We start from the raw sequence: 144,179 nt of genomic DNA, 5'->3' as shown, positions 1-144,179 counted from the left end.
AGCCTTGATACCTCCCTAATTAATGTCATACACTTAGTATTTTCTTGAATAAGTGAATGAGTAAGAATTCAGGGCCCATCCTTAATAAGGAGAACCAGGTGGTTAATACAGTTATAGCTCCACTCAAGCATCAATTTCACCAGGACAAGTCTTGTATTGCCACAAAGTTCCTAATGGTAGGAAAGTCTCCATCTCTGTAGACACAATCACAATTCACAGTTGCTTCCATCTGTCTCCATCCCTCCCACCCATGGTCACTAATACCAGGAAGTGCAGAACCACCCACCTGCCCATTGAGTGTCCCAAGGCAAAGCTGCCAGGTCTTTGCACTTCTCTGCTTCTGTGTCAAGTTCATTCTATTTTTGAATGTCTTTCTAATCCCCATGGCTGGTTTCCAAAGTGAGTTATGAGTGGTATGGGGATGAAAGGCAGTTAACTAGAACCATGGCCTTTCCCCAAATCAACACACACAAGCATGAAATGCATCCAGCCACGCCGTCTTGTAGAGTGCCTTTTCTGCCCTGAAATTCTCTTTGCTTCCCTGTTCCTCTATCTTCTCTCCAACCTCTGGCAACCATGATCCTCTACCTCCATTGCTTTACCTATTTTACACATCACACAGTTGGAGCCATATGGTGGTGGCCTTTTCAGATCAGATGCTTCAGTAGTGTGTGTTTAGGGTTCTTTCCTATGTTTTGGGGGCATTGAGAGGGCATACTTTTGAGAATGGCAGAGTAGCCCTATGTTTGGATTGACCCTGGTTTATATGTCTATCTTCGGAAGTGTGTTTGTTCATATACTGAAGGATAATTCACCTACATGGGATAGAAGGAGTTCTCTCATGTCTCCTGGACCCTGGCTCCTGTCGAAGTTACTGCCCCCACAGCCCCCACAAGAGAAGCATGGCTAGAAGTCAGGGTAGACAATGTTCCAAGCTTCTGACCTTCAGGCTAGACTTCTACCCCGTTACCTAGCAATAGTAAAGATAACAGCACACCAGCCTGGTGTGGTGGCGCACGCCTTTAATCCCAGCACCCGGGAGGCAGAGGCAGGAGGATTTCTGAGTTCGAGGCCAGCCTGGTCTACAAAGTAAGTTCCAGGACAGACAGGGCTACACAGAGAAACCCTGTCTCAAAAAACCAAAAAAAAAAAAAAAAAAAAAAAGATAACAGCACACCATAAGAGGGGCTGCTTGGATCCACCTTGCTCTCTTACTCTTCTTACACTTACTCCTCTCCCCTCCCCTCCCTTCCCTTCCCCTCTCCTCTCCTCTCCTCTCCTCTCCTCTCCTCTCCTCTCCTCTCCTCTCCTCTCCTCTCCTCTCCTCTCCCCTCCTCTCACTCTCTTGTCCTCTCCTCTCCTCTCCCTCTCTCCCTCTTACTCTCTAGCCTTTCTTCTCTCTTTCTCTTCTTTCCCCCTTCTCATGGCTGGTCTCTCTCTCTCTCTCTCTCTCTCTCTCTCTCTCTCTCTCTCTCTCTCTCTCTCTCTCTCTCTCTCTCCACCTTTTTTCTTTCCCCTGCCTTTCTACAATAAAGCTCTAAAACCATAGACTGTCTTTGTTCATCAAGGCCTGGGGCGCTCACTCTTGCCTGTGTGGGAACCTCTCTCCCTCAGCCCTCTCTCCCATAACCCCGGGTGTCACCCGGGGCCCCTGATTGGGGCCTGCCTGTTGTCCACCCCCACCCCGCATCGAGTGGGGTCAGTGGCTTAGATGCCCAACCGGGGCCAAGTGGAAATTGTCTGGCAGCCCTCCTGCGTCTGTCCACCTGCCCAGAGCAAAGGAGGAACTCTGGCTGGATCTGGCTGGATCTGGCTGGATGTGAGCTATCCTCCCTCCCCACTTCCCCTGCCCCCTTTTAGTTCCTACATTTCCCCAAGTATCTGTTGCTCTCTTTTCCCGATTCTATTGTTCCTTTGTCCCCCTAACCAGTATCACTTCTACTTTTAAGTCATCTGTATTATATGACATGGTGCCTGGTTTTATGTCAATTTGATACACGCTAAAGTCATTTGGGAAGTCCACAGTTACATCTTGTCATAGGTCTGTATTTAGTTTTCTGAGGAGCTTGGATGCTGACCTCCACTGGGGCTGGACTAATTTACATTCCTACCTACAGTGTGTAAGAGTTTCTTTTGTCCATGCCCTCATTAGCATTTGTTGGTTTTTGGTTAATTGACATCCTGTCTGGGGTCAGACAGACTCTCAATGTAGTTTTTTTTTTTTTTTTTGGTTTGCATGTTTCTCAAGGTGAGTGGTTTTTTGTTTTTTGTTTTGTTTTGTTTTGTTTTAACACACTTTCACATCTTTGCTGGTCATTGGTATTTTGAGAACTGAACACTGGGCGCTCATTTACTTAATTCATTTATTGCTTGGGTTGATTGACTTCTTGTTAATTTGGAGTTATTTGTATGGTGTAAATATTAATTCTGCCAGGTACATATATAGCTAGCAAAGATTCTCTCCCATTATATAGGCTTTCTATACATTTGGGTTGTTTACTTTGCTGCACAAAAGACTTTTAATTTAGTGAAATCTCACTGGTTAGTTCAGGGTTTTCTGATTTTTCTTTTTTTTTTTCCTTTCTTTTTTTCTAAAATCTACTTTATTCTTTTTATTAGATATTTTCTTTATTTACATTTCAAATGTTGTCTGCTCTCCTGGTTTCCCCTCCCAAAATTCCCTATCCCAACTTCCCTTCCCCTACTCACCAACCCACCCACTCCTACTTCCCTCTCCTGGAATTCCTTTACACTGAGACATAGAGCCTTCTCAGGACCAAGGGCCTCTCCTCCCATTGATGACTGACAAGGCCATTCTCTGCTAGATATGCAGCTAGAGTCATGGGTCCCTCCATGTGTATTCTTTGGTTGATGGTTTAGTCCCTGAGAGCTATGAGGGTAGTGGTTGGTTCATGTTGTTGTTCCTCCTATGGGGCTGCAAACCCCTTCAGCCCCTTGGGTTCTTTTTCTAGCTCCTCCATTTGGGGGCGGGGAAGTTGTGCTCAGTCCAATGGTTGGCTAAGAGCATTCACCTCTGTATTTGTCCTGATTTTTCATTAATGATCATTGATCCATTTGAAAGACATTTTATAGACAGTGAAAGGTAAGTAATAACTCATCCTATTCCTTCCACAGGTAGATATCCAGGTTTGCTGTCCAAAGGTTGACTTTTCTCCAAAGGATAGTTTTAGGATCCTCTGTCAGATCATGTGGTTACACCTGTGTGAGTTCATAACTAGGTCTGTTCTTCTGTATGTTGCTCTATGCCTCTATTCTTATGCCAGTATTGTGTACTTTGTTACTATGTGTTGAGTGAACTCTTTCTGGGGAGACAGGAACAAATGTTTACTCACCCCAGATATGGCACAGCAGTACAATTTCACCAAAGTCCAAGCTTGTTAACCAATCAGTTTGTTGACTTATTTATAGAGCATGTTGAGAAGGGCTCCTTACAGGAAGCTGACTCCAAACCACAGAAGAGTCTCATCCAGCATGAATGAGAAGTTCTCCATAGTTGCATAGTGGAGTGCCCTCTTCAGTTAACTTTTCACTTCTGGAAATGACGAGATCATATGTAGCTTGTATAGAAATGCATGCAACCAAGAAAGAAGTATAGGAAACAATGGCTGGAGTCTCAGTTGAGAGTCTCATGATTATCTCAACTCCTTTCTTTAGAAGAATACCAACAGTCTTGATCTTGATCTCTGGGAAGCGGCTATAGCTGCTCCAGTGGAGATGCTAATGGCTGTTATGCTCACAGGATAACACCACTGCTCTGTAGTATATCTTGAGAACAGGTAGGTGATGCCTCCAGCATTGCTATTCTGCTCAGGGTTACATTGGTTATCTTGATAACCACAGCTGTCAACTTGACAAGGGCCTATAGTCATTTGAGGAAGTCTCAATTGTGGGACTGCCCAGATTAGATTGGCCTGTGGCCATGCCTGTGAGGAAACTGTCTTGATGTAAGACAGCCCAGTCCCACTATGGGTGATGGCATCCCTGGGCAGGTGGTCCTGGGCTGCCTAACACCCAGATTGTACAGAAAATCAAAGAACAAGCCAGTAAGAAAGCATCCCCTGAAGGTTGTTGCTTTGTCCTCTATTCCTGTGCCTACCCGATTCCTTCAGTAATGGACTATGACTCAGAACTGTAAACTGTATTAGCCCTTTCTTCTTCAAGTTGCATTTTGATCTTGGTGTTTTTTGTTTTTGTTTTTGTTTTTACAACATCAGGAACTAACTGGAATAGGTCTTTTGTGTGCTCATGTGAATTTTAAGATTTTTTTTCTATCTTTATGAAGACTGGTATTCAAATTTTGATGGAAACTGCATTGAATCTACAGGTTACTTTTAGTAGCAAGGTTATTTTCATACTATTTATTTTTCTAGTCCATAAAAATGCAGACTCTGTCTTCTGGTGTTTTTGTTTGTTTGCTTTTGTTTTTCTCTCCAGCACTTTAAAGCTTTCTTGCAGAGGTCTTTCACTCCCTGGGTTAGGGTCACTCTCAGGGCTTTGTTTTCTTGGGCAATTGTGAGTGGAATTGTTTCCTAGAGTGCTTCTTATTTCCATAGAGGAAAGCAACTGATTTTTGTATATTCATTTTGTATCTTGAAAATATTCATCAACTCTAAGAGTTGTCTAGTGGAGTCTTTAGGGTCCCTTTTGTGTAGAATCACATCACCTGTGAGTCAACGCATGTGGAATTCTTACTTTCCTATGTCTATCCTTTTATTTCCTTCTTTTGTCCAACAGACTTAACTAAGATTTGAAGGATAACATTGAATAGGAATGGAGGGAATGAATGCCATTGTCTTACTCTGGGTTTTAGTGCAGATGCTTTGAGTTTCCCCCCACTTAGTCTACCACTGAGTACTCTTTTGTTGTATAACCCTTTGTTATATCAATATATAGCTCTTCTGTTACGTTTCTTGAGGACTTTTATCATGATGCTAGATTTTGTTGAAAGCCTTTTGTGTCTATTGAGACAATCATGGGACTTCCTCACTGAGTCCCTTCATGTGATAGATTAGATTTTATAATTGGTCTGTTGGATCACCTCTGCATCTCTGGAATAGAGCCAGTTTTTATTGTGGCAAGCAATCTGATTTCCTATGTTCTTGAATTTGGTTTTCAAATATTTGAGAATTTTTGTGTCTATGTTCATTAGGGAGATTGGCCTATAATTTTCTTTTGCTTTTAAAAATTGTTTTGTATTTGCATTTTGGCATCATGGGTGTGTTTATCTTTCTCTTTGGTCTGAAGCAGTTCTTCAGCTGTCTTTAGTAGTGCTAGTTCAGTGGTCTCAGATTCTTTCCATTGCTTTCTGTTCTCCTTCAATTGCAACAAACAGCTTTGCTGGCTGTGGGCTGGAGATAGTTCAGGCCAGCAAGCCTTGCCTTTTTGTACTTAGATTGTGACATTCTGACATTCATGGTTTGGGAAATATGCTGTAATTCTGATGGATTTCCTTCATGTGTGACTTGGTGCTTGTCTTTTTTAGCTTTTAATAATTTTCTTTGTTCTCTAACTATTATGTAATGCAGGTAGTTCTTTTCTGTCCATTTGCTATTCTAAACATATGCTAAGAGAATGGTCATCTCTTTTTCTAGGTTTGCAAAACCTTCTATGATCTTATTGAATGTACTGTTAATGACTTTAGATTGAAAAATCCTTTGTGTGTGCGCATGTGCATGTGTGTGTGTGTATGTGTGTGTGTTTGTCATATATATATATATATATGTCAGATATATATATATATATATATATATATATATATATATATATATCTGACATATATATATATGTCAGAGAACAACTTGCAGGAGTTGTTCACCATGTGGATTCCAGGGATCAAAGTCAGGTTGTCAGGACTGCACAGAAGCACTCCTACCCAAGGAGCCATTTCCCCAGCCCCATTTCTAAAATTTAAGTTTGATTTGTTTTCAGCATTTCTCTCTTTTGTTGAATCCTTATTTCATATCCCTTATTTATTTTATTATTTCGCTCAGCTGTTTGAGTTCTTTTGGAATTCATTTAGGAGTTCATTTGTGTCCTCTTTAGTTTTAAAAATATTTTTATAATCACTCTTTTAAACTTTATCTATTTGACTGTCATTGGGAGCCATTACTGCGGGACTGACATTTTTCAGGGGGAACATCATATGGCCTTGCTTTTTCTTTCATTAATGTGCTTGGACTTAAGCATATGCGGTTATTCTACTGACTCACTGTAATTCATTGTTTTATGGGCTGTATTGATTGAGTTGAAGTACTCGCAATATCCAGTTGGGGCTCCATTGCGATGGGGTTGAGGTGGATAGTTCATAAGTTAAACACTGAATCCATGTGTTCAGTGTAAGCAAGGGCACAGTGAAGCCACTGAATTAGGCCACTCTGTGGGTGGAAACAAAGGTTTACTCAAACTGGCAAGGCAGAGAGAAAGAGAGAGAGAGAGAGAGAGAGAGAGAGAGAGGGAGAGGGAGAGGGAGAGGGAGAGGGAGAGGGAGAGGGAGAGAGAGAGAGAGAGAGAGAGAGAGAGAGAGAAGCAAAAGGCAAGGGAAGCTTTGCTGGTTTTATAGAAACATGCTGTGGGCTGGAGATAGCTTAGTGGTTAAGAGCAGTGGCTGCTCTTCTATAGGTCCCAGGCTCAATTCTTAGCATCTACATGGTGGTTCAAAAGAATCTAACATCCTCTGCTAGCTTTTAAGCGCATCACATGCTCACGATGCAAAGAAATACACACAGGCAGAGGAAGCAGACTGCATCAGGTGGGGGTCTGTAAACTGGAACTTCATGGGAGGTAGAATAGCTATGGGAGAGGTGTGCAGGCTAGAAGGGCTGGAGGACTAACTTGGGGGCTTTGCTGTGTGTCGCAGATATGTTTTAATAAGGATCTAAATGCCCCATTGCTGTACTGTAAAGGTGATAAGGGACATAGTGGCTCCTCTTAACCGGCAGAAACCCACCTCCCAACCTTCTGAGGAATGATGATTTTTGGCTTTTGTTTGCTAGTAATCCTTCTATTTACCTTGCCAGATTCCAGCCTGAGTGGAGCCCAGCTGTCATTTAGGACCTTGTCAATGGTACTGCCATTTGGGGGGTTAGGAACCCACTTTAGGCCTAACACTCAGGGCACACTAACTGTAGAGACAACTGCAGTTGCTGAATAGACCTGTTGTGCTAGTGTGTTACTCAATCATAAAGAGTAATTCTTTTAACATCAATTAAAATTGGAGAGTAAGTCAGCAGGAGTAGCATGCTATATAAGTAAGATTAAAAGTAGAAAGAATAAGTAGGATTAAAAGTAGAAAGAAACTAAACTGTATAAGAATGTGGATTAGTATAGAATCAACTGAGAAGAATAGAATTGGGAAAATTAAGTGAGAGGGGAAGGTTGGGATAGTTCTAAAAGTGCGCAGTCTTAAGATTATTAGAATTATGGAGGGCTGTAGTTAAGAAATAATAAGAGGAGATGAGACAGAGAGAAATGGGAAAAGAGGTAGGAATGAGAGGAAATGCGTATGAGGTGTGTAGGAAGACTCCTAGAGCATACACAAGAGCAGAGTGGTTAGAGAAACACGTAGAGCGATGTAAAGTCTAACTAACAAACATACAGAGCAAAGCAAGACCCTCACAGGCATTTATGCAAGAGTAAATACTAAAAAGAAATAAAAATAACAAAAGATGATGTGTAATAAAAATACATTAGGTTAAAAGATACTGCACCAGCCCAGCCAGGATTTCTTCCTTGATGGGATGGATTTCAAATACTTTTCCCTCCCCGTGATGTTTCCTGTAGCAAAGTAAGCTAACAGAGGAAACATAATCTGCAGTTCCAATTCAAACCCATAAAGGCTCACATGGAGTATGTGTTGCTCCAGTACAGTTGAGACCAATGCCTTTTGAGTTTCTCTCACAACTGTTCTGAGTGGGTGTGTTAGTGTAAGAATAAAAGGTTAGGATCTAGTTTTGCTAAGGCCCCATCTGCAGCATTTTGCTTTTACAGATCCTGACAGACATTGTCTGTGACTCTGCACCCCTACCTAACAGACACCTAAGGCTAGGCTCACCTGGGAAGTCAGTTAACATCAAAGTGGGTATGGGGATCCACAACAATGTCTGGGTTTGGTGACTGTATATGGGATGGATCCCCAGGTGGGGCAGTCTCTGGGTGGTCATTTCTTCAGGCTCTACTCCACACTTTGTATTTCCTCCCATGTGTATTTTGTTACCTCTTCTAAGAAGGACTGAAGTATCCATACTTTGGTCTTCCTTCTTCTTGAGCTTCATGTGGTCTGTGAGTTGTATCTTGGGTATTCTGAACTTATGGGCTAATATCCACTTATCAGTGAGTACATATGGTGTGTGTTCTTTTGTGAATTGGCTACCTCACTCAGGATGATATTTTCTAGTTCCATCCATTTGCCTAAGAATTTCAGGAATTCATTGTTTTTAATAGCTGAGTAGTACTTCATCGTGTAAATATCACATTTTCTGTATCCATTCCTCTGCTGAGGGACATCTGAGTTGTTTCCAGCTTCTGGATATTATAAATAAGGCTGCTATGAACATAGTGGAGCATGTGTCCTTATCACATGTTGTAGCATCTTCTGGGTATGTGCCCAGGACTGGTATTGCTGGGTCCTCAGGTAGTACTATGTCCAATTTTCTAAGGAACAGCCAAACTGATTTTCAGAGTGGTTGTACCAGTTTGAATTTCCATCAGCAGCCTAATATAACTGTCTCCTGTGAGACTCTGCCAGTGCCTGACAAATACAGAGGTGAATGCTCTCAGCCAACCATTGGACTAAGCACTGGGTCTCCAATGGAGGACATGAGAAAGGAACGAAAGAGCTGAAGGAATTTGCAGCAATGTAGGAGGAACGACAATATGACCAACCAGTACCCCCAGAGCTCCCAGGGACTAAACTACCAACCAAAGAGTACACATGGAGTGACCCATGGCTTCAGCAGCATATGTAGCAGAGGATGGCCTAGTCAGACATCAATGGGAGGAGAGGCCCTTGGTCCTGAAAAGGCTCGATGCCCCAATGTAGGGGAATGCCAAGACAATGAAGCAGGAGTGGGTGAGTTGGCGAGCAGAGGGAGGGAGGTTGGGAAAGAGGGTTTTGGGAGAGGGAACCAGGAAAGGAGATAACTTTTGAAATGTAAATAAGGAAAATAATTTTATTTTAAAGTGGGTATAGCTTATTGCACGTTCTGGTCCCTATCTCATTCCTTGCCTGGGTATTAAAGAAGCTGGCTCCAGGTGTGTGCTGTGGAACCTCCCCCAGTCATCGGGAAAGTATAAGCACAAACCTTACTTTTGCCACAGAGCCTTTGATTTCTCTTTTCAGTAATCTCCACCATGCAAGGAGCTGGGCCTTGAGTTCTCCTCTGAGTCCTTGCCATGCTGTTGCCTGACTGCCTATCTGACCTTGGCATCAATAACTCTTCTAACAAACCCCTTCGTCTCTAGTCACCCATCTCAGTGTCCCCTTGAGCTCCTGTAAAACCATTCAGGCTATGGGTTTCTGCTGACTTCAGCCAAGGATGCTGCCTCAGACTCACAGCTTCAAATTTCAGTCAAGTCATTGATTGTGTTTTTCATATGCTATACCTATGACATCATGTGAAGGCTACTGGTAAACCCATGGTTATGTAGTTGAGTGCGAAGCTGATCTTCTGGGATTCTCTTCTTTACACATTTTATTTAGCTTTCCACTTTGAGTTACTCCTTGTGAAGAGTATAAAGTCTGCCTCAACTTTTAAAGAAATTTCATGTCAGGTCCAAGTGCTTTTGCTTCTTAAAAAGACATCTGACCTTTTCTCTTCCATCAAAACTCATGTGATCTCATGGTGAGGGCCTGTTTCTGTTCCCTTCATCCTCATCCATGTTATCTGTCTGTCTTTCATTCACCTTGTCTGGAGTGCTTTAGGAATAAGCAGATGTCTTGAAGTCAGGTAATGGCATTTCTTCAACTCTGTTCTTTAATATTCTTTCAACAATTCTAGGTATTTTACTTCTCCTTTTAAACTCTAGAATCAGTTTCCCATTTCAATAAGACAACTTACTCTGATTCTGATCTTCATTTCATAGAATCTATGACGAAAGTTATGCTGATTGCATTGAAAACAAACAGACAGACAAACAAAACAAAGACCACATGTTAAGAAGAATTTAAAGCATTTCTTTGTTGAGAAATTTTCAAGAGATTTCTAGTGATCTCTTAGAAACCTGAGGTGTTCCGTTACATTTGGTAAGGCCATTGCTGACTTACTGTCTGTCAGAGGAGTGGTTTTTGGCAGAAGGTTGACCCTGAGACAATTGCTCCAGGACACTGTGTGTGGGCTTGACCAGTCAGAAAGTGTGCTTACTCCTCTGTAAACACAGTTCAAGCTAATATTTGCAGGTTATTATTGCTAATAAACCTTTCATAGCTGGTTTTCAAGACGCAGTCTCTGGGTCTTCGGGCCCCTCTCACTGCAAAACCCACTACAGTTGGTCTTCTCCCAACAGTTCAGTAGTCAGTGTTCTTGCTAAGGTATGAGAAGCTTTCTGGTATAAGAATCGATTCCCATTTCACCTTTCTATGGTGGACATCACTGAAGTAGGCTTCCTGAGCTCTCCCTGTGTGTTCTTTATGACCTCCACCGCCTATTTTCTTCACTATTTACTAACAGCTCTGAGTCTGCCCTTAAGACCCCTCTTTCTGTTTCCACCCTAGTATTGGCACCCTCTAAGATTCTTCCACAGTCTTCCATCCCCTGGATAATGTCTTTCTCTCCTAGGACTTCAGTTGCTGACCCGTCTTACAGTGATGTTCAAATCAGTATCTTCAGTCTGGGTCATTATCTTAAGGCACTCTAACTCCATCTACCAATGAGAAGCTTCTACCTGGAAATAACTTAGGAATCTCAAGCTTGGGGTCATTTTATTCCCTCCCAAGCCTCACCTTTGACTTTTTCTCCTTTCTCTGCTTTCTGATAAAATGAACGACAATTCATTCATCTACCTTTATCAAGATTGTGAGAGTTATCCTTAAATCTTCTCTCATTATTTATGCCTTCATATCCAACTTGGTACCAACTGTTCTTAAAAGTGCTGGTGGGTGAATCCATGCAGGCCCTTGTTGACTTTTGCATGACAACAACCTGTCAAATTATTTCCTGGTCTCTGGTCTCATTTCCTTCTCAGTCATTCTTTACTCTGCCCCTAAAGTAACCTTTTAAAAATACATGTCTAGACGCATAACTCCCAAGCTTAAATACCTTTAAGATTCCTGTTTGCTGAAAGGCCTTCATGATTTGACTTCCTACTGCTGGACGGACACACTACTTCTAGTCTTCAAGACTGGTCCACAAACACTAGCTTCAATAAGCTGTCTGGAATTTCCTTTATACCCCGGAGTTCCAGGCTTAAGTTGCTTCTGCATATTCTCTTCCAAAGATACTAAATTTGTCTCAACTACCTTCCTGGCTCCAATGTCTCATCAATGATAATTTATGTGTCTATGTCTTCTTCCTCCTTGCCATCAAGACCACATGCTTTTTGAGAGAAAGAGCATTTTCCCCGGTCATCTTAGTTTCCCAAGAATCAATCCTGGTGCCTGAAGATGTTCACCAAATGGATAATGAATGTATGGCTGGAATGAGGTGACAGTGATGCTTGGTTAGAAACAAAAGCTGTGTTGATGTAAGATGAGAAACAGTGAATTATTTTGGGCTGGGGTGTGGGAAGAGCTCTGAGAAGAGCCTCCCACACTTACCAGAAAATCCCACCCTTCTAAATCCAGTGACTCACAGGACAGAAAGAAGCCTGGGGTGGGGCGGCACACAGGACACACATAGCAGTTTTGATCCTGCTTTTATCAATGAGTTGCTTAAAACAGTGCCTCTTGTAAATGATTTTGGGGCCTCTGCTTTTATTTATTTATATGTTTGTTTGTTTATATTAGATATTTTCTTTATATACATTTCAAATGCTATCCCGAAAGTTCCCTATACCCTCCCTCTGCCCCTGCTGCCCTACCCACCCATTCCCGCTCCTTGGCCCTGGCATTCCTCTGTACTGGGGCATATAAAGTTTGCAATACCAAGAGATCTCTCTTCCCTGTGATGGCCAACTAGGCCATCTTCTGCTACAAATGCAGCTAGAGAGATGAACTCTGGGAGTGGGGGGGGTACTGGTTAGTTCATATTGTTGTTCCACCTATAGGGTTGTAGACCCCTTCAGCTCCTTAGTTACTTTCTCCAGCTTCTCCATTGGGGGCCCTGTGTTCCATCTTATAGATGACTGTGAGCATCTACTTCTGTATTTGCCAGACACTGGCATAGCCTCATACGAGGCAGCTATAACAGGGTTTGGGGGCCTCGTCTATCAACTATATAGCTACGGACAGCTCATCTCGATGCTCCATTTTGATCCTCTTGGTTTTTTTTCTGTAACTAGTAACAGAACGACAAGGAAGAAATGAACATGGCTCGGCTGTGAATCACTTAGATGGGAAAAGGACAGAAGGTAGAGGACCCAAGGAGAGAGATACTCATTCATACAAGGTTGATTTTTTTTCTCCTTCAGAAGGCAATGCAGGGGTTGAGGCAAGAGAAAGACACAGATTTAATCGAGAAAAGATGGCTTTAGGAGTAGACCCATAAGCCACTTTGACTTTTTGTTTTTGCACTGTGCTGGGGATAGAACCAGGGCTTCACCCACACCAGGGAAATATCCTACCACTGAGCAGTATCTGGTTAAAGTGTTGTGGAAAGGATGGGACAGTAGATCAGGAAAAGATGGAAAAGAGGAAGAGGTTGAAATGAGATTGGGTGAAAGAATGGCCGTACATTCTTAGAAATCTACTGTTGAGATAGTGACCTTGGGCAGATAAGCAACCCTCTTGGTGCTGGCTTATTGCTTGGCTTGACTTAGTGTGTGTGGGGGTGTGTCTTCTTTATAACAAAGCTTTAAAAAGTTGGGGGGGGGGAAGTAGCTCTTCTTCACCCCAGCCAGCTCACATGCCTCACAGCAAATGTAGCCTGTCAAGCTTTGCCACCAGCTACCTTCTTTGGGATCATCCTTTCAGACTAATGGCTACAAGAACATTACAGATAAAAGAATACAAGGTGTTCTTTTATACAGATAAAAGAATATAATGATAATCATAGGGAGCCAGGTTATTAAGACTCCATGCCATTATCAAATACAGGTTTCACAATGAGATAAAAGAATAAGATAATCCCAATACTGTAACATCAAGGGAAAATAATACTTAGGAATACTAAAACATTGTTTATGCAAGTCTTCTAGCACACAACGTTGTAGAGTAGTCACCAGAGAAGACTACTCAGACATGGGTTTATGACAATAGAAAGTCTTTATTAGTCAGGCAGTAACTGTATTAGGTGTTCAGGATTTCAGTGTAGCCCTGAGCCTTTTTCAGGGTGAGCTTTTAAGCACAAAAAACATATCCTAAGTTAACACACTTCAGTTAAAAAGAACAATTGGACAGAATCAGAATGACAGAAGCCAAAAAGCAAGGTTAGAACATTTGGAGACTTTCCCATAACTTAGATGGATTAGGCCTTTGTTTAGTTTTGGCAGGTGGTGTGGCTTACATGCTCAGTTTTACAGCCTGAATGGTACTTCCACCATGGAGTTAGTTATGCTGACATCTTGGGGCCTACTAAAGTCTGTGACTCTGTTACATTGATAGAGTCTATCTTTGCCTCTCTGGCACTATTTTCTTCTTTTCAGTCTTTGTTGAGTCACTATGAGTAATCTATGTTTTTTTTTTTCTTTTTTGAGATCGGTTCTTTTGTATCCCAAACTGGCCTTGAACTCCCTATTTAGCCAAGGTTCGTCATGAACTTCTGACCCTCCTGATTCTACCTCCTTGGTGCAGAGATTAAAGACACGTAGAATTACATGCCTGGTTTTCTCTATTTTTACGGCATCTTGGTAATTGAACCGAGGATTTTGTACATACCAGGCAGGCATTCACCTAACTGAGCTAAAGTCCTTCACCCAACATAGACTGAAATATCACAATTGGTCACTTTCAAAGTATGTCTTTAGAAACCTAAGCCTTGAGTAGGCTGGGTAAAGCAAGGTCTGAAATATCGGTAATCAGTCATTCGGTGGGCCTCTCTAGTTACAGCTCCCTCCATGACACTTCTGGAGCAATGTGTCTCTTTAACTGGTTTGTTCAGAATGAAAGAAGGAGAAATATGCTCATGGAAGGGACCTAGCTATGAACACAGGTACAGAAAACTGAGGTGTCTGTGACTTTAAACTCCATGTTTAATATTAACATACATGTACACAATTTCTCTCCAAATTATACTAGCTGCTTCCAGGGTTATGGCAGATTTAAAACAGAGATGAAGTTGAACAGCAAAAGGAAAATGAGATGCCCGCATAGTAAAGAATTCAATCACAATTCAAAGCTGGTGATAGAACAGCATCAAACAGCAGGAAGGGTATGATATATAGAAGATTGGAAGATGGCAGATCCCATTGCCTTGGAGATGCCGCACATACCCTAGGAGCAAAACGAGGGCGAGCTAAGCTTAGGGCAGGCTAAGCTTGGGGCGAGCTAAGCTTGGGGTGAGCTAAGCTTAGGGTGAGCTAACCCCTCCCTAATTGCTCTGAGACTTCAGGTGGGAGCTCTGGTAAGTCTGATTCTCTGGCCAGATTCTTTGCAGGCTCTGCCTGGCGAGGATCATGTCCACCTTGCTCACCTATGTGTGTGCCACCCAGAAGCTCAGTAATACGTGTTGAATCCGGGTGTTGTGCTGTACTCCTGTAATCTTAGCTACTGAGGGCCCGAGGCAAGAGGATCACAATTTCAGTACTAGCTTAGGATCCACAGAGGGACCCTGTTTTAAATTTCTTTGTTGAATTGTAGAAAATAATGACTGCCTTCCATTTCCCCCTTTATTGAAAAATAATTTTTTCAATATTATGATTTCCTCTCTCTACTCCTCCCAGCTTCTTTCTTCCACCCCTGAACCTAATATCATGCCCTTTCTGTCTTTCATTAGAAAACCAGCAGGATTCTACTGGATGATGATGATGATAATGATAATGATAATAATAATAGTAATAATAATACAAAATAAAACAAAAACTAACACATTGGAATTAGACAAAACAGACAGAAGGAAAAGAGCCCAAGAGAAGGCACAGAAAACAGATTCTCATTCCCACACCCAGAAATCCCATAAAAACACTAAACTGGAAGCCATAACATTTAGGCAGAGGCCACTTTTTCTGCCTCCTCCATGGGGTTCCCTGACCCCTGAGTGGAGGGATTGATGGAGACACCCTATTTAGGGCTGGGCGTTCTAAAGTGTCTCACTCTCAGTGTAATGGGTCTCTGCTTCTCTTCCCATCCGCTGTATGAAGACGCTGTATGATGGCCGAGCAAAGTGCTGATCGATGACAATAGTGAGTGACACTGTCATCAGAAGTAGTTTTATCACTACATTTTCTTCTGTAGAACAGTAGTATCTAGTTTTACTGTTGGTTCCTGGGCTATTTAGTCTCGGATTCTTGGTCACCCAAGCAGTGTTAGGTATGTGTTTCATCTCATAGAGTGGGCCTTAAGTCAAATCAGGGATTAGATAGTTATTCCAACAAGCTTTGTGCCATCTTTACCCTAGAATATCTTGCAGGCAAGATACCATTGTGGTAGAACAAAGGGGTGTGGCTGGGTTAGTGTTCATGTTTCTCTTTGGGTAGTATGCAGAGCACTTTCCTGTACCAATGATGCTAGAATGTAGGGGTTAAAGCATTTTGGAGGCACCAGCTTGACATCTCCATGTTTATATTTGGCATGATCTAGAGTCTTCAAGGAGCATGCTAAATGCACATATGGCAGCTGGTACTGCACCTTCTGGATTGGAGTCTTCCAGTGTTGAGGTCTGAGCTTCTGCTTTTTAGTACAGATCACAAGCTACAAACAAGTGTTAGGTATAGCTGTAAAAGGAATTAAAACGAAGGAGGAACCAGAGGAAGGAGAAAATATACAACAATGAATATATATGGCTCCAAGTCTAAAATGTATGCCATGGGTCTGGAGAGATGGGTCTGCAGTTAAAAACACTGGCTGCTCTTCAAGGAGATTTGGAGTTGATTCTCCGCACCCAAGTGATAGCTCCCAACCTTCTGTAACTCCAGTTCCAGAAGATACTTCCACAGGCACTGTGCTTATATGGTACATGGATAAATACCCAGACAAAACACCCATACACATAAAATAAAAATAAAATCTAATTTAAAAAACAGTATCTGAAAAATAGTTGACTCTCTTAGTTAAAGCATGACCTGAAAGTCAGGAAGAGGCATCCAGACCTTGGGCAAATCTATCTATGTAACTTTCTGTGTCTTAGGTTTGTTTTTGTTTGTTTTATGTTTGTTGTTTTGAGAGAGGGTTTCTCTGTGTAACAGCCCTGGCTGTCCTAGAACTCACTTAGTAGACTAGGCTAGCCCTGAACTCACAGACATTGTCCTGCTTCTGCCTCCTTACTGCTGGCAATAGTGAATGTCTATTACGTATCTTTTATTTGAAATGCATAGACATGAAAAATGTTTCAAATTTTGGATTTGTTTGGATTTTGGAATATTGGTATGTTCTACAGTGAGATACCTTGTGTAGGGGACAAAAAACTAGGCACAGAATTCATTTATATTGTGTCCATATGTTACACAGTATGTTACCATGTTTTTAGCAATGATGTGGTGTTTTCCTCTTCTGTATCATCTTGACATTAAGGAAAAAATCTCTATTTTATATCACCCTCAAATTTCAGATATCCAGATTAGGAGTGTGCAACATGACTATGTAAGTGTTTTGTTTTTTAAAAAATAATAATTTGTCAAGAACTTGGGGAAGTACTTAGTACAGAATAAAATAAGTGCTATGTAAGTATTTGATGTATAGAGTGTGAAAGAAACCTAAATGTTTTTTTCTCAACATAAAGAATCATTGAACCAAGCATTGTCAAATGCTTTGTCTCTGCGTTGTTTCAAAGCAGGACAGTGATTCATAAAGAAAAGGAGTCCCAGTGAAAGACCAAATATGAATGCTGTGGTGATTTGAATAGAAACATCCTCCATAGACTTCTGTGTTTGAATGCTTGGCCATAGGGAGTTGAGTTGGAGGAAGAGAGTCACTGTCAAGATGGGCTTTGAGGTCTCCTATGCTCAAGCTATACCCAGTGACACACAGTCTCCTCCTGACTGCCTACAGACCAAGATGTAGTACTCTTAGCTCTTCTAGCACCATGTCTGCCTGCGTGCTTCCATGATGGTAATGAACTAACCCTCTGAAACTCTAATCCATCCCCAATGAGATGTTCTTCTTTTTAAGAGTTGGCTTGGTCATGGTGTCTCTTCACACCAATGAAACCCAAACTAAGACGTGTGCTTATCAGTTATGATGGCTCATTAGAGGCCCTTAAATACCCCTTCCTATGCCTTTTCTGCCTCTGAAGCTTGAGGCTGCTTTCTTTGGTCTTGTCACCTTTCTGAACCATATCATTTGTGCTTATTACAGCAGCCCCTTGAGTTATGACAAAGTCGCTGTTCTGCAAAAATGTGTGCTGCACATGTTTAAAAAACATGCTTGTTTCTCTTGTAAGTCTGTATTTCATTACAGGATTTTGTTTCAAGTATGAATAGGTGCGTTAAATTATATTTTCTTCCTTTGTCATCACTAATTAGTGAGGCTCTGTGATGATATATTTAGTGGGTCACCTTGGAAAGGTCAGTGGGCCAAATTGTTCTATCAAACACTAAGCTAGACATTGTTGTGGAGTTAGGTATTTTGATATAACTGACACGTAACTCAGTTGACTTCAAGTGAATGCTTAATCTTCTATAACGTAGGTAGGCTTCATCCAATCAGTTGAAGACCTTAGGAAAAAACCACCAAAGCCTTCTCAAAGGAAAAACAGTTCTACCTCTAGTCTGCTTTCAAACTCAACACTGCAGCAGCATCTGCTGGCACTTCCAGGCTGCCACTGTTCACGGAAGATTTAAATCTCATCTGTACCTTACTGATTGGAAACATTTCTCAAATGTTGGTAACTTTTGACTGCCTGTGAGGACCATGCCCATGGTTTTTCGGGGGAAACTGTGTGTGGATGTGCTAACCACCTTCCTGTGGCTGTGACAGAATACTTGGCTCACGCATCTTAAGGGAAGAAGGGAGCGCTTGGACTTATAGGCTCCCTTCATCATGGCAGGGGCCACCTGGTGGCAGGAGTAACTCATTCCTTTGCATAAATGGCCTCTTTGTAAACATGGGCTTTCTACCTATGCACATTTCCCCAAAACGACTCTGGGACGGAATTATTATATGAATAAATGCCTATGCCATAAGCTTTGGCTTGATTCTGACTAGCTCCTAATGTACTATCCCATTTACCATACTTTAAGTTCTGCCACATGGGTGGTTACATTTTCTTAAAATCTGGTTAAAGTTTTATGCAACCATCCCCTCCAGAGTTTGAGACGAATCTCTTCCATGCCTCTAACTCTTCCAGAATCCCCCCCCCCACTCTTTACCAGCTGTTCCCCCTTCTAATTTTGCTTCAACTCATTGGCCACAGGCTTTTTTGAGGCTTCCATACACTGAACAAAAGACTCCCTCCACACCTCTTCACGCAACACAAATGAAGTAGCAAAGAAACATCCAGAACCAGAGGTAGGGGTAACTTTCATATTCTTGTGCCTACTTCCATCAGTGACACCTCATCTTCTGGCTTCCTAACAGTTTCATAAGCTGGGGATGCAGTGCTCACAACATGGGCCTGTGTGAGCATTAACCTGAGCATTTTATTGCAGAAACTCTATTAAGTTGTTTGAAGTGGGAGGATATCCCGAGCTTTTGTCCCCGCCGGCAAGAACACACTCAGGACAACCGGAATCTTCTGCGGCAAAGCTTTATTGCTTACTTCTCAGGAAGATCCCGACCCCAGAAAATGGAGTCCCTTATATAGCACTCAGCCATGACGTTTCAGCACCTGATGTGGCGTGACAGCTCTTGATTTGTTGCTCGCTCATCACACCACTATTACACCCCGAGAATGGGCAGTGACTAGGAGTGAGTTCACTCTCGCACTTGCGCACAAGGCTTGTTTACTAGTTTGTCACAACGGAGGCCAGCGCCATCTTATAATGGTGATTGCTCGGCGGCACGCGCACGGCTCTCCACAGCAATTGGCTGCACGCTGCACTGCTTTCCACAGGAGGAGCTTCATTAAAGAACAAATCAAAGAACACTGCCATGACTTTCTAGACATTAATGTCTCTATTAAGTAGCTGAGAGAAGTGTGGCGATAATTGACTATAACCCCAGTACTGAGGAGGCGGGGGCAAGAGGGTTATGAGTTTGAGGACAGCCTGGGGATTTAGCTGGATAGTAGAGCACTTGCCTGAATGTGCTAAGACTTTGGGTTCAATCCCCACACCACATACACAAAGAAAGGGCTGCCGGTTATTTCATGAATGAAGAAAGATGAACACTAAGGCATGTCATTGAAGTTTATAACACAGAATCAACAAAACTGGTGCACAGCATGTTTGTGAGTCTCTGGAACTGACACTCACTTAACTACGGGCTTTCCCAACTGCACATAAATTCTTTGAAATAACAACTCTGAGACTTAATATATTTATGAATAAATGCTTAGGCCATAAGCTTGAGCCTGTTCTCCAACTAGCTCATAACTCAATTATCCCAATAAAATAGTCTAAGTCATGCCATGTGGCTGGTTATCTGGTCCTCAGTTTTATGAGACCATTTTCCTCTGTGTCCTACCAAGCTCCCTGCACCTGACTCAATCCCAGAATTCCTCTTTCTTTGCTGGATGTCCCACCTTCCAGTCTTCCCTCAGCTCATTGGTCAATCAGCATTTTATTGACAGATGAGTGCATTTACATAGTGCACTATCTCTACACATAAAGAAGGAAGAATGTCTGCTGCATTCACACCTCTGGTCAATAGCTATTCCAGTAGACAGCTCTATCCTGTTTACGATGACGAGTCAAATCTTTCTCCAAATTGAGCAACAGGCAGGAATAAATGAGAAAGTTATCAGACTGACTCTTATGCAATCTAATTGCCATGCATTTAATTATTTATTAGGTGGGGGCATGCTTTCACATATTTGTCATTCAGGAGTATCCCTCTGTGAATTATCTGAAAATAGTTTTGTCTAAATTTAAATTTGTATTTTTTCATTCTTACATATATTAGATAGCAAAATTTGCAAAAATTTTAGTGAATGGTTTGTTTTCACCTTCTGTTTTCTTCTATAATCCCCAGGTTTCTTTTGTAACTACCATTATCTCTGGCTGACATTCTTTGGGTATCACATAAAGTACAATACAGCTTTGCTCTTGTAAAGATGTGTGTCATTCATTAAATAGCTAATCCAGTTTTCACCAGTGTGTAATGCATTATAAGACACATGTGTACTTGTGTCTATATGTCTGTAGTGAACTTTATAATCATGTACTTTGTTAGTCTTTGGTTTACCTTCATAAAAACGCATGCTCATTCAATTACATATGTATATATGTGTGTATATATATATATGTATATATATGTGTGCGTGTATATGTATGTGTATATGTATGTGTATATGAATGTGTATATGAATGTGCATATGTATATGTATATTATATGTATATGATACATGACATTTATTGATGTGTATATGTTGTACCAAACTTGTATCTCTGGAATGAAACAAATTTGCTCATAGTGAATAATCTTTTTAGTATGTTGGCATTTGATTTGTAGGTATGTTTTTTGGAATGTTTTCATCCTTGCTTTTTGGAGAGAAAGATTGCCCTGTTCCTTTCTTTGTTTCTTTGTTTCTTTCTTACTTTCTTTTGACATTTAAAACGTTTTTCGAGATTATATTTTTGAGATTATAATTATATCATTCCTCCCTCTCTTTGGTCCTTGTTCTCTTTCAAACTCATGGCCTCTTTTTTCATCAACTGTTTTTATAAATGTATGTTCATGTGGGGAAGAATATTTTTCCTGTTCTCTGCATTCTTTAGTTGCCTATAGTTCTTTCTGTATAATTGAGGCCTCATGAATCTTTCTCCCGTCTCCATTAGCTTCTCTATTGATATTGCACTTGCTCAGCTCATGTTTAGGTAGCCATATTGGTGAGACTTGATGGTTGTAGCTTTTGAGATTCTTAGGAGATACCATCTCACTGCCAACGTCCTATTCTTCTGACTTTTGCAGTCTTTCTACCTCCTTGGTGATCCCCGAGCCTTGGATGCAGGAGTTATATTATAGATGTATCAGTTGGGACTAGGTTCCGTAAGTCTGAATTTTGATTGTGGTTGGCTGTGGTTTTCTAAATTAGCTGTGATCTGTTGCAATGAGAAGTTTCTTTGACGACAGGTGAGGACTATACCTAATTATGAGGACAAATATTTAGAATGTAGATAGGGGTTATGACAGTTTAATAAAGTGGTGGTTATAGGTCCTCTTCCACAGTCCTTGACTGCACGATCCCTGGGTTACTGGCTAGTTTCCAGACAATTTTTTTCTCCTTTTTGAGTAGGTCTTAAGTCCAATAAGAGAGCCATTGGTTACCACCAAGATATGTATGCCATTACTGCACCCTTGCACCCCTAGGGCCATCTTGCCATGCTGGTTGTCATTGGGTTCTTAGGTATCATAACTGAGTAGAATCACTTGTTGTTTCCCTCCGTTGGAAGCTTGCATGGTGCCTTCTGGTAACATAAAACCTAGTCCTCAGGGAGGAGGCATTTATGTCAGTTCCAGCTGAGGAGCCTCTGGGCCCAGTGTCTGAAGTGCATAGTGTCTTCAGCAATAGGGTTGCCTCCTGGGGGCAACCTAAAACAATAGCAATAGCTTGTAATATTTTAGGAGTTTTTCAAATAACCCTTGCCAACAACTCAAAAGAGTTCTTGGGGGGGGGGGCTAATCCCTCACTCCCCATTTTTTCTTTTGAGAACTCTGTTCAGTTCCCAGACCCATTTTTGAGTGGTTTATTTATTTATTCTTCATATATGCCTAAATGTCTAGTTTTTGTGTGGATTCATAAAGCTTTAACTGTACCTTGATAAACAGAAAGGGGAAATAAAATTTGTTGAAAGACACTAGATTGAAGAAAAAACTGCTGAATTATACCAACTTATATACTTTAAAGATGTTTTAACATCAGAATGGAAGTCAGGGAATGTGTTGTGTTGGGGAAGAGGTTTTGTGTATATTTCCACAGTTGATGAAATACTAGATGTTTGATCAAGACTGATAAAGATCTGATCTGAATAAGAGAATCTTCAATATGAATGGAAGGACTCAAGGAAGAAACACAGAAAGACAGCAATGCAGAGGACTCAGAGAGCTGATCCCTCCACATGGAGACAGCTCAACAAAACATCTGAAGAAGTGTAGATCATTCATCAGACTTGATGCTTAAACGGACTGTTGCCAAAGACAGATGATCAGGACTGAATTTATGAAGGATCATCACATCAACGGATCTTCAGAAGGACATTCGGACTGTTAGGTTTATGGGATTAATAACTGTTTCTGTTGTAAAAAGTTAAGCTGTGTAAAATTACTAGTGTAGGCAAAAAGGGGGAAATGTTGCAGGATATTTTATCATACTGTGTACCCTGAGACTGTGATATTAACTGGGGAAAAAACCCTGTTTCTAATTGTGGTGAGGCTCAGCCCTTAGTGCATAGCTTTAATCCCTCTGTCTGGAACATGGGCATGTCCTTAGTATACAGTTTTAGTCACAAACACTAAAGGTAAAGTTAGTTTGTAGAAAGAAGCATCCATGTTTGAAAGTAGCTTCTAATTGAGTGGCAGAGGAAGTGATGAGACAGAGAAAGATTTGACATGATAGGATATGTACAACTCTCGAAAGAAGAGGGAGGAAAGGGGGTACTTCAGAGAAAGAGAGAAAAAGGGCAGTTTTACTAGAACAGTTGTAGACAGGTTTCAGAGAGAGAGAGAGAACAAACTAGACACAGGTGAAGACAGAATGAGCCAGAGAGTGAGAAGGAGCCAGGAGATCAGATTGTCAGTTAGTATGAGGCCAAGCAGGGCAATTCAGTAAGAAACTGAGAGAAGCTAGATTGAATCAGTCAGCTTCAGAGGAGTTTTGAGCCAGAACAGCTGAGTTGAGCCAGCCAGTTAGAGCTCAGAATGAACTAGAAAAGGTGTGCTTAATCATTAGCAAGTTTCAGAGGCTAAAGCACCCTAGGCCTAGATAAGAGTGTATGGAGGCTAGAACCTTCCAGGACTAGGCCTAGGTTAGCAGACAGAGGGAATAAACCTCTAGACAAAATTACACCAGGTGAATAAAAGACAATTTTATATCTGGTACTCCATGTTGGACACCAAAATGTTTTTTAAAAACAAAACTCCCAGCTATTAGATTTTACCAATGAAGTCTCTGGAGCTAGATGCTGTGGTGAAAGCCTAAACGCTCAGAGAGGCAGAGAAGACACCCAGCTGACCTTCCTACTCCACTGTTGTCACAGGAGGACAAAGCTCCTTCCTTCTACACTCTGTCTTAAATACCCTTCAACTCAACATCCCTCCTTTCTCGTCAACTCTGTCTTAAATACTTCAAATACTACTTTGTCTAGTTAGCCAGAATGTAGTGCTGCCTCCACCCTTGCCTTCTGAGCTTCTGGACTTGTTTTTTTTTTTTTCCTATAAAAAGGCTCCTGAATCCATTTTGTGGCCCTGATCGATCGGTCTTAGGGTGTGCATTCAATAAACTATCTTGCTCAGTTGAGGTCGGTATTCATATGGTTTGTGTGGCAATTCCTGAATCCCAGCACTTGCTCCACCTCTTGACCTAGGGTTGACTCTTGGATTAAAGGTGTGTGCTAAGGTGGAGCCACACCACAATAAGAATTGGGGTTTACAAAGTGATCAAATACCTGCAACAGTATAATATGTGTATCAAACATATGTAGCTGGGTAGTTTTTTAAAATCCAACCTTCCATCAATTTATTGTGAACAGCACACTCATCTCCTTGTCCCCCAGCACCTGCCCTCATTCCCCTGTAACTTCTAACCACCAAAAACCAAGATTTTGTTGTGGAAGATGTTGTGTGCCACAGTTTACCAGCCTTGTCCACACCTCTTTACTTGCAAATGTCTACTACAATGAGTCATTGGTCTAGCTTGAGGCCTCCAACCACTGCCACATCATCAGTACTAGATCATCACCAAGACTCCTCTCAGACATCCTGCTGTTGCCCTGTATCATGGAGATCCTGCAGCTCTGGATCTACAAGACTGAACCCTTAATATGCTCTAGCAGTTTATAGATGGGGTAACTGTGGGGGTACCAGGTGGGAGTGATCTCAGGACAAACTAGGTACTTTTTTTTTTTAACCATCTTTATTAAACATTTTAAATCAGTGTTCATCAAGGATATTGGCCTGCAGCTTTCTTTCTTTCTTTCTTTCTTTCTTTCTTTCTTTCTTTCTTTCTTTCTTTCTTTCTTTCTTTCTTTCTTTCTTTCTTTCTTTTTTTCAATTTGCTAAGCTGTGACTGTTTATTAACTGACCAGATTACAAAAATACTATGGGTGACACCTTAGTTAATCTGTCTTCTAAAGCCTGTTTATCTCGTCTTCCCTGTTACCAGCATCTCCACCTTCTACAAAGTGAGTTGTCTTTTTCTTCATTCCACCTCGTGGGGAAGAAAATTTGAAGGGTCACAGGAAGTTATTTGCTTCCTTGAAGCGTTTCCCAACTGCATAGATCGCATAACCTAGATCCTCCATGCAGATGATGCCAAATTTACCTAGAGGTCGAGCAATCAAGGAATTATCTGTCAAGGCGATCCGCTTCTTGTTGATTTTGTCATAGCCTCGCTTGTAGATGAGCTTGTTAACTGACTTCAGGTTGGGGTAACCTCATGTAATGTATGGTTCCACAATCCACAGCATGTTAATTGAAGCCTTGATGAGCTTAACAAAGGTGCCATTGAAGATCTGTCAAAGATGAAGAAGCTGCAATACCTTTCGGACTTTTGGGCTTACTCCATTGATACCTCAGATTCTGATGACAAATGCAAATTTTGGTTCTGTGGGCACATAGAAGTTCCCAGCTTCCCTTGCCATCCTGGCCATCCAAATCTCAGTCCAGAACATCTATCTGCCTGTACTCCTTGATATAGCGCTTTGTCTTCTCATAGATGAGCTTCCTCCTTGCCTTTCACAGTGTCTTCAGGGCAAACTTCTTCCTCAGGCGTGTCACCTTCAACTCTGCGAAATTACTTCACTTTTTCTTAAAGGTTTCTGGCACAGCAGAAACCCTTTTCTCACGAGTTTTTTGCACAGCAGGAACCTTTTTCTTAAGGGTTTTTGGCACAGTGGCAACCTTCTTTTTCTTCTCTGGAACAGCCTCCGTGGTTCCAGCCAGAAAAGGAGAGCCAGCTTTCTGTTTTTGTTTTGCCTTTACCTGGTCTTAAGATTAGAGTGATCCTGAGCTTGTAGAAGTAATTTAGGACTGCTCCTTTGGTTTCTCTGTTTATTTTTTTTGTCCAGATGGCCTATGTATTGAAGAAAGTGGGGTATTGAAATCACCTACTATTTGGGGGTTGATGTCTTTAAATCTTCAGATTTCTGTCTTTAAATCCAGTGTGCTGGCTAGTTTTGTGTCAAATTGACACAGCTGGAGTTATCACAGAGAAAGGAGCTTCAGTTGAGGAAATGCCTCCATGAGATCCAACTGTAAGGCATTTTCTCAATTAGTGATCAAGGGGGAAAGGCCCCTTGTGGGTGGGACCATCCCTGGGCTGGTAGTCTTGGGTTCTATAAGAGAGCAGGCTGAGCAAGCCAGGGGAAGCAAGCCAGTGAAGAACACCCCTCTATGGCCTCTGCATCAGGTCCTGCTTCCTGACCTGCTTGAGTTCCAGTCCTGACTTCCTTTGGTGATGAACAGCAGCATGGAAGTGTAAGCCAAATATACCCTTTTCTCCCCAACTTGCTTCTTGGTCATGATGTTTGTGCAGGAATAGAGACTCTGACTAAGACAAATTGGTACCAGCAGAGTGGGGTATTCCTGCGACAATCTGACCATGTTTTGGGGAGGACTGTGGAAGGACTTTGGAACTTTGGACTAGAAGATCCATTCGGTGTTAAGAGCTCTGTCAGATGTTGTGTAGGAGCTTGAAAGATAATGTTGAGAACAGTGCAGAAGATGGAGGCCTGGTTTGTGAAATTTCAGAGGGAAAACGAAAGACTCTTTTCAGGGCCATTGCTATTTTGGAGTTTGATTATTCTGTGGTTCTGGTTAGCTGGGGCTGAAGAATCAGTTGTGATTAACAAGATACCGGAACTACTAAAGCAAAACCTTTGCATTACTGGAACTGTTGATGCTGGTTAGCTGGAGCTAAGAAATTAGTGGTGATTAAGAAGAGACCAGCATCATTGAGGTGCCATCTTCTGGGAAGTGTTTTCTGAAAGCACAAAGAGGCTGTGTTCCAGAGATAGCCAAGGTTGTACTCCTGCTGCAGCAGGACTTGGTAATGTGTAAGGGTCACCCAGGTGGTACTGGTTTTGAAGGCATGAAGGGGTCATACAGAGCAGCTGAGGCTTGGCACTGTGAGAGGCCATGGAAGGCCATTGGTGAAGGTGCAGCCTCAGTTGCAATTGACAGTCCAGGACTGAAGGGGTCATGTAGTGTTTTGGAGATGCCAGTAACATGAGATGACCACCAAGAGCAGCAGCAGCAGTGGAGTACAGGCATCTGGAGCCTAGAGGACAACGCGTGTGCTACAAAGGGCATGGCTGGAGAAGTGACCCAAGCCCTTGGAGGAGCCCAGAAGATCGTGAGTTGGATCCCAGACATTGGATTGTTGGAGACTGATTTTTGCTTTTGATTGTGACTGTGCCCTGATATTTTCCCTCTTGAAGGAAGAAAATATTTTAATGGATCTCACAGTTAAGAGACTTTTAATTGTAAAAAGACTTTGGATTTTAAAAGATATTGGACATTTTAAAGGGATTGACTTTTAATATGTAAAGACTGTGGGACTTTTAAAGTTGTTTAAATCTTGGGGATGAATAAGAAAGTAAGGTTTGAGGCTTACAAGTGATGTGTTTGTGTGTCAAGTTGACAAGGGGTCAATTGTACTGGCTAGTTTTGTGTCAACATGACACAGCTGGAGTTATCACAGAAAAAGGAGCTCCAGTTGAGGAAATGCCTCCATGAGATCCAACTGTAAGGCATTTTCTCAATTAGTGATCAAGGGGGAAAGGCCCCTTGTGGGTGGGACCATCCCTGGACTGGTAGTCTTGAGTTCTATAAGAGAGCAGGCTGAGCAAGCCAGGGGAAGCAAGCCAGTGAAGAACACCCCTCCATGGCCTCTGCATCAGCTCCTGCTTCCTGGCCTGTTTGAGTTCCAGTCCTGACTTCCTTTGGTGATGAACAGCTGTATGGAAGTGTAAGCTGAACAAACCCTTTCCTCCCCAACTTGCTTCTTGGTCATGATGTTTGTGCAGGAATAGAAACCCTGACTAAGACATCCAGTAATACATGTTTTAAAAAATGAAATTGGGTGCACACTTGTTTGGTGCATACATGTTTGGTTTGGTGCATACATGTTTAGGATAGTAATGTCATATTGGTTAATTATTCCCTTAATAAGAATGACCTGTTCTTCAGGGTCCCCAATGGAGGAGCTAGAGAAAGTACCCAAGATCTGAAGGGGTCTGCAACCCTATAGGAGGAACAATAATATGAACTAGCCAGTACCTCCCGAGCTCATGACTCTAGCTGCATATGTAGCAGAAGATGGCCTAGTCGGCCATCAATGGGAGGAGAGGCCCTTGGTCTTTCGAAGACCATATGCCCCAGTACAGGGGAATGCCAGGACCAGGAAGCAGGAGTGGGTAGGTTGGTGAGCAGGGTTGGAGGAGGGTATAGGTGGCCTTGGGGATAGCATTTGAAATGTAAATGAAGAAAATATCTAATAAAAAATAAAGAATGAACTGTTCTTGATTTCTTCCAATCATTTTAGTTTGAAGTCTATCTTGTTAGATATTAGGATAGAGATGTCTCTTGAATCCTGGTCCAATCTGATGGAAATTCTATTGTCCATACTTTTACTCTAAAGCAGTGCCTACATTTAAAGCTCCCTCTCCTCCCTCTCCCTCTCCCTCTCCCTCTCCCTCTCCCTCTCCCTCTCCCTCTCCCTCTCCCTCTCCCTCTCCCTCTCCCTCTCCCTCTCCCTCTCCCTCTCCCTCTCCCTCTCCCTCTCCCTCTCCCTCTCCCTCTCCCTCTCCCTCTCCCTCCATCCTTATCCTCCTCCTCCTTTTGGTTTTTTGAGATAGGATTTCTATGTGTAGTCTTGGCTGCTCTGGAACTCAACATGTAGACCAGGCTGGCCTCCAACTCATAAAGATCCACCTGCTGCTAAACCCTGAGTGCTGGGATTAAAGGTATGCACCATCACCACCCAGCAAGATGTGTTTCTTGTAGACGACAGATGGATTTTGTTTCTTGATCTATTCAGCCAGCCTGTATCTTTTGATGGGAGAATTGAGGCCATTACTATTTAGAGTTATTGAAATGTGTGTATTAATTGTGATCAATGTGTTGGTAGCTTTTTATTTTGTTATTTGTATTCTCAGTGGCATTTTGTGTTTTAGTAATCATGACATCATGACCTTTCACAGTCTTTTGGCTCATTCCTCTCTTAGCCCAAAATACTGTTTCCTGTATTTTCTTTAGATTTGGTCTTTGGATATTTTTTTTATTAGATATTTTCTTTATTTACATTTCAAATGTTGTCCCCTTTCTTGGTTTCCCCTCCAAAAACCCCCTATCCCCTCTCCCTGCTCACCAACCCACCCACTCCTGCTTCCTGGCATAGAACTTTCACAGGATCAAGGGCCTCTCCTTCCATTGATGACTGACTAGGCCATCCTCTGCTACATATGCAGCTAGAGCCATTGGTCCCTCCATGTGTACTCTTTGGTTGGTGGTTTAGTCCCAGGGAGCTCTGGGGTTACTGGTTAGTTCATATTGTTGTTCCTCCTATGGGGCTGCAAACCCCTTCAGTTGGATAAAATTTTAAAGGCTGTTTATATTGTAGAAAGCTTTTCTTTCTCTTTTAACAATGGTAAACAGTTTTGCTGGGTATATTAGTCTAGGTTAGTGATCATAGTCATCTAGGATTTGGAATGCATTGCTCCAGACTGTTGTGGCTTTCACGGGTTTCACTGAGAAATCAGCTGTTATTCTCATAGGTTTTCCTTTGTAAGTGATTTGTATTTTTTTCTCTTGCAGCTTTCAATACACTTCCTTCATTTTGTATGCCTAATGTTTTTTTATTTTTTTATTAGATATTTTCTTCATTTACATTTCAAATGCTATCCCAAAAGTCCCCTATACCCCCCTGCCCCCGCCCTGCTCCCCTACCCACTCATTCCCACTTCTTGGCCCTGGCATTCCCCTGTACTGGGGCATATAAAGTTTGCAAGACCAAGGGGCCTCTCTTCCCAATGATGGCTGACTAGGCCATCTTCTGCTACATATGCAGCTAGAGACACGAGCTCTGGGGGTACTGATTAGTTCATATTGTTGTTCCACCTATAGGGTTGCAGACCTCTTCAGCTCTTGGGTACTTTCTCTAGCTCCTACATTGGGGGCCCTGTGTTCCATCCTATAGACGACTGTGAGCATCCACTTCTGTGTTTGCCAGGCACTGGCATAGCCTCACAGGAGACAGGCATATCAGGGTCCTTTCAGCAAAATCTTGCTGGCATATGCAATAGTGTCTGCGTTTGGTGGCTGACTATGGGATGGACCCTTGGGTTGGGCAGTCTCTGGATGGTCCATCCTTTTGTCTTAGCTCCAAACTTTGTCTCTGGAACTCCTTCCATGGATATTTTATTCCCTATTCTAGGGAGGAATGAAGTATCCACTCATTGGTTTTCCTTCTTGATTTTCTTGTGTTTGGTAGGTGTATCTTGGGTATTCTAGGTTTCTGGGCTAATAGTCACTTATCAGTGAGTGCATATCAAGTGACTTCTTTTGTGATTGGGTTATCTCACTCAGGATGATATCCTCCAGATACATCCATTTGCCCAAGAATTTCATAATTTCATTGTTTTTAATAGCTGAGTAGTACTCCATTGTGTAAATGTACCACATTTTCTGTATCCATTCTTCTGTTGAGGGACTTCTGGGTTCTTTCCAGCTTCTGGCTATTATAAAGAGGGCTGCTATGAACATAGTGGACCATGTGTCCTTATTATCAGTTATACCTAGAGTTTAACTATAATATGCCAGCGGGATTTTATTTGACATTTCCCATTTGATGTTCTGTGTGCTACCTTGTATCAGTATGGGTATATTTTTAATTTGGGGAAGTTTTCCTCTATGATCTTGTTGAAGAGCTGATCTATGCCATTGATTTGTGATATTCCTCCTCATCCATGCCTGTCATTTGAAGGTTTTGTGTGTGTGTGTGTGTGTGTGTGTTTCACAATGTCCCATGCTTCCTTAATGTTTCTCTTCTGTGTTTTTTTTTTTTAATTGTTTGCTTGCTTGCTTATTCTCTATTTTATCTTTGAGACAGTATTCTGGTGTGCTATCTTTTGCTTGATTCTAGTTGGACTGTTGGGTTTTTTAATTCCATTTTTTTTCTTTTTTTTCGAGACAGGGTTTCTCTGTGTAGCCCTGACTGTCCTGGAACTCACTTTGTAGACCAGGCTGTCCTCGAACTCAGAAATCCGCCTGCCTCTGCCTCCCAAGTGCTGGGATTAAAGGCGTGTGCCACCACTGCCCGGCTCAATTCCATTTTTTTTGAGTCTCTTTTTTTTTTTTTTTTTGAGACAGGGCTTCTCTGTGTTGCTTTTGCTGTCCTGGAGCTCACTCTATAGACCAGGCTGGCCCTGAACTCAGAGATCTGCCTGCTTCTGCTACCCAAGTGCTGGAATTAAGGACATTTATCACCATTGCTTGGCTTCTGTTTCTTTATTGAATTCTAGTTTTCAATCCCAACTTGTCTTCATCATCAGACTTATGTTTGTATTTTCTTGGGCACCATATAAGCCTTATTATCTTTAAGTTCATTGGGTGGTTTCATTGTAAATATCCCAAGTCTCAAGGTGAGGAACCTGCCCTTCCTTCTGTATTACAGCTGTTTCTTTTTTGATGAGGTATTTGCCATCACCTCATTAAATGTTAGCTTAGTGGTAGAAGCCAATTTTGTCCACATATATTATGCTAACCATCTCTCACTGTCTACTGACCTGGAAATAAAAATATGATTCCTGGCTTATCCAGAACCAATGAACTGGGAGATGAAATCCTTGGAAATCCATGTTTAATGACAGTGCACAGACTATCCTGTGAGGTACTTGAGTTATGCCTCATACTATTGGAAGGGTTTAGTTACATGAGCACAAAAATCATACAGTGGTAGGAGGTGATTTTCAGAGGATAAACAGTGTGAGCAAAGGTGTGGACTCTGAGAAAGAAGCTTAGAAATGAGCTGTGTATCAATGGGGATAAAAGTCCTGTAAAAGGAAGTCAATTGTTTGTAGGCAGAACACGTATGTTCCACTTAAATGTGAAGGGAGATGGGTACTACTTAGAGTAATAAAATACAACTTGATAGAAAAAAATTCCTGGATTATGGTTAGCTTTTGGTTATTTTGGAAAATCATGAGGATGTAATTTTTACATCATATGGAAGACTCTATTTTTTATTTTCTTTATAAGTTAAGGTTAAGAAAGACTTGGGGATATAAGGGTAGTCTCTGAGCAGTATAACATGCTCAGGATGGACCCAGGAAGGGAGCCACTGGAGGGCTCACACAGTGAGAGCTATTCACATAGCTCCTGGATGAAGTAGTGAGGACCTGAACAGGGCTAAGCACAAAGGATTTGATGCCTGTACAATCTTTCTGTGTGTCAGCTGCCTTGTGCTCTTCGTCACATGTCTATTCCTTATGGACCTGTCTGAGCCCCTGGGTCTTCATAAAGTTCCAGGTCCTTGAGCCAAGGGCTGTGACTCCTGCTTCTGTTTCTCAGAGTCTCAGTGGAGCAGATGATGAGAAGTTATTTGATGAGTGTGTCTTGCTAGTGATGATCTTTCTATAGAATCCTTGTTAGGAAAGATTCTCCTGAACACAGAGATCTATTTCTCTGGATCAAATTACATCTTGAATGAAGAATGGTAGAAGAAAGGGCCAAAGAATAGCCTGCTAATAATTCGGGAAGGTCAGATTTAAAGAGGTGGCAACCTTTTAATTTCAGTAGACATTGCAGCTACTGCAAACTTTGACTTCCATATCCCCATCAGACGAGGTCTAGCTGTTGTCCTTAGCCACCTGACCTTTAGAAGGGTAGGGAACATTAGCTTCTCCAAACATGGGTATGATGGGCTGGACCCTGTAATTTTATCTCCTACCTTCTGTCCCTTCTAAGAGCACTTGGTATGATCAGGATGCAGAAGACCCTAATCCTGTCTTGGCAGAGAGACATCCTCACTTTGCCAAGGATCTCCTACCCAGAAATTCTGCTTTATAAATAGAGGGACCAGTATACAAGATTGTAGCAAGGGTTACTGAGGGATATCATCACACAGTGACAAAGCGATGGTATTTCAAGGGGCAGGGAAGGCATTCTTGGCATCATATACAGGCTTTCTGTTCCAAGAAAGACTGGACCACAAACTAATTTGGCTGCATTCCACATCACTTGCATTTTCATTTAACAGAAGGAAAGCAATGCACACGAAGACATGTAAATGGGCCCTATTACTGATACTTAATATTCAGAACTAGACAACTGGAATTATGCATCTGTGTACATCACTCATAGGTCTGTACTACTGATGACTATAGTAGCTATGAACCTCACAGCTTCCTACAATCAGCTAGTTTCTATGCTACCTCTTGTAGCCACAGGCTGATGTAGCTAAAACAAAATGTACCTCTCAGTGGGAAGCTGACTGCGTAGATTCAAGAGGATTCCCAGGTCAATGTCAGGGCACTGACTGGGAACCAGTGAGACATGGAGAATTAGTGTGGAGATACTTAAGAGCATGTCAATACACAAAGACTCATCAGAAGAAATAAACCTTCCTTGTGTGTGCCTTAAAATAGTTCCTTTTGGATGAAATTTCTGTAGTTGCCTTATTAAAAGTTGTTAATGGTAATAGGCAATTGTCCTCATTGGCTACATTAGTCACCTCTCATTGCATTCTGACATAGAACTAAAGTAGGGTCACAGAATATGCCATAAGGGCAACTGCAAAGTCAGTCTGGAGAAATGGAACAAAATAATATTATTGTGTGGACTTTTAAGGTCAAAAACTGGAAATATAAATGATAAGGGGCTGAATGAGGATGGAGAACAGAAATAAGAATTTAGATTTAGGCCAAATCATTTATAGGAGTTCAGTCTGTGGTAATTTTGGGTTCAGTGCACTAACAGGAACATCTTTAACGGTAATCATTTTTCATCTAGTGGCTGAAATAGTATCATTGGGGCTCGTGCCACATGATAGACTAACTTCTAGACAGTGATAGGAAAATATGGAGAAGAAATTCAAGGAATTCTGTATGAGACCATTGAAGTAGGTTTAATATGGGGGGGGGGTATCCATACAACCATAAATATGTCCTTGAGAGCCTAAAGGTACTCCATGGCCCAGAACCCTGGGACATAATTAGTAAAGAGCCTGGTGTTGTAGCAGCTGCTTTTGTAGGCTGAGGATGAATGTGGAAAGTGTGGGTATGGAAATTTTCTTTGGATAAATGGGATTGAGGTCACTATACAGAGGCAGGGGTCAAGTAGAGCAAGCAGTTAACCAGCAGAGACAAAATTGGCCAAAGTTTTAGTTGAGCTTAGTGACAGGCAATGAGGAATTTTATTTCTTCTGAGACGAGAGAATGGGGACCAGATTTACCCTCTTACATGACATATATAAAAAGCAACACAACATATAGAGGCAATGGTTTAACATTGAAAATTAGATAGCAAAGGAAAGTAATACTGAGAGAGAGGAGCACATGGTGGGGTCGGAGCTGATGGTGATGATATCATCTTACAGGTCAAAAATGCCTCTAGAGAACTCTCCCTGTTTGCAGGGAAGGAGAAGATGGGATGATTTGGTGATGTTGGTGAGTTGAGGAGGCAACACTGGGAGACAGTAAGAGGAACGATAGAGTTTACACAGCATAGGACTTTGAGGAAAAAGCTGCACAGAAAAGAGATCTGCAGATCTATTTATTCTTCACTAGAGTAAGGAGCACTGGATGCACATAAGGAAACAACTCAAGCGTAATGGATGAGAGAAGGTGATGGGGCACTCTCATACCTATGAGGATGGGAGAGTGTTCTGGCTTTAATTCAGTTGTAGGAAACACTAATCCCTAGGTATGACACTGTTCTGAGGCCACCAAATTAGTGCAGAACAAGATTTGAGAGGATCAGACAAATTCTAAGTAATCTATCAGAATTGCAGAACAAGGCACATATTAAGATACTCAGTGCCACAATAAAATATGTAATGCATGATATATTGTCAAAAACCTATAAGGCATATAGAAGAGTCAGAAAATATGGCTTGTAATGCAAGAATAATGAGCTATTGCCTAGCATATGAATTCATTCCCCATTGCTTCTCAGCCTTTTGGCTAACATCAAGTGTGGAATTCAATCTCCAGAAACACATACACGTGCACATGCACGTGCATGCGCACACACATGCCTGTGCATGTGCACATGCATATACATCAAATGAACTGAAATGATATTTGTGGTGGTTTGAATATGCTTGGCCCAGCAAGTGGGACTGTTAGGAGGAGTGGCCTTGTTGAAGTAGGTGTGGTCTTGTGGGAGAAAGTGTGCCACTGAGGGGTGGGCTTTGAGAGCTTCCTCCTAGCTGCCTGAAGATGATAGTCTTGTTTGCCTTTGGAACAAGATATAGAGCTCTCAGCTCCTCTAGTGCCATGCCTGCCTAGATACTGCCATGCTTCCTGCCATGATGATAATGAACTGAACCTCAGAACCTGTAAGCCAGCTCCAGTTAAATGTTGTCCTTTTTAAGAGTTGCCTTGGTAATGCTGTTTGTTCACAGCAATGGAAACCCCTAACTAAGACAACACCTAATATAAAATTAGCAGACAAGATTGCTCAAAATAGTTACTATAATAGTCAAAATATATGAGATGAGAAATTCACTGGATAGTAACTTAGACATTGTGCAAGAAAGATTGGTGAACTTTTCAACATAGAAATAGAAACTGTCTAAGATGAAAGTTCAGGAAGACAGAAATTAAGAAAGGGAAGAAAGAAAGGAAGGAAGGAAGGAAGGAAGGAAGGAAGAAAGAAAGAAAGAAAGAAAGAAAGAAAGAAAGAAAGAAAGAAAGAAAGAAAGAAAGAAAGAAAGAAAGAAAGAAGAGGAAGAACAAAAGGAAATGACAGCACCAAACCAAAGCATCAATAGAATACAAAAAACTTTTAGAATACAACTTTTAGAACTTTTAAAATAAAAGCCAAAACAAGAGATGTGTGTGGGAAAGGGGCTTGTTTGGGGATGTGTAATAGGAGTGGGATGCAGACTAGACAGGTAGGGGGCTATGTTAGTTAGAGTGCACTTTCTACATTTTATGAGACTACCAAAGAACAATGCAATAAAAGTGACTTTAAAAATGTAACTGACTAGGTGAAAATCATAACACATCATGTAATTTACAGCATACATAAAGATAAAATGTATGACATGTATGGCAACAAAGTTTAAGAGAGAAGAGGAGATATGGTTTCTATACTTGCTATAAAATAGCACAATAGTGTTTGTAATGAGTCAATGTGGTATGCTATAAACCTTGAAACAACCTCTGAGGAGTGAATAAACCATTGTGCAAATATATTTCAACACACCAAACATAATATATAGCATTATATATGTAATAATGTATGCCAACTATGTTATTAGGCTCATGAATACATAGTACTTTTATGTCCTCTCTTGTTTGACCCTTTGCTATTAGGGATGACAGTAATAAGGAGTTGTAAAGATAATCTTAAGGAGTCAACGTAATAGGAAAAAAAATGAGACAAAACAAATGGAACCAATAGAATGTAAGGATCAAAGTAAAAAGTTCAACCTTCATTACCAAATAAATGCATATAGCCACTTTGACCAAAAGGCAAAGTGTGTAATGTCAAAGAAACAATATGTGCAGCTTATCAGAAATCAGCTACCTATATAAAGATAAAGCTAATTTTAATGTAGAAGGATTGAAGAAAATAATCTCTGCTAGTACTAATTAAAATAAAATTAAAGTGTTTATATCACCAGCAGACAGAGTTTTCCTGTTCACAAAGCCAGTTGTTTAGGGAATAACACAATCCTAAGTGTACACATAGTAGGAGCTGGTAAGGCGGCTCAGTGATTGAGAGCACTTACTGTTCTTGCTGAGGACCTAGGTTTAGTTCCCAGCATCTGCACAATGGCTCACAAATATCTGTAATTTCAGTTCCAGGATCTAACATAGTAGGAGCTGGTAGGGCGGCTCAGTGATTGAGAGCACTTACTGTTCTTGCTGAGGACCTAGGTTTAGTTCCCAGCATCTGCACAATGGCTCACAAATATCTGTAATTTCAGTTCCAGGATCTAACATCATTTTCTGATCTCCATGGGGAATCAGGCACACACAGTGCACAAATAAATATACATGTAGGCAAAACACTCACTCACACACATAAACTAAATAAATCTAAAAATATATTTTAAATATGGAAAGTAAAATCCTATAGAACTTCAAGGGAAAATAGTCAAATTTATAGTGATTATGGGAATATAGATGTGCTACATCACATCTGACAAAGCAAATAGAAAACTAGGAAGGATATGGGGTCCTTAAGCAATATGGCATTCTGATCCTCTGTCATTTCTGAGACACAACAGGATGACAAACTCTTTTCAAATATGTATAGCCAACAAATCAACTAACCAGCCAACCAACCAACCAACCAACCAACCAACCAACCAACCAACCAAATAACCAAAGGACCCCTCAGCATGTGTGAACGATGTTAGGTGAATCAACTGTCAGTAGCAGGATCATAGCTTCTACCTCCACCTTGGCTTCAAAACCACATGTAAGATCAGCAGACTGATGAGTCTTGAATTCCTTCTAGGTCACAGTTACAAAGGTGCCTAAGAAATTCCGTGGTTAGCTTTTTAGAAAGGAAGAGTGAATGGCCTTCTTGTATCCTGGCAGCCAGCATTATCAGTTGCCTTCCTACACTTTTCAGTTTTCCTGTGTCTTAAGATCCCTGCTCCCAGATGGAAGGCAACAACTGTGTTTACAGACTTGTGACCTGGGTTCTGGCATCTGGCTCCAGCCACAATCCACACCGAGCACCATGCTTAGAGGTATTGTTGGCCAGAGAAGCTCTCCAGTGTGAAAACTGTCCAGCCCTAGATCCATCTCTGCAGCTCTCCTGGATGTTCGGCCAGCTACCTAATGTTCTTTAACCAACTCACATTCTTACATCCCATTTTGTGTAAGCCAGACAGGGTGGATCTTGTCTGTAAATACTAGTTCAACAAAACCCTCAGGCACGCATTTTAGATCAGGCTTCTTCTGGTTTCTACAGCAAGGAAGGGAAATAAAGGAGGGACACTTTCTCAAAAATAAGCACACAATTGGAGTTGGGCCATATGCCACTCTCATGTACTTAACACACCTTCTCAGACTTTCTACTAAGTTGGGCCCACAGTGAGAGCAGGCATCAAGTGTGCTGGCACTGAACTCTGCAGGGTCGTCCATCATCAAAGACAGTTGAAATATAATTCTGGCCGGGCAGTGGTGGTGCATGCCTTTAGTTCCAGCAGTTGGTAGGCAGAGGCAGGCAGATTTCTGAGTTCGAGGCCAGCCTGGTCTACAGAGTGAAAAGGAAAGCCAGAGCTGCACAGAGAAACCCTGTCTCAAAAAACAAAAACAAAAACAAAACAAGGAGAAGGAGGAGGAGGAGGAAGAGGAGGAGGAGGAGAAGGAGGAGGGGGAAGGAAGGAAGGAAAGAAGGAAGAAGAAGGAAGAAGAAGGAAGAAAGAGAAAAAGAAATATAATTCAGTTTTTTAAGTGTGGTGGCAATGTGTGTGTATGTGCACCTGTATGTGTATGTGTGTGAGTGTATATGTATGTGAATGTGTGTTTGTGTGTGTATGTGTGTAATTGTGTGAGAGTGTGTATATGTGTGTGTGTTTATGTATGTATGTGAGTATGAGTGTGTGCATATATGTGTGAGGGTGTAAGAGTATTGTGTGAGTGAGGGTGTTTATGTGAGTATGTATGTGTGGGAGTGTGTGCTGTGTGTTTATGTGAGTATTATGTGAGTGTGAGTATGTGTGTGAGCACATGTTTATGTGAGTGTGTGTGTATGTGTGTGTATATGTTTATGTGAGTACGTATGTATATGAGTGTGAGAGTGTGAGTGTGTGTGCATGTGTGTGTGCGTGTGTGCATGTTTATGTGAGTATGTATGTGAGTGTGAGTTTGTGTGTGTGTGCACTGTGAATGTTTTCTCCTGGTCTGTAGTTCTTTTCTTGAGCAGAAGTTTTCCGTCTTGGTGAGGTCTAGTCATGAAATTGTTCTTGCAAGCTACTGCTCTTTGAGTCTCATTAAGCAAACGTTCCCTATGTTTCCCCAGTCATAATGATATTCTTTGTTTTCTATTTGACAGATTTCTTGATGTGAGACAATAATGACAGGTAGCATTTGCTGTGTCTAGCTACGGCCAGACATCTTGGTTATAGTACTGAATGACTGTCAACCCTGTGAAGAGTAATAATATTCCCAATTTTAGATGAGGAACTAGGTCCAATTAAGTACCTTGCTAAAATCAGATTAGCCATATTAGAGGTAAGATTTAAACCTAGTTTATGATTTTGCTGGGTGCGGCATAACCTGTAATTCCAGTATTTAGGATGCTGAAGCAGGAAGACTGTCAGTTTGACAATCTGGGCTACATGAAGAGAACTTGTCTCAAAAAAACAGGTCAAGGGGTCAGGCAAGTGAGATGGCTCAGTGGGTAAAAAGGCATTTGCTGACAAACATGAAGATTTGAATTGCTCTTTGGGGTAAAAATGCTGTTAGGAGAGAAGGAACTCCATAGAGTTGTCCTCTGACCGACTGCTCTATACCTGCTAATCCATGCTGGCATTAGCATTCCCCTCACCCCACACATGCCAGGAGAAAATAATGAATAAATAAACAACTGTGAGATGTCTGCGGTCTCTCCACTTCTCTGCTCCTTTTCGTCACAAAGATAAAGCCAAAATGATGCAGGGGTTAGGAGAATTTCTGAAGAACACTTCAGGTCTGGTACTTAAGTGTAACCCCGAGCTAAGGCAAAACCCACAGGGGCCACTCCAGCCCCACAAGCCCATCTTTGAGAAAGGCCCTCTGTAGCTGTCAAGCTGATTTGAAGCCAGAAGACAACAGCCTCCAGGGAGCTCGCTTGATCCTGGTATTTGGCTTACCTTTGTACTTCATAGGAATGGACACAGGCATAGCTGGTCCCTTGTCTGTGTATTACTATCTGTGGAGTTAACCAAGTGTAGGTGGAAAATATTCAGAAAAAAATTACCTGTGTAGTGACCATGGAAGGCAGGTTTTGTTTGTTTGGTTTTTGTTGTTGTTTTCTTAATTTACTCTCTGAATGATACAGGAAAGGAGAGATTGACAGCATTTATGTTATATTAGCCATTAGCAATATTATATTGTGTATTAAAGTATAAAGTGAAAATTACCTGTAAATACTAAGCCACTTTCTATAGACAGATGTTGGAGTCCATGAGAGTCTTGGCGCCTATGTCCTCTGATGCTGAGGGATAATTATACAAGAATCACTGTGCTGGGATTAGATGGTCACACTCTCCCGTATGTGAGTTCTTCTCTGGCAGGCAATATACTGTTCTGGATGCTTGGGATCTAACTCATCACTGATGATGAGTTGAAAGGCAATGAGCAAGTGGTGACTTGATTTTATAGAGCCACCCCTAATGCTTCAGATGCAGAGGGAGCAAGTGGCTTCTTTTAGGATGAAGAGGTTACGCTCCTGAACTCCTACCTTCTCAATAGAGCCCCTTCTTCCAGCATGTGACAGGGAGGCTGTCCATCATAAGGAGCACAGCCCTTCGAGTCAAGCACATCCAAGTTCAAATTCCTGCCTCTACCACTTACTGAGTGAGTTGCACAAGGTTACCTAAGCTCCCTAAATCTCTCAGGGCTGTTAAAAGGATTAAATTAGAGAACACATAAACAGAGCTTGAACAATGAAAGGCACAGAACAAGTGTTCAATAAAAGGACACCATTGTTGTAGAAACTATCCTGTAATTTATTCTTGCCTAAGCAAAAGCTAAGTACCTCCATTTCCCTTAATGCTTAGCATGGAATCTATCTATCTATCTATCTATCTATCTATCTATCTATCTATCTATCTATCTATCTATCTATCTATCTACTCATGGAGGTGGGCCTCATTATGTTGTCCAGGCTAGCCAGGAACTCTTGAATTTAAACTGTACTTCTGCCTCAGTCACTCACCATAACCAGCTCTACAAAATATCACTCTCAATCTTTCTGACTTAGAGAGTTGTAGATTTTCATTCAGTTCTAATAAGATGCATCTTGAGACAATTGTGTGTGCTCTTCATCCTGATCCTCCAATTTTTAACATTTTGCAAAATGGCAAATTACTCACACAGCCTAGAGGCAGAGCACATTGATCACCCAAAGCACCTCTTATATTACTCTTACACCGCATCCACTTCGCTCCAGTCCCATCTCTGTTCCTAATCCTTGATGACTGATCATTTCTTCTCTAAACTGCTTAGCCATCAGCTGTCGATAGTCATCCAGAGTTTGCGGGCTTGAGTAGTTACAAATAAAGATGCAATTAACATCCATTTACAGTCTTTGTTACGGTCTACAGACTGAGTAAGCACGGTCTTCATTTCTTTGGGATGAATATGCAGGCACACTATTAAGGTTGCATTGTGGCTTTGAAAAACTCAAGAGCTGCAGTAGCCTTTGCAGCCTCACAAACAATGTAACAATGTATGAGTGTCTAGTTTCTCTGTGCCACCAGCATTTCATGTGGTCATTTTAAAATCTATTCTGACCATTATGGGGGAAGATTTCATTGGCTTTCAATGTCCATTTTCCAGGTGGTTAACTACATTAGCTGTCTTCTGTTGATTTTCCTCAATGAAATGTCGATTATATACTGATCATATTGTTTGCTTTTTATACTTAATACTTTGTTGGATATGTGGTTTAGAGTCTCTCTCTCTCTCTCTCTCTCTCTCTCTCACACACACACACACACACACACACATATACACACACATACAGTGAGATTTGCTTCATCATTTGTTGTTTTTGTTTGTTTGTTTTCAAGACATGGATTCTTTCAACATGTAGTCCTGGCTGCTCTATAGAGCAAGCTGGCCTTAAACTCAGAGATCCCTTTGCCTCTGCCTTCCAAGTGCTAGAATTAAAAGTGTCCTCCAACACACCTGACAATCTTTTTCATCGTTTGTTTGTTTTTTCACCATGATCTTTTTGTAGACCAAACCTTTCTAAATTTGATGATACCTAAAACATTTTTCCTTTTATGGGCTATGCTTTCGGCTTCTTCCCTTTCCTAATGCAATCAGATAAGTGTTTAGCTTAGAGTCTAAACTATTTTCTCGTTTTGCTTTTGGTTTTTGAAAGATCTCATTATGTAGCCCTGGCTACCCTGGAACTTGAATTGATCCTCCTGTCTTAGCCTTCTGAGTACTGAGATTAGAAGTATGCATTACCACACCCAGGTTGAGTAATTTTCTTTGTTAAATAAAGATGGTGTGTTTTTAAAGAATACATTTATTTATTTTTTGTGTGTCTCTCTACATGTGTGTATGTATGTAAGTGTACCACAGCACAAATATGAAGATCAGAGGACAATTCAATCCACCAGACACCCAGGTCCTGGGAAGTGCGCTCAGGTCATTAGGCTTGGTGGCAAGTGCCTTTAACCACTGAGCAATCTTTCCATCCTTGAATGGTTTGTCTTTACCATTCTCTGGTATCAAGACTCTGGTCTTATTTTCCATCTGTCCCTCAATATACCCTCTTTCAAGTGAGTTTCAGGCCATCCTGGTCTACATTGTGAGTTCCAGCCCAGCTAAGGCAACACAGTGAGAACCTGTTTCAAAGTAAGTAAGTAAAGTTAAAAGATAGGGAGTCTGTATACTTCAAAAGTAACACACACCAAGAAACTTTGAAACATGGGGTTTGTTTTATGTTTAGCAGAAATCCAACATAGTTAAGTTTCACACTTATTAATGCATTACAGTGTTTGAGCCCCATGTCTTTTATTAATTCCCCAACAACTAAGGCTTAGAAAGGCTTTATATTTACACTATGCTCAATATCTGGTGAAAGAGATCAGCTCACTATGCATTTACAAGTCATCTCCATGATGGTGAATAACGATGAAGTAACCACCTATTGGGCATTCTTTCCATACTTAGGAGTGAGAACACGGCATACATGGAAAGGGTGTGAATTCAAGAGATGCAAGGCATTATGGGAAGATGACGATCACTGCTTCTCCCAGCCTCTCCTCTCTGGAATAAGCTCCAGATGACCAAATGGCTGGTAAGCTCTCGACACATGCTAGTGTTCAATGGAACAACCAAAAGCTCCTCTTTCTGTTTTTCCGTCCAACAAATGTCTCAAGAAGAGAAGGTGTGCAGAATGTTTGCTTCAGCTCTGTGAACTGCCTAATCCTTTTTTAAATTTTTTGACAAGTCCCATGAAAACAGCTTTGCTCATTTAACAAAATCTAGTTCTCACAGTTATTTTAAGGAAAACTGTTTTTCTAAGATAAGACACTGGAGCATAGCTTAGTTAGAAAATATAGTCTATATTGAGGGTGGACCTGTGGCCATGAATTGCAATATATTGTGTCTTTAAAGTTATGTTAGTACAATCTAACAAAGGGGCCCAGAAACAATGGTCACCTCAGTATAGATGGGCACCCGAGTGTCTAGATTGTCACAGGGACCCTTGAAGAAATGGTTCACCCAATTCTGCAGCATAATATGTAAAATGGGTCTGGGATACTTTGTCATACAACAAAACCCAGAATGCTGATGCATACTCTTTTGGTTAAAGGAATCCCAAAGCTACTGCGAAGTGGCTATTCACCATGGACAGAGTGTAATGAGCTGAGGCAGGTCATAGCTATCTAAGATAAATGAGAGAAGTAAGCCTTACTGGTACATTTTCAAACCAGCATGTGGAACACTGGTAAATGAAGGCAGAGTACCAAACATTTGTCTCTGATTCTTTTTTTTTTTTTTTGTCTTTCTTATATGAATTGTGCCATTTTCCTAAGAGTCAAATAAGAGGGGATCCTCTTTTATAGACTTTTGAGAACACCGGATAAGGAGCCAATGGAAGAATCATCTTAGAACCATTGCTGAATTCACATTCTTACACAAAGATCATTAAAGCATCGTAAGAAAACAGACGCGGTCCACCTAAAACAAGTCAGAGCAACAACAGAAATAGAAGAGTAAGAACAAATATTAAAACAGTATATACATTATATTTAGAATATACAAACATAATACATACATACACACATACACACAAATGTATGTGTGTGTGTGTGCACCTGCATGTGTTTATCTGTACCATATATGTACAGGTTCTATTAGAGACCAGAAGAGGGTGTCAGATCCCTTGTACTGGACTTTTGTTATGAACTGCCTGGTCTGAATAACCTATACTGAAAACCCTTTATTGAAAAGAGTATGACTTTTTCATGATTACTATTCTAAGTAGGAAAATATATGAATAGTTTTATTAATAAAAATACCTGCTATAATATATACACTGGAGATATTTGGGAAAACTGAAGAGGGAAAAAGTGTGGGATTAGGTAGGAACTCATTTTATACCTGATCATTCCCAAATGTTAAATATATCAAAAATTAAAACCAAAAAATACACTCAATATTTTGTAAACACCTTTTTGTTTTTATTATTTTATGTTTATAAGTGTTTTGCCTATATGTATGTATACATACCACGTGTGTGGCTGGTGCCTGCGGAAGTCAGAAGAGAGTATTAGGCTTCTGGAACTGTAGTTATGGGTGGTTGTAAGTCCATTAATGGATGCTGGAAATCAAACCCCGGTCTTCTACAAGAGCAGTAAGTGCTCTTAACCACTGAGCCAACTCTCTAACCAGCCCTGTAAATGACTTTACAAATGTGTTCTCACCGGGTACTGTAGTTTGCACTTTTGCAGACAAGGTCACTGAAGCTCAGAAACGATAAATGACTAAATGACAGTCCCCTGTGCCAAGTACTTCATGCACAGTATTGCGTTTAATCTCTATAATAATCTCATTAGAAAAGGATTTATCTCAGTTTGCATATGAAAGATGTTAGCTCATAGAAACTAAATAACCAGCTAAGTATTTCACACAGCTGGTGGTTGGAAGAACTGAGATTCGAACACTGGGTTTTCTTCTTCCCAGGGCCAGCCATAATAACCCATTTCTGCAGAGAAGAGAAGAAGTATACACTATACTAACCGGGCATCTTTGCTTGGGCAGCACGGCATGGGCTGCATCTGAGAAATGATGTCATATCCACCCAGAGGCTCTAAACTGTGTGTGTGTGTGTGTGTGTGAGCTTTCTTTCCATGTACAAAACAACCATCTGGAGATAGAATCAAGATGTTTTGTGAATGAAGAGGGGGCATTGAAAGAAGTGTTTGGATGCCTGAAAGTTGTGTGTTTAATTAGTTTGGAGACTCTAGGGAGAAAGCAATACACCCAAGACAAAGAAGGTACATCCACAAATGATACTCCAGGAACAAGTTGTGACCAAAGCAAGTACAGGGCATAGGGGTGCTGTCCGTAACCTTGCAGAAAGCCTGGGCATCCTAGTATAAAATGTAAGCAATTTAGCTAGAGGAGAAAAGGGGTGTCGTCACGATGTTGCAATTGTTATGTGTGCTTATAACCGTACTAAAGAGCTCCAAGACCTGGGGGAGAGCTTGTGAAGAGCTGGGTTTCCTTGGAGCTGTCAAACACACAGCTCCAGACAGAGTGACACGTTTAAGTTAGTGTATCTAGGGATGACCAAAGATCTCATTGCTCTCCCCACAGTGTACACAGACATCGTGCCCCCTGCTTACAGCTCACTTGTATTCAGAATCTTACAAAAACTTTGAGACCGTCTATTGTAGCGGGAGAAAGAGGTGGAAAGTAGTAATGGAATCATAAGGCTTTACTTTTAGAAAAAGATTCATTTAAATTGTGTGGAGGCCAGAAGAGGGTGACAGACTCCCTGGAGCTGAAGTTACTGATTCTTGTATGCTGCCCAACCTTGGCGCTGGGAACTAAATTCTGGTCCTCTGAAGAAATCACAAACTCTCAACTGGTGATTCATCTCTCCAGCCCGGTCATGAAGCATTTTGAAGAAGGTATCTACAAACATAGGACCAACTCGATGTTCTATTATCAAACAGGGCTCAAGATCTCAAAGATCTCCATAGTCCACAGACAGAAAGCAGTGTTCTGTGAGTAAATGTCTGGCTGCCAGGATTTGGGGATATATAAGTTGTTGCCCTTGATCTTTTTGGAGTCTTGGTTTAGCCTTTTTCCCAGGGTCATACTGCTTTCTGGTTTCTTCTGTCCTTTGGTGGATCTCAGGTTGATGCTCCTCTACCCCACTGCTGATTAAATGACGAATGTAAATTCTCCATGCCTAAGGTCACAGGTCTAACAGAAGCATGGTTCAGTCTTGACCCAGGGCTTGCAGGTACAGAATTTTTCAATCAAACCAGCTATTGCATATTTAAAAAGCAGCCCATGCTAAGAACATTTTTAGCATGTGTGAACCTTGATATCCTTAGGGAATTGGTTCCAGGACCACCCATCTTCTATGGATACCAAAATCTAAGGGTGCTCAAGTTCCTTATAAAGTGGTGTACACACTACATACACATCCTCCTATACACTCTAAGTATCCTATACACCCTAGATATTAAAAGCAAATACATGTAAATGTCATATAATTCTGTACTATATTGTTTAGGAAATGACAATAAAATATGTCTATACATGTTCAATATAAATAAAATTATTTTCTTGAATAGGGTTTTTTTGTTGAGATAGACTTTCTGTAATCCAAGTTGGCTTTGAACTCATGACAGTCCTGCTGTTCCAGTCCCTTTTCCTGCCTTTCTCTCTTTCTTATTCCCTCCCTCCCTCCCACCCTCCGTCCTCCCTTCCTTTCTTCTCACAGCAGGGAAAACCTAGGTTCTCACTCATGCTGGGCCAACCCTTCTCCACTGAGCTCCAGATCCAGCCTGAACCAGTTTGCTGTACAGCTGATTGGATTCAGGATATGCAATACAAGGAAATAGAGAGCTGGGCATACTAATTTTGGCCCTCGCAAGAATCCCTGAATAAATAACAGTGCCAAGATCCGAAGACATACTTCCGATTCTCAAGTGCATGCTCTGCACACTCCATGGCGCTGGCTCTCCTGCAGCCGGTTCTCTCTTCCTGTTGCATCTGATGCTGAGGACTCCCAGGAGAAGACTAACACAAACCATGTAGGCACCTTGCCCACTCCTTTATTGGGACTGGCTGTTTTCTTATACAAGTCCTTTTTTTTTTTTTTTTTGATTTTTCGAGACAGGGTTTCTCTGTGTAGCTAGTATCTGCTCCCTGGCAGTAGGATTTTTCCTCTGAGTATCCCTAAAATACTGTGGGTTTCTGGAAATGTAGGCTCCACAATGATGTCTGAGTACAGAGTCAGGCCAGGGGTTAGCACTAAGTCCTCATTAGAAGGAAGCAGACACAAAGTTTAAAAGTAGAAATGACCCCAGGGCATCTGAAACTAAAGTTCTCAAGTTTTGTAGACACCAAGGGGTTCAGTGTAGTCAAAAAAACCTCAGAGTTTTAAATGAGTTCTGCCCTTTAATGTGTCTTTCTGATCCAAGCATGCACCTTTTTTATTTTGTACTTTCAATTTCTATGAAAAGCCTTAATAAGAGAAGCACTCCATGCATGTCAACCTGAGAGAATGCCCAGAGAGAACACTATCAAAGCAGAGATGGTACTCATGGGAGGACTGCCTTTTAGGAGGCTTGTCTTACAAAGGGAACCTGCAAGACCATTTCCACCTGGTGAACCTAGACTCCAAGTTTATCCCAAAGGCCACAAGCAGATCTGCATCCTTTCACAACCCTTCACAAAAGCAACTGCCCTATCTGGATGCAGCCTCCCTGGCTTCTATCATAGGCCTTTGGGGAGAGGTTGACATTGACTAACAAAGGCGTTCTTTGAAAAGCCCAGGAATCCAGAAAGCAGAGCACACACTGCACTCTTGGTCTGCCTGCTTGGCTGTGGTGTAAAGGCTTCAGAGGAAGAGGAGTGGCCAGGCAGGGTGGCTCACAGTGGCCACAGTCAGTCGCCAGCTGTGGAGGAGCCAACTCCAGGGACAGGTTGGGCCTCTCCCACTGGCTTTCCCTGGGACTAGACAAAAGAAGAATAGAAAGCAGGAAAAGGGAGGGGCCCCAAATAAAAACTAATTAACACTATCTATTTTTCTTTCCTTTTGAAAAGATAATCTCTTAGTCCTAAGCACTGTGTGGCCTTTGGTAAAGGGGAGGGTCAGGAGGCATCCACCCATTCAACATCTCACCTGTTAGATTCCCAGTTCTCAATGGCTCTTTGTGTGGTAGTGAAATGGCGCTCTGACAGCAATGCTGAAGAAACCATGGCCCAGGTTAATAATCTATTCCCAGGAAAGCTTTGCTGTGCATGGACTGGGGACTGCAGAGGTACAGAGACATTTGGACTGGAGTTTCCAAGGGAAGATGAAGGGTGTCAGTTCTTCAACTGCATCTAAATAGATCTTATCCAAGAATTCTCTGCATCCTAAGGTCTCCCATCCTATTTAAGGATCAGGAGATCAGAGGTCTGAGGATTTTGAGGTCTTTCAGACTCTTCTTTTATACAATTATTGTGAGGGTGTCTGCTATTCTGATGACCAACATCTGGAAATGGGAGATGGGGAAGAAACTCAACAATAGGGGAAAAAATGAGTTACTAGAAGCCAAATGGAGATTAGGAAGCTGCTCTTACTATTTCTTACTCCAGTATCAGCTCCATCATCGACCTTGTTTCTCAAGCCTGACATCCCTCATCCCGTCTATTGCCACAGACATTATCTTTGCTAGGCCACCTGACTGCCCTAAGCTGACCTCCTCTATTGTTGTTGTCCAATTACATTTTTAATTTAATTACAATTTTTAATTGTCCATGTGATAATTGTCTTCATCAGACACAGCCCAATCATTTTTTTCTCCCCTACTTCAATGGATCCCTATTGCTTTTAGAGTAAATTCTAAATACGGAACTCAAAACTCTCCATGATCCAAAAAAAGTCCATATTTCCACAGGAACATTTCTTCTAGTCCTCAAAATTTATACTGAGCTCAAAGAAACCACTCTCACTTATCTCCCAGATCCAACATATTCTCTAGAATATCTTCTTCACTTGGGTTAACCCCTGCCCGTCTGCATTCGTTTTTGCAGAGAATAAGAAATACAAGATTTTTCTGAAAGGACCCAAATATAGCTGTCTCTTGTGAGACGATGCCGGGGCCTAGCAAACACAGGAGTGGATGCACACAGTCAGCTATTGGATGTATCACAGGGCTCCCAATGGAGAAGCTAGAGAAAGTACCCAAGGAGCTAAAGGGATCTGCAACCCTATTGTTGGAACAACATGATGTACTAACCAGAACCCCGGAGCTCTTGTCTCTAGCTGCATATGTATCGAAAGATGGCCTAGTCGGCCATCACTGGAAAGAGAAGCCCATTGGACTTGCAAACTTTATATGCCCCAATATAGGGGAATGCCAGGGCCAAAAGAATGGGAATGGGTGGGTAGGGAAGTGGGGGGCACTATGGGGGACTTTTGGGATAGTATTGGAAATGTAATTGAGGAAAATATGTAATAAAAATATTAAAAATTTTTTAAAAAAAGAAATACAATAGAAGCAAGTGAAAAGAGGCATGATTTATTTTAACTCACATTCTAAACTAACTCGGTTCATCATGAAGGGGACATATGGTGTGGTACCGTCTTGGTGGCAGGATTTTGCTGGAAAAATAGGGGAGAGGGGAGAGGAGGCAGGGGTAGTTTGTAACTCTTAAGTCCTGCCCCCTCGTGATTTATTTCTCCCAGGTAGATTTCACCTCAGAAAGTTTCTTGAACCACCAACTACTCACTCGTGCTCAAACACATGTCCCTAGGGGAGACATTTCATATTCTATTCAGTGTAGCACCACGAGCTCTCGTAGGCTCATGGCCACCTCATAATGGAAAATCTGTCCAGTGCCACTTCAGAAGTCTCCATAGCCTTAACCGTTCTAACACACTCAAAAGCCTAATGCCTCTCCTCACACCCAAGAGAAACTGTTAGCTGTGAGCGCCCATAAAATCAAAAAGCAAACTACACGTTTTCAGCACACAGTGGCACAGAGTAAATAGTCTCATTCCAAAAGGGAGGAGCGAGAGGCACAGCAAGGAACTACTGAAACCCAGCGTAGACCCTGAAGCTCTTGCCTCACTTCCGAGACTCCTGGTGACATCATTAGGGTCCAATGGGCTTGAGTAGCTCTACTTTTCTAGCCTTGCCACGTGCAGCATGCATTGGTGCTCTTGGTTGGCTCGCTCGGTGCTCATGGGTTTTCTCAACAGAAAGTCTACATTCCTGGCATCCCTAACATCTTAGTTTTCCATGTCAACTTAGGCGTTACCTTCAAGGCTTCAAACATGGGCATATCAGGGCCTCTTTGCAGGGCCTCCCACATTATACATCATCTGGCCAAAGTGAATCCTTTTTATTGGTACAAGCCTCCTAGACCCCATAACTTTTACTTTCTGAATGCTTTCAAAATTAGTATCACATGAACATCAAGTTCTGCTGCTAGCTTGACATAGCCTGGTCCCCATTTAACACCAGTGCAAAGCCTCAGATTGTATAGATGGCTAAATTTTGGGAAATATTTCCCTGGGATGTCCTGTAGGAGCATGGCGCCAATGCTGTGGTACTCTCTGTCTAGACACTTTTTTCAGGCACATTATTTCAAATGAGTTTGTGGTATTGCACACCAGTGGTATTGATGGTGGCTCTTGCCTTTTGCTGTTACTGAAGTGTAAAACGCAAAGTGTGAGTCTTCTCTTCAAAAGAGACCATTATCTTTAATGATCACAGTGGTTTTTTTCCATACCCAGCTTGTCCACAACTTTAGACGAGAGCATAGCGCTTTCCTCACAAAATACACACTTTTGCATCTTTTCACTCTACTTTGTAAATTTTCACCCTGAATAAAACCTGCATGCTGTGCTAGCGTGAAATTTCTTCTGCCAAATAAATTAGTTTGTTACTTTTAAATTCAGCCTCATGCAAGCATCAAGACACAGGTGGGATGCAGTTAAATGATTTGCCAAAATACAACACAGATGGCTGCTAGCCCAGTTCCTCCTTTCCCTCTGAAACTTCCAGAGCAATTATCTTGCTGCCTGTGTTTCTGTCAGCAGCTGAATGGCCCATTAAGCTGCCCATGGTGTTGTTGGTGTTCTCTTGTCTACACTACCAACTTTCCTGCATTTCTCCTGCAAACCACTTCCGAATACATGGGCACTTACAAACACGTGGACAGGCTGGTCACAGCCACAATCTCATTCTTCAGTATCATTCTCCTGGCTTTGGGGTTCTTTTGTTTGTGGTGCCAGGACCTGGTACATGACACAGAGAATCAGATTCTGAATTAGTTCTTATTGCGTTACCATGAACAAAAATCTCTTGAAGAAGCACACAGTGGCACAGAGTAAGTAGTCTCATTTCAAAAGGGAGGAGCAAGAGGCTCAGCAAAGAACTACTGCAACCCAGCGTAGACCCTGAAGCTCCTTGCCTCACTTCTGAGACTCCTGGTGACATCATTAGGGATGTCAACTTAAGGGATGAAGGGTTTATTTTATCTTGTAGTTTAAGGGGATAGAGTATAACATGTCTCAGCTTCCTGTCCATGTGGTTTGATAGAGTATAATATGTCTCAGGAAGGTGTGGCTCTGTCCATGGTGGCTGGAACTAATGACGAGGTTTGTTATAGCCTCCCTCTCCATCTTCCTTTCGCTCTCCCTCTCTCCCCCCTCTCTGTTGTGTGTGTATGTGTGTGAGTATGTATGTATATGTGTATATGTGTGTATGAGTGTATGTATGTGTGTATATGTATGTGTGAGTGTATGTATGTATAAATGTATGTATGTGTGTATGTGTGTATGAATGTATGTATGTGTGTATATGTCTGTGTGAGTGTATGTGTGTATGAGTGAGTGTGTGTGGGTGTGTGTGTAGTGTGCTCATCCACATATCATCTTCTATTGCTGCATACTCTATATTTTGAGACACAGCCTCTCACCAAATCAGGAACTGATTGGCTAGCCCATGGGATCCACTTGTCTCCACCACCATGCAGTTCTGGGGTTATAACTGTGCACGGCCACGGCTAGCTTCTAAGTGTGTGCTGGCCATCACAGATCAGAAACCAGACAATCATACCAGAACTGGGTCACTTGTCATCCTCAAGTCCCTTTCCCACATGATTCACTTCATGCAGTTTGGCCTTACCCCTAAAGATTCCACAACACCACAAAAGAACAGTTCTTCCAGGTGGGGCACAAGTGTCTTTTACAGGAGAAAACATTTTGTATTCAAGTTCTAATAGCATCCTTCAGATCTCAGGGAGGTTGTTCCTTCTAATGGATGCATATCCACCCTGCACTGTATTAAACATCTGACAACTGTCCCCATTGCCAGTTATGAGTCTATCCCTCCATGGATTAGGCTGTCAGCTCTTTGAAGGGGTGTGGAAATAAAGAAGGAAAAGCATCCTCCATGCTTTTAGTTTGCATGATCATATTAAAGAGAGAGGGAGGGAGGGAGGGAGGGAGGGAGGGAGGGAGGGAGGGAGGGAGACAGAGACAGAGAGACAGAGACAGAGAGAGAGAACACTATGAGAGACAGAGAGATTACAAAGATGAAACAATCTTGAGTGACATTCCATTTGACCTTACCATGTCTTGGTGAGATGAAGGTAACAATGTGGGTTTTGTACTTACTCCAATCTCCCATATCAAATGGCCACTGAATCTAATCCACCAGCATCATCTATCGAAAAGGCAATGTGTTCAACATGGGTGGAAATTTGGAGATACTTTAAAACTGGATTTCATTTTCTATTTTGAAGTGTGGTCTACATCATATTTAATATTTGCTTTTTGCATGAACTTAGATTGAACACTCCTGTGTGTCCCCTTTATCTTGGCAACCCTATACCCACTTTATTTACAGTTATTATTGCTATTATATACTTAACACAAGCCAAGATCTGACGACTAGTATTTTTTAATGTGGTAATCCTTAATATTCAACAGAAATAACCAGGAGAAAATATTGTGCTAACTGATTTTAGAATGATGAGAAAAAATATAGTTCAAGAGAGAGGTAATTCATTATTTCTGATATCAGTCTTACTGACACTTTTTACTTTTTTAAAATTTAATTTAATTTTATTTTTTACCTCACTTTATATCCCACTCACTGCCCCCTTCCGGTTACTCCCTCCCACAATTTTTCCCCCATCCTTTTTTCCCTTCTCCTCTGAGCAGGTGGGGGACCCTGGGTATTCACTCCACCCTGATACTTCAAGTCTCTGGGCACTTCCTCTCCCACTGAGGCCAGACCAGGCAGCCCAGCTAGCACATATCCTACACACAGGCAACAGCCTTTGGGACAGCCCATGCTTCAGTTATTCGGGGCCCACATAAAGACCAAGCTGCACATGTGCTGCACATGTAAAGGGAGGCCTAGGTTCAGCCCATGTTTGTTCTTTAGTTGGTGGTTCAGACTCTGAGAGCCCCAAGGGTCCAGGTTAATTGACTCTGTTGGTACTTCTTGTGGAGCTCCTATCCCCTTCAGGCATGCAATCATTCCTCCTATTCACCCATAAGAGTCCCCAAGCTCCGTTCACTGTTTGGCTATGGGTGTCTGCATCTGTTTGAGTTAGCTGATGGATGGAGTCTCTCAGGGAACATCATGCTCCTGTCTGCAAGTATGACAGAGTATCATTAATAGTGTTAGGGACTGGTGCTTGCCCATGGGATATGGCTCAAATTGGGCCAGTTATTGGTTTGGCCATTCCCCATCTCTACTCCCTGCTCCATGCCTGCATTTCTTGTAGACAGGATAAATTTTGGGTTGAAAGTTTCATGGGTGGGTTGGTGTCTCTATTGCTCCACTGGGGTTCCTGCCTGGCTACAGGAGGTGGCCTCCTCAGTTTTCCTATCCCCAATGCTGTGACTTACAGCTAAGATCACCTCCTTTGATTCTTGCGCTCCTCCCTTATCCCAGGCCTCTGTCTTGTCCTTAGGATGCTTCCCACCTCCTCATCTCTGTCAGTTGCAGATTTTCACTTATTTTCATGGTCATCTAACCGTCTTTCCTGTCCTTCCCCACACCTGATCCTGAACCCCCCATTTCCTCACCATCTCCGCTTCCTTCCAGTTCCCTCCCTCCATCTGCCTCTTATGACTGTTTTATTCCCCCTTCTAAGTGAGTATCCTCAATTAGGTCTTCCTTCTTGTTTAGCTTCTTTGGGTCTGTGGAGTGTAACATGGTACCTGCATTTTATGGCCAATGTCCACTAATAAGTGAGTACATACCATGCATGTCCTTTTAGGTACTGGATGACTTCACTCAGGATGATATTCTCAAGTTCCATCCAATTGCCTGCAAGATTCGTGATGTCTTGGTTTTTAATAGCTGAATAGTATTCCATTGTATAGATGTACCACATTTTCTTCATCCACTCTTCAGTTGAGGAACAACTAGGTTGTTTCCAGTTTCTGGCTATTATGAATAAAGCTGCTACAAACATAGTTGAGCAAGTGTCTTTGTGGGATGCCAGAGCATCTTTTTAGTATATGCCCAGGAGTGATAGAGCTGGGTCTTCAAGTAAAACAACTCCCAGTTTTCTGAGAAGCCACCAAGTTGATTTCCTAAGTGGTTGTACAAGACTGCACTCACACCAGCAATGAAGAAGTGTTCCCCTGCTCCACATCCTCACTAGAATGTGCTTTCTCTTGAGCTTTTGAAATCAGTCATTCCGATGGGTGTAAAATGGAACCTCAGAGTCGCTTGGATTTGCATTTCCCTGGAGGACTTTGAACATTTCTTTAAGTGCTTTTCAGACATTTGAGATTCCTCTGTTGAGAATTCTCTGTTTAGCTCGGCACCCCATTTTAAAAATTGGGTTATTTGTATTGTTGGTGTCTAAATTCTTGACTTCTTTGTAAATTCTGGATATTAGCCCTCTGTCTGGTGAAGATCCTTTCCCAATCTGTAGGCTGCCGATTTGGCTGATTCACAGTGTCCTTTGCCTTACAGAAGCTTTTCAGTTTCATGAGGTCCCATTTATCAACTGCTGATCTAAAGTCTGAGCCATTGGTACTCTGTTTAGGAAATTGCCTCCTGTACCAATGCATTCAAGGGTATTTCCCAGTTTCTCTTCTATGGCATTTAGTGTATTCAGTTTTATGCTGAGGTCCTTGACCCACTTGGACTTGAGTTTTGTGCAGAGTGATAAATAAGGATCTGCTTTCATTCTTCTACATGTAGGGATCCAGTTAGACTAGCACCATTTGTTGAAGACACTTCAAATTTTCCATTGTATAGGCAATCAATATTTTACTCCAAAATTATTAAGCCTAAAATTCAAATAATTGAAGCCAATTCTCTTATGAGTAAATCTATAAGTTATAAAACTAAAGAGTTCCATTTTCTAGTATGTGCCTAAAGCCAATTCGTGGAAAAGAATAGATATGATGGGTAGAAAATTGACCATAATGGCAAAGGCAAATCAACATGCATGCACTCCTTGTCACTGACCATAAGTCGGGCCTGGATAGAGATGGAGGGGGGGGAATCAACTGGGTTTTGTGTTTTAGGTGGCAGAGCTTAAACATAAGAGTAAGTGTGGCTATCAAGGTACATTTCCAGTCAGCACAACCCTTCTGTGTAATTCAGAGGAACATAACTGTTAGTAGGCATTGTAAGTGTGAAGCAGTCAGTGCTGACTTAGGGGAGAAATGAAGTTGGAAAGGAATGAAAGTTAGAAAAAAGGTGGGAGAGAGCGAGCTGATGGAGTGGAATGAGTTAAAATGAAAGTCTTTGTCATACGACAGGATTGTAACTGGAGGGTTAAAAAATTGAGGAAACTGAACTTCAGAGAGATTCATGAGCTGACAACTAAACAGTAACTAAGTAAACAGAGCACAGATGTGAGCTGTGATCCTCAGGAATCATCCAGTCAAATCTCTTCTTAGAACAGATAAAGTCATTGAATGAGACCTTGAGAGGGAAAGTGACTTGCTCAAGGACTCCGGGAGAGAACCACTAAAGCCCAGTATAGATTCACCAAAATATACTCGGACCTTCTTGCCAGGTCATTCGTTGCTTACTGTCAGAACCAGAGAGAAGGGTAAAATCTGCTGAATACCTACAAGCTCTCAAGAGTGTTTACACCCTTGTCTCCTCATTGGTAGTCCATGGAAGCATGGAAGATATTGACAAAATATCGCAGGGAGTGTGAGATGATTGGGAAATACAAATCTTCCAACTGGGGAATCCCAGCAATTATTTCCTTATTAATTTAGGAAGTGAGGACACGATTACTGTAAGCTCAAAGGATCATGACAAAAATAAAAGTGTAATTACTATAATGATGATGATGATTTATTAATCTGCAGATTCTATGGAAACATTACTCCACCCTCACAAAGCTTACTTGTTACAATAGTACATAAGCCGGTGAAGAATGTTGGGATGGGAAGAGGAAGGGGAGCAAGTACATGAGGTCAGAAGGGAGGAAACTACATGAAGCAATGCATGCTGCTGTGCAAGGGACAAAAGGATGAAGACAGTTTGGTGGGTAAAACATGGAATGGAGTCAAATCGCTCATATTCAAGGCTAGAGAGATGACCCCATTGGGAAAAAATGCTCACTTCTCAAGTATAAGGACCTGAGTTCAGATCTCCAGCATCACTGTAAAAAGCAAGGCACACCTATAATCCTAGCACTGGGGAGGCAGAGATAGGAGATTCCTGAGACTCAATGAGCAGCCAGTCTAGTTGAATTGGTAAGTTTCAAGTTCATTAAGAGGCACTGTCTTAAAGGGGAAGGTAGAGGATGACAGAGGGAGACATTCATATCAACCTCTGATGCCTACACACATCCCCCCTCTCTCTCACACACACAGACATAGAGAGAGACAAGAGAGAGAGAGAAACAGAGACATAGAGACAGAGAGACAGAGAGACAGAGAGAGCTGGGGATCAAACCCTGGACCTTGTGCATGTGATGCAAGCACTCTATAAACTAAAATACACCCTTAACTGATTTTTCAGTTAAATCTTATTTTACTCTATGCATTGCCCAATATTTACTTGTGACCTACTATGTATAAAATACTGCCTTATGACTTGAGGTTTAATAATTAAGTGAAGTAAACATGACCTTTGGAACTTCTTTATAGAGTTTCTGGATAATGGATATATTAAAATTATGTAATTAACGAATTAATTGCATAGTGAGTCCACTGAAGGCTATTGAGAAAAGCATTTGACAACATATCATACATTTGACAACCATCATACCATGAGCATCCAAGAAGCAAACTTCTTGGGATATGGTATAGGAGTAGCTTACAAAGGGGATAAAGAACATGGACTTCTGTGTTACTAACCATAACTTATACTGAAATACCCAGAGTGAATTTACCACATGACCCAATTATATCATTCCTTGGCACATGCCCAAAGAACTCAACATCTTATTCCATAGGTGTTATTTATCATGTTCTATGTCACCCTATTCACAATGGCCATGAAATGAAGACAACCTAAATGCTTCTCAGTTGATGAATGGGTAATGAAATTGTGGGACATCTACACAGTGGAATACTATTCAACTCCAAAGAAAAACAAAATCATGAAATTTTCAGGTAAAAGGATGGACCTAAAAAAGACTATACTGAGGCAAAGCAGACCCATAAAGACAAGGGCCACATGTTCTATCTCACCTGCAGTTTCTAGCTCCAAATCCTCAGATGAAGTGGTACGTTGAATAACTGAGAGAGGTCTCCACTTGGTGAAGAGGAAAGAGGAGGGAGGGAAGTCAAAATTAAAGGTGGGGTGGGGTGTGGACAAAAGACAGATAATACCAAGGTTGTTTAATAAAGCCTCAAGGAGTCATCTTATTTTATACTACTTGAAATTAGACACAATGTATGTAAGTATATTATATAAATGTATATCTCAATACATGTCTATATCTACATATCTTGAAGGAAGTTGAGCCACTTGGGCTGACAATGCTCCCCACAAGAACCGTACACTCACAACCCCCTAGCAGCAGGCATGAGAAACCTCCTTTAGAAAGGTTGATCAGGGTAGTCCAACCAACTCCCCAAACAATATAGACTATAGATGTAGCCTGTGGTTGCCTCACAGGGGGTTGAGGAATTGAGGTGTAGCAGGGGAGAGGGCTCCTACTGCTGAAGACACTGCATGCTTAGGACATAGGACTTTGATGATTCTCGCAGATCTGACTTGAAAGCCCCTTGCCTGGGGTCTAGCACCCACAGTTAGTGAAAATACTATCCAAGCTGCCAAGGGAAGGAAGCAATTAAATAGATTTATCCAGCTTCAGCACTTATGAACCACAATTACCAGCATAGCAAGATCTCCATTCACGAAGGAGCGGTAAGTGGCACTCGCATCCCAGTGGCGGCCAACGGCTGTCTAATTAGACTCCTGGCCCACACAACAGACGGAAGATCACGCCTGGCATTGGAAACATAGCCAGCTTCCTGAGCCTACTGAGGTCATGAAAAGAATCTGCTACGGGTGCCCTGCTAGAGAAGAATAGTTTTTGCCCTTTATACAAACACAGAAATGTAGCTATTACTCCTCACCAAATAAGCCTTCCTTTACAGAAGATGGAAAGCATCGCAAATGAATTACAATGAATCATATGGAGCCCAGCCCCAGCTGATACATATACATCATAGCTCCCGAGGAAGAGGGAGCAAAACGATTTTAAAAGCCAGCATACCAGGAAGTCTGCTGTGAAGCAGTCTCTTGTAGAAATGGCTGCGTAAACAAGACCAGAACAGTGGCAATATCAATGGACATGTTAGCTTGAAAAGAGGAAATGTTTGTGGGGTCCCATCCCCCTGGACAAAGAACTATAAGCAACTAATGATTTCTGGGAGAGGAAATGAGTGTGTTCTCTCTCCGAGGGCTGAGCACATTTATTGGTTGTCCAATGCAGAGTGGTCAGCCTTAAAACCGCATGTACACCACCAACAAAAGTGGATTAAAAGAAAATAAAAAAACAAGCTTAGCAAGATGTATTTACACACTCATACACACACAAGTGCATGTGCACACACATGCACAAACACATGCATGCATGTGCACGCACACGTGACATACACACACACTCACTCAAAGCCACCGCCATAGTCTATGACACTCTGTAAACTGCCAGTGCTGAGAAATGGGCTTGAGAGAAAGGTTATGTTCATAAAATCTACAGGATCCTGATTTCTCATAAGCTTATCCTCTTGTTTCTACTCCAGCACTAACAATCTCTGATATATGTGAAAAGGACAACTTTGTTGGGAAGGAATTAAAAATAATGCTGTATTATAATGTGATTCTTGCGTAATGTGACTTTCCCAAACTGAAATAAAAATGTGTAGCGCAAATATAATAGGATAAATCAAATAACCTGAGATAAGTTATAATAATTTTAAATACTGACAGTCAATTCTTTCTAAAATTAGAACTACTTATCCCCTACATGAGCTAATACTTAAAAAATTAAGGTGGCCAGAAGCAAAACTAAAACTAGATGATAATGAATTATTTCAAATATTTCAAACATCAGATAAAATATTTCATAGGGTACAGATAACGAGAGGTAGTGGGGGCATAAAGAGTGTGACGACAGCTCCAGATAATTGTTTTATTGGTTAGAATGTCTCCTAATGTGATATCTTTACTTTAGTCCATGTTGTGTTCTTGATTGCTTTAACTGGAGGTATAATGCCTCTATATGTAAGAAACGTCAGATGTAAGTAAAGGAAATTCCACTTACGATGGTCAGATGGTTTTGAATCTATATGACTTTTGGGACAATTAATAAAAAGAGATCTTTCTAGGTTGATACATTTTACAAAAGCAATGCGTAAATTTCCTGGAAGGACATGGGCTCTTCCTTCTACATTTCTATAATGTACGTGTAATCTAGATTTACAGGCATAAGTTACTGCTGAAGACAAGCTCATAGTCCAACACTGTAAACCAAAGGGGGGGGGGAGGAAATAAGTAATAGGAGAGGAAAGAGCATCCCTAAGTGAGGACAGAATTAGACTCCTCTCTTCAGTAGCACATCCTGCAACACTGCTGTCATATTTGAGATGATTAAGGAACAAATATCAGGACTGAAAATCACAAGACAAATAGTATGCTCTCCCAGAAAAGATAAACAATGCTTTGGAAGTACTAAATACTATCACTTAGAGCTATTTTTATTAAAAAAACGTTTATAATGTATATTTTGATTATATTCTTGCCCCTCCACAACTCCTCCCAGCTCCTCCCTCCCCTCCCCCCCCCCCCATACAACTTCATGTTCTTCCTCACTCTTAAGGAAAAACAAACAAAACAAAACAACAACAAAAAGCACAAAACAAACCACTTGGAGTCCGTTTTGTGTTGGCTAACTACTCCTGAGCATGAGGCCTGCCCTGGGTGTGACTGATACACCCAGTGTCACTCCACTGAGTTTTCCTTTCCCTTGCATGTCCATTGCAGTAGCTTCTTAGGTAAGAGCAGGACTTTGTACCCAGTTCCTCTTCTCTGTGCTAGGATTTCTGTTGTGGATGGCCCTGGTGCTGCTTGTATTTTGATGCTAATTCAGCTTCCCCAAGAAGGGCTGCCTAGGATGAGGACTGAATCACTTACTCAGGACTTCATGTGACCCTTCTAACGAATAAAAATAAATCACTAGGAAAGTAGACGGGACTCCTGGGTCAGAGAGAAGGACCATGGAAGAGGAGAGAAGAGTAAGCTGGAGAATGGGACATAGAGGCGAAAATGCAGGTAGCAGAGACCCCATTTCAAGTGGTGGATCTGTTTGGTTCTGGTACTTGAAATGGCTTATAAATTAGGATGTCATTTGTGCCCAGTGATTGAGTTACCTGTGTAAGATCCTGACCATCTGTCAGTGGTACTTTCTTTGAGATGCCCCTAAGTGAGATACAGAGATGCAGACTGATATAAAAGCAAGAGGTTTATTTTCCATTGTGTCGGGGTCAACCCTCAATCAGTCACTCTAGGCAAGTGACAAGAAGACGACCCCAAATGGCTACTACAAGCAGTTTTTATACTTTTTAGGGGCACAGGTTACATCAGCAAGGTTACAGTTCAAATTTATTGGCTGTGCATATTGACCTTTAAATCTATTGGCTAGCAAGCATGACATGAATTTGAACTCTACCTGGGACTTTCCAGAGGGTCAGGTAACTATCAGTCAGTACATTCAGAGAATTTTTTACTCAAGAATGTTCCTGTGCGTAGAGACTAGAACCTGGCCTAGCCTTGACCCCAGGTAGGAGGGGGAAGCTGTAAGGAGGGTGTGGGACTGCAAAAAGCCCTTAGGGTCCTTAATTCCCCTATTTTTCTTATACAAGCTCCAATCCTGGAGCTTTGTTCAGGGGTCTTGGGTAACTAACTCATATTCTTTGGTCCTGTCCTCAGGGCCTCATATTGTTGGCACAGGAACATCAGCTGCACTGCTCCTATCCTCTCTTTTATGAAGGCTATAAGCTTATTCAATATGCAGGGTCCAAAGGTCTACAATAATAGGAGAACAATTAGGAACCCTAACAAGGTAGATATGAGGGTGTCTAACCAAGAGGAGGAGTTAAACCAAGACTCAAACCAACCCTGTTCTCTTTCTCTCTTCTGCTTGGCTAGCCCTTCTCACCTTGGCCACTGAATCTTTAACAACCCAAGAGTGGTCTATATAAAAGCAAAACTCTTCAGCGAAGGCAGCACATAGCCCTCCTTACCGGAGGAAAAGTTAAGTCTAATCCCTTGACTTCTGATAATGAAGTCGTTGATTCTTAAAGGTGACTGAAGGAAATTTCTATTCTCTCTATATCTAAATCAATGGCTGCCCTCAGACTGTCATAATTTTTCCCTTGTAAGACCAAAGCAGAGGTCCTGGTGGCTGCCCCGGACACCCCCACACCCAACAGAAGGGAGACAGTGAGTGCTATAACAGGTTTGGCAGACGGACACATAGGATGGGGGAAGGAACCAAAATCCAAAGGTACCACCAGGTGGTCATGATCAAGGTCGAGTGATCTTAAGCTTGAGCTGATTGTCTGTCTTCTGTACCATCCAGTAGGGTCCCTGGGGAGCAGGGCATTTGCAGGTTTCACATGGGAAGCATGCACCCAGTCTGCAATACCATCCACCTTGAGGGCTGTGAGAGTGATTAGCAGTACCAGGAAGGGTTCCTTCTATCAGAGTTCCAGCGACTGTGCCCGATGCCTCCTTATGTAGACCCAGTCACCAGTCTGGAAATGGTGAGGGGTCTCTGGCATCCCTGGAGCATTTAAGGCAGACAGTTTGGGTCAAATCTCATGTTGTATTGACTGAAGGGCTTGGAGCTTCAAGAAGAGGTTCCTATCAGTGAGTTGGGATGCCTCTAGGAAGGGCTCAGTGGACTCCAAGGGAGTTGGGGTTCCAAACAGGATCTCAAAAGGGGCCAGGTTAAAATGGTAGGGGATGTTCTGGGCTTTGACCAGGGCCAGGGGAAGGAGAACCACCAAGTCAGCACCAGTCTCCCAAGTCAATTAAATTAAGGTCTCTTTTAGGGTTCTGTTCATTTGCTCTACCTGCCCTGAGCTCTGGGGATGGTACACACAATGAAGCTCCCAAATAGTCCCCAGTATCTCTGCCAATCCCTGACTTACCTTAGAGACAAAAGCAGGATCATTGTCCGATCCAATTACCTTGGGCACTCTGAACCTGGGGGAGAATTTCCTCAAATATCTTCTTGACTACCATGGTAGCTGTTCCCTGTTTTTTTTTGGGAGGGGGTCAGGGGGAGAAGCCCATCCAGAGAAAGCATCCACAAACACTAGATGGTTTTTGTGACCATATTTTCCTGGCTTAACATCTGTAAAATCGACCTCCCAATATACTCCCCTAGGTCTTTTGCCCTGTTGGCCACATAAGCATTCACTTGCTGGCATACCTTACACTGTTCTACTATCTCTCTGGCTCAAAACCTGAGGTCTATTATATATACTTTAGATCCTTCAACTGTTTGGACAAGCTTTTTATCCCCTAAATGAATCCATCTGTGCATTTGGACTACAAAGTCTTTTGCTTGCTTTCTGGGGAGTATAGTTTTTCCTTCTTGGGTGTGCAATTGCCCTTCCTTCCCTAGGTAATAGTTGGCTGGGTGGCTATCAATCTGAGTCCTTTCTTCTTCAGTATATTCTAAGTGAGGCCATCCTTTAGTCCAGTCCCATTTCCCAGCGGGTGTCTCTTGCAGGTCCATAATTGGGATAGGCTCTTGCATAGCCACTTTTTGAACTACTTGATCTGCCTGGTTATTTCCCTGGGCCACTGAGTTTCTTCCCTTCTGATGTCCTATATAATGAATAATACTCACAGTTGCTGACTTCATCAGAGCATTCAAGAGATCTAAGATTTCCTGCTTTTTTTTCTTTTCCCTCTGATATGAGAAGTCCTCTCAGTTGGTATATAGTCCCATAAATGTGGGCTGTGGCAAAGGCATACCTGCTCTCTGTGTAGATGTTAATTTTCTTGCCAGCCCCAAGTTTCAAGGCCTTGATGAGATCAATTAGCTCCACTTTCCATGCTGATGTGCCAGGGGGTAGAGGTTGTGCCCAGATGACATTTGTTCTGTCATCCACCACAGCAGCATCCGCTCATCTCTGACCTTCATGGAGAAAACTGCTCCCATCTGTAAACCAGGCAATCTCGGCTCCCAGCAGAGGTCAGTTGGAGAGGTCCTTCCTCCACCCATGGGCTCTCCTTTTAGGCCAGTTAGTTGTGGCCCATTGGGCAGGAAGTATATCTGGGCCCCCTTCTTGAAGAATAAAGTTCACCCCAACAGAGGGTAGGGACAGTCTGGGATGACCATAAATGGATAGGATACCTGGCCCATCCCTAGGTCCACTGTTCTTTGGGTAGTCCATGAATACATTGTGGTGCCAGGGGCTCCTTAGACTCAAGATTTTTTCTTGGAAACGGGGCCATTGGTCTGGAGAAGGACTGAGTATTGAACCCCTGTGTCCAGGAGGAATTGAGTGTTTCCCCTCCACTCTCAGAGTTACCCTGAGTTCGGGGAGGGGGCTAACACCTTCACTGTTCGGGAGGGGGCACTTTTCCCAATCCTGGGATTTTCTGCCCCCAGCTTCCATTTGTTAGGGCACTCTCTGGGCCCAGTGACCCTCCTTGCAATATGTGCACTGGTACTTTTCAAGGGGTTCTCTGTCTCTCTTTGGTTGGAGTCTCTCTTCTCTGCTTTCCCTAACTACTGTAGTCAAAATTCTCTGTAAATTTCTTTCCTGTTGCTTTTCTTTTTCTTTTTTTTTCATCTCCCTTTCTATAAAAGCCACAGTCACAGTAATTTTGTGCTCCTCGTTGCATAGGGTGTATACTGATGTAATGCCTTCATGAATCACTCTAGAAAAGCAGCAGGGGACTCATCTGATCCCTGTCTAACTCCATGTACCGTGGTCAAATGTGTGGGTCGTCCTGCCGCCCCCTTGAGACCTGCCAATGGAGCCTGATGGTAAACCTTAAGGTGCCCCTTACCTTCTGCTGTATTAAAGTCCCAGTCAGGTCTAGTCAGGGGAAACCCTCTGTCCTCCTTTCCTGATGGCCAGAACCCATGAGGTGGATCTTGGGGAAAGAAAGGCTTTTATCCGGGGGGGGGGGAGGTCTTCCACTAGATTCTTCCAGGCAACTATATAGGGCACTTAGTCTGGGTACTCTAGGGATCCTGGATCCTGGACTAAAGACTCTCTCCTCTACTGCTTTGATCACCTGCAAGTTGAAGGTCCCTACAGGTGACCACCCTACTCTGAAAGTGGACCATTCGGAGAAGCAGAGAATAACTAACTTGCCCTTCTTCTTCTTCTTTTTCTTTTTTTTTAATTTATGTTTTAGTGGAACTATTTATTGGAAGTGCTCCAATGAATAACATTGTTGACAACATAAATAAGGCAAGGGGGTAAGCATTCATATTCTCTTCGTTCCATTGTTTCCAAAGTAACTTGCCCTTCTTTACTGATAAGTTTTCTCCTCTTTCCCTAACTTCCCTCCAGTGGCTAACTAGGATGTTTAACAGGGTAGAATCAGTCTGTCCAATGTCTAAAAATGTCATCAGTCCAAGTCCAAGAACACAGAATGAGAAAACCAACACCAACGAGCACAGAAAAAGACAGTCCACACACAGACAGTTCACTCCTGCCACAGGCACAGAAACCAGGTTATGGCAAGACTCAGCTCCCACCAATACTGTGTCTTGCCATTTCCAAAAGGAGCTGAGTCCTCTCCTCTCCCTCTGGGGGTGAGGGTGGGGCTGAAGCATCTTCCTGACTACACCAGGCCAGAGGCTTTCTAGCAGATACCATGCTCATGAGCCAAAAGTGAAAGCAGAAGACAGAGAGACAAACACTTGGGCGCCTGTTGCTATCTCGGGGTCTTTTCCCCTCCAATCAGCCTGGTTAGTGGTCACTCGGGGGAGGGGATCTCCTTGAATCCCAGATGAGCCCCCAAATGTAAGACTCTCCTGACCCTCTGTCAGTGGTACTTACTTTGAGATACCCCTAAGTGAGACACTGAGATGCAGATGGATGCAAAAGCAAGAGGTTTATTTTTCGTTGTGTCGGGGTCAACCCTCAATCAGTCACTCTGGGTGAGTGATGAGAAGGCAACCCCAAATGACTGGTACAAGCAGTTTTTATTCTTTTTAGGGGCACAGGTTACATCAGCAAGGTTACAGTTCAAATTTATTGGCTATGCATATTGACCTTTAAATCTATTGGCTAGCAAGCATGACATGAATTTGAACTCTACCTGGGACTTTCCAGAGGGTCAGGTAACTATCAGTCAGTACATTCAGAGAATTTTTTACTCAAGAATGTTCCTGTGGGTGGAGACTAGAACCTGGCCTAGCCTTGACCCCAGGCGGGGGTTGGGGGAGGGTGCTGTAACGAAGGTGTGGGACTGAAAAAGCTCTTAGGGTCTGTCACCTGCTGATTCTGAAGTAAATTTGTGTGGTGTGTTCCTTTATGTGCTTCTCAAATGGGTTCCAGAGAGAAACTTACTGTTGCAAAGCGTGGATTTGCAAGAAGTGCACCCCAAAAGGCCATGGGAATTTAGAAGCATGGGGCTGGCATGATAGTGACCTGCCATGGAAACTTAGCGAGCAGAGATTTTGGAGCTCTGGGTCAGAGAGTCTCCACGAGATGAGGCCCGCCTTGCCTGTGATAGTGTGGATTGATTTTTAATATTTCACACTACTGCTTTTTTTTTTATTTAAACTTATGCAGGTCCTGTTCAGGCTGTCACCCTCTCTGCCATCACTTAGATTTAAATGAGCCATGTGCTTTAGAAGTTATTTTGAGAAAGAACTAGTTATCTGGAACTGAGTGAAAGTAATCAAAGAGAACGAAGAAATAAAAACCTAGAGGAGGCTAATAGACACACCAACTAGAGCAAGAATGCCAAGTGTTATTAGGGGTTATAGACTAAAACAACAGCGAAATTAGGAAGAGGCAATAATCAAATAAATCATTATAGAAGAGATATATGAATCTAGACACAACACATAGAAAAAAAAGGATAAATAAAGAAGGTGTGATAGCCTGGAACTCCACAGGAATCAGTTTTAGGACAACCTGGACCACATCATAAGATCCTGTCTAAAAACACACACTCAGGTTCAGTATGGTAAAGCTATAGAATATGAAAGAAAACACCAAACACCTTAAAACATCGAGAGAGAGAGAGAGAGAGAGAGAGAGAGAGAGAGAGAGAGAGAGAGAGAGAGAGAGAGAGAGAGAGAACATGTTACCATTTGGTTTCTGTTGCTGTGATAAACACCATGGACAAAAGCAAGCTGGGAGACAGATCTCATTTCATCTTCTAGGCTACAGTGAAGGGGATTCAAGTCAAGAGCTCAAGGCAGGAACTCAAAACAGAGACATGGAGGGATGCTGCTAATATACAGCCCAGGCTCACCTGATTATGGATGAAACTGCCCCCACAGAGAACTGGAACCTCCTATATCCCTTATCAATAAAGAAGATGTTCCACAGACATGTCCACAGGCCCGTCTGGCAGAGGCAGTTCCTCAGTATTCCCTTTCTCAGTGTATGACAAGTTCATAACACAACCAAGCAAGGCAATGCCTTCCACGGAATGGGATGCAGACAAAATTACACAATTAACTATTAGTAATGGAGAAGTCACAAAGGGAAAATATGAGCTTAGAATGCCATTTCCAGTGAAATTATGGTATACTGAGGAGGTACAAATTAAGACACTCACAGATTACTGAAAACTGAGAGACTATATATGGAACTCGTTAAATTATGTGGATGAAAAAGAAGAAAAACTTAAAATGGAATGTTGAGCATAGGAGTTAATGAACATATAGGAAATATATATCTAATATGGACTACACAAAACAGGAAAAATACTAATGGTTTATCAGGCAGAGTACTAAACAGCGAAGCTAAAATATATCCAAATGCATTACTCTATGGAAGAGAACACACAGTCAAACCACCACTGTGTAGAAGGAGGAAGGCTATGCATGTGGGACAAGATGGGCACAGGAGTCGTTATACCTTTCTCTCAATTTCTCAGAACCTGAAATTAGTCTTTTATCTCCGTCTCTGTCTGTGTCTGTGTCTGTGTCTGTCTGTCTGTCTGTCTGTCTGTCTGTCTCTCTGTCTCTGTCTCTCTCTCTCTCTCTTTGTGTGTGTGTGTGTGTGTGTGTGTGTGTGTGTGTGTACACAAAAGTAGGCCAGAGGACAGTCTGTATATGAACCCTCACATTTACACCTTATTTGAGATCAGGTCTCTTTGCTGCCACAGATGCGAGGTTGCCTGGCCTGAAGACTTCTGGAGATATTTCTGGTCTCTGGCTCTCGTTTCCTGGAAGTCTGCTAGGATGAGAGATGCCCTTGCTACTGGTTCTGGTATTTTGGTGGGTTCTGAGGGATCCAAATTTTCCTCACCAGGCTTTAATGCTGAGCACTTTTATACATTGAGTTATCTCTTCATCCTTAAAATATATGTAAAACAAACAGAAAATTGAAAAGATAGGGAGAGAGTTGAGGAGATGGAGAGACAGATACACAGAAAGGAAGTCATGTGAATTAGAATTATGCTGCTCCACATGCCTGGAGCTATCAGAACTGCAGAAAGCTAGAGAGGCATCTTCCTCCTAAACTCTCTGGACACCAGCACCTGGACTTCAGGCTTTGGGCCATGAGAAGTGTAAGAGGATAACTTTCTGATGCTTCATGCTGCTCAATATAGATGGTAATTAATTATGACATCCCTAAGACACTCTTCTATAGCTATATAAGGACCAAACACAGGATCCATAATGCAATAACTCCAATGAGGAGTCATTGCTTCATATGTCTCCTACTGGGTCCCCAGGCCACTGTGACCCCAGGATCTGTCAGACCTGCACTATGGTTTAATATCTTCTACCCATTCTTGCTTTCTTCTTTTTTCCATTCAGAGCTTTAGTGTCTAACAAGCCTCTCCCACTTCTTAGGCATTGCCTCCAGAGAAAGAATCTGGTGTTCCACATACAGTAGATACTTGTTTAGTGAGTAAGTTGATGATGAGTTCCTGGGAAACAGCTGTGTCTTATTCATGGTTAGAACCTTAAGTTCTATTAAGGTTCTATCTGTCACAGTGCTTCCCACATAGCAGATTCTCAACTGAGAGCAACATTACATGCATGTACAAAAATGATTGACTTGAGTCCAATGACTGAAGCAAATGTGGGTTAAATATTTTTTGTGAATTTTTTATGCTTATACTAGGGAAGGAAGGAAGGAAGGAAGGAAGGAAGGAAGGAAGGAAGGAAGGAAGGAAGGAAGGAAGGAAGGTTGTAGTTAATGTGTCATGAACTTGGCTTAGCTAAGTCACCAGGCACTTATGGGATAGAGCTGGAAAGGACACAACCTCCCCAAAGGACAGTTTTCCCCTGCAGGGCAACATTTTTGCTCTTAAGGAGCTAAAACTCTCTCATCAACATGTGTAAGGAATTTCACCACCCTGCCCCCTGCCATTCTGACATAAATCCTCATGGATAAACATTTTTTAATGTGAAGAGCAAAAATAAAGACAGACATGTTCCAACAAGGCAATGGTATGTGGATAAAGCAGAAAGAACTGTCACTCTAGGCAGAGTTGACTAAGCCTTGGTTCAGACTAGCTTTACATCACTGCTTGTCTCAGGAAGGTTGGAGAAAATCTACAGGGGTGACTGGCTTTATAGAGGAAGGGACTGAGGCTTGGGGAGAGCACATGATTGGCTTAAAGTCCTGCTACAGGTCAATAATAAAGGCAAGACTAGAGCCCCAGAGGTCTTTCCTGAAACTCTTACCCAGGTAGGAAGAGGGGAAGGCATTAAAGGAGGAAGAAGTGAGTGTGACCAGAAGAGTGGGCCTCAGTATCTGTAGGAGAAGGAGATAATACAGCTCTGGCTGGGTCTTTTGAACAAATCACATCCCTTATCCTTGCAACAATGCACTAAGCAAAATCTACGTCCTTTGCCTTGTCATCTAGAAAACACGTGAGTTTCCCAGGGAAATAATGGAACTGGGGTTAAAGCCCCAGCCTGCCTCCCTCTGTAGATTTCTTTCTCCTTCTACTGTGTGGGATTTGGGATTGCATGCAGGTTGTCAGGCTTGGTGGCAGGCACCTCAACCTCTAAGGCACCTGGCCAGCCCAAGAATATGTGATTTCTAGGGCAGCATGTTATAATGGAGAAAGAAGGTTCGGGTTAAAGTAGAAAATCTGGTAGAGAGGTAGTAATAGGTAGGTTGTGTGGAAATCTGCACAGGAGATAAGGGATGAGGTTGAATAGCCCTGGAATCCAAGGAAGAAGTGTTACGGTTCCTCATGTCTTAAATGTCCTGCAAAGCTATTAGCTAAGTAAGTGTTTTGTTGCTGGAGAGTACCTTTACCATCGGGAGTTGGTGAAACCTTTAGGAAGAGGCCTAGAGTAAGGAAACTAGGTTACAGAAGAGCCATTAAGACCCCCCAGCCCCTTCTATGCTGCCTCTTTCTTTGTTTCCCGGCTACCATGAAGTAACTCCCACCTCTGATGTGCTGCCTCCCCATGAGCTGAAAAGCCACACGTATAAGAGACATGATATTGGAACCTTTAAAGTGCTGAGCCAAAACAAATCACAAATTTAGAAATTTTAAGTTATTAGATCTGCGGTTCCTCAGCTGTGGGTCACGACCCCTTTGGGGGGAAGTAAAGCAGTAAATGGCCTTTTCACAGGGATTGCCTAAGACCATCAGAAAACACAGATATATACATCATGGTTCATAAGAGTAGCAAACCTAGTTATGAAGTAGCAATGAAAATAATTTTATGGCCCAGGGTTACCACGACATGAGGAACTATAGTAAAGTGTCACAGCATTAGGGAGCTTGAGACCCACTGCACTAGAGTTTTGTCACGGCAGTAGAATGTTAACAGAAGGTTGCGACAGACCCAAGTAAGGTTGTTCCTGTGAATATACCTGATGACATGGTTCAGGGGCCTTTGGATCTGGTAGGCAGGAGGAAGTTGGAAAAGCATAAGGATACAAACTAGAAAATGCCTAGCATGCTACAGGTGGAGCATGGGCTACCGTGGTGGGCATCTCAAAGACGAGCATGTTATGAGGAATGTGGAGAGAGAACAGTCTATGCCAACCAGGTTTCAGTTGGAAATGAAGACTCCACTGGGAATTGAACTAGAGATCTGCAGGTTGAATTCTGATGAGGAATTTGTTTTTATCTGCCTGTTACATAGTTCCTATTTTATGTGAGGCTGAGTTGAAAGGTAACAGATTCGGTTTTTCTGGCAGAGGAAATTTCAAAGAAGCAGTGGAGTGGGTGTCAGTGAGTATATGTCACTATGTTTACAATGATAATGGGAGGTAGATGCAAGGCAGAAAGAGCTGAAAAGCTACAAGTCCAGCAGAAAGGGAGCATGTGCAGTCGCCAAAGAGATGTATATAGCCCTATGCCCAGGCACACACAGACAGCACTGACTGGAGCCAGTAGGCTATGAAAAGAGGACATGAAGCCGGAGGAGAACGTGGTATAGAGGCACTGGGAGGAGTTGAGGTGGGTGGATTGGGTCTAATCAAAATGTGTGGTCTACATGTATGGAATTCTAAATGAGTACGAGAAGGCAACCACTTTGCATAGAATAATAGGAAATGATTCCAGGACATCTCAGGAATTAGCAAGATAGCAACCACTCATGACTCATGACGTTTTGTTTGCAAGTTGAGCTCCGTAGCATACTGATTGCACAGGGTTTCCTGGGGAAGTGTTCCTCTGGGATTTGTTTCCCCAGTGTTCAGCCATCCAGACACTTAGAGACTACCTCAGCCATGGCCCACACAGTATCGATTACTGTTCGAGCCAATGGTAGACCTCGGCGGTATCCAGATGGTGTAGGTTTAGTGCACATGCACAATACAAGGATGGGGTCAGAGTGACTTCCAAGATCCTGGAAGGTCAGACAGTATGTGCAGGGTTAGCATTGTTACAAACAACCTCTGAAAGGCAAAGTGTGTTCCTATGAGGGTGAAGCCAAAGCTGTAGTGGAAACCCAGCTAGAGACCAGGAATGTGGAATGTCTGCTGATGGAAGCTGCAGGTCATGAGCAGAGCCAGTCTATGAGAAAGGCCATGGAAGCTGAAGCCAGTTAAACTGTAGTGGCAGGTCTTGAGAAGTCTTTGTGAGCTCACATCCAGATAGATACTCTGAGCCTAGGATCCCAGACCCAGAGCTGCAGGGCTTCAAGTTTGCCCTGTACGGCTCTAGCCATGTTTCAGTCAGACCCTTCCTTTCTCTCTCCCTATTTCTCCCATTTGCAATGGAAACATTCCCATGTGCCAACGTGTGTAGGAAGCATGTGATTCTTTTGGCTTTTATCAAAGCTGATGATTGAGTTTGCCTTGTGTTATGTGACTTTTCCGAGGGAGACATGAAAAAAAAAACAAACCTCACTTATTCACCCCAACATCACACAGCTAACAGACTAAAGAAGTGATTCTACCCAAGTCTAGCTTAGTGTGTAGCTGAGTTTTTTAGGATTTCTTACAGGAGCATTGCTGAGAAGCACAGGTAAACCAAAGCAGCTATATTACTGAAAAGCCACTCCACCATGAGGTGCTAGGTCCCTGGATACCTTTGGGATGAGTTACAAGCACCTCCACTTGTTCGACAGTCTTCTCTTCCCAGGAATTATTACTGCTTATATAACTTGGAGAAGGGGTTTTGATGAACATTTTAAATCTTAGGAAGTTCTTGACCCTTGTAAGTTTCCCCTTTACCTCTAGGAGGGGATGTTAAATTCAGAGGAAAGAGGAACACAGATCCTTGAGTTCTGGAACAAGCTAGAGACATTGAAGCAATGCTGGACCTATTGAGACTTCAGGAATTCTAGGAAATGTACTAAATATATTTTAAGTTATGGGATGGCCATGAGCTTTTGTGAATCAGAGGAATAATGTTATGGTATAGATATTAAATGCCTCCCAAAGCCATGTGCTGAAGGCTAAGCCACCAGCCTGCAGTATTATGATTGGACCGTGAGGATAGGGTTGGTGTCATTATAAAAGAGTGAGGTTAGCTCCTTCCTGCTGTCTTATCTTATGCTATGCCCTTTAATCCTTGAACGGACCAGGCTCCAGAACAGCAGACTTCCAGCCCCTCTTTGTTTTAAGTTACTCAGTGCTAGAGAAGTACAAGATGGGCCAGAACTGGGCTCATAAAGCCAGAGAGTAAATTAATATGAAAAAATGCTGAAAAACTGAAGCAATGCTTTCACTGAGGGTAAGAGGTCCGATCCCTTTGACTCTGCTGGCTGTGGCCCAGTTGGTCCCAACCTGGATTTCAGTGCTCTTCCAAGTGTGGGATGTACCTCATGAGTACTCCTGACCTCACTAGGTCCGCTAGAAGTCTACATACCTCAGCTCAATTCTTCTTGGATGACCTCAACGTCTTTGTCTATCAGAGAATAGGAGGAATGTTCTCTGGTGTGAGAAAAACATCATCCAGAGATTCTCTGATCTCATATACCATTATTCACCAGCCAATAAACACCAACCAGACACAAGAAGAAATAGAACACAAGGAGAAAGCAGACAATGAAGATATACAGGTAAGTGATAGACACGGTATCTTAGTTTGCTTCCTACTGCTGGGACAGAAATAATGGCACAAAGCAACTTGGAGGAGGAGAGGAGGAGACGGTTATCTTGTCTCATGGGTTGTAGTTCATCATTCAGGGAAGTGAGGTAGAAACTCAAGGTAGGGAGATAGGAACTGGAGCAGCAACCAGGCAGGAATATTGGTTATTGGCCTGCTTTTCTGTATAACTTAAGACCACCTTCCAGGAGTGGCACTGTCCCCAGTGAGCTGGGACCTCCCACATTAATTTATTAATCAAAAAAATGCCCCTAGAAGCTTGCCTATGGGCAAATCTGATAGAGGCATTTTGTCATGTGAACTTCCTTCTTCCCAGAATAACATGTCAAGGTGGGGGGAAAACACACATACACACACACACACACACACACTCACACTCACAAAATATGTAACCAGCGTATGTAAAAACTATCTGTTGTAGATGATAATAGCTGTTGTTGTAGATGATAATAGCTGTGTCCAAGGTAAGACTAATGAATCAGCATGCAAGTAAGGTTTATATTTTTAAATTGTGTCCAGTAAAACTTAAAAATTGCCAAATATAATATGAAAGAAGAAAAGGCAGAATGGGCAAAATCAATATTTTAAGATATAATAGTCAAGAATAATCTTTAGTTATCCAAAGCATTAAAATATAGAAACCATATTTTTAAAGGAAAAGGAACCCTAAGAAGCCCAAATACAAAAATAATTACCCATATACCAATGTATATAGAATCTCAGAAAAGCAATGATGTGAAAATCTCTTTAAAGGAGCCAGGAGCATGGCTGCCCCAGAGAAAGTTCGAGATAGTAGTGCAATGTGGGGAATATAAGAAAATACTGATTGCTCTGAGGTTGAAACATTGAGGGTCCGGTTAGGGTCAGGAAGCACAGGTCTTGTGTGTGCTGTTGACCACTCAGCTCCCTGGGGTCTTGGTCTCTTTACCTGTGAAATGCCTAGGCTAGTGTCAGCTCTGGTCCATGATTTTATCACAAATATGTATGCCCAAAGTAGGAAAGCTGTGGACTTTATGTGTATGTGTTAGTTGTTAGTTTTTGTAATATTGCCCTCCAAAAACAACTTTAACATCTCAAGCATGCCTCACTTTCCACCTATCTCCAGATCATAGGACATCATTCACGCCTTGGAAGCCCTCTTGTGCATTTTCTGAGTCTTCGTCCCTCTTTAAAGGCACCCTGAGCTTTTATTACGGTCATTAAACTTTGCTTCCTCATCAGCCTACTTTCTATCCTGGGTTCCTGTAAAACCAGCTTGTGTGTGTGTGTGTGTGTGTGTGTGTGTGTGTGTGTGTGTGTGTAAGAAAGAGAGACAGACAGGTAGACAGACAGATAGACACAGAAAGAGAGACGTTGACACTGTCCCCCTCTCTTTTTCGTCTCTTCAATAACTTCAGTGTTGGAGACAGGTGCCCATGTTGGGGGAGGGGCATGTGAACTGCACTGGATTCAGGGCATGAGATGGGTTGATGGGCATATGCATGGGAGAGAAGGCCACCAACTGGAAGCACTGACATTTGGAGAGACTGACCAAGCATGTCAGGAATGGTAGTGGGAAAGCGGTCTTTATACTATTGAAGAAAGGAGCTGCAAATACCATAAAGAGGAAAATCAGAATGCACCCCATGGTGTTGGCTTGAAGAGGTGTGCTGTGAATTCATGGCTCTCAGCATGTAGCTGGAGGTAGAAATAAATGAGTACATAGGTGTGTGTGCGTGCTTCTGTATCATCTCACATTTACCTGTGTGTCCTGACTCCTCCTTCTGAAAGGGACTAGAAACAGTGACACCCAAAATCAATGTTGTGTACATTTAAGGTCCAGATCTTGATTCCAATTATAGTCATCAGCAAAACGAACCAGAGTTCCCAAGAGAAGTGTGTGGCTCTTGGTGTAGGGCCAGAAAACTAGAAAGGAAACAAAGGGCCAGAAAACTAGAAAGGAAACAAAGAAAGGAGGAACTTGGGACACAGCCAGAATGAAGGGACTCCTTCTAGTCAAATCTGAGATAACCAAAGCATGGAAGAAATAACAGCAGCTGCTGACTTTAACCTGGTAGGGAAAAATAGGACACAGCATATTCAAGGCGAATGCATTTATAATTAATTGCCATCCATGTAGCATTTAAATTATTTGTTAACTGAATACATTTATAGTTTGATGAAAATGAGAGACTTACAGCCTTACAACCAAGCCTGGATACCAATACTCTCCTCTCACTCCCAAGCAGATTAAAGTGTCTGACCTTAAGCAAATGATCAAACTGGGTGTGGTCAGTGATGAGACATTGCTATCATCTGAGAGGGCACAGTGGGAGAAATCCGACATCCTTCTGAGTCATTCCTGCCAAAAATGTGCAAAGAAGTCAGACAAACCCAGGAGTTATTCTACACAAGAAATGGCTTGTAATCTTCCTAGTCCATCATACAGCTCACAAGTCAGGGACCAACCAAGGACCTGATCTAGAGTAAAGAGAAGTGGAGAGACAGATATGAAGTGTGGAACGGACTGGTTCCCTATAAAGGACATTTTCAGGACAGTTGTTGAGGCTGGCTTGGCATCTGGAGAATAGATGTTTTCTCTTATAACATGGTACTGTTAACTTCTTGGTGTTGATTTTGTGGTTTTGTGGGAAATGCTAAGGAATTTGAGAGCAATGGGGTCTCGGGTTCATATAGTCTTAGGTGAGTTAGGACAAAAGAGTTCTTTGTATCACACTTGGACTCTGCTATAAGTCTGAACAAAGAGGTTGCTTCTCTTGCTTCTTGGGTTCAGACATACTTGTTGAACAATTGCTAAGTACTGGGCACCAGGAATGGAGAGGTGACCATTTGTTTTAATGAATTCCAGGAGTCTGAACAGAAGCTCATCCAATCATGGATTCACCTTAATCAGTCAGACACCTTCTCTGGGAGCTTGTTCAATCACCCCGCTCCCTGGGAGCTAAAGCCTGTCAGTTGGATAAAGTATTCAGCCCACGCTATTCAAAGATCCAGATTTAAGATCGTGACTGAAAGTGTATCTCTCCCTTTACCATTCAGTAGTCTGCAGCCCCGAATGGACGGGTGCTTTGCTGAGCCTCAGCCTGCTTGTCTAGACAATAAGCCCCTATTATTTGTACTGCATCAGATTTATTCTGAAGGTTAGCCAAGTGTGTGCAAGTGCTTTATTCAACAGCATATAAATGCTGTTTGGTAGCGGACTTATGTTCTGGGATATGCAGAACTTTGGGTTAGTTGGAAGCATATCTCATTGTCTCTCATTATGCCACCCTGACATGACCAAACCCACAAATGTAACACCATAGTTAAGCTCCAAGTATAAATTGTGGCCAGAAGTTCTACATTTATATAGAGGCAGAAAAAGAAGTTTCCCTTTCTTACCCATTCTGCATGCTGTTTTCTGGCATACACTGGGGGTAGAGCCAGGATATAACAAGCTAGTGCATTTAGTAATAGCCTCAATGATACAGGGTCCTGTTCTTTACTTAATAAGGTTTTATGGATCCACATAGGCCTTGGAAGGCTCTTGAACACAACTTCAAATTTTTTGGGCCTCTCCTCTCAATCTAGCTATGGTGTGAGGACAATCCCAGACAGACATGGATAGGGTTTGCGCCAGTGAAATCTTTTGAGGCCCTGTTACTTGCTCTACACTCAAGCATAGGCCACTTGAAGTATGGGAGAGTTAGGGTTCATTGGGTAGAGGCTGTTGGAGCAACATTTCCTATTGTCATTCGGTGTGCTGTTTAGGAGACATTCCACAAGGCTTCCTGAAGGCCATCATGATCCTCCAGAGATCAGCTTCTCACATCACCCTCTGTGGCAGTTCCCTGTGTCTCACCATATGCCATTCACTGTCACTTCCCCAATCATTTGTAGGCAAGCTTTGGCAGACTCTTTGTGGGATGCTCCTGGCCATGACAGAAAGAGTTCAGTTTACCCTCCCCCCATCACTATGGAGTACAGAGGACAGCATATCCAGGATTGGTGTGTGTGTGTGGGGGGGGGCGTGCTTGCTTTGCTGCAGAGGCACAAGAGCAAGAATTTCTTCAGAATATTCTCTGTCTCCCTCCCTCCAAGGTAGACAGTGAGCTGAGCAACCTGGTCTCTAAGCAGCACCCTTGAGTACTCACTGGCAAAGAAGGATGACTCTCGGAAGATATTCCAAACCAGTCAGCTATGGAAGAGTATGGATCTGCACTAGAAATGATTAATGAAGTAAAAAGCAGATATGATGTTTTAAAGTTACCTTCCTCTCAGAGATGATGATGTCATCATGTCTATCCCTGTTCTCCTTCTCCCCTTTCATCCTTCCACAGCATCGTCCATGCCTCTTGGGAGTGAACCCAGCACATGAATCCAGTCCATAGCCCTGTGCTGGGAAGCTCCTGCTCTCAGTCACTGCTCTCTCTGCCCTCTGGTCCTCAGCTCCGTGCCTTCTCCTTTCTACTATTCCATATTATACAGGACCCTCCCAAGTCCCAGTCACTCTAGGAAGACCTGCCCCAAATTCTCAAGCAAAGTGCTTATGGCACAAAGTCCAAGAGAAGTTCAAGTTCACAAGCTAGATTCCATTCAACGATCCAGTATGTGCCATGTTCATTAGTCATTCAGTGTTAGGTTAGGTGCTGATGACAGAGCAGAGAATGAGAGTCAGTCTCAAGGAGCCTGTGATCTAGAAGTGTTACTCAGCTGTCACTATACTAAATGCGAAGATAGCCAACTTACAGTGAGGAAAGTGTTATTTTGACTCATTATTTTGAGGTTTCAATCCATGATCAAGCAATGCCTGTAGCTTCTCATGATGGGAATATGTGATGAAACAAACCATTCATTTTATGGGTAGAAAGCAACAAAGAGTAGAATAGGTCTCTCAGGTTCCACAATACCCTCTGAAGACAGGACACACAGGCCTTTAGAGGACAATCCATTTTCAACTATAGCACCAGGGAAAGCAAGGCATCGAGAGTGTGATACTTACGAGGATAAGGAGTAAAGATGACTTTGGTGCAGATAACATAGGAAAGCTAATTCTCCCACCAGGACTCAGGGAACACAGTCAAGTTATGAACAGTCTTCCTTTCAGTTTATGCTCGTGAGTGCAGAATCTCATCTTTTCTACAAACTACATCTATGAGACCAAGACCAAGGCTTCACTTAGCTGTGGGGACCTCCATGATTCCCAACCATTGAACATGTATTCGAAAGCCCCTCAGGTTTTAGCAGGAGGAGTAGGGTGTGGTTGGCAAGGAAGATGACTCCCACTCCTTAGGCAGATCCTTTCCCTATCTGGGAAAGGATAGGGAAAGGATCCTTGCTGACTGTTTTAAAAAAAATGGGACTTAGGGAATCTCCAGAGGCTTAACAAGAACATGCATACTTAATGAAGTGTGTTCTGCTCTAATTCTTTTGCTGTGGGATCTATATTAGTATTCCCTTGCTGACCTGCCCCAGGATATGCCTGGTCAGGGATCCCAACCCCAAATAAAATCAGGTGAGGATTTAATTCCTGCACAGCCCTGAGTTGAGGCCACCTGGCAGAGAAGTTTCAGGACCCTCCCCCACCCCCCACCAACAGACCTGTCTGAGCAGAAGGTTAACGGTGCCTTCTTTCTGAAAAATATCCATCATTAATTCACCATAATAAAATGACTCTGGGGCTGGAGAGAGATGCAAAGTTCGGAGAGATTCGCCAGTTGGAAGCAATGGTTGCTTTTGCAAAGGACTGGGGTTCAGTTCCTAGCATTCACAGGGATGTTAATAACCATTTGTAGTTTCAATTCTAGAGGATCTAATGTCCTTTTCTAGTGTCTATTTGCACTGCGTGCATCTGGTACACAGACACATAAGCAGGGCATGCACACAGGCAAAAACGAATCTAATATATATTTAATGAATCATGTTCTGGGTAGAGTGTGGGGGTTGGGTGATGTGCTGGTTGCTGGGGTGTGGTAAGGCCTTGAGAGTCAATAGGAAAGTAGGGCACTAACTGTCTAGAGGCAGCAGTAGTCAGTGTCCTCCGAGTGCCAGGTACTGGGGCTCTGCATCCACGCCCCTCCCATAGCAGTGTAGATAAGCCATCCATCCTCCACACGGAGGGGGAGAAAATGGATACTGAAATCTCCACTTGTCCAAAGTCATAGCAGTTATAATGGGCTTGATGGTCAGGTCTGCCCACAATTCATTTGAAGAAACCCAGGCTCAAATTGGTTGGTAGGAGATTGAATCTTTCGGATGTGATTGATTCGGGATAGCAGATTCCTTGTGAATGGGGTCAGTGTGTATAGAAAGGAGGAACGAAGGGGACTCTCCCCTTCTATCATGGGAAGACACAGAGAGAAGTCACCATCAAGAAGCAGGCATTCATCACACTGGAACTGTGAAAAGTAAGTTTCTGTTGTTTGTAAGTTGCTTAGACTTTGTCATTTTGTTACACCAGCTCGAACTGACCGAGACATTGGGCTAGCGGCGGACCCTCTAGTGGCAGACCAGGGATATGAATCCATACCCATTGCTTAGTTCTCCAGTCTGAATTGCTTTTGTCTCTGTTTCTTCCTTTCCATGACATTACACTAGAGTGACCTAAGTGGACTACAGGACATGTATGAACTGTCATAGGGCTGCAGACAGGATTAAGAGGGTGTCAGAGCCAAGACACTAGGAAGGCTATCTATGAAGTCAGAAAATTTAAAAACAATAATGTTTTTAAAAATGTATTGGATCCATAAGGATCCTTAAAGATCAATCACTCCATCATATTCTGGACAGAATTTTGTTGGGTGTGTGTGTGTGTGTGTGTCTGTGAATAAACACCCTAGAAAAGTTGTATATCATATTTTAAAGACTCTGAGAAGTCCCATGGTGAGGAAACCTATTTAATTCAATGTTTCTCAATTTCACTTGATTGTGTCCCCCCAGTTTGACAACATCTCCAGGAATCCTGAACATCTTTAAGAATTGTTTCTCAGATTTTACTGGGAACCTAATGCTGTCATTTTCAAGAAAAAGAAGCAAAGACCAGAAACTGTAGGTACTGGGTCCATGGTCCTACACAGAGAGGAGCCAGTACTGGGCTGTAACATGGAGCAGTGTAGGCAGGATAATCAGGGCCATTAAGGACAGATATCTTGGGAAAGTCATGGGGACTGAGAGTTAGACTTGTGGATAGGACAGCCATTGGTCTGTGGGAGGAGAATCATTGGGCTATGGATAGATACAGTGACAGAACAGCCAGATAGATCCATAGAAAGATAGTCAACGGGCTGGGTGGGTAAACACATGGGAGCAGTCGTGGGGCTGTGGATAGATGCATGAACAGAGAGGTGGTCCTTAGTTGGAGATAGAAAAGTGGCCCAACCCAGTAGAGGGGCAGCATTGGGGGTCAAAATACAGTGAAAAGAAAAGGTCCCTAAAACAGAGAGCAGAAGTCACCCACCCAGAGTCACAGTCAGCTTCAACCAAGCGCAAAAATTGTTTCCTTAATAACAATGAGGTTTTGTGTCTGTGTAACAATTTGGTATTGTGGGGCTTTAGCTGCCTTATTGATGAGAGTCACATAGCATAAAATTCACCCGCTTCAGACTTACAGTTCAGGAGATATAGTATATTTGCATATCTGTGTATAATCACCTCAGAGAAAACCACTGTGTACTTACTATCATATTTTTCTGTCTCTCCAGACATTGTCCAGGAGAAACCACACATCTCCCTTCTGTGTCTGTAGATGTTTCTGTATTGGGCATTTTTTTAAGACACAATTGTGGAATGCATTGTCCTCTGTGGCTGGCTTCTTTCACTCAGTACAGTGCGCTCAGATTCTCCCATCTTGTTGCGTCATCCGCCCAGTCATCCCTTTACAGTCTCCCGTGGTGCAGATACACCATGCTTCTTTTATCCCTTCACAGATCATCTGAATTATCTCTACCTTTTAGATATTACAGATAATGCTCCTGTGAACATGCATCTCTAAGTGTTAATGTGAACAGACATTCTCATTTCCCAGGGCCACACACCTACGGTTGGAGATGCTGGGGCAGGATAATATTCAGAACAGCTACAAATGCTGAAGACCAGGAATGACAGTCTATATAATCTGCATTCCAGCAGGAGTACTCTTTTAATTGAGACTGTATTTATTTTTATTGTATGTGTTTGACTGTCTGAGTGTGCAAATGTCTATGCACCATGTTTGTGCAATGCCTGAGAGGCCAAAAGAAGGCCATGGGTTCCCTGGGATTGGAGTTAGAAACAGTTCTGAACTACTGTGTTCAACCCACCTGGGTCCTCTGGAAGAACAGCCAAGGCTCTTCACCCCTGCACCATCTCTCTAGCCCTGATTCTGACCTTTGAACAGTGCTTCCAAGTGATTTATAAGATCACTTCCTGCTGGGAAGTAGGTGTCTAAGAAGTGCGACTTGCTGTATTTAAGGGAGAGGGTGACACAAAATTATCCTGGGTGGAGAGGTTCTCAGGATCTGGGCCAACAGAGAAGCCATTTTTACCCAAAGCATACATTTCCCCAAGCCTGGAAATCTTGACTAAAGCACACCTGTGCTCACAGGCTAAGGGCAATTAATTAGCAGGGTGCCCCAGGCACTCCAGCTTCTCCTGCCAATAGAAGGAGCTGGTGGGAAGGATAGAGTGAGAGGCAGCAGAGGAGATAAGAGAGCTTACTTTTCTGAGGTGTCAACGAATCCTCAATATCCATGGTTCCTGTGAGTCACTCATGGTTGGAACTGGCAGCCCCCAGGGGAAAGGGCTCACACAGTAGCCTGTCACTCACACTCACCACATCTCTATCATTGCCCATTCCTCTCTTAGTCAGCAGACCACAGTCCACACTTCTATTGGTCCCAGTTATCGTCATCCTTCTACGTCAACCCCCACCCACCCCAGTTCACCATCCCTTAGCCTCAATTAGCCACCGAATCACCACCTCCTTCCCATGTTGCTGAGCAATGTTCAGAACCTATGGCTAGGGGCCATATAAAAATATTACCGGAACTTTAAAGCCAAGTTGAGGACCAACATAGCTACAGCTACCTCTTAACTCTGCCCATGGAAACTCACTCGACCTGCTGAGAAGTAGAAATCAACAGAGATTAGCAGACTTTTCCCAGTGAACAACCCGAGGAAGCCCAAGGACGAGGGAGGGGCCATCAGTTCTTTCTTTATTGTGGTGAAGTGCGCAGAGCACCAAATGCACCATTTGATTCACACAATTCTCAGCACTCAGCAGTCACAGGTGACTGCTGCTTCTCCAGAACACCTTTGCTTTCCAGCTGAAGCTTTGAGTAGGTTCTCGCCTCATCTCCCCAACATGGGAACCCCCATTCTATATTCTCTGTGGACCTAATGCCTTGGCTACCCCATGGGAGTGATAGCCAGTAATGTCAGTCTCTTGTGACTGGTTTAAGTACTTAGCATAATGTCTTCAAGGTTAACCTCCATGGAAGCATGGGTCTGCCTCCCTTCTGATGTCTGCTCAGCATCCTGATACTCTGGCAGGCAACAAAGACTCCTTCATATAGACACAGGCATTCTACACCATGGGAGCAGCCCAGGGAGGCACATGCCCTGCTTGTCTCCTACTGACAATAGCACTCATCACCAATAAAGGGTCATGGAGGAGGACGTTGGTCCACGAGTAGAAATGCAAAATGTCGGAAAGGAAAATGGTAAGATGAGAGAACCAAAGACCAGAAGTGAACATAACATGTGTGTAAATCCTTCTAAAGCTAGCTGAACTTTCTGCATCCTCTCCTAAACATGTTAAAATCTGAGAAACACTCATGGCTTTCTTGTATGAGTTTTCACTCACTTGGGACTGAACTAGTCACCTCTATATCAGATTATTATAAAGCAACTCCACCCCTTGTGTTTTGCACAACCCTTATCAGAAGCTGAACATATGCTAACCTTGTATGTTTTTGGAATTTCCTTATAAATTATTCATCATCAGGTATTTTGTTATAATAATGGAAAACAGAGATGATTTCTGAAATTAATCACACTGTGTATAAAGTCTGTAGGGTAGCCTTGGGTAGCACTGTTTGTTCTAGAACATTAGTTTGTAGAATGTGCCCTATCACTCCAGGTTGTTCTGGTCTTTCCCATGGGCTGTTTGTAGCTGGGTTGTTGCCGACTCCAGCTGCCTAAAGCAGTTCAGACTACACATCCAGCCTGAGCTTCAGGGAGACTCTTGTCCAGCGCAGCAGAACAAGACCATCACATCACGTATCTTAGAAAAGAATTTGAAGCCTGAAAGTGCCTGAGGAGGGTCACACTCATTTTTCTCTGAGGAAACCGGCTCAAAGGATGGGAGACTGACCCCAGAGCAGTAGGCGTAAGAATCCGAGTTGCCTCTCTTTCTCTAAGCTTTGTTTTGTAGGTGATGGGTCACTTTGAAGCCGGTGAACTCGCCTCCTAGTCCTTCCCAGCAGCATCAATACCTTTCTTTGCGTGGTCATCTAGGGACTGATACCCATTGATCGCCCCTTGAAGTGTCCTCTGTCATCACTTCCTATTGGTCCCGATTTCTATATGAAATTCTGGTTGTCCACTCTCTCCTGCTTCTAGAGGCTTTTCCATCTTGTTTTGTTTTAACTTAATTTACTTTTATTTATTTGTATGTGGGTATGCCCATCTCGCCTCATAACTGCTTTGGTTAGAAGAGGACATTGGCTCCTCTAGTGTTACAGGATGGTGTGGGCTGCCTGATGTGGGTGCTGGGAGCTGAGTCCTCTGCAAGAAGAACCCTCTTAAGACTTTAGACATCTCTCCAGCCCTGAATCTCATTACAATCACTCCCCTTCCTACCCCAAACTCTTGTGAGACCTCAAACAAGCCATCTGTGAAAGAAAATTCCAATCAAAAGAAGAAACAATTCGGGGCTGGAGAGATGGCTTAGTGGTTAAGAGCACTGACTGCTCTTCCAGAGGTTCTGAGTTCAATTCCCAGCAACCACATGGTGGCTCACAGCCATCTGTAATGGGATCTGATGCCCTCCTCTGATGTGTCTGAAGATAGCTACAACTCCTATACATAAAGTAAATAAATCTTTAAAAAAAAAAACAAGAAGAAACAATTCACAGGAATGAATGTTACCCCACAGGACCTGTGTGACCTCTGTACCTGGGAAACCAGCCTGGCCAGGCCTACCCTAGACACTTCCTTACACATGTTTGTCTTGGGACCACTCAAATGCCCTCTTGTTTCCAGAGTGTGACTAAAATGCCCCGAACTCCAAGATTCGAAATTACTGTGTTATCAATTCAGGCAGGTACTCATGGTAAGAATTTTGGACAGATCTATGAAAAACAAGAAAGAAAGGAAGAAAGTTCCCACTTTAATCTCATTAGAGCAGATCCTGCTGACAGTCTATGAGCAACCCTGGGGGTGAGGGCCTGAGACGTGCAGACACTTACACAGGGCAATTTCCTTTGCACCTGGAGATGAGAAATCACAGTTGTCAGCCCTGGCTTTGAAAGACAGGAGATCAGCGATAAGCCCTGAACAGGCCTGTGATGGAGGAAGGACACATTCCAGGGCTCCCGGAGGGAGGAGCAACATGGAAGCGGCAGGAAGAGAGGAGGAACACAAAGAAGAGGGTGAGCATCTGGCAGCGTAGAACTCTCACAGGAGAGAATAGGGCTCAGGTAGAACTCTCACAGGAGAGAATAGGGCTCAGAGCCATCAAAACTAGTCACTGCCTCTCCCAGGGCATCCCTGAAGGCACTGGCCAAGTCTGCTGCCCCCAGCCGTGGATGGGGTCACAATTACAACAGCAGTTACTTAGTCATTCAGTCCCTGGAAGAGTTGAGTCCACATAGGACTTCCTTCTTGTTTCTGGCGCCAGTGGATTCCTTTATCCACAGGGACACATTCTGAGACTCTCAGAGGGTGGGTGTGTGACCTGTTTTTTTGTTGTTATTTTGTTGTTGTTTGTTTTGGTTTTTTTTTTTTTTTTTGGTTTGTTTGTTTTATTTCATGTACGAGTGCTCTGCTGCATATGCCTGAAGAGGGCATCAGCTCCCCTCTATGGATGGCTGTGAGCCACCATGTGGTTGCTGGGACTTGAACTCATGACCTCTGGAAGAGCAGGCAGTGCTCTTAGCCACTGAGCCATCTCAGCAGCCCTTGACCTGCCTTATAGTTAGCTACCTTATAGATGCAATGTCTATAGACCTATAATGGGTTTAATGCAAATTACCACAGTGAGAGGGCAGAGCCGAAGAAGCTAAAAATAAAAATAGTACAACTTAGAGCCATGTCCTTCAGGGAACATTAAGACTTATTAGTTGTACATTTACAGAGTTTTCTAGTTAATGCTCTTGGACAACAGTTGACCATGGGATGTGGGACCACAAGTAATGGGGGGGGGACAGGAAGGGGATGCTAAATTTCAGTGGAGAGCTAGCACTACTTCTGAGGATATGGGTCCGGTAGCATCCTGTACATATAGCTGGATCTTTATTTTTCAAGTAAAGATGTTAAAAACATAATCAAATGAACTAAGAAAACATTAAAAAATAATTACTCTTTTTAAAAATTATGTGTTTACAAAGACGGCTGTTTTTTTAGACTTGCCAGCTCTTCGGTTTCTCATTTCCACGTGGCATAAAAACCTGCCAGTCCTCCCTCTTCCCACCCCCACTGCCAGGATGCTCCTTACCCTAAGACACACTTAAATGGGTCTTCAGAGAAGTCGGTCCATACTGCCTCTTCTTACCCTGCCCCTTCCCACTGTTCCACACTGGCACCCTTGAACTCCCCGAAGCAGTGTTCCCCACTTTCCAGGCAGGAGAATCTACCTCAGTGGCTCTGAGACAACTCACTTCACTCACTAATGCCCAAGTCATTTTACACAATTGGCTCCCTCCTTCCCCTGAGAACTCCATGAGAGCAGACTTGATCAAGAACCCTGGTCCCTACTCCGGAGAATTCTCCGGAGAGCAACTTCAATGACGCAGCTCCACCATCAGGACGGAGGAAATGATCCAGGACCTTGCTGGCATTCCCGCCACTACAACGGAACAAGAAACAAGGTTCTTGCCCTTGGCGAGTAGACTTTTGGGGAAGGGAGTGAATCAAAGAGACTTCCGGGAGATGGTGGAAGCCATTTGGGAACTGTGGGACTCAAAGTGGGCTTAACATTTCGGGGAAATTATAGGAAGGGGAGTTAGCCAAGGGGAGTTAGCCCCGGGCGAGGTTGCCAGTATGGTTTTATGGACAAGCTGAGGTTCTAAATGCTCTTGAGAGAAATGCCAAGTTCAAACTGGCAGAGGAAATTAAAGGAAGGATTATACAGTGCAGAAACAAACCTGGGCCCAAGGTACAGCCATGGTGCTGTAAGATAGGGAATCCACAGGGCGCTCCAGCTCAGGGCAGGAGGACAAACTTGAACTAAATGTCAATTAGTAGAATAAGGGCATCCTGCTGTGAAGATTAGGAATCGTGTATATATTCAATGCTCATTTCACAGGTGAAGGAACTGAGGCACAAGACAGGACGGTAGGGAAAAGCAAAGGTTTCTTTCTTTCTTTCTTTCTTTCTTTCTTTCTTTCTTTCTTTCTTTCTTTCTTTCTCTCTCTCTCTCTCTCTCTCTCTCTCTCTCTCTCTCTCTCTCTCTCTCTCTCCCTCCCTCCCTCCCTCCCTCCCTCCCTCCCTTCCTTCCTTCCTTTCCTTCTTTCTTTCTCTTTCTTTCTTTCTTTCTTTCTTTCTTTCTTTCTTTCTTTCTTTCTTTCTTTCTTTCTCTCTTTCTCTCTTTCTCTCTTTCTCTCTTTCTTTCTTTCTTTTTGAACTCAGAGGAAGACGGGTGAGAAGCAGGTTGGGCTTTGCGCTAAGCATTCCATATGTGCACTTCACTAAGGCCACAGGCACCCTGGGAGACCAGCACTCTATCTCTGTTTGCACTGATGGACGCTGAAAAATTGAGCAGTTACTCAGCTTCACCAGGCAACACGCACAAGAGAAGGCGTCTGCACTTTGGAGTTGATCGCATAGGCTACTAAAGCTCACAGAAAAGACCATAGAATTAAGAATCAAAAGACAAGCATTTTGATTCTGGCTCCACCCCAGGAGTCACGTGACCCCAGGGAAGTTACCTAACCTTGCTGACCCTCTGTTTCCTCATTGGCACAAAAGGGATCATAATTCCTACCTCATAGGATTTCTGTGAGGATTAAATAAGATTACAGCTGTCAAGTTCTTGGCAGATAGTATGTGCTCAGTAAACACCAATTCCTTCCCTCACCATTATCTCCTCACTTCCATTATCCTGGACATCAACTCCTGTAGGTCTGTGGCTGCCTCTCCCAGCGACTCACCTCTGCCTGCGCAGGCATCCTTTGCCACTGGACACCGGTGCTCCAGGCTAAGGGGCCCTGCCTGGAGGCAACTGCCAGGTGGATACGGAAGTGGAAAAGGAAGACTGGTGTTTCTGATGGATTCTCGGGGTCCACACTCCGCTCTGTTGCCCTGCTTAGAGTAAGGCTGGGGAAGCCCTGCCGTGAACCAGAGGGACAGGCACGAGCTGGTATTCCCACAGAGGACATGGCCCAAGCCCATGGCTTCCGGCCTTCTTGGGTTCCTTATTCCCTTTCTACCTTTTCCACTCCAACTCTCCCTTGTAGTGAGTCCTGTTGTTTAACAGTGGGTTGTAGATCTCTTGATGCGTACAGGGAGACCAGTGGGTATGGGCAAGCAGCCATCACACAAAACTGTGGTTGCTCAGGATGGTGACAGGATGCAGAATTTTAATACCTGGGCATCCTGAGTGGCGATCTGCTTGGCAAGTATAAGGACATTCAGAAGTAAGTGGCCTGGGGCTACTGTCACGAATGAAGCTGATGTTCAAAGTCCTCTCAAACAAAGGTCATTTGGAGTAATATAATAATATAAATATAAGTATATATTTTATAATATAAATATTATAAAAATAGAATAAACCCACATAGAGTAAGATCTAGGCTATTGGATTTAGGGCAGGGGATGGAGGACTCAGGGTAGACATCAGCCAGTAGGATCTGGCTTTGCAAAGCACCCCGTGTGGGCAAGGGAACTTCCTGTCTCTCTAATAGCCCACGAAGTTGATGAAACCAAACCTCCCACTCAGCAGGGCCTAGGCTTAATCGCAGTCTCCCTTCCAGCTGTGTAATTGGGGCACATTATTTGACTTAATTTCCACATCCAAATAGCAGAGATAATAACACCTACCTCATTAAGGGGTTTTAGGGGTTCCAAGAGGCTATGTTAGAAAGCACACTAGTCCCACTAGTGCAGAGTTGGTGGCCCTAAGGGATTGACTAATACAGAGCTGGAGAGGATACACGGACATCAGGGAGGCAGGACTCAAGGCTTGGTTGACTTTGATGCCAAAGGATTCGGTTCTTTGTCGTAGTAAAATGTTTGTACATTTTAGTGCCTGAAAGTGGGGGTGGGGGTGGATTATTTGTCTGGGGTGTTTGGGGAAGTGACAAGGAGCCTGGTCTGCCTTTAGCTGGTCTGTCGCTGTCCTGTGTAGGTCACCAGCCTCAGATTCCACAGCTACAAGATGTCACCTGTCAACACTGTGGATCTGTAAACTTCTTCCTGTTCTGAGTCTGCAGCACTCAGATCTGCTGTTCCGAAGCACACATCCATTTACGTCATCTTAATAGTTCCATTCTGTCTTTTCAAGTGTGACAGGTGGCTTAGGAGTTACAAGAAAAATAACTCTTAAATAATTTCAAAGCATAACAAAGCCAGCGATGCTCTCTGGGTTGGGCACTAGTTCCATTTCTTGCCCCCATCCACCCACACAGGGAGCAGAAGGGAGCTTGGTCTTTTCTCTCTTTCACTCAAATAGCATACACATTGTCTGTGCACCTACCTGGGTTTTTTTTTTTTTTTGTCTTTTTTTTTTGTCTTTGTAATTTTTTTGTGGGCCTACTGCCAACAATGTGGATACGATCTCTCAGGAACGTTTACAATGTCACATACTTATGCAAATGGATGTGTTTATAGCAACAGGCACCACAACAGGTTTCCATTATCCAGAAGCCAGGCAACCAAAACAGCTTTGAGCACCAAGAATGTAAGGCTCTGAAGCTGGGGGAGGGCTAAATTCATTACCAGAGTAGCTCTTGGCCCAAAGTTCCAAACTTCTCACGGCTGCTGCCTGCCTGGTGGAGCCATGGTGGTTCAAATCCCTCCATCTCTTAGATATTCTGTGCAAAGAAACATACACTAGACTATTTTATGGGCTGCTTCTGGCCACATAATGGATGGCTGCCCACCCATCCAGTTATAAACTCTGCCATATAGAGATGAACCGCTTCAGTCTGAGCCTCTGAGTGATGTCACGGCACAGGCTCATACGTGCGGAGATTAGGAAAGGCCCTTTAAAGTGAGTTTGTATGCACAATCCTGTTTTACAGAGCAGTTCCACGCCTACTTAACTATGGCACTTTGGGTGAAATACTCTTTGGTCAGTCTCATTGTCTGGCTCTGCCATCTGTCTCATCTGATTGCTTGGGAATTAAATGTCTATGCGTGACATGCAAAAAGGATTTAACTAGTAGATATCATCACCATGTTGTCCTCCTCATTCTCTTCTTCATCCTCTTCCTCCTCTTCCTCCTCACCATCATCCTCTATGGCATTTTCTAAGCTACATTTGAGGTTATTAATAGGTACTATCTGAAAAAGCAGCTTGTGTGATCAAGCTAGTTATGAAAATCCCAAGAGGCTGAGGATCCCATTGCATCAGCCTCCATACCACAAGGCTTCTCAGCTCCAAGGCTGCCAGTGACTTTCTGGAAGGGAACTTGGCGCTCATCTCTCCCCTGATTTGCTCTCAGAAATTCTTTCTGCTGTCGGCCTTTCTGGATACCGGTGAGCCAAGAAAGTCTTTGGGAAGTCTTCATAAAGGCCTAGAATCAGAGAATGGAATTTCAAAAGAAACTATGAGCCAGGCCTAGTGCACAGGCCTATAATCCAAGGTAGTCCATGTGAGGGGCTGGTCAAGAAGATCACAAGTTCAAGGCCACTCATGATGGGTAGCTTAATCAAACAGGGTCCCGGTTTAAAAAGGAAAAAGAAGCAAAAAGAGAACCAGGTAGAGAGAGCACTTGCCTGGCCTCAGTGAGGCCCTGGGTTCATTCGCTAGCCCTGCCTGCAAAACAAAACCAACCAAATAAACAAACCAACCCAAAAAGACAAGATTGATGAAGAGCAAGACATTTGAGTCACGGGCACATAAAAACCATGAAGAGAACAGAGGGTGGGTATGGACAATCATGTGCTGGAAAGTCCCACGGTCACCCACCCTCCTCGACACCCGACACAGGTAGACCATGTGACTCTTGTTTTTTTCAGACAGCTGTACACATCAAGTCTCCAAACAAGTCCAGGGTTCGCCTCACTATCCCCAGGTGACAGCTGACTGTACTTAGAGCCATGGGCTTAGATGGTGGCCCACCTGAGATGTTACCCGCTGCCCCCAGTCACCCTCTAGAGCTTTTTTATTTTTATTTTTTGGTGATTGAGAAGGTTGAATCACATTTGTCCTTACAAAGCATTCAGACTTCACTTAGCCTGAGGTACTTAAATAATTAAGATCATTTTGAGCTTATTTTAGGCTTTAGGTACAGCTAGACTGTTTTCATTTGGATTCTCTTTCCAACTTTTACATTTAGAGCATTGTAAAAAAAAATGTCCTGTTGAGACGCATTAATTGGAGCCTTACCAAAATATATTTTAAATGAGGTTTAGACTTAGCTGAACTAAATTTCCATTTCCTGTTCCTCCTTCCCTTGAACCCCATCCCTCTCCTCAAAGCTCAGTGGCTTTGGGGGAGGGGCTAGTCTTCTCAGGCTTAGTCTCCTGTAATGACCACAGCACAGAAATGGCTGATTGGCCTGTTCCCTTCATGGTTCTCTGAGAGGAGGAAAAATCCGGTAGACCTGTGAACAGTGCAAGGAATGGCTCCCTGTTCCACACTGTTTAGCTTGCGTGAAGACTGTTTGTAGGGAGACTACAAAGTGCCTTGGGCAGGGTTAGGCCTGTGATGGTTCCTGGACCTCATCACTGGCTCAGCAGTGATGCGGATGCAAGGAAAGTTGCATCCTCATGGGATTGGCACTACTGCTCTACGCACTGTGGGAGCTGCTGTTTTTCCTCTCCCTCCTGATGTTTACAATGCACTACTTCCTGCCAAGGGGAGTCATGCAAAAGCAGTAAATACTCAGGCCAAGAGGCAGTGAGCCATTCACGACAAGAAGAGGTGTTTGCCTGTCTCACAGGAGCACCTCAAAGGCACCTGGGATGACATGTGACATGTCCAAAAGGCCTGTCTCCCTTCTCTGCTTTAAAGTCTGGCTTTTGGTCTTTGATTTTGGTTTACTAGAGGTACAAATTCAAAATCAACTGAAGGCTTGTATTTAAGTCCCCTAAGAAGAGACGTCTTCCCTAACCTGGTGAAATGTCCCCCAATCTCCACATACAGAGTACTGTGGGAGAGCAATTCCTGGACGAGGCTGAGGAAGGCAGGAGGAGCCCCTAAGACCCCGCTGGAGTGGCGAGGCCGTCAAACCACACACAAGAAGAAAGACTGTCGTATTCTAGGAAGGCTGTGTTGGACATCTGACACTTCTGGTCAGCTCTTTGGAGAAGCTGCCCTCCAACAGTGCAGAGGTTCTGATGGGGTTGGCCATCACATTCTTTCGTTGTTTCTTTTCTGTGGCCACGTCAGTTATACAGCCTTCATGCTTTTGTTTACATCAGGGGCCATCTTATGCTTGAGGAAAACAGTACTGATGCTTTTAACAGCGTTAAGCAGAGAGCTCAGGCCTTGGAGCTGGAAGTCCTGATGCTTTTATGGAAACCCGAGCCCCGCCACACGCCATCCGTGTGACCTCAGCTAAGACAAGTCATTCCTTGAGACCAAGCAACGGAGTGTGGGATAATAAATAATTCTGGAGTGTCTCCTTCAACAGGCCAGGACGTAATGGATCAGAAAGTGCCTGGTGTTAGTACAAACTGTGATTACTAGTGACAAATTATGTAAGGCGTGAAAACATGGAGTAGATGTGCGTGCACCTCGGAAACCAAATGAGCTGGAGCTTAAAGAGGGAAAGCAAAACAGAAACAGAGAACAGAGTGTAGAAGCTGGAGGGATCCCTAGGAACGAGTGGAAGTTCTTAATTAAGCACATCGGAACAGCCCTATTGGCTAGGCTGGGGGGGGGGGGGGGGAGGAAGGGCAACTCAACAAAGAACTCCCAAATCTGTGGGATTCGGTCTTCAAGGTCTGCTCCTGACCCTTTAGTGACAAGTCTGGTGACACCTCATACGGTAGCTCAGGGGAAAATACTGCTGCATTCATCTGAAACAGCGAGCGCTGGTGAGCTAAGCCAGTTTGGGAGATGAAGAAGGGCTTGTGGCGAGACAGTGTAAGCTAGCCAGAAACAGAAATAAAACAGCAGGCAGAGAAGAGTGGGAGCCAGTGGAATGTGCAGTCTAACTTGGAAATTTGCTCGTGAGGGGCAGCGTCAGGACAGACGTTGTTTGTTTGCTTGTTTGTCTTTTCAGTCTTAGCTTTCTATGGCTATGATAAAACACCACTACCAATAGCAGCTTGGGAAGGAAAGGGTTGTCTCGCTGCCGTAGCATAGTTCATCACTGAAGGGCTTCAGGGTAGGAATTTGAGGCAGGGACCTGGAGGCAGGAGCTGAAGCAGAAGCTGCAGAAGAGTGCTGCTTGCTGTCTTTCTCTTCCTGGCTTGCCCAGTTTGCTTTCATATGCCATTCCAGGGCCACCTGACCAGGAGTGCTGCCACTCACAATGGGCTGGGCCCTCCCTTATCAATCACGAATTAAGAAAATGCCGCCATCGGCTTGCCCATAGGTCAATTAATGGGGACATTTCCTCAATTGAGAGTCCCCTTCCCCAAATGACTCTAGCATATAACAATTTGACATACAAACTAACCAGGACGATTGGCTCTTTGTCAATGTGAGGGGTAAGCACAGACTGTTAAACTTTAACTTTTCCTTTGTTGTACATCCCCAATATCTCACATTAATATCAGTATCAAGATATAAGATATTCAACTTTCAAAGGTCCCATAAGCCTTAAGAATTCAAGCTATTTAAAAGTTTATTCTCTTAAACTATTCAAAGGCGCTCTAAAACTCCGAAGTCCATTCAGAAGTTCAAAGTCTCTCAACTTCAGGCTCCTATAAAATAAAAATTAAGTTATATACTCCCTTATTCCAAAAGGAAAGAACCAGGCACGATCATAATCAAAGAAAAGCAAACCTCAGATCCAACATCCCGAAGTTCAGTGTCAGATTTCTGGGCGTGTTAATCTTCTAGGACTTGCCACAGCACACAGTTTGCCTCCTAGGCTCAGGTTAGCTCTGCTCCACAAGAGCTCTTGGCCTTGAAATCATCCCATGGTACTAGCATCTCCAAAATACTGACGTCTACACTGCAGCTACATTGTACCTTCACAAACAGCCTCCCTGGGTTCTGTGCAGGAACGCTAATCCCGTCATGTGGTCCCAAATATTCTCTCTATGATCCCCTCATTCCTGGGACTTCTATTTCAAACTGGGGCTGGGCATTCATCACTGGCTTTCCCTAACCTCTCATAGAGCCAAGTTCCAACTGCTCTTCATATCCCGGGACTTCATACCTTCTAAACCAGTACCACCACCATGGCATCTCTCATATACACCAAGTCTGACTGCCAGCATGAGGTGTAGCCTTAGCCCCCTCTGAATCAAAGTTTCTATGTGCTGATTCGGAGGACACATTTCCCAAATGATTTCACTTTAATGATGCTGGTCCTTTCTTATTCATCATTGATTTCTCACTATCTAACCAGCACCAATTGTCCTTGCAAAGCAAATGTTTTACTTTGATGGGTTTGGTCTCTTATTAATCACAGCAATTATTATGCTCCAGAAAACCAGACAGATGGTTTCTCAGTTCAGAACATCAACCAGCCTTGATGAGGGACACTCATCTTGAGGAGCTTGTAAACCTCCTTCTGGAACACCACAAGCTCTGCTGTGCTGTACTGTTCTCAGGTTATCTTCTTAGTTATGGGCTGGCTAGTTTTATGTCAATTTAACAAGCTTGGGAAGAGGAAACTACAACTGAGAAAAGTCTCCCACCAGACAGGCCTGTGGTACATTTTATTGATTGATGATTGATGTGGGAGAACCTGCCTCACTGTGGTAGGTACCACCTCTGGGCTGTTTGTCCTGGTGCTGTAAGAAAGCAGCAAGCCAATACACAACATCCCTCTATGGCCTCTGCATCACTTCCTGCATCTAGGTTCCTACCTTGAGTTCACATTCTGACTTCCATTAGTGATGGACTGTTACCTGGAAGTGTAATGTGAAACAAACTCTTTCTCTCCTAAAGTTACTTTTGGTCTTGGTGTTTTACCACAGCAACAGAAGTCCTATGACAGAAATTGGTTCCAGGAGTAGGGTATTGCTGTGGCAGCACTGGCCAGGTGTTTGGGGGTCGGGGAAATTGTTGTAGATTTTGAACTTTGAGCTGGAAAAGCCAGAGCTCACTGGGCTGTTCTGTGGGTGCTTGAAAGAATGATGAATTAAGAATTTGTGGTACAGACCAGCTGGAGTTTAAGAGCCAGCTGTGATTAAGAAGAAACCAGAATTATTGATAATCATAAATGTGGAAGTATTTCCTCAGAAGCTGTGGTCCACAGGGGGCAAAGACTGCATCCCATGCTGTCATTTGCATGTGGTAACAAAAGAGCTACACAGGTGGTGATGGTTTTGAAGACATGAAAGGGATCCTAGAGAGCACCCGAGGCTGGGCACTGTGTGGCAGGATTGCAGTCCCAGAGAGAAGCCAGTAAAGGTGAGTTGTAGCCTCAGTTGCAGAAGAAGGCCCAGGATTGAAGAGGTCATGGAGAGAACTTGAGGCTTGGCACCATATGGCAAAGTCAAATTCCCTCCACAGAGCCCAGATGCAATGGAAACCTTAACATTTTAGAGATCCCAGTAACATGGGATGACCACCAAGGACAGCAGCGGCTGCAGAGCAATGGCAGCATGATCCCACCAGCAAGCTGTGTGTGTGCTGTGGATGGCAGAGCCAGCAGAATGAATGTATAATGTCCATCAGAACCCAGAAGTTCGTGAGTGAATCTCAGACATTGGTCACTAAGTTTTTTATGCTGTTGGAGTTTGATCTGATTGAAACTGTGCTGGCTCATCACCTTTGAAATAATTAAATATGTGATTTAATTTTTATTTTATCGAAGACTACAGTCAAAGAACTTTAGGATTTTAGAGAGACTTTCGGACTTTAGGGGAAATTTGGAGTTTGAGGGAGAAATTGAAGTTTTAAAGAGACTTTGGATATTTTAAAGAGACTAAACTTTTAAGGTATTTGAAGTTTAAAGACTGTGGTACTTTTAAAAGTTAGGATGTTTTATATTGTGGAATTGATATTAACATTCCACCCTAGGGACAAATAAGAAAGGAAAGGTTCTAGTTGAATAGTGATATGTTTGTGTATCAAGTTGACAAAGGGTCAATTGTGATGGCTAGTTTTTGCCAGCTTAACACACTCTAGAGTCACTTGGAAAGAGTGAACTTTAACTGAGAAAAATGATCCTACTATATTGGCCTGTGACAAGCCTGTGGTATGTATTCTTTATTGATGGTTGATGTAGGAGGGCCAAGGCCACTGTGAGTAGTGCCATCCTTGGCTGATCGTCCTGTGTGCTATAAGAAAGCAGGCTGAGCAAACCCAGAGAAGCAAGCCAATAAACAGCTTTCTACCACAGCCTCTGTATCAGGTCCTGCCTTTAGGTTCCTGCCTTGAGTTCATGTCCAGATGTCCACCGGTGACGGACTATTTCCTAGAAGTATACAATGAAATAAACTCTGTCTTTCCTCAGGTTGCTTTTGGTCAGGTGCTTTTTTTCATGGCTCTAGACACTCTTTCTAAGGCAGTTCCCACAAGCTCTGAAAATCCAATGGCTTTGATAGCCCAAAGCTCCAAAGTCCTTCCCAAATGGCCAGATCTGTCACAGCAATTGACACCTCTCTGGTGCCTATTTACATTTTAGTTTGCTTTCCATTGCTGATATAAAACACCATTTTACATTTACATTTACATTTTAGTTTGCTTTCCATTGCTGATATAAAACACCAGGACCAGAAGTAACTTGGGGAGGAAAGGATTTATTTTGCTTATATTTTCACATCATAGCCCATAATTGAAGGAAGTCAGGGCAAGAACTGGAGCAGAAACTTGGAGGCAATAACTGAAGCAGTTCTCCTTACTGCAGTGAACATGATGGAGTGCTCCTTACTGCAGTGAACATGATGGAGTTCTCCTTACTGCAGTGAACATGATGGAGTGCTCCTTACTGCAGTGAGCATGGTGGAGTGCTCCTCACTGCAGTGAGCATGATGGAGTGCTCCTCACTGCAGTGAGCATGATGGAGTGCTCCTTACTGCAGTGAACATGATGGAGTTCTCCTTACTGCAGTGAACATGGTGGAGTGTTCCTTACTGGATTGCTCCTCCTAAGTTTGGTTTCTTAGACCATCCCAGGAACATCTGCCCAGGGCTGGGCTCTCCCCAATCAATTACTGATGAAGAACATGACCCCATAGGCCAGTCTTGTGGAAACATTTTCTCATCTTATTTTCCTTCTTTCCAAATGACTCTAGCCTGTGTCAAGTTGACATAAAACCTACCCAGTACCTTATCTTTATTTCTTTTATACTTCTTAATTAATTTTTTCCACGCAGCATATTTTAGTTGTACTCTTCCCCCCCACCCCACCCCCACATCTCCCCATCTGCCATGGTGCTAAAGTCTTTTTTCTCTTAAAACAAAAATGAACAGCATCAATAAGCACATACCACAAAGAACCAACCAAACAAGACATACCACATCGTTTGGTTTCTGTCATTTCAGGGTGTGAAGCCTACCCTGGGGTGGGTTTGATACACCCACTGTCTTTGATTTCCTCCCTCACAGCAGTTATCAATTGCAAATAGCTCCTGGATTATGGATAGGACTTGGTGCCCACTTTCCGTTCTCTGTGCTGGAATTTGGTTTGGTTTGAACTTGTGCAAGTCCTTGTGTACTCTGTCGGTTTCTGAGAGTTGACATAACCATCAGTCCTTTAGTGTCTAGAAATGCTGTTCCCGCAGAGTCACATGAATCTCACAATCTTCCTGTCTCCTCTTTCAACATAGATCCTGAGGTCCCAAAGGGAGGGATTTGTATTTATTTATTTATTTATTTTGACATGGAATTCTACTCTGTCACTTAGGCTGGTTTAGAACTTACTGTGTGGTCCATGCTTGCTTTAATCCCATACTAATCCTTCTGCCTCACTCTCCCAAGTGCTGAGATTACAATTGTGAGCTATTACACCTCTCTGAGGATAATGAATTTTATGATTATCTCCTCTGTCTTCCCTTATGTGTGATCCTCCCAGGAACTCTGTGAAGTGAGCATCCTTAGTTCCATTTTACAATGACCTGAAATTCAAGAAGGGTTGAGCTCCCCTGCCCCCAGGATGCTCTGTGGTAGATCTAAGACTTTGAGCCAGTCCATCTGGTTGCCCATCTATGGTCTTTTAGAAAATGAAGGAAACAAAGTACAAGGAAGTGGTACCTCCAGAGTTTCACAGAAGCTCCTCCATGAAGCTATCAGAATTAAAAGATAATCGGGCATGGTATTTGGTTTATATGTAATATAATGTAAAATACGGTGGATTGCTTCTCACACTACTAAAACAAAATGCCTGACAAAAGCAATTAAGGAGAGAAAGGTTTCTTTTGTCCCCGAGTCCGAGGAGGCAATGGGTCCTCCATGTTGAGAACGTGGTGGTAGCAGGAATATGAGGCCACCCACACTGTATCAGCATCGGGAGTCAGAGGGCCAAATGCTGGTCAACAGGTCGCTTTCGCCCTTTTGTTCCATCCAGGACCTCAGCCCATGGAATAATGCTGGCCATGTTTAGTGTTGGTCTTTCCACCTCCATTAACCTAAAGAATTTCAACAGGCATGCCCAGTGGTTTATCTTCTAGATGATTATACTTCTATCAAATTGGATCAATATTAACTATCACAGATAGCTTTCAATGGATCAGTGAGGATAGTGTGCCATGCTCCAGTGGTTGCCAGTTCAATTCTGTGGCCCTAAGATCCAACTAGTCAATTCATAAATAAGAAACTTGGCTCCCCTAAATGCTAATCTTTATGAGTTGTGATTAGTTAGTCAATGTATCTTCAGTTTTCTTGACTATGGAAAATCAAAATCCATGGGTTATTATAGAAGTCAACTGAGTAATGAATGAAGGTGAACTACTGAATGCTGCACTGTAGTGAATGACTTGTGTGGGGGTAAGGTATGAATTACTGTAATGGTTGAATTGTGTGGGGTGAAACGTGAACCACAATAGCTTCATTGAGATATGACTGGTGTCCCATATGATTCACCCACTTAAAGTGCATAACTTGGTATGTTATAAGGTACTCAGGGTTAAACAATTATTACTGAAATCCATTGTAAAATATTTTCATTGCTCCTGTTCCCATGACCAGCCATTTCTATTCCCTTCCTCCTCTCAGTACAATATACTTTCTGCCTCTATGGATTTACCCAATCTGGAGGACATGTAATATAAGTGAAATCCTACAATATTTTCATCTTTTCTAGATCATAAATTCTTGGCAGTAAGAATAGCAGTGTGACTGTGTACTGGTGCTAACCTTCTGCAGCTTAGCAGCCCTGCTTAATATCTGCAGTGATGACCGAGGGGTAATAGGAGACAGTTAATTCTTACACAGCGAGCCAGCTAGGAAAAGATGTCCTGGATGGAATTAGGCCAATCTGGAATTACTTTCATTTTTATTCAAGATGACCTGCTTCTCAGTTCTGATCTAAAAAGAAATATTCTTTTGGTGGGCTTACTCCAGTCAGCCGGCTTTTCTCCGTGGGGATTTCAGATTCCTTGCCTTGGCCTCAGCCAATCAAGCCCAACCAGAAAAGTGCATCTTGCTAGGTCCAGTCCAAGAAGGAAAATAGAGACCTAACCCTGACCTTTTCCACTACAGAATATAAAACTCAGACAATTACTGTTTCAGCTCTGGCTTCTGCTCCTCACTAGACTCTGTCTCTGTGTGCAACACAATGGGGTCATTTTCAAAAGAGGAAGTGTGAATGGACAATAATTGGGGGGGGGACTTCAGCATCCTTGGCCATTGGAGAAAAGCAAATGAGAAACAATTGAGATTTCACTTCACTGCAGTCATCAAATAAAAAAAAAAAAAACAGCACATGCTGACAAGCATGCAGAGAGAACCAGTAATGGGGGTCCTCCAATAAAAACTAAAACACAACAGTGTGTAAGCTATCCATGGTCCTCCCAGGGCACAGCTGTGTGAGCCATTCATGGTCTTCCTAGAAGCACAGCTGTAGGAATCTGAAGGCAGGGTCCCAGAGGTTTGTTCATATTCAAATTTACCACTACGTCATTCACAATGGCTTGGACATGAAACCAGCCTAGGTGTTCATAGTTAGATGATTTGATAAGCAAAATGTGATCTATAGACACAATTGAGTTTTATTCAGGCAGAAAGAAAAATAAAATCATGGTATTTGCTGGAAAAATGGATTGAACAGAAGATCATAATATTAAAGAAAGTAAGTCAGGCACAAAATCAAATATCATGTATTTTCTCACACATGTGTAACACACATATGACATACATGTATATATACATATATATATGACATGAAAGTAGAAAGGGAAGGAAGACAAAAATATGTTTTCTCTCATATGTGAAGTCTAGATATAAACATGTCTATTTTATCTGTCTGTCTGTCTGGAAAGTAGAAAGGACTATTTAGAAAACGGGAGCAGGCTGCCAAGTGGGGTTGTTGGTAAACAAAGTACAATGATGGATGTGTATGACAATTTTATAATGGAACTGGTTGTTTTAGACCCAGACTAAAGAATTTTTAAAACAAGAAAGAAAGAAATGAAGAAAGAAAGAAAAAACCCAAAACCAACATAACAAGCTAAACCATAACAACGAACAGAACCCAGATCCAGGGTCTGTCTGATTCAGAGCCAGCATCTTGGTCATTACCCAGTAATGTCTCCATGGGTAAGAAAACGCTACCTCCTCCATCTCCCAAGAAAACCTTTTTAGAGTGAGAATAATAATGATCTTAATTTTGTATAATATCCTTTTTGTTATTCTAAGGAGGCTAATTTGCAATTTCCTTTAGAATCGAGGGGGATTAAAGACTTGATGGATTCTTTGACTGGCTAAAGTTGTTCAATATTGAATCATTTATTTCTTAAAAGATACCTGTGGGGAGAGAGCAATTACCCCTTCAGAGAAGATGTGCCAGGGAAAGAGTAGTAAACTGTGGACTTAAGAGTTAGTAAAGCATAAAGAACTCACTAAGTCTCTAGTTATTAGTGTTCAGCTAAAGGCACACCTGCCTGCTCCAATGGCTGTGGGTGTCAGGAGAAAGAAATGAGGTTGCTCCTTTGTGGCTAGTGGGACAGACTTACTCAAGGGGGTTCCCAATGCACACTGGAAATAAATGACAGATAGTAAACAACAACAACAACAAAAATGATTTAGTTTAGCACATGCATACAAATCCACCATGTCTTCATCAGAGATGGCCAAATATCTAAATTGGTGGGATTAATATTTTACAAAGCAGAGAAACTTTTATCCTTAATTATACATTTGTTTAGAGGATGGGCTGTTGCTCTGGGAAATGCCTCTGTTGCCACAGAGAGGCATAAATGACCGGCCCTTTCTTCCTTAGTTAGCCCCAAGGGAGCTTACTGGGGCCTGATTGAGCAAGGAAAGCATCGCGCTTTCTTCGACAGCTCAGAAATCCCTGGGGTTGAGTTGAGTTTTAGGTGAAAAGTTCACATTAATGCCAAACTGGTTTGTGCCATCCCGTCACTGTCCGTACACGACAAGACCAGCATTTGGAGCCTGCTCGCACTGACAGGCAGGGAATGAGAACTCACACTGGAGACCGGAGGAAGAAACACCTGGCTGGCGCTCCCTGCAAGTACAGGGCTTGTTATTAAATAGCTCCATGACCTAGTTCCAGGAGCGGGAACTTCAAAAGGAGCCCAAGTTCCGCGGTTACATCTTTGTCCTTGTCCCCTGGCTGCCTTACACCAATTTCAGGAGCCTGAGAGCCTAGGCTTCCTCTGTCCATCTAAGTACAAAGACAAAGCTAGGCACAGAGTCCAGCGGTACTTTTGTTCCAAGGTTGCACAATTATTACGCAGGGATGCAGTGGTTCCCAGTCTGCTCTGAATTAAAGCACAGGAAAAAGAGGTTGCATTTCTTAACTTACTTCATAAAGAACCATCCCCTCCCAGAGAAAAAGCATAGCAGGCTTGGGGAACAGGACTCTTTTAAGCTGGCTAGTGTTTGATAGTAGGAAAACTATGGGAGACTGCCTTCCTTTATTCTTTCTTGAGGCAGTTTGTGTGGTAGCTTAAAGCAGTGAAGGTGGGCACCACAAAAGAGCTGTGCTACATCTGCCACAACCTGGGTTGATTCTACAACTCACTAGATCATGGGCACCATAAGAGCAGAACTCTCGTAGCTTGGAACGTCCACTCCTTCCTGTAAATTATTAAATGAATGCCTTCAGTCCAATATAGCTAAGTGACGGGGATCACCAACACCCTGCTTCCAGCTGTAGATAGCTCTGCTATGGAGGAGAGCCCCTCATGTCCCATCCCTTGGAACAGAAGCCCATCACTACCAGCCCCAACACTCTTTCTGTCACTACAGTCCTGATCATTATTCTAACTGCTGTCATGAGTTGTTTTCTGGCAGGCCATTCACATTCATGTCTTAATTGAATTCCACACTAACTGCAATAACCCTTTGCAGCTATGGGCTACCACTTCCATTCTATACACAAGAACACTAGAACAGCTAGCAGAGGTAACTTGCTCAGAGCCTTCAACTAACAAAGTAGGAGGAGTTGCAATATAGAGCTGACTGATCTTTAAACTCGCTGTCCTTTTTATAGTACTCCTAAGAGTGCTATAAGGGAGCATGATGCCTCCTCCCATGGACGGATCTAACGGGAAACAAAATGCCTACTTACTGGGAGAACGCCACCCCTAGCCAGCCTCACCCAATCCAAGCTTCCCATTTTAACAATGTGACTTCTTGCACTGAGGCTGTTGGTTACTACCGTGCTTGACCAGAATTCACCTGGAGTATATGACCCATGAGCACCTTTGATCAGGTTCTCACTCATTACATGTGTCAGATGAGGAACTCTGATTTTCCCTGTAACGGGATCTAAGTTTTCCATGATAGGTTGAGTCATACTTAAAAGAGTGTTAAAGGGGACATTACTGAAATATTTACAGGAACCCAATAACTTCGAATTAGTCTCCAGAGACTTAAAGACCGTACATTATTACTGATGTTGTGTCCTTATTGGTTTATTGTTGTAAATATAGGAATTTAATTGCGCCTTCCATGAGCGTGATGGCACTTTACCGTATAATTATTACAAGTCCACATTATGACCCATGAATCAGGCTTCACTGGTGATTTATAATAGTCAAATGTATTCTAGAAAAGACTGTCATAGCATGCCAGATGGGCATATCTTTTAAGTATGGAAAGACTGGTGGTCTGCAAGAGATAACAAAACAAGCAAAAAGTAACCACATCTCTTACTACTGAGTAAACAAAAAAAGGTCCACTGGGATGTGTGGGACAAGGCATGATGGGAAAAGAAGGAAACAAGATTTTCCCATCCTCTTCTGGCCCATGCTGAGCTCTTGAAACAATGGACTCCATGGCACCTTAACCTACAAGCTTGTGAAACTTCTTAAGAAATGATTTGTGTGTGTGTGTGTGTGTGTGTGAGAGAGAGAGAGAGAGAGAGAGAGAGAGAGAGAGAGAGAGAGAGAGAGAGAGAGAGTTTTTTTCAAGACAAGGTTTCTCTTTGTATCTCTGGCTGTCCTGGAACTCACTCTGTAGACCCGGCTGGCCTCGAACTCAGAAATCCGCCTGCCTCTGCCTCCCAAGTGCTGGGATTAAAGACAAGTGCCACCACTGCCTGGCTCAGTGGGATTTCTTAAAAAATGATTTAGTCCACATTTTCCTCCATCTAGTGACCCATGTCTCTAATCACCATTCTAGAAAATTCCTCAGAAGTGTTGTCATATGAATCTTGATCCTCTGCAGCATGGTGAGATCGCCAGGTAACCTCTGCGTATCCATATTCAGGGATCTGTTCTGTCTTTGGCCTACAGGCCACACTTTTTGAGATTATACAGTTATTGACTACATTGATTATTTATTTACAACATTTCTCCCTTCCCCTTCCTCCCTCTAAACTCTCCCATATATCCTTCCCCAGTCTCCTTCAAATTCAGGCCTCGTAAATGTTTTTACTAAATGTATCTCGTGCATATGTATGTGAAAGGGGTGCATTCTCACCATGGCATTGAGCATGAAGGTCAGAGGACAATGTGCAGAGTTGGTTATTTCTTTCCCCCATGAGTCTCAGGCATGTTTATTCACAGAACCATCTCACCTCCCCACCATGAGCCACACATGATAGTCTGTTGTACTCTTAGAGGGTCACTGTCTTCAGTTGACTCTCAATGCACCCCCACATCTCATTTGCTGATCCCCTGTCTCCTCAGCAGCAGCCCAATGCCCTTGATCTCTAAGTGCTGAAGATCTTCTGGGCTCCATCCTTGGGACAATCTTGTTCTCTAAGCTGTTTTGTCTGATCCTTCTTATTTAAAGACACCCTGTGTGCCAACAACCCCTAACAGCTCTCCAGGTCGGACCCTGAGGGCCAGCCTGGCTTTCTTACTGTCCCACTCTAGAGATGCACCTAACCTGTCCAAACCACAATTCATGGTCTTTCCAAGCCCAGAATCTGCTTCACTCCAACTTCCTAATCTCAGTTAGCTCAAGTCCTTGTTGTCTCTACTTCTATAGTTTATAGGAGATCCTGTTAGCTCTAACTTGAAATATTGTGAAAAATTTTAAAATAATATTTTATTTATTCCTTGAAGATTCCATGCATATTTTGATCATATCCATCCCTTACTACCTCCAACTCTCCCAAAGATCCTCAAACACACCTTGCTCTCAGCTTCATGTCCTTTAAAAAGCCCATAAGTCCAATTAACTCTTTCTATGTACAAAGGAGTGTAGGGCCATTCCCTGAAGCACAGGCAACCTATGAGCAGCCATACCCATAAAGACAAGTGACTTCCCCTCGGCAGCCATCAACTGCCATTAGCAGGAGGAGTAGGGCCTCAGGATTCCCTCCACTGATCCCTGGTGAGATTTTGAGTGGCTCCATTTTGTGCAAGTCTTGTGTAGACTACCAGAGTGTTACGAGTTCATGAGCACCATGGCCATGCCATGTCCAGAGTTAGCCCTTCCCAGCTCTCTTCTCTAGCCTCTGGCTTTCCCATTCTTTCCATGCCCAAGATGTTCCCAGAGCCTGGAGTTGGGGAAGAAATATGCTATGCAGGCATTTGGGGAGAAAAGGTTTAATCTAGACATGGCTCCTGGATGCTATGATACTTACATGCTGGACAAGATACGCCTGCCGATGTAAGAGTGGCAAGATGGTTAGGGCGGTGACCATCTGCTTTCTGAATGAATCTTTAGCTTCTTCCACAGGAAGTAGTTCATACCTGACACAGTAAACCTGGTCAAAAGCCTGTATCAGAAGTGGGATACATCACTTTTATTGTTTGTTAAATAGTCATGTTGTCATACGGCTTTCTAAATATTTATGCTTATATTCACATATTTGTGATTCTCTCAATCTTGGCTAAAGAAGGTTCTTTTAGGATTGGGTAATGGTTAATGGAGAGATTGATAAATAGTTAACTGAGAATAAGTGACTGGGAGTGCTTAGCCATAGATAGGTCATCACTACTTACATATTTGACAACTCTTCATTTCTAAGCTCCTGCCCTAGTTCAAGATGCCATGTTCTTTAGTCTTGCTGACTAGCTGTCTGTCTGTCTGTGTGTGTGTCTGTCTCTGTCTGTCTGACTGAAGGAAGTTGCTCCCTCACCAACCTCTTGCCTCCACTCTTACATCGTATAGTCTCTTCTTTATATAGCAACAACAGTAATGCCATTGAAACTGGAGCCTAGGCTTGTTACTCCTCTATTGAAAATACTCAGTGGCTTCCCAGTGAAAGTTCCAGTCCTTACAGGGGTCCATGAAACCCTGTGTAATCTTGACCCTGTCACTTTCAAGACTTTTTTCTTTTACTTTTTCACCTCCACCTCTGGTCACCTCCTTGATGGTCCAAATATATCAAATCAGTTTCTTCATGAAGTGCTTAGCTATCCAGGTGACTTACTAACTATTCAGGTCTCTGCTGGGAGGTTGCTATTGGGTCTTCCTTGACCCAAACTCTACCTTTCACCCTCTGTTCTCTTGTTGGATTCATTTTTGTCATTGCATGAATCTCCATGTAACATCATACACATTTATGCATTTCTGTATTCTGTCTACCCATTTTTATAATCTCTCTGGAAGCTGTGACTTTGGGTTGTTTTGTTTATCAACTAGAATTGTGCTGCCTATTGTGAGGTAGATGTTTCCTTAATACTTACTGGGTAAACGCCTCATTTCCTGACAGAGGCTGTCTTTGCTGTCATGTTGACTATATTTAGAATCACCATGGAAACACACTTCTTCTGTCTATGAAGGAAAACTGACTGTGAATGTGGGTGACACCATTTCATGGTGGTCTTGGAGAAAGAGAGAGAGAGAGAGAGAGATCTCAAAGTGAACAAGAACATTCATCTCCCTCTGCTCCCTGTTGGGGATGATGCAAGGTAACTAACTGCTTCAGATTTCCGCTGCATGACTTCCCTTCCACGACAGACTGTGCCCTCAGACTGAATCAAAACGAAGCCTTTCCTGCGGTACTTTACCACAGAAATGAGAAAAGTAATCAATAAGAGATGATTCTTAAAGAAGAGCTAAGAACTAACTAGTCGTATGAACATGGAAGATTATTTTCTTTACGTTTTTTATTTACTCTTTGAAAGCATAATACAATATTTCTTTATTCTACTTTTTTTTCTCTCTTCCTAACTCCTCCCGGATCCATCCCCCTCCCCAACTTCTCAACTTTGTTTTTTCTCTCTCTTAAACAGAGATGGAGAGGGAGAAACAAAAAAGGGAAATGCCACTAAAAGCCACGGAATCCATTTTGTATTGACTATCTACTCCTGGGCATGGAGCCTTCACTGGAGTGTGGTTGATAGGCTCAATGTCAGCCCACTAAAGAAAACTGGTTGCCCCTCTCCTGGAAGCTATCATTTGCAAAGAGCTTATAGGCTTTGGGTAAGACTTTCTGCCCATTTCCCTTTTCCGTGCTGTGATTTTTGACTGGCTTGTGTTTGTGAAAGTCTTATACTTAGTGCACGCTGTTACAGCCTCTGAGAGTACTGTGTGCACCTCCCTGCTGTTTTTGGAAAATACCGCTTCTTTAAACCTGTATACCACCTCTCACTCTCATATGACTTCTGCTCCCTCTTCTGCCTAAATCCCTGAGTCTTGAGAGGAAGAATATGATAGTGTCACATAAGTCTCTCGCTCTCTGTGTGCAGTTAAGTTGTGGGTCGCTGTGTTAATTACCTTCAAGAAGAAGGTTTTCTGCTGGGGGTTAAGTGATGCACGGATCAATGGGTATAGAAGTGGGTCCTTATGAGTTCTTTTATTGATATGTTCACTTGGAAAAATAAGAGTAGTAAGTTTTTCCCTGGGTTCATGACTTATCTAGTCTCAGAGTATCGGCCTCATTAACAGTATCACGGGTATGCATTGCTCCATCTCATGGAGTAAAAAGCCTTCAATACAGGTTTTAAAAAGTGCTTGGCTACTCCCCTAACATTCATGCTGCCATTTTATCAGTGTGCATGGCTTGTAGGCAGATAGTTATAACAGGATTGGGAGTTAGATCGATTCTGACCAGAAGAAACAGTAACTCAAGGTCATAGAAGCCTAAGAGAATATGCCAGATTCAGAAATGTTCAAGAAGCTCTGACAGATCTAGAGGGTCCTCGCTATTAATTCCCATGCCCATTTGCATATGTTTTGCACTTGTTTTAGGGTATCGGTTGGAGACCCTTTGGGGTCACATATCAGATATCCTGTGTATCAGATATTTAGATTACGATTCATAACAGCCGCAAAAATACAGTTATGAAGTAGCAATGACATAATTTTATGGTTGGGGATCACCAGAATAAGGATAACTGTGTTAAAGGTCGTAGCATTGAGAAGATTGAGAACCATGTTGCAGGGGGAGAGCCTTGGAGGCTAAAAGGTCTAATGTCAGGTCCTTCCCTTCCGCTCAAGAGCTCCCACCTGAAGAGGGAAAACTCCCAGGTTGGGGAGGGGGTTGTAGAGAAAAGGGAGAGAGTGCAGATGGAGGATGAAGGAGGGGCTCTCAGATTAATCCTGTGGGGTTTATCACACCGGAAAGGCAGGGCCAGGAAAGCCATGTTTGGCAGCTAACGGGCTTCTACCTTTGTGACTCAGCAGCCTGCAGCTCAGTATCCTAGCAGAGTCCTCAAGGCCTGATGAGTGAGGTTGTAAAAACCTCACTGAAGCACATTGCAAAACAAGTCTCCATCCCAGCCAGCTGCTTTCAAACCGGGCTCAGAACTAATCCAAAAAGAAGAGCATCTTGATCCAAGGTCACAATGCATGTGAGTAAGTCATCAGCATGTGCCAGGCAGCCCTGCCTCTGTGTAAACTGGAAAACCACCACAATTCCGTTGGGTGCAGCCCATTAGTAAAGGGCCACTGGCTTCCAAAGACCCAGGGATTTAGACATACAACCTCCACCGTGAAACAGCTTCGTGCTTTTCTTCATTTTAGTCACTGAAGCATCCCACGGTGCATTCCCAGGGTGGAATATTTACCCCATTGGGTGGATGAGGCTCAAAGAAGCCAAGTCTGTATTGCATCCACGCAGCAAGTCAATGCCTGAGACCCAGATCTCCCAGCCCTCTTGCAGGCATTAGATGGCACCTTCAGTGCGACTCTGAGAAGATCAAGGGCCATGGGGCAAGTTTGTATGGAAACTGTAGAAGGCAAATATGAGCAGACACAGGGTTGGAGCACTTGGTGTCTCTCAACACAACAACAACAAAGAAAAGCCACTTGTAGTGTTTGTTCCCCATGAGGTGTGGTGGTGCTACTTCGGTTTTTCTTCTCTTTTTGAAAGTCCGGGGAGTAGTATTGAGACTAGTCAGGAGTGATCAGGTAGATTGAATAAGACAGTGCAAAAAATTTCTAAGCATTGGATTTTTCCCTTTTCAGATGATGAGGCAGAGATCTAGAAAGACAAAACTGAGTTCCTAGATTCATGACAAAGCAAGATGGAGTGCATGTGTCTTAAGAACTGACCCTCGGTTCCCCCACTTTGCCACAATCTTGAAGTAGAGTTATCTCCCTTTTAAACACAAAGTCACGCCTCCTCTCAGGCTTCCTGCCCTCAGCCCTGACACAGCCTCTGGATGCCATGGAGAAAGGGTGAGAAGACCTGCATGACAAAGCAGACCTGTCACCAAAGACTTCAAATTGGAACCTCTTGCTCACTTGATCTTGGAACCAAAACACACAGCTGTAAAAAAAAGAAATGCTGGAAAAACCAAGAGATTCTTCAAGAGGCATTTGCTGGGAGCAAGGAATCTGACTGAGCTGTCACAGCCCAGCCTACTCGGGGCAAGCGTCTGAGGTGAACATGTTGGGAACTGTGCTCTCAGGCTTTTGGCCTTCTATCCTATTGAGTGATGGTCATGGCTCTCGGCAGAGGAGCTGCTGCCAATGGGAGGCTCTCCCGGCCCTCACCCACCAGGTGTTCTTCCCATCAGCCATCTCGGCTGGGCAGGGAGTGGCTCAGCCAGGGCACTGGGATGGGCAAGGAGGTGCAGCCCTCTTCCCTGCGGTCCAGGTGTCAACAGACAGGATATGGATCTGCCCCTCCCTTAACAAATAAATAGAACTTTTATGGGCTGAGTAATCCCACATGGGATAAGCCAGACTACTAGTTACGTCAGGTTATCCTGCCAGGGTCAGACTTCTTTGGTCCTGTCATAGATCCTGACATAATTCTTGTGAGAGGTGACATTTCCCAGATTCTGGCTCTCCACCAGGCAGCCATCAGTCTGGTTTCCCCCTGCCCACTGGTGCTTCAGGAAGCTCTGTGTTTCTGAGGTCTTCTTTGGCAAATGTCCCACCTCCAGGTCCTAGAGCATTTAAGCTTGTGGTTCTGTGCAGGTGCGACCACATGCATTTGGTTCTTCTCATTCTGCCCCAGGACACAGCGAGAGTACTGCTGAGGTCACCTTTTGAAGGAGTTTGCTTCAAATGAAAATTGCATCTGCCCAGGACCTTCTCATCTCCTCCTAAGTTCCTCCTGGCCTCAGTCGAATGTAGAGAGATAAGGTCTAGGTCAGCTTCCTCTTTCTTCAGTATCAGGCCTCTGGTAAGATGGTTCCTGACAGGTGTAAAGGACAGGCTGATCAGGGATGGGGGACCAGTTGCAGCCTCGTCTTCTACAGCTGCCTATGACAGAGAATACAAGACCAGCCCAAGAAGAGTGACAGACAGAATGCAAAAATGCTAGGCTTCGAGGTGCCATTTAGGTGTCATCAAACCTTTCCAAAGCTCAATTTCTCCATCTGTAAAATGGGGATGAAAATATCCTCTCAGCTTGCCTATCGTTAAAGGTTAACATAAGCAAAAACTGTCATGGGCTCATGGGGTACTGTCCAGAAAGAAAATGGTCCCTTTGCTCTGATGACCAATCATGGTGGTCAGACAACTGGACTGGCTCAGTCACTCCTGCCTGGATGCTATCTGCCCAACTGGGCTCACATATCCATCGGAAAGCATTGTTGAAAAGAATGGGACAGAGTCTTTCAAAGACCAGCCTGTGCTGGCTCCAGTTTCAGATGATGGTCACCTGATCCAGGAAGAAGGAACTCTAGGACAGCACAAATTCTCAGTTCAGGTATGTATCTGGTTGATAAACCCTGGGTTAAGATCCTTCTGGGCCCTTCAGCCTGTGTAGACGGAACACCCGCTGAGAAGTCTTGGAGGTGACAATCTACCCCTGGTCTGACTAGGTCTGACTACATCTTCCCCAAGATCTTCCTGTATCAGAAGGGCTGAAGTCTTTGATTTACACAAAAGCTGTTTCTCTATGCAAGGTCACCAAGGGGTCAGTCCTCAATGCCTAAGCCAGAGAAATTCACCTCTGATTTCAGTCTCCAGGTGTTTTATCTACCACACAATGAATTGGCACTTTTAGCTGAGCAATGACTCCCGGGCCCTTTAGAGCTTGCCTTAAGCTCCCTGACTTAATGACTCTCCCTTCTAATGGAAGCAAAAGCCGTTTAAGTGGCCACAGCTGCCAGGAACTTCAGCTAAAAGAGCGAAACTTTCTGAGCTGGTCCGGCAGTAGCTGTACTAATCTTTGGGCCCCGCCACCCTCCCCCGCGTGAGTCTCGGGCTTGTTTTGACAGCGCTGGAGCTGGGTCCCATGAGAATAGCACCAAGCACCTTTCCCTTTCCACGCTTGCGCTGCTCCAGCCCATCACTTGCCGCAGGGGGAAGGAAGAAACAATCGAGCATTGTCTTGTTCTAAACTGGTGTGTCAGAGCCTCTTGGAATAAATATTATTTGCCTGGGAGGGGAATTGGCTGCAAAGACAGTGAAGTGAGTGAAGGCTGGGTGCAGGGGAGGGAGGGTCGAGATGTTTGGGTTTGGTTGTATTATTAGTTTACTCTTTTACTCCCGCAGTTCTCTTGGTCGGTTTACTTCCTGACAGGCCATTAAGCACAAACTATGCTGCGCAGGGCCTCTGCCAAGGAGAAACACAAAGAGATTTTCTGAAGTATATGTCCTTGGGTTCCTGAAGGCCCTTGGTCACTCCCTGGCCAGCTCCAGGCTCTGAGAAGAAGGGAAGCAATCTAGGGAGTTACCCAAGACTGAAAAAGATATCCTGGAATCTTCCACTTGCCACGCAGCCCTGCCTCAGCAACACAACAAGCACTTCACCTGATGTGGCCAACAGCTCTGTCCTTTTATTTTTCCCAAGATGTTTTTGAGGACAGCAGTTACAACAGCCTCTGGCGCGGACTGGGGAGCCAGAGTCCAGTAAGTCCAAGCTGCCGGGCTTACTTCATCCCTACTGCTCTGCAATATAGTCTGTGTTCCATTCCCCCATCAAGCCCTTTTTCTGAAGAGGGTTTGAATCTCTCTAGATTCTAGAGTCTAGAATGAAGAATTAAGGATAAATAGCCAATAGGCAGACACTTGGTGTTCTGCTCCACCAAGGCCAAACCCTTGACATACTGAGCACAGCAACACATTAGAAACACAGAGATCCGATCCTTCAGATAGCCACAGCATGGGGAATCAACGAAACACCTCTGCTGTGTACAATCAAAAGTCTTCTTTCCAATATGACTCAAGCAAAGTTCCTATATTCATCTGGGAGGAGTATGTGCAGGGGGAAACAGGCTTTCTAATTATCAGCTGTAACAGTCATTAATTCTAGAGACCTTATCACCTGTTGGCTACTGTGCCAACAGTATGATAGTATGGTCAACAGTATGATAGTAGGGTCAATACATCCCTTTACCAAGCAAATTTGGTAAGCCCCTGAGAATTGTGATATGCTATTAGTCTATTCTGTGGATAGCAAGCTAAAGCCTGGACAGCTAAAGTCCTTATAAAGATCACACAGGGCCTATGAGGAGCCTTCCAATGCATCGTCTGCCTGTGAACTGTGTATATCCCAAGCCTGACCTCCTTAGAAGCCTTCCTAGATGTGGGAATGGATTTGAAAGACACCAGTACTCCAGCACACCCAGGCCAGGTCATTGCTAATAAAGGGATCCAGTCTGTGGCTGTGATGGCCTTAGGAAAATGGCACCAAGACTCTGGCTTTGTGGATGTGTTGCTTGGGTCAACAACCTTCAGTGTGCTAGGGATAGCATGTTCCCGAGGGCAGAGACCCTGTCTGTGTACTTAGCTTAATTATTTCTGTATACAAAATAATTCCATGCCATGTTCAATGCCATGCGCAATTAGGGATTTAATACACGCTTTTCTGTGGAAGATAAAGATCTCACTATCTGAGCCAGCAAAATAAACATTGCCTCCCTTCTCCCAAAGAGGAACAAAGAGCCACGGGAGGCCATGACACCCCAGGCTGCTGGCACAGTTGTGCAGACAGCATGTGTAGGTGAGTCCTTCACACCTGGCTCGGCTTCATACTAGTTGGGCCCTGGGGAGAGTCCCCTGACTTCTGTAAGCTCAGGTTCCCCTGAATATGGGACAATGTCACACAGCATCTACCTCGTAAAGGTTATTGTAAGAATTAGATGAGAAACTTCAGGGAAGCATCTCATAGGGGGCAAGTATTTCGCCACAGTTTCCTTCGTAGTACCCGGATATCTGTCTTCTTCCTTAGCCTGAGATCTCAGCACTCAAGAATACCTTCCATACATCATGGGGCAGAGTAGTTTGTTGTCGCTAGAGCTTGAGCAAGAAGAAAGGACCTCCACGTGTGTCTGTGTCGATTCTTCTCTGCATTGAGGACACTCCCAGCAACATGCGTTACTGACAGCCCATCACGTTGACTGACATGCTGCGACCACTCTTGCTTCCAGACTTGGGTCCCTAGTGGCTTGGGCTGAAAGAAGTCTGCAGCTTTTCAGATGTAGGGATAACACAAGTGGGGTATAACATCCCCAGAGAAAATAATGTGGGTGTCTCATAGAGTTGCTTCTTTATTATGTGATGGACATCAAGAGATCTCTCTGTCTAGCCCTATCTGTTCCAAAAAGGACCCGTGCAGGGTCCTCAAGATTCAGGCAGGAGGGGAAGATGGCAAGAGACTAGAGTGTCTTCTCAGCCCCTGAAACATCTATTTTCTGAGTTCCTACGTACAACACATCCTGTGCCCAGACAGGCATTGCTTCCCGCACCCAAGGACAATAGAGGAGAGAGAAAAGGAAGGGAGCTTTGCCATGAGTGCTTCTTGTCTCTACTGGCTTCCTGGATCCCCACGATAGCCATCATGTAGGACTGCCATTGCCTAGTCCACACATGAAATATTGTCTTAGAGGAGGTAACTTCAGTGGCTGCCTAGCAAGCAGCAGAGGAAGTAGCCATGGCCTTGCTGTAAGGACAGTTCTCTGTCTCCCTGCCTTTGACTCCAGGAACTAACCTCTATTCCTAGTTCTTCCCAGGAGCCAGGAGGGCTTCCTGCAGGCAGCATGAGGGAGGTTTTGCTAAAGCACCCAGTTAAGGGAACACTGATGGAATCACACTCACGAGGCAAGGGCAAGGTTATGGGGGTCAGGAAGCCTGCATTCACATCCAGATGTTGTCATCTGGAACACTGGATTGTTTGAAAAATGCTCTTATCACCTCAGTTTCTAGTTCTGAAAAATGGAAAAGAATAAAGGCAATTAACATGCACACGCCTTTCTAAGAGCACAGTGTGTGCGGGTACTGAGTGAGAGACGGCTGCTGCAAAGAGCCTTGCCCAGCCCTCTCTGTGGTTTGCGGAAGACAAGTGAGATGGCGTGTGAAAACACTCTGCAGGTTTCAAAGGTGAGGCTGGGCACTCATGTGCTGAGAAGGTGATTTGAAAAACACTTGGGCTTGGTTGGGTTTTCTTTTAAAAATATATTCTATATATATTTTTTAGAATTTCATACACAGATGATGTAGTTTTGTTGTATCTACCTCTCTTTCTGCCCCTTCCCAGCTCTTCTTGAATCCCCATTCTGTTCCCCCTCAGCACTAGATCATTAAATCCAGTTAGCGCTGCCTGTGTGTACGTGGGTGTAGGGCCATGCACTGAAGCATGGCAACCTGTCTGGTGCCACATACCTGAAGAAAACTGACTCTCAAAACTCCAGTAGAGAGCACAGAAATACTCCCCCCACCCCCAGAGCAACCGTTTGTCGTCTGTTTTATTTCATTTTATGCCCAACCTTTTATGTACGGAGCTGTTTGCATTCACTTGCGTGTCCTCAATTACCACATACCACAGGCACTGTCTCATCTAAGTAGCTTCTGAGTGTCTCAGAACACCGAAGACAATTAAGCTCTGTCTCCCCTTCGAGATTAATCCAGGTGCAAGCCTTCTCTAAGGCCTGGGAGAAGCAGGCCAGCAAACAACCCACTTTAGGGAGCTGCCGAGAGCCCATTAGTGCCCGTTAGTCATACCAGGCACGCCACCCCTTCAAACCGTGGGTAGCAAAAACTGAAGAACCACCCCTCACTGAGTTTAGGTTGGCATCTGGCCAGATTGTCAAATATTAATGACCCAGCGCAACTTGGTGCCGTGCCACGCTGGACACAATAGGTAAAGAAAGGGAAAGATCTCAGCATGGCTGATGGGGCAAGATGGATAAAGGAAGAACAAGGAGAGGCTCTTTAAAGGCAGTACTATAGTAATATAGAGAGGATGAGGAGTTGGTACAGAGTAGAGGAAAATGGATAAACATTAGCACAGGGAGGTTGACTACTTGGGCTGTGTAGGGAATGCACTGGGAGAAGGGCGATAGGCGGGAAGTCTGAGAGCATCTAGGAGACACAAAGTCACTAGGGCTATTTACAGAGTCAGACAAAACTGGACTGGCTGTGATAGAGAGAGGTTCCCCCCCCCGGCCCCCTCCCTTCCCACCCCCAACTCCTGCCTGCTCACTGCTTTGTAAGAGCCAGGGAAAGAACTCCTAGCAGTGACATAGGGCGTTTGAAGGCTGTTGGCCTCATCTTCCTCTGCCTCTCACGTTCGCAGCTTTATGGGTGACTCCTCAAACCCATTCTTTTCAGCAGTAAAGTGGGGTGAGGGTGAGGTGGGGGTAACTCCTGGCCAGCAGACTGGATAAAAGGGGATCACTTGTGCAGGCCCCAGGGGCATTGGGGAGCAACCACTGACAGATGAGGGCTGATGTTCCGTTCCAAAAGCCCCGGGTTCTAGTGTAGGAACACACAGACTCCCAGGAGTCAGTATCCATCTCTTCCAAAAGTGTTGAAGGTTGCTTTATTCACCACTTTTCCAGCTAAGATTTGAACAGAGTGTCTTGTGTTAGTCTCCCGCTCTTGGCATTGACCTACATACAGCTGATGCACATTTTGATATAAGGTTGCTCAGGCCCATCTTCCCAGAATGCGCAGTCTTCCCAATCATGACTGAACCTAATAAGTGCACACCTGCCTCCGAAACTCAGGGGCTCTGGACAGGGCTTTCTGGATGGAGTAAGTCTGGGGGGGGGGGGGCTCTGCTCCTGCTGTGCCACTCTACTGAGAGGACAAAAGGGACGGTGTGGTCAAGGAAACCTTGAAAGTCCTGGCTGACCCAGAAGATATGGGTGGCCTGCTAGGGAGATGCCCAAAATTGACTTGCAAGAAGTTAAACCAAGAAAGAAATGAGCCTGCTGACCTCTGCAGCCTAGCATTAGGGAACGCATTTGTAAGCAGAACAGCGGGTAGGCGGTTGCTAGGCTCGGAGATAAACAAACAACCGGGTGAAAATGATTTGGGAGGAAGGAACATCTAATCAATCAGCCCTGAGGGACAGCAACGCTGTCTTACAGTGCTCCTTTGCCTGGTTTCAGGCCACCGAGTCCAAGTTTCTGCCACAGACTCGGGTTTCCAAAGAGCTCGGTAATTGTTTTCCACCTGTGCCTTGCCCAAACCACTGCCAGGCACACAGGGCCAGGGCGCTTCTCTCTTCAGACCCAGCCCAGAAAGAGAGAAGGCTGAGAGGGGAGGACCCGGCAGGGAGCCTGGGAGGGTCGCATGCATTGTCAGCAGGTCTGCGGGAGAGCTCTGTGGAGCAAGAGCGAAGGGGTGTGTAGCCACCCGGGACTCTGCAGCCTGACTCTGCAGCCTATGCGTTCGCTGTTGGGCAAGGGTCATGCGGGCAGCTGCAGGGCCTGGTCACCGTGTGGAGCTCTGGGCTTGAGATGACTGTGACATAGTGTGTTGACTTGCATGCCTTGGGCTAGATGTGAGCAGGCCTCCTGAGCAAGCACCTTGGGGTGTGCAGCACCAGGAGGAAAGGTATTTACGCAAAGGTGCACTCGGAGAAAGAGTTGCCTGGAGAGGCACCCTACTAGAGAATTCTAAGCAACAGCCACAGGAATTCCTAAAGCTGTTGAATAGAAACTCCCCTAAAGTGAAAAAAAAACAACATGATGTACTAACCAGAACCCCGGAGCTCTTGTCTCTAGCTGCATATGTATCGAAAGATGGCCTTGTCGGCCATCAATGGAAAGAGAGGCCCATTGGACTTGCAAACTTTATATGCCCCAATATAGGGGAATGCCAGGGCCAAAAGAATGGGAATGGGTGGGTAGGGAAGTGGGGGGCGCTATGGGGGACTTTTGGGATAGCATTGGAAATGTAACTGAGGAAAATATGTAATAAAAATATTAAAAATTAAAAAAAAAAAAAAGAAAATTCCCGGAGGAGTTTTACTTGTTCTCTGCTCTACCCCATCGTGATACCTGGTGCCCAGGGAGGGCCTAATGAATGGTTGTGGAGTTACTGAATGATGCCAGTGAGGTAAGAGACAATGTGGAACTGGAGAGAAGCCTCATCGCCCCCCACCCCCCAGTGTCAAACTTTTGCCTGGCTCACATTGGTCTCCTGCCTATTGCTTTCCTGCTTTGAGAGTAGAAGACAGAAAATGGTAAAAGCAAGTGACGATGGAGGGCTATCATGATGCCCTCCCACGCCTGGTAGCGTGAAAGGATGCAGCCTGGCATCCTTCCTCCGCTTTAAAACAGTAGCGACCCCCCCCCCCGCTCCCAGCCCCCACTGAGCCCCAGGTTTCTTGTGAAAGGTTAAGAAAGAAGGAGAAAAATGATCTGAAACCCACAACAGGTCCGACAGCCTGAATGTCCCCTGTGTGGGAGGGGTTGGTTAGGATTTGAGAATCTATCAAAACACACTTTTTTCCCCTCTCTTCCCCCTCCCCAGCAAATAGCTGGAAGGGAGTTTAGAGGTTGCCAAAAGTGCACACAAACTTCATTTGAGGAGGAGCTAGAGAAAGTACCCAAGGAGCTAAAGGGATCTACAACCCTATAGGTGGAACAACATTATGAACTAACCAGTACCCCGGAGCTCTTGACTCTAGCTGCATATGTATCAAAAGATGGCCTAATCGGCCATCACTGGAAAGAGAGGCCTATTGGACACACAAACGTTATATGCCCCAGTACAGGGGAACGCCAGGGCCAAAAAAATGGGAATGGGTGGGTAGGGAAGTGGGGGGGAGGGTATGGGGGACTTTTGGGATAGCATTGGAAATGTAATTGAGGAAAATACGTAATAAAAAAATAAAAAAAAAGAAAAAGAAAGAAAATATTCAGAAGTTCTGCCAGGGCCTCTCTACACTCTACATCAGGGTTCTCCAAGTGATTAGCAGATGGTTTTGACCAGCCTCAGCTCAACAGGCCTTGCCCTGCCCCTGGGAGACAAGCTTCAAGGCCTCTGTGGGGACCAGGTAGACCCTCCACAGCTGGGATAGAGATGCTGAAAACCTACACTGTTGCCAGTGCTTCTCCCAGTCCTGTCGTCCCCCACCCCCACCACACCCCCTGTCATGAATGAAAACGGATCAGATTTCACCCTCCCAAATGTGGCTGAAGGACCCACCAGGAAGGACAGACCTCACAGGGTAATTAAGAAATTATTCCCTGACAAATGAGACATGTTTTCTTTCTTTTCTTTGGAGGCCACTGAAAGGACTTTTTTTCTTTTACTGCAGCCCTGAAGCTGCTGAAGGTGACCGCTAGCACCAGAGCCATTGTTCACCTGTGGGTAAGCTGATAGCTTGCTGTTCCAGGCACACCTGCCCGGCATGGCACTCCAGATTACCAGGCTACAGGCCTTCCAGGTGAAGCCAAACCCCAACCCTAAGAAGTGAAAGCAGCTCTCTAGTTTTGGCCTATCAGTCAGAGGCAGGTTAAGAAAAGGTCCCCAGGAGTGGCTAGACACAGGCTTGTTTAAAGGAATAAGATGCGTTCTGTCCGAACCTGATCGGTTCTGTCTGTTTATGAACTTACTGAATATAGCATAAATATAGACAACTCAGAAAAACAAAATCCCTCAGAGCCTGGAGAACATTTTCACTTTGACAGCAAGGGGAAGTTTCAGAGATTTAGAAGCCTGGATCTGTTCTAACACATCTTTGAAAAAGTTATTGAGAATAAGACCAAAAGTCCAACCTCAAAATTGGAATCGGCACGGTCATCATCCATCTAGCCTGATATATTATATCCCCTACTCTCTAAGTTCCACCCTGAGATAGCAGCATTCTCACAGGGAGGACAAACTTTTGGATTCATTAAGAATCCTCCGGAGTTTTCACTACGCTAAGCGAAAGTATGCATGTTTGTATCTCGTAATATGCTTTGGCACTTCTGCTCAGCCCTTGATAGACATACACATTCTCTCGCTCAGCGCAATCCTTAAAATAACACATGGTGACAGAGGGGTGTTATTATCCCCAGTTTCACCAAAGAGGAAACTAGGCTCAAGAAGGTGAAGAGACTTGGGTAACATCATGCCATCAGGGTGTGGCGCCCTAAGATTGAGTCTACCTTCCCAGGTCATTAAAAATGACTGTCGTCTCCTGGGGCTCTTTATGAAAATGATCTCATAATTAAATTAACACCCTATTATAAAACACTGAGAGCTGTATCAACGGGCTGTACCTTCTAGGTCCATTTAGATTTCAACAGGAAACAGTCCATAATTCAGACAAAGAAATCTCAAATGATAAAAAGCCCAGGCACTGGTATCAAGCTAAAAGGAGTAACCGTAAAGGCTGAAGGTGAACTAAAGTCTCAAGTCACAGAAGCATCAGCAGGAGTTTCCTTTCTAGTAACTTCTACAAGCTGCCTGGGTGCCTCTGTGCCTCTAGCCAGTACCCCTTCCAAACCCTGTGTGCTGCTGACTGTTGGAACAGACATGGGCAGGGAAGCATCAGAAAGAACAGTGTACTCCTGTGGCTCCCTAGATAGATCTAGCATCAGCAGCAGAGATGTGAATCCAAAGGCCCTGCTAAGTCAGGAACACCAGGAAAAGCACTCGGTGGTCGCCTGTGCCCTAACAATGATTTATAGTTTGGATCTCACGTGCATCCCTTAAAGGCTCATGTGTTGAAGGTTTAGCTGTTTCAGCCTGTGGTGCTATTAAGAAGTTGTGGAGCTGTTAGGAGGTGGAACCTAATGGAAATTAAACCAGTGGGAAATATGTCCTGGAAGGGATATCGGGAGCCTGGTCTTTTCCATTCTCCGTCAATTGTTTCCTGGGCAGCTTGACACGAACAGGCCTGCTCTTCTATGTCCTACCACCATGATATACGGTCGGTCTCACTACAGCCTTTAAAGCAGCCAGGTGGCCAAGTGGCCGTGGACTGAAAGTTTAAAGGCATGAACCAAGGTAGACATTTTATTGTTTTTGTGGGGGAGGTATGGGAGGTATGTGTGCACCACTTACACCTCAAGGTCAGAAGTTAGTGTTGGGTGTCTTGTTCAGTCATTTTCCAGGCGACAGTCTCTCTCACTGATCTGACGCATGTTGATTCAGCTGGACTGACCACTGAGCAAGCCCAGGATCCTTCTAGCCCTACCCCCCAGCACTGGGGTTCCGTTCTGTTCTGCCAGGGAAACTCCTATTTATCATTGAAAGCCCCTCCTCTAGAGTGTTCACCTGGTTCCTCCCAGCTGAATCCTGATTACCCTCCCTACCCTTCCTCTCCTCTCCTGTACCTAGATACGGCTTAGCCGCTCTGCCATATGAAACTCTTCTGCCTGAGCCTGACAGTTGACTACAGTGAGTTGTTCTGTTTCCCTAGGGGTGCCAGGAATATGGTAGCTGCCTAATACATATGGATTAAGTAGATGAATAAGTAGATGCGTGAGCTCGTGTCATATTATCCTTCACTGAGGAACAGAGACAGCTTAGCTTCCCTGTGGGCACAGAGCTGGCTGCTTTGGAGCCAGGTCTTGCTCGAAGGCATCCTGATTCCTGCTCAGGATAGTCAGTAATCATTGGGTTTATTTCACCCAGAGTCCTTCTCTTTTCCGAATAGAATTGTTAACCTGGAGTCTTTTATTTGGCTACTTTGTGACAGATAATTATGCCAAACAGACAGACATGTAAAATTCTCCCCTTTGGGCCATGAAGATATGACTTGATGAGGTCACAGCCTGGTCTCAGTTATCTCTACATCTCCAAGTTCCTATTTATATATGGCACCAACCTATCGCAATGGTATCTAGACCAACTATTAAACCATTTATAATACCCAGGAACCAATTTGTGGCAGCCGGCAATTAGCCCTAGTCATGATTTTAATTTTTCTTCCTTTGAAGTTTTAATAGATGGTTATTATGAAGTAGTCTGCACAGCCTTCAAGGCTGCAGGCTGCTTGCAGTCTGCCAGCACCTAGAGAACATTCAACTCCAGAAGGAACCTGTAAGCAACCTAATGCGACTTCCGATTCCATTTCTGTGCCATCTGAGTCGTCTTTCTCCAGGCAGGGTTGACATGAAAGTCATTTAGAATACATCCACTGCTCAGTCGTACCCAACAACTCATGAGCTAGGACTGAGGTAGAGGTGGCCCATAGGAAAGACGTGGCATCTCCCACCTTAGAGCATTTAGACTCTTGGGGCTGCGGGGGAGGGTTGCAACTGGGGTATGAGCCTGTGACAGAGGAAGCTGGGGGGGGGGGGTGTATGGATGGATGTCTGTAGAACACTCAAGGCAAGGGGTGCTTAGCCAGCCAGAGGTGGGAAGACTGGCATAAACAGGGCATATGGATAAGGAAAGACAATATACTTTTGCAGACCCCTAGTGCTGGATCCACAGTGGTGCCCTCGCAGCTGTATCTGGGTGTGTGCCTTAGAGTCTTGTTGTCCTTGCAAGCTCATTGTCTTAGTCAGGGTTTCTATTCCTGCACAAACATCATGACCAAGAAGCAAGTTGGGGAGGAAAGGGTTTATTCGGCTTACACTTCAGGACTGGAACTCAAACAGGTCAGGGAGCAGAAGCTGATGCAGAGGCCATGGAGGGATGTTCTTTACTGGCTTGCCTCCCCTGGCTTGCTCAGCCTGCTCTCTTATAGAACCCAAGACTACCAGCCCAGAGATGGTCCCACCCACAAGGGGTCTTTCCCCCTTGATCACTAATTGAGAAAATGCCTTATAGTTGAATCTCATGGAGGCATTTCCTCAACTGAAGGTCCTTTCTCTGTGATAACTCCAGCTGTGTTAAGTTGACACAAAACTAACCAGTACACTCATGATTTATCTCATTTCCTTTGATGACCCAGGAGTCCCTCGGAAAAAGACACACTCAGCTTTCCACTTATTCTTTCTCCATACACTGCTATCAAGCTTGCGTATACAACCGATATTATGACAAAGACGCCATGATGAAGGTTCTCAGTGTTCTCGGTCACCATATTCAATGGGTCCAGTCATGCAACAAGACTTAGTGTACTTCCTCACTGAACCAGGCAGCTTCAGAGAACAGGGATTTAATGGGGATGGAGGAAGAGGAAGCTTTCTCAGAGACCACATCTGTGTGGACTTCTTTTAGTTCCTAAGCCTCGTCTACATTTGCGAGCGTGGATCTTCAGGTTCTGGGAATGCTATGCACCCCACAATACCATGTGCATGTTCCTTTCTGTTTTATAATTCTTCCTTTACTGTCTTTTTTTTTTTTTTTTTTTTTTTTTTTTGTAGACTCCTCGTCCTCTACCACTCCTCTAAAGCCTGATACTATGCAGAAATCAGGATGCCTGGGAGCAATACCTGGCTCCAAAGCAGCCAGCTCTGTGCCCACAGGGAAGCTAAGCTCTGGGTTCTAAGCTAATTCTCCAAAATCCTCTGGCTTTGAGTTACACACACACACACACACACACACACACTCTCTCTCTCTCTCTCTCTCTCTCTCTCTCTCTCTCTCTCTCTCTCTCTCTCTCTCTCTCTCTTAGGATCCGTGCAAATGGCTACTTCTGGTCTTTGCTCATGTGCAGCCCTTAACATGGACATAGCCACGTGTTGTACCCCTATGTAGTGAGTTAGCCTAGTGCTGCTTGTATTCTAATGTTACTTTGGGTCTCCCAAAACTGCCCCAAAGATGAAAGGGTCCACATGTAAGACCATGGGGACCCTGCCCCTCCCCCCCAGTTATTTCTGATTAGTAAATAAAGATGCCAGCAGCCTATAGCTGGGGAGAAAAGACATAGCAGGGGTTTAGGTTTCCCAGGCTTGGGTCACAGGGGAGGAAAGAGGGAGAGAAAGGATCTGCTGGGATTGGCTCTAATGCTTTGTCTTATTTCAGCTCCCCAAAACCACACTTTCAGGTCTGAGGGTCCCTACCCACAGCTGGCTTCGACTGATAATGAGGAATTGCCATACAGCCAATGGCTGGGCAGAAAGATGGAGGTGGGACTTTTAGATTGCACAGGTAAAGGGGCTGGGAGAGAGCAGAGAGTCAGAGAACCGCCATAACAGGGAAGGAAAAAGAAGAAACTTAAAGGCCCTCTGGCATCTAAGAATCCAGGAAAGCAGCCCTAGAGGCCACTTCCCTGGTTGGATCTGGGGATGCAGAGATAAAACATAGATTTTAAAAGATATTAACTCAGGAATATTGGAGGGGGTGTTTGTTAGCTGTGGGGAGGATGAGAAATGCCCAGCCATTGCTAGTCAGGCAAGCCACATCATAATTAGCTGGTGTGTGTGTGTGTGTGTGTGTGTGTGTGTGTGTGTGCTTGTCTTTCATCTGGGAACATAAATGGTCTAATGTAGGAAGAAACACCACACCAGGGTTTTTAGATATTTTTTTTTACTATAACTCTAAGCTGTTCATTCTGAGTTCTCCATCTTCCTGAATCCTGTCACATAGTGGTTGCTAGAAGTGGGGAGTCAGCTTGGACTCATCATTTTCTACACATGTGTTCTCTGTACCCAGGCCTTTGTCCTTATTCAGTGTGTCCTTCCTGGAACTCCACCATGATCTCCTGCCTCCAGACTGTTCCCCCCACCTCAGCAGTGATGCTCCTGGCACAGTGTTCTTCCTACACTGCAGATTTGGCCATGGATCTCCTCCATATTCTCCATCTCCTATAGCAACAGATCTTAAAGTATAACCTGTGCTTATTCAGGCTTAGGCATCTGGCTGTCAGGATCCCAAAGTTAATGAAGTGGGTGTGTGTTGCTTTAAGGAAATCAACCAGCAATGTTTGATGCCAGTGATGAAACAAGAATTTGGGAAACACACATCTGGTCACCTTGAGCATGGTGGCACACCGACCCTTGATGATTTTCTAGGTGAGACTGGTGGCCTTGTTTGAGGCATTGTATAATGAGATGTGCGTGTGTTCAGAACAGTCGCATGACTCAGTGAGCTAATATTTCCAAATGATCAATTTTGGGAAGACTAAAATGTGTGTATGTACAAATGACCAATCGGATGTGTTTTAATGCCCAAATCTTCATGAGTGTGGCTTTATGCTCACATTGCAGCTAACCTTGAACAAAATACCACTTAGGACAGACTGATGTGTGTAATCACAGCATTCCTGTGTAAGCTCCAGGCCTCACCAGGGGCAGAACTGGACACATCTTGAATGACAGATGAATAGATTATACCTGGCTTATTGCTGTCACCAACACGTTCACCTTGGACAGGCACACACAGGTCTCTTTGGGCACTCGTGCACACAGTTGTCAAGAGAAAATTCCTTGAAGGAATATTAGGTCACAGGGTTTAGTATCTTCATTGTTACTAAGTGTTGCCATGGTACCTTTTAAAGTGATTGCAAGGATTTATCTATAAAGAGCAACAAGTCAGACCTGGTCTCCCCTCATTCCTGCCCAGCACTAATATCACATTGATTATTTGCACTAAATTGATAGCTGTGAAGTTTTAATTATTATTTTTGTAATATTAAAGGTAAACATCTTTCAACAACTCATTCATGGTAACTTTTCTGTGGGTTGTCTTTTGTGAATTCTCATTTTACTGTTTTTCTTTCTGCTCTCTTTCTCCCTCTTCTGCATTTTTGCAAATCTCTTCCTGCATCTTTAAATACAGTCTCTGGTCTTTTTCATTGTATGGGTTTATAAACTTTAATGCAGTCAAATTTAGTAGTCCTTTTCTGTGAGCTTTTTACATATTCTTAACAAATCTTGGTTTAACTTTTTTAACCCTTTACTTTGGCAACTGTGTACACAAACTTCCAAGGAGATCCATTGATAAGCTGTTGCATATAGTTTTATCTAAAACAGTGTGTTTTAATTTCTAAAACTTTAATTCTGCTGAATATAATTTATTTATATATATAGCATATAAAGCATGTATAATGTACTTTATATATAATATATAGCATATATGATATACTTTGTAGCAAGATATAAAGAAGACCTACCTTTATCTCTTCCCATTTGTGGCACAAATACACTAAGCATTCCATCCTTGACGTGACATGTCATTCTGTGCATATATTCTTTGACCTTTGTCTGAACCTTTATCTCATTGGTTTGTTTTAAGGGTTAACAACCTTTTTTTTTATGTTTAGAGCTGGATAGTCATTTCATGTTCTATGAACCCTAGAATCTGAGACGGTCACTTCACTTATTGAAATGCAAAACAAAACAAAACAAAAATAAAAACAACACACACAGGAAAAGAGAAACTGTATGCAAATAAAACTTTACTTATAAAACAGGTATGATGTGACATATATGGAGAAAGAGAAATCAGAAAAAAAGTAAATTTCACAGTAGTCTCAAAAGAAATCTTAGTAAAACCCCAACCAAGTAAGTGAGATTCTTACATAATAAAAACTTCAAGACACTGAAGAGAGAAATCAGAGAAGACAGCAAGATGTCCCATGCTCATGATCTGTATGGTTAATATTGAGAAAATGGGCATCCTAAAACAAACAAAACTAAACCCTATAGATTCAATGCGGTCCTAACAAAATTCCAGTTCTGTTCTTCACAGAAATTAAAAAACAAAACAAAACAAACAAACAAACAAGTAACCTTCAATGTCATCTAGAAACACAAACTATCCAGGATACTTAAAACAATCCAAAATAATAAAAGAACTGCTGGAGATATCACTACTGAGATTTCAAGTTGTACTACAGAGCTATAACAACAAGAACAACTTGGTATTGACATAAAAATAGACATGTTGGACAATAGAATCAATTTCAAGACCCAGACATAACCTCCATACATCTATGGCCACCTGGTTTTTTACAAGGAAGCCAAAAATCCACACTGAAGAAAAGACAGTGATGTCAAGGAGTGGTGGTACTCACACTGGGCAGCTGTATGTAGAGAAATGTAAGTAGATCCATATTTATAACCCTGCACAAAACTGACCTCCAAAGGGATAAAGGACCTCAACATAAAACCAGATACCCTGAATCTTAGAGAAGAGAAATTGGGGCATAGCCTTGAACTCACTGGCACAGGAAAGGACCCCAATAGCACAGGCATTAAGTCCAGCGATTGATAAACGGGACCTCACAAAACTGAAAAGCTTCTACACAGCAAAGGACACCTTCATTCAAGCAAAGAGGCAGCCTACAGACTGGCAAATGATACTCACCTCTTATACATCTAATAAAGGGTAATATCTCAAATATAGAAATAATTTAAAAACCTGAACATCAGGAAGAGAAACCCAATTTGAAAATGAGGTATAGAACTAAACAGAAAATTCTCAATAGATGACACATAAGCTGCTGCAAACATCTTAAAATTATTCAACATGCTTGGCCATCAAGGAGATGCAAATTAAAACTTTTTAAGTCTTGCCAATTTTTGTCTTTCTCTCTCCCCCTTCCATCCTCCCCTTCCTCTCTCCTCCGTCCCTTATTTTCCTTGCCACACATACCTCTCCCTGCCTTCTCTTTTTGTAGCCCTGGCTGTCCTAGAACTTGCTATGTAACCACTGTAGCCTCACAATCACAGAGAGCTGTCTACCTCTCTGCCTCCTCCCTAGTGCTGGGACTAAAGGTATATACCACCAGGCCCGGCTCACACTTCACTTTTATTTTGGTACCTCATCTGAAGATAGGCTACACACATCATGATACTTTGTCCTTGACTGTTTCAACACACATCTCCAAGAGAACAAAAACATGTTTTATACATCCATAATCAGGGCACTGTGCCTTGGAAGGGCAGCGTCATCCACTGCCTTGCAGTCTCCTGTGTGCATTCACATTTTCTCAGTGTGTTCTGTGTTTCCCTCGTCTGTGTAGGACCCATGCACAGTCTAACCATTCCCGATGGACACTGTGTCCTTGATTCCCCAGCCCAGAGATATTCTTTGGTTCTTCTTCTCTATTCCAGGGAATCCTCTGCAGAGATAAGACCTGCTCTCCTGTGGCACAGCACACATTCCGGATTTGCTGGATTCACCTGGTGGTGAGCATTTGGGTTGTTTTCTGGTTTGAGGCTATTTGATGCTCTGAGTGTTCTTGTATGAGTCTTTGTCTTCGTGTGTGCTTTTTGTTTCTCTTGGGATAAAGCCATGGGGTGGGACGACTGGTTCATACACTTGGTATGTTTATTTTTAAGAATCTCCACACTTTTCTAATGTGCATATATCATTTTACATCTCCTAATTGCCTCATATGCATGCCAATACTTGGTGTGGTTAGTCTTGTTAATGGTAGACATGCTAATGGGTATAAGTGATATATAATTGTGGTTTTACTTTATATTTCATGATGAGTAATAGGTTTGAGAATATTTTATGTGATTAGCCATAATATATCTTCATTGGTAATGTGTCTGCTCAAATCTTTCAGCTGCTTTTTATTATCTTATGCCTATTATTCATTCACTTGTGAAATTTCCATCCATATTACACATCATGTGTATAGGTAAATCCATTGTCATATATATATGCACATAGATGAAATACTTTATCTTATCCTGGCTTCTATTCTTATGGGTTCAACTTTACCTTTCACAAAGGGAAAGTTTATTTTTATAAAGTCAATTAGTTAATCTTTTCTTTTATAGTTTGTACCTTTAGTAGCGTGACACTTGAATGATATACAAGTACAGAGATTTTTCTCCTGATTTCTGTTTGTTTGTTTGCTTGCTTGCTTGTTATTTATTTTATTTTATTTTATTTATTTTATTTTATTTTATTTTTAGACATGATCTCACTATGTAGCCTTGGCTGGTCTGAACTCACTATGGATACAGGCTAGCCTTGAACTCATAGAGATCCGTCTGCCTTTGCCTCCTGAGTGCTAGAATTCAAGGCATGAGCTACCATGCCTGGCTCCTATGTTTTCTTTTAGGAGGCAGGCTGGTTCATTTTTGTCGACTTGACACAAAATCTAAACACAACTGAAAAGAGAGACTTCCAGTTGATACATGCCTCCATCAGCTTGCACTGTAAGCAGGCCTGTGGGCATTTTTATTTAAATAATTAATACAGGTGGGCTCAGCTTACTGTGGGCAGGGATAACACTGGATAGATGGTCCAGGGTCATATCAGAAAGTGGGCAGAGCAAGTAATGGTGTGCAAGCCATGGAGAACAAGCTAATAAATAACACTCGCCCATGGTCTCTGCATAGTTTCTGACTCGGGTCCCCACCCTGACTTCCTTTAATGATGACCTGATTCAGCTGTATGCTGAAATGACTCCTTTCCTCCCTAAGGTGCTTTTGATCATGGTATTATCACAACAGGAGAAAACCAAGCTTAGATTCTATATTTAGATATTGATGAATTTGAAGATTGTATTTTGTACAATATGAGCTAAAAGCTGATATTTATTTGGCCCATAATGGATTTCTAGTTGTTATAGCACTGTGTGGTTTTGTTGTTGTTGTTGTTGTTAAAAAAAACCAAAACATTTCTTTTCCTCACTGAAATACCTTTGTTCAAAATATTTGTTCAAAAATATTAACCAGCTTCATAACATAGTTAGGTATTTTAGACATGGACTTACAGTCTTTTCCAGTAACCCTGGATCATCATCGTCGTCAACATCATCGTCGCCGTCGTCATCATCATGAGTGTAACAACAACAAAAAATCTTACCTGTTCCCATTACCTACCGTACATCTACTCCTATGAAAACAAACCATTACTCTGCATTGGTTCATGTTTGGTTTATTGATCTGCCATTGGATTGGCTACTGTCCCTGGACCATGGTGTTACTCAGAAGTCTCAAGGTTGCCTTGGTATTGGTATTGGTAGGTATCTTACTGAGAGGAGATAGTCATGGGACTAATAGCAACAGGAAGCACATGTTGTTGTATCTCTTAGTCTGACCCCTGAATCCACAAGGTGACTGATGAAGGAGAGACATGTCACTCAGAAGGATGAGTGACACTGTCAGGATGGGTCACTGGTAGTTTGAATAGGAATGGCCCCCTAAGCTCATAGATTCAAATGTAGTCACCAGTGAGTGGTACTGTTTGAAAAGGATTAGGAAGAGTGGCCTTTTTGGAAGAAACCTATCACTGGAGGTGGGCTTTGAAGTTTCAAAAGTCCATACCCATACCAGACTCAGCCCCTCCCTCCTTGTCTCTCTCTCTGTCTATATCTATATCCATCTATATCTATACCTATACCTATACCTATACCTATACCTATACCTATACCTATACCTATACCTATACCTATACCTATACCTATATCTATATCTCTTTCTATCTCTCTCTCAGCCTGAAGATCAGGATGTAGCTTTCAGCTACTGCTTCAGTGCCATGCATGCCACCATGCTCCCCACCATGATGATAATGTGCTTACCCTCTTATACTATAAGCAATCGCCCAGTTAAATGTTTCTCTTCTAAGAGTTGCTGTGGTCATCATATCTCTTCGCAGCAACAGAAGAGTGATAGTCACCTTCTACTCTGAACCTCTTTCACAGCTGGATGCCCTCTAACTCCACATTTTTACAAGAAAGGGAAGATTCATCATCTTCATCTCTCAATTATCTCTTTGTGATGTATACTCTAACCTTTTCTTTTCCAAGTCTCTGGTCAGCTGGCCAACCTGTTAGCAACTGTCCCCAAATCAGTTCTACATTCATTCCTCAAGTCCGCTCTTCTTCCACACAGATAAGAAAAACATTTTCACTTCCAGACACTGTGGATTGGCGAGACTTATCTTCACCATTGTCTTCCAGGGCATCCTGAGTGTGACTACCATGCAGGTGCCTTATCCTTCTACCACTGCCCAGGTACCTCACAAATTTGCTTTAATGATAGGCCTGTGAGTATTCCTTCTCCATTAGTAAGTCATAAAAATGTTCTACAAGGTCCTAGATGTACATTGAGAGTACGTGGTTAAGAGTTAATGAAGATATGGTAGGAGATAGCCTAATTCACTTCATGTCACTCAATTCCTTGTGTATTCTGGACATGTCTCTCTATGTAACATACTCTGTGCATCCAGTTTTACAATGTAGAGGACCCAAGAAAACATCCTCTTTATACTATGCTGGATAGTTCCAATCACAGTTATTTCTTGCCAGATACTCTGCTTCTACCAGGTGTGATAGTAACCAGAACTGCTTCTTTTACTTATTAATAGAAGATAGACAACATTACATCACATCCTTGGGGGGTCTCCTCTGTGATCTCCATTTATTCTTACTAAAGGGACCTTAAAACCTCTCTGTCTGTGAGAGACACTTCAGTTACCATTATGACCGGTAGATCACAAAGCCAAGTGTCACAGTAACTTACATTGTGATTTGAATAAGTTTTAGAGTCCTTTGCTCCAGGACTCATTAAAAATTGACACATTTGTAAATTACCTGGTAGACAGATCCTGGTACATTTAAACAAAGCATATGTTGACCTTAGAAATCTCAAGCGGCTTCTCAAGTACTATGCCTTTATCTTCATGGTACATGGTACAAAGTGTCTCCTCACTATATATATGCTCATAGCCTTTTCAATTTATTTTTCTGTTCCATGACGTTTCGTGGCACTTATCTCCTATCTCCTAGTGTGTGTGTGTGTGTGTGTGTGTGTGTGTGTGTGTGTGTGTGCTTGCGTATGTGTATTATTAAGATAGTTATGCTCTGAAATGCTTCCTGCTTACCAGATATAATTAGCATACTGTCATCATTGCAATGTTGCAGAGTTGGGCGTTGTGGAACATCAAGTTTTTCAAGATCCCTCAGTATAAATTATGACAAAGAGTGAGAGATTGACATGCCTCTGAGGAACAACAGTGAAGGTGACCTGCTGACCCTGCTCTATGAAAGCAAACTGTTTCTCGTCTATATCTGAGTGTTGTTGCAAATACAATAGAAAACATCTGTTACAACCATTCAGTTGATACATGGACAGTTCTCAAGAGAAGAAATACAAATGGCTAATAGGTATAGGGAAAATGTTTAAAATCTTTAGCTGATAGGAAAATATAAAATAAAATAAAAAGTGTATTTTATTTAGAATGGCTACAATTCAGGAAAGAAATGGAAGAAAATGCTATTGAAGTTGTGAGGATCAGTGACCTAACACCTGCCCACACACTGTAGCCTGCATGCCTCCCAGAAGGATTGCAGTAACCAAAGACACAGGTGAGACTCTCACCCAAAAACCTACCCATGCCAGCTAAGACAACCATGGAGCCAGGCTGACTTGGGACCTATCCCCTCAGCTCCACTTCATTCCAGTTTGCTTCATACTTGGCCCAGAGCAGCAGCCTGATACTTGCCCACACACTACAGCCAATGAGCCTCCCAGAAGGTCTGCAGTAACCAGGGACACTGGAGATCTGCTTTAACCAGAGACACAAGAGACCCACCCTAACCAGAGTTAGGTTAGGTCTGTCTCCAAGGAGACCAACTCTAACCCATATCACAGAGTTCTACCTGCCTCCAAGAAGGTGGGATCCAGTCAGAGACACCCATGCCAGTTAGCACCAGAGATAACCAGATGGCCAGAGGCAAGCTCAAGATCATAAGTGACAGAATCCAGTGCAATTCGGCACCACCAGAACCCAGTTCTCTCACCACAGCAAGCCCTGGATGCCCTAACATGCCTGAGAAGCAAAATAATTACCTAAAATCCCATCTCATGAAGATGATAGAGGCCTTTAAGGAGGATATAAAGAACTCCCTTAAAGAAGCACATTCAGGCAGGTACAAACCCTTAAAGAGGAAATAAATAAATCCCTTAAAGAAATATAGAAAAATACATTGAAGCAAGTGAAGGAATTGTACAAAGTAGTCCAAGAACTAAAAATGGAAATAGATACAATAAAGTAAACACAAAGGGAGGCAACCCTGGAGATGGACAACTTAGGAAAGAGATCAGGAGCTACAGAAGCAAGCATCACCAACAGAATTCAAGAGATAGAAGAGAGAATCTCAGAGGTAGAAGGTACCATAGAAAATATTGACACATCAGTCAAAGAAAGTACAAAGTGTAAAAAACTCCTAGCCCAAAATATCCAGGAAATTCAGGACACAATGAAAAGACCAAACATAAGATGAATAGGAATAGAAGAAGATGAAGAATTCAAGCTGAAAAGGCCAGCAAACATATTCAACAAAATCATAAAAGAAAACTTCCCTAACCTAAAGAAAGAGATGGCTATAAATGTACAAGAAGCCTACAGAACACCAAATAGATTGGGCCAGAAAAGAAAGTCCTCTTGTCACATAATAATCAAAACACTAAATGCACAAAGAAAAAGAATATTAAAAGCTGTAAGGGGAAAAGGCCAAGTAATATATAAAGGCAGACCCATCAGAATTACACCAGACTTCTCAACAGAGACTCTAAAAGCCAGAAGATTCTGAACAAATATCATCCAGACCCTAAGAGAGCACAAATACCAGTCCAGGATATTGTACCCAGCAAGACTCTCAATCACCATACATGTAGAGGCCAAGATATTCCATGACAAAACCAAATTTAAACTATATCTTTCTACTAATCCAGACCTACAGAGGATATTGGAAGGAAATCACACAAGGAGAGTAACTACACCCAAGAAAACACAAGAAATTAAACATTTCTCAACAAACCCAAAAGAAGAGAATCATGCACACATAATACCAACTCCAGCAACAAAAATAACAGGATCTAACAATCATCTGTCTTTACTATCTCTCAATATCAGTGTACTCAATTCCCCAATAAAAAAGTTTTCCAAGCAAATGGTCCCAAGAAACAAGCTAGAGTTCCCATTCTAATATTCAATAAAATAGACTTTTAACCAAAAGTTATCAAATGAGATGGGGAAGGACACTTCATACTCATCAAAGAAAAAATCCACCAAGAGAAAGTCTCAATTCTGAACATCTATGCCTCAAAATGCAAGGACATCCACATTCATAAAAGAAACTTTACTAAAACTCAAAACACACATTGAACCTCACACAATAATAGTGGGAGGCTTCAACACCCCACTCTAACCAATGGACAGGTCATTGAAACAGGAACTAATAGAGCCACAGTGAACTTATAGAAATTATGAACCAAGTAGACTGAACAGATATCTACATTTCACCCCAAAACAAGAGAGTATACCTTTTTCTCAGCACCTCATAGAACCTTATCCTGTCCCACAGGATTCAGTTATTCGTGGGTGCGAGGGGGACCGCAAACCTGGAAGGAAATGGGAGGAAGGGAAGGAGAGGCAGGAGACCAAGAAGGGTACCTATCAAGGTCTCCTTTATTATGCTGAGGCACCTTCTTTTTAAAGCATACATCACGGGGAATAGGGGAGGGGTCGAGGGGGAATTACACAAAGAACAAAGAAGTAGGCATCTGCTGACATGGGGGCTAAAGTCAGGAGCCAGGCAGCGGGCACTCTGCATCTTATCTCTGGAACATAGATTCTCCTTGACAGCCTCGGGTATCAGGCTGGGCTCAGGCGTAACTCATGTCCTTAGATGGCATGGGAGTTCAGGAAGAGATAGGGAAGAGGGGACTATAATTCAGCATTTACAGCCTCAGGTGCCAGGAAGGGAATAGGGAGGAGGGAGTGATAACCAGCTCCTAGCACGAGGCCATTTGGCCTGTCAGGGAGATTGTGAAGGGCTCGCTTTCTCACAGGATGGTCTCTGACAGAACCTCATACAAAATTGATCATATAATCAAACATAAAACAAGCCTCAATAGATACAAGAAGATTAAAATAATCCCATGAGTCAGATCACCACAGACTAAGGCTAGACTTCACTAACAAAAACAACAGAAAGCCCAGATACTCTTGGAAACTGAACAACCCTCTGCTCAATGATAACTTGGTCATGGAAGAAAGAAAGAAAGAAAGAAAGAAAGAGAGAGAGAGAGAGAGAGAGAGAGAGAGAGAGAGAGAGAGAGAGAGAGGAAGGAAGGAAGGAAGGAAGGAAGGAAGGAAGGAAGGAAGGAAGAAAGAAAGAAAGAAAGAAAGAAAGAAAGAAAGAAAGAAAGAAAGAAAGAAAGAGAAAGAAAGAAAGAAAAAGAAAGAAAGAAAGAAAGAAAGAAAGAAAGAAAGAAAGAAAGAAAGCAAGCAAGCGAGGGACAGAGGGAGGGAGGGAGGGAGAGAGAGAAAGGAAGAAAAAAAATCAAAGATTTTATACAATTTAATGTAAATAAAGACACATCATACCCAACATATAGAACACATGAAAGAAACGTTAAGAGGAAAATTCATAGCACTAAGTGCCTTCATAAGGAAATGGAAGAGATCTCATGCAAGAAACTTAAGAGCACACCTGAAAGCTCTAGAATAGAAAGAAGCAAACACATCCAAGAGGAGTAGACAGCAGGAAATAGTCAAACTCAGGGCTGACATCAACCAATCAGAAACAAATAGAACAATACAGAGAATCAACAAAACCAAGAGCTGGTCCTTTGAGAAAAATCAACAAAATAGATAAACCCTTAGCCAAACTAACTAAAGGGCACAGAGACAGTACCCAAATTAACAAAATCAGAAATGAAAAAGGAGACATAAGAACAAAAACGAAGAAATTCAAAAAATTATCAGAACCTACCACAAAACTGAAAAATCTAGATGAAACAGATGATTTTTAGACAGATAACACATATGAAAGTTAAATAAAGATCAGGTATACTATCTAAACAGTCCCATAACCCTTAAGGAAATTTCAATATTCATTTAAAACTTCCCAACCAAGAAAAGCCCGGGGCCAGATGGTTTTAGTGCAGAATTCTACCAGACCTTCAAAGAAGAGCTATTACCAACACTCCTCAAACTATTCCACAAAATAGAAACAGAAGGAACGCTGCCTAATTTGCTCTATGAAGCCACAGTTACTCTGATACCTAAATTACACAAAGACCCAACAAAGAGAACTTCAGACCAATTTTACTTATGAATATCGATACAAAAACACTCAATAAAATTCTCAAAAACCAGATCTAAGAACACATCAAAACCATCATTCACCATGATCAATTAGGCTTCATCCCAGGATGCAGGGATAGTTCAATATATGAAAACCCATCAACATAATCCACTACATAAACAAACTCAAGGAAAAGGGCCACATGATCATCTCATTAGATGCTGAAAAACCCTTTGATAAAATACAACACCCATCATGTTAAAAGTCTTGGAGTGATAAGGAATTCATGGAACATACCTAAACTTAATAAAAGCAATATAGAGCAAACCAACAGTCAACATCAAATTAAATGGAGAGAAACTAGAAGCAATCCTACTAAAATCTTGGACAAGGCTGTCCACTCTTTCCCTATCTATTTGATATAGTACTCAAAGTTCTAACTAGAGCAATTAACAAAAAAGGAGAAATAAGATTGGAAAGGAAGAAGTCAAAGTATCACTATTTGCAGATGATATGATAGTATATATAAGCAACCCCCAAAATTCTACCAGAGAACTTCTATAGCTGATAAAACTTCAACAAAGTGGCAAGATATAAAATTAACTCAAACAAAGCCTTCCGATATACAAATAATAAACAGGCTGAGAAAGAAATTAGGGAAATACAATACCCTTCATAGTAGCATTGGTACAGAGGCAAACAGGTCAATCAATGGAATAGAATCAAATAGCCTAAGATATCATGGTATAACTCTTACCAAGCAAGTGAAAGATCTGTAGGACAAGAACCCCAAATCCCTGAAAAAAGAAATGGAAGAAGACCTCAGAAGACAGAAAGATCGCCCATATTCAAGATTGGTATGATTAGCATAGCGAAAATGGCCATCTTACCAAAAGCAATCTACAGATTCAATGCAATCCTCATCAAAATTCTAACATAATTCTTCACAGACATGGAAAGAGCAATTCCCAACTTCATATAGAAAAACATAAAAAAAAAAAAACCAGAATAGCCAAAATAATTCTCAACAATAAAAGGGCTTCTGGGGAAATCACCATCCCTGACTTCAAGTGGTACTACAAAGCAATAATGCAGAACAAAACAAAACCACATGACATTGGTATAAAGACAGGCAGGTCAATCAACAGGATAGAATCGAAGACCCAGAAGTAAAGCCACACACCTATGTATACTTGATCTTTGACAAAGAAGCCAAAAACATACAGTGGAAAAAAAGAAAGCATCTTCAATAAATGGTGCTGGTCTAACTGGCTGTCTGTAAATACAAGAATGAAAATAGATCCATATCTATCACCTTGAACAAAGCTCAAGTCCAAGTAGATCAAGAACTTCAACATAAAACCAGATACACTGAATCTAATAGAAGAGAAAGTGGGAAAGAGCCTCAAACTCATTGGCACAGGGGGAAATTTCCTGAACAGAATACCAGTGTCTCAGGCTCTAAGATCAACAATTGATAAACAGGACCTCATGAAAACAAAAAGCTTCTGTAAGTCAAAAGACACCATCAATAGCACAAATCAACAACTTACAGGTTGGGGAAAAATCTTAACTGACCCTAAATCTGACAGAGAGCTAATATCCAAAATATATAAAGAACTCAAGGAGTTAACCCCCAACAAACCAAATAATCCAATTTAAAAATGGGGTAAAGAGCTAACCAGAGAATTCATGACAGAGGAATCTTGAATGGCTGAGAAGCACCTAAAGAAATGTTTGAAGTCCTTAGTCATCAGAGAAATGCAAATCAAAATGACCCTGAGACTCCACCTCACACCAGTCAGAATGGCAAAGATCAAAAACTCAGGTGACAGCAGATGCTGTCGAGGATGTGGAGAAAGAGGAACACTCCTCCATTGCTGGTGGGATTTCAAACTGGTACAATCACTCTGGAAATCAGTCCGGTGGTTGCTCAGAAATTTGGAAATAGTTCTACCTGAAGACCCAGCTATACCACACTTGGGCATATATTCAAAGATACCCCACCATACCACAAGGACACATGCTCCACCATGTTCATAGCAGCCTTATTTGTAATTGCCAAAAAAGCTGGAAACAACCCAGATGTCCCTCAACCGAAGAATGGATACCGAAAATGTGGTTCATTTACACAATGGAATACTATTCCACTATTCAAAAAGAGGACATGATGAATTTTGCAGGCAAATGGATGGAACTAGAGAATAGTCTCCTGAGTGAGGTAACTCAGACCCAAAATGACATGCATGGTATGTACTTAGCCAAAAAGTACAGAATACCTAGGGTGCAACTCACAGACCATAAGAAGTGTAACAAGAAGGAAGGCCCAAGTGAGGATGCTTCAATCCCACTTGGAAGGGTGAAGGAAATGATTACAGGAGGCAGAGGGAGGGATGGACCTAGGTGGGAGAGGGGAGAGGGATGGGAAAGGGGGAACAAGACCAGGTATGGAGGTGGGACAGGAGAGAAACCCAGAGGGCCAGGAGACTGAATAGAAATATTCTACCTCAGGGCAGGGGTGGGAAGGCAGGAGATGGGGGAATCCCTTTGGGAAGTACCAGAGACCTAAGGAGGAGAGAGACTCTCAGGACTCATTGCGGGTGACCTTAGCCAAAATGCCCAACAGTGTAGAGAGGGAACTTGAAGAGTCCACTTCCTGTAGATAGACAGGCCATCAAGTGAAGGGACAGAGTTACCAACCCACAGTCAAAATTTCTGACCCAGAATTGATTCTGTCTAAAAGAACTGCAGGGACAAAAGATGGAGCAGAAACTGAGGGAAGAGCAGTCCAATGACTGGCCCAACTTGGGATCCATTTCATGGGGAGTAGGGCACCAAGGCCTGACACTATTACTGATGTTATATTGTTCTTACAGACGGGAGCCTGGCATGGCTTTCTTCTGGGAGGCCCTACCAACAGCTGACTGAGACAGATGTAGATACTTGCATCCAACCATTAGAGTGAAGTCGGGCACCACTATGGCTAGATTGGGAGAAAGACTGAAGAAACTGAAGGGGAGAGCAACCCAACCGTATGGGAGACCAGCAGTCTCAACTAACTCAGACCCCAGGAAGCTTCTAGACACTTTGCCACCAACTGGGAGCATACACAGGCTGGTCCGCGGCCCCTGGCATACATATACATATACATATACATATACATATACATATACATATACATATACATATACATATACATATACATATACACATACACATACACATACACATACACATACACATACACATACACATACACATACACATACACATACACATACACATACACATACACATACACATACACATACACATACACATACACACACACACACACACACATACACATATACATATATACAGCAGAGGTCTGCCTGGTCTGGCTGCAGTGGGAGAAGATACACTTAATCCTTGAGAGACTTGAGGCCTTGGGGAAGGGGGTTCCTGGGGGGACACACCCTCTTGGAGGCAAGGGGGAAGAGGAATGAGATGAAGAACTGTGGGAGGGAGACCAAGGGAGGGCAATGACTGGAATGTAAATAAACAAAATAATTTTTTAAATGTGGGGAGAAAAGAATGCTTTATATACTTGTAGCAAGAATGTAAATTATTCCAGACACTATAGAGATTAGTATGGATGTTTCTAAAATGAAAAAAAAAAGACTGAAAATTGAACTAGCATATCTTCAGCATATATTCCATATCTTCAGCATATATTCCATGCCTGGAAATACACCTGAAGGAACTGGAGTTTATCACATCACAGAGATGCTTGCATATCCATGGTTACTGCTGCACATATCACAATGGCCCAGTTATGGAACCAGTCTAGATGCCTATCAACAGAAGAATGGATAAAGAAAAGTATATGTACAAAATAGACTTTTATTCAGGAGTAAAGAACAATTAACCTGTCATGTACAGGAAAATAGATGGCACTAGAAACCACCATGCTAAGTTTTCTGGACTGACATGTCTGAGATTTGGTATGAAGCTGTGACACCCTCACTAACAGTGATGTTGATCATATTTCTGCCCTCCAGACCTAGAATCCCTCTGCCCACTCACTTCATCAGTACTTCTGTAGTCTGACTGGGCATTGTATTTCTTTGGTGGGTGGTGGGGGTGTGTGTGTGGAGGACTCTGATTATTTTGTCATCATATGGATTCTTATGGCTGAAGACAGGTTGTACCTGTACCTTGGTCTGTCTGGAGTAGTCTAATGGAATCCCTTAGACTGGGTTATCTGCACACACCAGAAATTTCTATCTCGTTGTTGTAGAGGCTGAGAAGCCAAAATCAAAGTCCTAGCTGACAAGTATCTAGCGAAGGGCTGACTCCCAGATGACACCTCACCACCTTCATATGTGGAAGGGAAGGAAAGCCTCCTCTTATTTACTTTTAAGGCACACTTTTAAATGTATGATTTGGTATTTATATATGGATTTGTTTGTTTGTTTGTTTTGTTTTCACAAGGTAGGGTTTCTCTGTATAGCCCTGTCTGTCCTGGAACTCACTCTGTAGACCAGACCAGGCTGGCCTCAAACTCAGAAATCCACCTGCTTCTGCCTCCCAAGTGCTGGGATTAAAGGTATGCATCACCACTGCCCAGCACAATTTTGGTGTAAAAACAAAAAACAAACATATATATACATATATATATATATACATATATATGTGTGTGTGTGCATATATATATATATATATATATATATATATATATATATATATGTATATGTATGTATGTATTTTGATCTTATCCATCCCCTATTCCTCCTTCCTACTCCTAGGACCTGGCATCCTTCAATATATACCCCTCCCACCTTCAGGTCCTCTTCTTATATAATTCACAGAGCCTGATTCATGCTGCCTGCACGTGCATGGGTGTGGATCCATCACTTGGGCATGAACCACCTCCCAGCACACACATCCTTTAAGAAAAATGGCTCCTCTCCCCTGCAGCAGCCATCAACTGCCAATAATGCCTCAGCTAGGGGAGGACCTCATGAGGCCCTCCCACATCCGTGCTGGAATGATTGATGGGTTTGGTTTTATGTGGCTCTACTGCACATAAGCTCATGAATACAACATCTAGGGCATGTTCAGAAGCCCTCATTTCACAGAAGCACTCCTCCTAGGGCCTCAGAAGGACTATCACATTCCTCAGGCCTGTATCTTCATGATCTAACCATATGACAAAGTCCATATCTCTTAATAGCATCACTCTGGGGACTCCAACATACTGACTTTGGGATGGCACAGGTATTTAGACCTCTTTTAGTAACGTTTAAAGGTTATTCCCTCCACCCCATGTTTGGCAGCTAAGCCCTGTCACCACCAGTCCTCTGCTATGTTCTCTCTACCATGTTCTAACACACAATTTCTGCTAAAATCAGAAAAATGAATTCCATCACGAGGCCAGACACCACAGTCTCTAGCCTGTGGCCTGCAGTCACAACACATTTTCAATAGATTTTGCACTTTTCCGAGCAATGTCATTTTTATACCTTACCAAAGGGCTATCCTCTGGGACTTCTCTGGGATGACTGAGTTGCTTATGTCAGTCCTATTCCAACTCTTGTCCCAGACCTTAAGATGTTTTCTATGTGATTGATTACAGGTATCTGACATTTGAGTAGGATCTATGATTTACAGCCTGTCTGAAATGTGTAACTCCGGGCACATACCAGGCCTACAAATTCAGAATCTGCATTTATAACAAGATCGATAGGTGGTTCTTCTACATAGTAAATTTTGAGAAACTCTGTTAGACTATTGTCAAGACCAGCCTTCTGGCAAATACTGTTTCTGGTATCTCAGTCAATATATATTGAATTTAGAAGGCCAGCTGACTGCTCCAGTGACAATAAATTCAGCCCAATTTAATCTATCTTCCTAGATCCCACAGCCTCAGACTTTATTCCTGTCCATTCTTCTTAGAAGGAAACATGCAAAACCAACCCAGCAGAGAGAAGCTGGGGTACAGTCTGTTCTATGTTCTCCATCCCTTTCCCTCCCTGCTTCATGGGCTTTACTTTTGTTGTTGTTATTGTCTTGTTGTTGTTAGTTTTGTTTGTTTTTCAAACAACTCACTAAGACCAGTTAATGCTTCCAGTTATATGCATGATATAAGGATATCTACTGAACCCACATCCTTGAGTAAAACCAGCCCTCTCCCTCCCAGCTACTATCAATTGCTGATAGCTCATCGGCTGGGGTGGGGACTTTGTGAGCCCCTCCCCAGTCCATGCTGGGGTTTGGTGGCTTGATGTTGTGCAGGTGTTGTGTATACAGTCACCCCAGCTTGAGTTTATAGGCACAACAGCCCTGTTGTGCCCAGATCTACTGCCATGATCTGCTAACTCTTTCTTAGTCTTCCCACCTCCTCTTCTGAGATGATCCCTGAGCCCGGGAGGATATAGTGTAACATAGATGTCCCATTTAGGACTTCATGCTCCACAATCTCTTGTTCTCTGCATTTGTTGACCAGTTATAGGTCTCTGGATTAATTACAATGTACTATAAAAAGAAGCCACTCCAGACAGAGTGGCCAAGATCCGAAACAACAAATGAGGGCGTGGATGTAGAGAAAGGAAAACACTTACATTCACTGCAAACTGATGCAGGCCCTGTGGAAATCAATGGGCTGGTTCCTTAAAAACACAGAGATGTAATCCAGCTCTACCTCTCCAGGGCATGTACCAAGCAACTCTATATCTTATTACAGAAATATTTGCTCAGCCCTCTTCACTGCTGCCCTGTTCATAATAACCAGGAAATGGAAGCAGCCTAGATGTCCATCACCTGATGAATGGATAATGAAATACACATATACACAACAGACTTTTTTTTCAATGTTTGTATTTACTTATAATAACTTGATAGGACTTTGTTACATAAGCAATTCAATATTACAAAATTCGTAGTTGTATATGATTTGAAATAATTTGTTATATGTGTAAGTCTGCAACCCGTTAACTTGGAGCAATATGAATTGCCTCTGCAGTTTCCCAAAACCATTAGTGTCGAATGCTAGTTACATCTTTGCTCATGACTTTGCTTCATTCTTCAGGCTGCCAATGGCTCTCTCTAAATTTATTACTGCACATCATTCATGGTGACCTCAAGTACAAGTTTACCCATGGTATCCAAGGTATGGGTTTTCCTATCATGTTAAATTTATCATTCAGAATTCAATAGCTTAAAAGTAAGATAGCATTTCTTTCCGTCATGCACTGAACGTGTTAGACCTTCCTAACTGCAGTCTGAACTGGTGACTTCCGGCAGTGTTAGGTGCATCCCTGCCCTTCATACAGTATCAGCAGGAAGAGAAAGAGGAAAATGTCTACAGGAAGAGATGATGTCCCATTTGTTGTTGGCAATCTCGCCCTCAGTGAGCCTGGTTTAAGACTGACCTGATGCAACAAGAGGATATCCTAGATGAGTTCCCAAGAGGATCCAGTATTGACAGTGTAGCAGAAGCCAGAGGCTCCTAACTAGGGCAATGGCTCGTTGCAGTGAACACTTGCAAGTACCGAAGTGTGGACAAAGGAGTATCCTATGGAACACACTGTGACACACTACAGGTTCCACAGTGAGAATTTTTTTCTTTTGCAGAGGAGGTTGCAAGGGGAGAGGATGGATATTAAGGGATGGGGAGATGAGTAGAATTAGGGTGCATGATGTGAAACCCACAAAGAATAAAAAGTTGAGTGAGTGAATGAATGAATAAATAAATAAAAGACTGACCTGTTGAGCACATGACACCTCCATGCAGACACCTTTTTACCTCTGTATGGTCACAACAAGCTCAGCTTAACTCCCAGTCCTTCATTGTACCAGCTCCATGGTGCACACGTCATCCTAGATGCACTCAGCTGCAGTGCTGTAGCTTTGGGGGATTTTGTTCCTTGTTTATTCTTCTGTTTTTAAATCTTCATAGCAATACATTTTATCTAGAATTTCTAGGAATTTTCACTGATAGACCTGCCTTGCTGTTTCAGTCTGCCCACTGCCAGGAAGCAGAAGGAAGAACTTGTTCATTGTGTGTTTCAGGTAAAAACAAACAAACAAACAAACAAAAAACAAGCAAACAAACAAAAACAAAAACAAAACAAAACAAAACCCAACTGCATTCATGCCTATTTATCTCTCCAATGTGCCTATTAGGATCAATCAGTTCCTGTCTGTAAGAAACAGGAAGTGGAGTTAGAGAGATGGTCATTGTTAAAAGTTTAATTCAAGGGCTGGAGAGATGCCTCAGAGGTTAAAAGCATTGTCTGCTCAGAATCCAGAGGTCCTGAGTTCAATTCCAAGCAACCACATGGTGGCTTGCAACCTTTCATAATGTGATCTGACGCCCTCTTCTGGCAGGCAGGTGTACATGCAGATAGAGCACTCATAAATAAAATAAACAAAACTTACCACCACCCCCCCCCCAAAAAAGTGTAATTCAGTTTGTCAGAGACCAGGAAATCGATCGTTTAAACTTGACCAAGCCATCGGGACCAGTGGGTTGGGAAATAGAGTGTACTAGTGCTCACAGGAGGGATGGCTAACATTTACAGAGAAGCGCACATGTTTTTCTAAGCTCATCTTAAAATACAATTGAATTGTTCTAATGAGACAAGAACTAGCTTAATAATGAACACAGAGACACTGCTTATTCAAGGGAATTTGAAGACATCAAGGTAAAAGTAAAGGCAGGGATTCTGAGCTGCAGAGTTGAATGAAACCGGAATCTAAAGAAACTGCAAACGGAAGAGACAGCTATGAGCTAGTCAGTCATTGCTTAGGGCTATTTCCACGGTGTGAAAGGTAGTCTGTGTCCCTGTCTGCCGGTCATAAGTCATTCTTGCAAGTGAAGCAAATATCAGTAATTCTGTATAGAGTTTACATTATACAAATCCCAAGAGTGCTTGCCAAGAAAGAATGAGTTTTGGAAGCAAACTGAACCCCCAAATGGGCAATGTTGTCACACATTCCCAATGTGTGCCAACGACCTTGTTAGAAGATCTGAACATTATGTTCTTGAGCACTGCCCAATATCCGTTGGCATTTTCTAGTATCTAAATCTAATTAGGCACTGGGCTCATTTGCAAATAATTTGATGGAAGAATACAACATTCTAGAAAAAAAACCAGAAAATTATCTAAAATGTGAATTAATCAAAGTAACATCTACTTCCCTAGCCAGACGAACATGAAGGCAAACAGACAAAATCATTTCATTGATAAAAAAGGAAATGAACAAATTGAAAAAAATACATTCCCTAAAATCCAACTCAAAGATGATTTTGAACACACCTTCACCCAACCAATTCAACTGATACCAAGACATGAAAGAGACTTTTCTATAACTAAAATGGTACATCCCTCCCAAACCTCAAATCTCTCCAACAATGGCATTCATGCATATATGATATTAAAATTTTATGTATGTATTCACTTTACATCTCAATTTCTTTATAAATTTTATTTTGAATGCTCTTCTCATATTAAATACTTGTAATATTTTCTTTTTAATGAAAGTCTTGAGGCAAAGTCTCACAATGTTGCCCAAACTTCGTTCAAACTTGCAGTCTCATACAATGCTCTTGCCTCAGCCTCCTGAGAATCTGGAACTACAGACAACACAAGGTGCACACTGTGGCTTATTTCCCCATTTGAAAATTAATTCTATTTGCCATCGTCTGTGAGGTAGTGTTTCATTCTAATGCTTTCTTTTTATAAAATTAGATTTCAGGTAAAGACCATTACATCGTTGTTGGACTATATACATACATATATATATATATATATATATATATACATATATATGTGTGTGTATATATATATATGGAGAGAGAGAGAGAAATATATAGTTGAAATGTATAGTTT

The 144,179-nt window shown here is 42.9% G+C and overlaps 1 pseudogene; it reads right to left on the bottom strand.

Annotated features, from left to right (window-relative positions):
• Nucleotides 1-24,648: 24,648 nt before the first annotated feature.
• On the bottom strand, nt 24,649-89,652 carry LOC110301500 (large ribosomal subunit protein uL30-like; annotated as a pseudogene).
• Nucleotides 89,653-144,179: the final 54,527 nt, after the last annotated feature.

Source organism: Mus caroli, unplaced genomic scaffold (assembly GCF_978045245.1).
Source record: "Mus caroli unplaced genomic scaffold, Mus_caroli_1 scaffold_11, whole genome shotgun sequence".
NCBI classification, from domain to species: Eukaryota; Metazoa; Chordata; class Mammalia; order Rodentia; family Muridae; genus Mus; species Mus caroli.
The sequence above is the reverse complement of the archived record's forward strand: the minus strand, read 5'-3'. Positions and strand labels throughout refer to the sequence as shown.